Here is a 142,349-nt window from a genome sequence, read left to right as displayed (position 1 = left end):
TGAGAATCTTGGCTATTGATTTGTGCCTTCAACTTACTACCAAATATGGGCATAGGAATGTATAAGGGCAGGCCGAGCCAATGAACTAATTTTAAGATGGCTGCTACCTACTTTCTGGTTATCGTTGTGAAGCATAAACAAAATAAACATGGAATATGTTGATACACACCGAAAGCCGGGACTCCACAGATCATGAGGATATCTTGCGGACGACACAACAGTGGTAGGCTTGATTACCAACAACGACGAGACGGCCTACAGGGAGGAGGTGAGGGCCCTCGGAGTGTGGTGTCAGGAAAATAACCTCACACTCAACGTCAACAAAACTAAGGAGATGATTGTGGACTTCAGGAAACAGCAGAGGGAACACCCCCCTATCCACATCGATGGAACAGTAGTGGAGAGGTTAGCAAGTTTTAAGTTCCTCGGCATACACATCACAGACAAACTGAATTGGTCCACTCACACAGACTGCATCGTGAAGAAGGCACAGCAGCGCCTCTTCAACCTCAGGAGGCTGAAGAAATTCGGCTTGTCACCAAAAGCACACAAACTTCTACAGATGCACAATCGAGAGCATCCTGGCGGGCTGTATCACCGCCTGGTATGGCAACTGCTCCGCCCTCAACCGTAAGGCTCTCCAGAGGGTAGTGAGGTCTGCACAACGCATCACCGGGGGCAAACTACCTGCCCTCCAGGACACCTACACCACCCGATGTTACAGGAAGGCCATAAAGATCATCAAGGACATCAACCACCCGAGCCACTGCCTGTTCACCCCGCTATCATCCAGAAGGCGAGGTCAGTACAGGTGCATCAAAGCTGGGACCGAGAGACTGAAAAACAGCTTCTATCTCAAGGCCATCAGACTGTTAAACAGCCACCACTAACATTGAGTGGCTGCTGCCAACACACTGACACTGACTCAACTCCAGCCACTTTAATAATGGGAATTGATGGGAAATTATGTAAATATATCACTAGCCACTTTAAACAATGCTACCTTATATAATGTTACCTATCCTACATTATTCATCTCATATGCATACGTATATACTGTACTCTATATCATCGACTGCATCCTTATGTAATACATGTATCACTAGCCACCATTTTGTTTACATACTCATCTCATATGTATATACTGTACTCGATACCATCTACTGTATCTTGCCTATGCTGCTCTGTACCATCACTCATTCCTATATCCTTATGTACATATTCTTTATCCCCTTACACTGTGTATAAGACAGTAGTTTTGGAATTGTTAGTTAGATTACTTGTTGGTTATTACTGCATTGTCGGAACTAGAAGCACAAGCATTTCGCTACACTCGCATTAACATCTGCTAACCATGTGTATGTGACAAATAAAATTGGATTTGATTTGATTGGATTTTGTCTGCCTGTGACATACCTTTATTGATCACAAGCCCAGAGAGTCAAAATGTTTATTTTACACAACGTTTTCACCAAACAGCAAACATCTTACAAGGTAAGCTTCAATTTGGTATGTGTTGGAGCAATAGCTACATGGGAGGTATCAAATGAATCCTTAGGTTGGTAGGAACAAATCTAGCCTATTGTTATCTGATGATGTATGACTTAAGGCCAATCAAAAATATGAAGTTGCCTGCTTACGCGCTTTAGGCATCCATTACACAGGGGATTGGCTACCTTGACAGTCTTGTTGGCAATGATAAACTTTACAGGGATATGCAATTGACCTGGGTGGGACAAAGCAAGGCCTATAACCTTTTATGCATAATGCAAACTATTGCTAACTGGTTTAGAGATTGGAAACGTCCCGTGACAACACCTAACACCACTTATTAAAACAAGTTTTTAGGTCAGGTTTTTGCTTGTCAGAATCATGTAATTACACATGAATAGCTGTTACTTTTGGGTATATCTATTTAGGCAGAAAACTTAACCTCTTAAATGTAATGGGAAAATCTAGTTAACGGTCTAAAATGCACTAAATGCTCTGCAGTTGTTCATTTGGTTTGTTAACTCTGTAGCTACTAAATCAAATACATTTTTATTGGTCGCGTACACACAGTATTTTGCAGATGTTATAGCAGGTTCCTAGCTCCAAAAGTGGAGTTTGTACCACAATCTGAACGTATCTGCTTTGCTAAGCCTCTGATTGAGAATAATCTTCTCAGGGCGTTTATGAAACAGGAAGCACTTAGTGATTCAATTACTTCTATGTGTACAGCTCTTGTGCACATGCACATCACCGCCCACCTTATGCTAATGGCGTGTCTTCCTCTGTTGCGGGTGAGACCACCTCCCATGGGCCGAAAAAAACATCCACGCCTACGTGAAAGGTGTTTCAACCTGTAGCCGCTCAGCTGGCAGTTCTGCCATATGCTGGTGTTCTGTCTTCCCATGGACCTTCTTGCACGTGACACACTTGAAGAGATACATCTCTTAGCTCCACCCAACCAGAGTCCATCTGCTCGGTTGGCACCCTCTGTGCAATATTTTCCTTGATGCTTCACGGCCTCATGGTGGTGACGCACAAGCAAGGTTGCCATGTGGTGACGACCTGAAATGATTGGGTTGCAATCATTTGTCCCTAATTTAGATTGTCCGATTAGGCCTCCAACTATGAGCAGTCCGTCACTGTCACAGATAGACTGCAGACTTCGTAGACTGCTGTCGGTAGGAAAACTGCTTTCTTCTGCATGCTCTCTTGTGCAGAAATGAGAGAAGGTCAGAGCTATGTGGATTAAGCGTGCTACTGCCCTTATGAGACTGTTCTTGGAGAAACGCTTAAAGCATTTGGAGCTTAACAGATTCTTGGAAACTTGAGTGACATGAGTAGAGTAGTGGAAATTTCCTAGGGAACATTACAAAGGAAGACTTTACTTGAGAGAGGAGTATCCCATAGCCAGACAGCATTAGCTATAAATTATCGTTCAGCTTTGTCTCCTAAACTATGTTCTTATCTCGCTCTTGGTACCACTCAGGACCATAAAACAAAACCTCGCCAACAGGCATATATCAAATACACCCCTCCTGGACAAGATCACAGAGACAAAGTGACTGGCACACAGACATTGTGAAGCCAAGAGGAAGGTTCCCCCTCAATCATCCCTTAACAAGATACAGTGCCTTGCGAAAGTCATCATTTTCTTCCTTGGCAGCCCTCCTTAGGCTGTTTATGGTGAAGGCAGGTGATGGGCTATTGCCGAAGACGTGGACATGCGTTCTGTAGTCCACAATGTCACTGCTGGGGTCATTGTTACGATACCACAGGAGGCAGAGAAAGTCTCTGTGATCCTCTCTTGCCAGGAAGCAGTGGAACATGTGCTGGATTTCAGCAGTGATGGCCACAGGTTCTTTCCTGAACCTCATGAGTACCCCCAGCAGGCTGTTGTTGAGATCAGGGCCTGTGAGGAGTACATCATTGAGGGAGATTCCTTCAAATGGTGCACTTGAGTCAAACACCACACGGATTTGGTCTGGCTTTTTAGGGTGATAAGACTCCAAACGAAGGGAGGTACCAGCATTCTTGACCTTCCTGAAGTCATGGTGCTACCTCTGCATGGTCATTGATTAGTATTTTCTGCATGAACTCTAGGAAGTGCTCCTTCATCTGAGGCCACTTTGCTAGAGTACGACGGAGTGAGGTGAGACGACTGTAAGCGTCCCTATTGTTAGGCAGTTCGTCTGGGAGTCTGGAAGGGCAAGGGTGCGACCCAGCTGTTAGAGCTGTCTTGGCAGACCTTGTTGTCCATGATCTGAAGGAATATCGTGTCGTCGATCAAAGGTGCAAGTTTGTGATCGCTAGTGTCACACACAGGCTCAAAGTTCGTTTTGTGGTGGATAATTACGCACTGTAACCCGCTGGCAAGGAAATAAACCACCCAGCACACTGGCAGATTTCCCCCAAGCCATGGATGTGCCCCTGAGACAACTGCTCAATCCACAGACACCACACAAAAATAACAAAATAAAATAACCATGCCCAATGTATTCCAAAATGAAACAAACACGCTAAGCCTAACAGGGGAAAAAGGCTATAGCTCTGGGTAGCAAGTTTTACTACCCTATCCAAATCTCCCACTGAGGTACACAGCCAATTGTACTCACCTCCTCAGACCGATGTCCCAACAGCGAGTTGAGCAAGAGTGTCCAGGCTGGGCAGGGGCCTGGAAACTAACCAATGTACTCTCTCCAACGCAGCACACAACTATCCACCGCAGTGGCAAGTTTACCAAACAAAGGCAACCAATACTGGGCCTACCAAACTCAAAAACTGTAACAAAAGCTACAAACAAAGCACCTACAGAATTTAACATTAACTCCAAGTTCTCCCAAACACAACACACATACTCCCAAATGACACTAGTATTAGTCCTTCATAATGCAACAAAGCGCTACACGCCAAAATGTCTAGGAACCAACCTTATTATCCCAGACGAGCCCCTACTTGTCACAAACCGGCTCAAAGTTCGTAACAAAAGGGAGACAACGTGGAGACAAGATATAAATAAATATATTTATTAAATAAAGTAAACTAAATACAATTAACAATGGTGTGTGTAATCAGTAGTGTAAGTGAGTGTTTGCATGCATAAATGTGCCCAAGCAAACAAAATACCACAAAAATCTATAAAGGTGTCTGCATGGACAGTGTCTCCTCCATGAATGGGGAAATGGTGTATTTATCCTGGGACACACCCGGGCCCAGGTGTGTCCAATGTCGCTGACGACCCTCCCGGCTCCGCCCACTAATAAGGAAAACAAGAGCAAAGAGAAAAAATACGGCAGACAGAGTGGGAGGGTTGTCACATTAGTGGTGCGACAGAAGATTGACTGACCCAGGTTCTGTCCGGTAAACTGTCAGTGAGTTGTCTTGCAGGTTTGGTTCGTTGAGGATCTGCTGCTGTGCTCCGTAACTGAGCTTCTCTTTCACCCTAACCTGACTATTGCATGTGCTGAGGGAGGTTGGACGACCATTTTCCAAGATGTCTTGAACGAGCTCACCTGAGATGGTTTGGGGCACCTCTGAGACACACGTCCCCAACAACAACTCAACCTAGGTCTATCTTCTGGGCGAATGGAGCATCGTCTGGACCGTTTATTTGGTTCCTGACTTTATGTACTCTCAAGACGTCTCTGCCTAAGAGGAGAAGTATGTCTGGTTCAGGATCCAGAGGTGGGATCTCGATTACGATGAGTCTTGGGTGACTGTGGTGGTGAGCTGCATTTGGAGTGGGAATTTCTGAGCAGTTGTTAGGGACTTGGTTACATTCGATGAGGCAGAGACTCATTTTTTCATAGACTGACTCCACAACGTAACCACGGGCCCTCCTGCCGGCTGTCTCTGAGTCCCGTACACGTCTTGAGTGTGTATGGTGATGAATTACCTTTGACCTTGAAGATGTCGAAGAAGTCTGATCTTGCTAGAGACCGATTGCTTTGTTCATCCAGTATAGCGCACATCCTTTTGGATTCATCACGTCGTCCATCGAGGGAACACAAAACAAGGCATATCTTGGAGCATGCTCTCGCGCTCATTCCTTCTCCACATACCTTGGTGCACTTAGAAATTATCTCCTGATTAGCTGGTCTTTCTTCCTCCCCACCATGCTCTGAAGAGGAAGGGGATGAGCTTAACTTCCATGGAGCTGGGCCGGGATGGAGTGCCAGCTGCTTTCGCATCCGTTGCATTTCATCGTTACCTTACAGTTCTTGGAAAGATGGTTTGTGGAAGAGCAGCACTAAAAACACAGTTCTCTTTTGAGGAACTGTTTGCGGTCTTCCAGGGACTTCTCTCTGAAACCGCGACACTTCTTTAATGGATGAGGCTTGTTGTAGATGGGGCAGTGCTTATTCAAATCCACTGATTTCTTCTGATCCCTGTGTTCTCAGTTGAAGACACTTGTGTTTTGAGGACAGATAGTCTTCCCATGTCTGTCTTGCTTGTCTCTTCTGACGGGTGCCACCTGAGAGGAGAAGTTGAAGCTGGGGTCTGTCCTGACTTTGGCTTCTCTACGGATGAAGTTGGCAAACACCCAGAATGGAGGGAAGGTGAAGTTGTTTTCTAGCTTGAATTTTGACCTGTGTGATGTCCACCTTTCTAGCAGGCCATATGGGAGCTTCTCTACGCTGGGCTCACCCCTCTGGATTTGTCCAGGTATGATAGGCCAGGTAGGTAGCCATCTTGCTTTGCAGCTTCGAACCACAATAGTAGATATCCAAGGTCACGGAGTCACTGGGGTTCTTTATTTGTCACCTTGGGGAAGTTCTCCAACTTGGAAAAGAGAGCCCTTTCAATGGCTTCGGGTGAGCTGTAGCTTTCCTCAAGTCTCTCCCAGAGCATCATCTGCGCAGCTGGCGGATGTCTGACATGGACTGCCTGTATCCTGCGTGCCTGCTCGGAAGACTCTGCGTTAAGCCATTTCATGAGCAGGTCAAGCTCTTCTCCTAGCTCTGATGTGGTATTACAGAAGGAGGCTTTCCAAGCCCAATAGTTCTCAGGTTTATAACCCTCTAGTGACCAACTGGCTGCGGGCAAGGTTCCTGGGTAGGTGGTGGGGGTTACGCCATGGTCACCTTGAGTAGAGGCTCTGCAGGGGTTCCCATGGGAACAAGTAGGAAACTGCTGGTGACTTTCTTCTTTTATCCCGCCATTCCTCTGGTTGTTGGTCTTACTCGGGCTGGCGAGGGTCGTATGGCCTGGTGTAGGTTGGTCGTCTGTGTGTGTTTGGTTGGTGGCACAGTGAATGTTACCTGATGTAACTGTGTCGGCAGAGTCACATGGTTCTTCATCCCTCACTCTGTTGAAGTGCTGACTTGAACTAAGGCTAGCGTGGTCTATCACATAGTCCAAGATGCGCTGAAGGCGTTTCTGACGTGGGACTGGGGGTGAGAACCTGCCGGCCAAACCAAGATCTACTTCGTGTAGAGCGGCCTCCAGTATTTCTGCCTCAGCTAGAGCAGCATCTTTCTCTTTTTCTTCCTGCAGGGCATCCAAGGTAGCTTCGAGGTGGGCCTTCTCAACCTTAATGCCTATCTCTCTCTTCGCATAAGCTCCTCTGGCTTGGGCTGCTTCTGCTTTGGCTCTCGCTTTGGCGATGACTATACTAGCCCTTGAACTGGCTGACGACCTAGAACTGACTGATTTGTAAGAGCGAGAACTTGACTGTGCATCAAATGTTCCATGTTTCTCTTTAATGTCTTCATCGTAACATTTTCCTTACTACTTTCTGCCATGAAGATGTGAGGTAAGTGTGGCACGTAGGGTGAAGACTTAAGATGGCAATGTCGTGATGGCTTGCTCTGTGCCGAGATGACAGCCCATTAACTCTTTAATTAATCCTTGTTGATCCAGGTTTCTCTCTTATGGGTAGCTGTGCCTGTCTTTTCACTATACTGGACTCGCTAAATGTACAGTAGCCCATATCCAGCTATCCAGTTACCTAAACACTCATTCAAATAACTCTGTGGGAAGCAGGGTGCCGTTTTGGAAGTTTACTTGAATCACAGTGTGAAACTGCAACAAACACAAAAGCACATGTTTTCAGTTACAGTAGTATAGAGCACAGAATGTCTTCCACAATAACTGCATTAAATGTATAAAATAGAGCCAAATATAAAATAAAGTTACTAGAACGCAACTGCATGCTGGATATTACTCAGCTATTACTCATTTCCCTAGGGAGAAATAACATTGAAGCTAATGCAAAGTAGCTAATAGCTAACTCAATTATTCATCTTTTACAGAAACATGAAAATTATGTGATTAACATTTATCTTGTGTTAATAAACAAATGTACTTACAGACATTGCGTCATACAAAGCTTATAAAGTAGTATGTTGAAGGATTGTAACAACTCTGTCAAACTTGCACATCTTACACATTGCTTCACTTCTGAAACTGCTTCCTGTCACATGACACAAGCAGGTAAATTCTAGACTGCTGAACTTAAACTGCCACTAGGGGGTGCTAAACAACTAACAGGTCCAGAACAAATAGACTGACGAGTTTCAGAAGAAAGTTCTTTGTTTCTGTCCATTTTGAGCCTGTAATCAAACCCACAATTGCTGATGCTGCAGATACTCAACGAGTCTAAAGAAGACACGTTTTACTGCTTCTTTAAATCAGCAGTTTTCAGCCGTGCTAACATAATTGCAAAAGGGTTTTGAAATGATCAAATAGCTTTTTAAAATGACAAACTTGGATTAGTTTACACAACGTGCCATTGGAACACAGGAGTGATGGTTGCTGATAATGGGCCTCTGTACACCTATGATGATATTCCATAAAAAAATCAGCCGTTTCCAGCTACAATAGTCATTTACAATATTAACAATGTCTACACTGTATTTCTGATCAATTTGATGTTATTTTAATGGACAAAAAATGTGCAGTCTACGTCAGGCTATTGAGTTGCAGGCACACCTTAACTTCTGCTTTTAGTGGTTCAACCTGATTTACTATACAATCGCAGGCAAGCAGGTGTGTCTCACTTACACCAGGGGCCACATGGTGGCAGCCTAACAAAAGGCTGTGCACTGTGGGGTTGTGAAATATTCTGCATATAGGCCTGAAGTTCTGCATATCTGGCCAGTAGTTGAGCACTATATTGGAAGTAGTGTGGCATTTGAAACACAGCTTTTGTGTTTCAGTGAGTGATTCACTCAGACACGCACACACTCTCTAAGGTTGAGGGGGGTGGGGGAAACGTCCAATAAGAATGCTGAATGAAAAATGTAAGACAATTTGCAACAAAAAGCAAAAATAAACATTTATTTTTGGACGTCTAGGTGGTCCCTCCCTCTCCCGGTTTTGGTCCATTTTGGTGCCTAAAACTGTTTGCCTCTTGTACACTCATGGTTATTAACACAAGTCAGGCTTACTGGTTGTTCAGATAGTCAGAACAAATCAAATTGTATTCGTCACATGCTTCATTAACAACAGGTGTAGACTAACAGTGAAATTCTTACTTATGGGCCATTCGCAACAATGCAGAGAAAGATAATAGAAAAGTAATCACACTTAATAATAAATACAGAATGAGTAATGAAAGATTGGCTATATACACACGGGGTACCAGTACCAGGTCGATATGCAGGGGTATGAGATAATTGAGGTAGATATGTACATATATCTAGGAGTAAAGTGACTAGGCAACAGGATAGATAATGAACTGTAGCAACAGCGTGTGTGATATGTCTACTATTTAGCAGCCTTATGGCTTGGGTGTATTTTATGTTTTACTTAACTAGGCAAGTCAGTTAAGAACAAATTCTAGACCGGCCAAACCAGGACGATGCTGGGACAATCGTGCGCCGCGCTATGGGACTGTTCAGGCTCCTGTTGGTTCCAGACTTGATGCATCAGTACCGCTTGCTATGCGGTAGCAGAGCGAACAGTCTATGACTTTGGTGGCTGGAGTTGTTAGGGCCTTCCTCTGTCAGCGGCTGGTATAGAGGTCCTGGATGGCAGGAAGCTCGGTCCCAGTGATGTAATGGGCTGTGCCCACTACCCTGTGTAGCGCCTTGAGTTCGCATGCCAAGCAGTTGCCATATCAAGCGGTGATGCAGCGAGTAAAGAGGCTCTTAATGGTGCAGCTGTATAACTTTTTGAGGACTGGAGGGCCGATGCCAAATCTTTTCAGCCTCCTGAGGGGGAAGAGGCGTTGTCGTGCCCTCTTCACGACTGTGTTGTGAACCATGGTAGATCCTTAGGGATGAGGACACAGAGGTAATTGAAGTCTCGACCTGCTCCAATACAGCCCCGTCAATGTGAATGGGGGTGTGCTTGGCCCTCCATTTCCTGTAGTCCACAATCAGCTCCGTTATCTTGCTGACGTTGAGAGAGAGGTTGTTGTCCTAGCAACACACTACAAGGTCTCTGACCAGTGTTTTATTCGAGACCGATTCAAGACCAGAGAAAATTGAGTCTGAGTCAAGACCAAGACCGGGAGGGGGACAAGCGGTCAGAGACAGAGTCAAGACCGAGACCAGAAAAATGCAAGTCCAATTCAAGATCATGATTTTAATTTAGTCAAATCACCACTATAATAAGAGTTCAAAATGTCCAGTATTTCTGTGATCATATTTCAGAACATATAGATTCTTTAGACATTCAGAATAGTGGAAAAATGCATGTTGAGGGAAAATAGAGGCACGATCATTACTACAAATTATTACTAACCCAAACACAGTGGGGAACAATGGGTCTTCTACACCTTCAAAAAATGCCTAAGGATTTATATAATAATGTGTCACGCGGGACTAGGTGTGTGTGCATGAATCAGACGCAGAGAGACAGAGTAACGGAGTAAAGTACTTTACTATTGCACACCAAACTGATAAGCCCAACACAATACAGGACACTATACCAGACAACCCAAAACCACAGGGTGTCCAGTATAGAAAATAAAATTACACCACGACCTAATATCTATACACGTAACAAAAGACAATCCCGCACAAAACAAGGGCGGGTCAAACTACTACATATAGGGATGCTAACTAAACCAAAATACACACAGGTGAAACTAATAAGACAAAACCAACAGACAAACGAAAAAGGGATCGGTAGTGGCTAGTAGGACGGTGACGACGACCGCCGAGCCAACTTCGGCGGAAGTCGTGACATAATGATAACTATATTATTATTTTAAATGATGTTCTGATTTAATCTATTCCGTTTTTTTGGAAAGGAAAGGGTTAACACTGGTCTCTGGGGAAATAAATCTAGCTAGCTAAATCAGCCATTGGCTAGGCCATCAGAAGCTAGATAAAGGCATCTACTATTCAACTGTATTAGGGCAACATTTTGGAGTGACAGTGGAATCACACTATGATTTAATGTGGGTGGGAAACGTATGGAAATTTCTGCCTTCTTGAAGGCCAACAGGTCACTGCGCAATTGCGAGCAGTAGTTTTCCCACGTCTAGCTAGCTAGCTTTTGTTGTCGGCTAGTTTGCAGCGGCTGCAGCAGGTGTTGTCAAAGAGGGTGTTGTTGCTAATTTGTTACCGTCTCCCTTTTCAAGAATAACTTTCAACAAGAAGTTAAGTTTCAAATGATCATCATCTGGTGAGTGGAACAGTTATTTTTTTTATTGCAGCTCGCTTGCTGCTGTTAGCCATCTCTGTGAAAATAACTTGTGTAAAAAATTGTTGCATTTAAAGTGGAACTGACAGCATTTTAGCAACATGACAACTTAAAATCTGTACCTTTTGTGACTAGGGGGCAGTATTTTCATTTTTGAAAAAAAAACGTTGCCGTAGTAAACGGGATATTTGTCAGGACAAGATGCTAGAATATGCATATAATTGACAGCTTAGGATAGAAAACACTAAAGTTTCCAAAGCTGTAAAAATATTGTCTGTGAGTATAACAGAACTGATGTTGCAGGCGAAAGCCTGAGAAAAATCCAATCCGGAAGTGCCTCATGTTTTGAAAGCGCTGCGTTCCAATGTGTCCCTATTGAGCAGTGAATGGGCTATCAACCAGATTACTCTTTCTACATATTCCCGAAGGTGTCTACAGCATTGTGACGTAGTTTTACGCATTTATGTTGAAGAATACCCGTAGGCGGCTACATTGCGCAAGTGGTCACCTGATGCTCCCAGAGAGATTCTCGCGTAAAATACAGAGGTAGCCATTACTCCAATCGGTCCTACTGAAAAACGAATTGTCCTGATGGATATATTATCGAATAGATATTTGAAAAACACATTGAGGATGGATTATAAACAACGTTTGCCATGTTTCTGTCGATATTATGGAGCTAATTTGGAATATTTTTCGCCGTTTCCGTGACTGCAATTTCCAGGCGATTTCTCAGCCAAACGTGAAGAACAAACGGAGCTATTTCGCCTACAAAAATAATAATTTTGGAAAAAAGGAACATTTGCTATCTAACTGGGAGTCTCGTGAGTGAAAACATCCGAAGCTCATCAAAGGTAAACAATTTAATTTGATTGCTTTTCTGATTTCCGTGACCAAGTTACCTGCTGATAGCTGGACCAAATGCAATGCTAGGCTATCGATAAACTGCTTGTCTAGCTTTGGCTGTAAAGCATATTTTGAAAATCTGAGATGACAGGGTGATTAACAAAGGGCTAAACTGTGTGTAGGAATATTTTCTAGTAATATTTATGTCCGTTGCGTTATGCTAATGTCAGATGATGACAACGGTCCCGTTCACGGGATGGGGTGTCACTAGAGGTTAATGTACACCCCCAGTAAGAATATGACACAAAAAAAATAACACATCTGAAAAGCAACCACTTAGATATGGTCATTTTCACATTTTCATAAATTCATAGAATGTTTGTAAGGCATTTGTGAAAATTCAATAGCGATATAGAGTGGGAAATGGACCATGTTTTTGGATAATTAATACACAAAGCATTAAGTAAAACCAAATAAAAACATTTGTCTTGTCCAGGACTGGAGTCTACACAGACCGGTCCACTATAGCCAATCAGAGCTACCGTAGGCCTTTGTACAAACAAGTCATTTGCCACACGGGCCTGCCATCATTCACATTGAGCCGTAATGTGTATTTACAGGCAGTTGCAACAGCTGACTTTACATCATTAGTGCACATTCGCTGAAAAGCTAGTTGCTTTTACAACTGAATGGATTTCTGCAAATATGTAAACACCACAGGAGTCCTCATACATTTGGGAACTTTACAGTCCTATTGATAAAACAACCATGAAAAGGTAGGCTCTCTTTCCCTCAGTTATGCACATCAACAACAACTAATGCTAGCCAGAGCCTGCTGAGCTAAAATCTAATGAATTATGATTTTTTTGAAAATAACATTTTAAACCCTCAAACTTTTTTAGCTAGTTGGCCGTCAAAATTGCAATGATAAACAATGGGGAATTGTAGCCTCCTCGTCCTTCTGTAGCTTGCCTGCCAATGCATGCTTGTCCCAACCAAGCACCCATGCTAACTGGCTAAAGTTGGCTAGCTTGCTAGCTAGCTACTTCCAGACATAAATGAAAGAACACCTCACTCTGACCATTTTACTCAACATAGCAGAGCTGGTTAAACTGTTTTCAAATGATCTAGAACGTTCTTGACTAACTTGCTTCTTTTTTTTAAAACCTACGTTTACTGACACCAGTCATATTCAGTGGGTGTTGCGTGTTCATAAATTAATCAGTTCTGCGCTCTGGCACACTCAGACGAGAGTGCTCTGAAATCGGAGTAGATGGCCAGAGTGAATTTGAAAACGTAAGAGATGCCAACTGTGTAGCAGTCGTTCAAGTTCTTGCTATCTAACCAAATGACACATGGATCTGTAGCTGTGTAGTCAGTCACTCACCCGCTCCTCCAATGACATGACGTTTTCTTAGCAGCTAGCTATCTAGCTAATGTTAGGCTTCGTGTTTTTAGCTTGCTACATAAATAGATATGCTAGCCTATTAGCCCTTCTTTGTTTACCTCCCTAACCAAGGCCCTTCTCCCCCGATTGCTCAGTTTGGCCAGACGGCCAGGTCGAGGAAGAGTCTTGGTGATTCCAAACTTCTTCTATTTAAGAATGTTGTACTCTTGGGGACATTCAATGCTGCAAAAATTTGTTGGTACCCTTCCCCAGATCTGTGGCTCGACACAATCCTGTCTCGGCGCTCTATGGACAATTCCTTCAACCTTCTCTGACATGCACTGTCAACTGTGGGACCTTATATAGACGGGGCTGTGCCTTTTCAAATCATGTCCAACAGATTGAATTTACCACAGGTGGACTCCAATCAAGTTGTAGAAACATCTCAAGGATGATGAATGGAAACAGGATGCACCTGAGCTCAGTTTCGAGTCTGAATAGTTAAGTAAATAAGTTATTTATTTTTCATTTTTAATACATTTGCACACACAAAAAAAGTTTTATTTTGTCATTATGGGGTATTGTGTGTAGATGGATTAAAAGTAATTTAATCTATTTTTGAATAAGACTGTAACGTAACAAAATGTGTAAAAAGTAAAGCTGACCTGTTGCACCCTCGACAATTACTGTGATTATTATTATTTGACCCTGCTGGTCATCTATGAACATTTGAACATCTTGGCCATGTTCTGTTATAATCTCCACCCGGCACAGCCAGAAGAGGACTGGCCACCCCTCATAGCCTGGTCCCTCTCTAGGTTTCTTCCTAGGTTCTGGCCTTTCTAGGGGCTTTTTCCTAGCCACCGTGCTTCTGCAACTGCATTGCTCGCTGTTTGGAGTTTTAGGCAGGGTTTCTGTACAGCACTTTGAAATAACAGCTGATGTAAGAAGGGCTTTATGAATTAATTTTATTTTATTTGGTCAACACACACCAACATGGCTGTGAAGTTGGCATGACAATGCCTCTCTTCCATCACTCCGATGTGGGCAGTACTGGAGCATAATGGCTAAAACTAACACTGGCCATTAGCTTCTGCCCCCCCCCCCCCCACACACACACACACACACACATTCCAATGGACATTTACCGTGTATATATCATCACAGTTGTAATTATGTACAGTGTCTTCAGAAAGTATTCATGCCCCTTGACTTGTTCCACATTTTGTTGTTAGACTGAATAAAAAATTGAATAAAAATGTTTCTCACACGTCTGCACACTACCCCATAATAAAGTTTTTAGAAGTTTTTGCAAATTTACTGTAAATTCATTACAGGTATCTCATTTACGTAAGTATTCACACCCCTCAGTCAATACTTTTTGAAGCACCTTTGGCAACTATTACAGCTGTGGGTCTTTCTGGGTAAGCCTCTAAGATAGTGGTCACCAACTGGTCGATCGCGATCGACTGGTCAATTTTCTAGGCTTATCTAGTTGATCAGCAAACAATTTCTGTAGAAAAGAATTATGCGGTGCCACTCGAGTTTTGCCATCAGTGGGTGGACGGTGTCCCCTCACTCTGGTCAATCTTGCCGGAGGAAAGGAGAGAGCAGGGACGGGCCCTATGCTTCTTTCTCCCTCCCTCCGCTGAGACTAACCATCACATGCAGGTACCAACAGTCCAGTAAAATAAAAAATTTAAGCCTATGCAACATTACTGAAAACAGTAGGAATGACGTTTGCGCAGTACACCTAATATGTTTATCACAGCATATTGGCTATATGCTTGGCCTTCCAATATTGTTCTTCTCAGATCATATTATACTTCAACTTGAGCTTTGATAAAATAGATCCGGCACAGCTGAGCTAAATTGAAATATTTATATTTTTAAGTCATAAAAATAAATAATGATATATATATACAGTGGGGCAAAAAAGTACAGGCCTCTCATCTTTTTTAGTGGGAGAACTTGCACAATTGGTGGCTGACTAAATCGTTTTTTGCCCCACTGTGTGTGTATATATATTTATATATATATATATATATATGTATATATATATATATATATATATATATATATATATATATATATGTATATATATATATATGTATATATATATATGTATATACATATATATATATATATGTATATATATATATATATATATATATATATATACAGTGTATATATATATATGTATATATATATATATATATATATATATATATATATATATATATATATATATATAAAGTATTCAGTGCCCCCTTGAACTTTGCGACCTTTTGCCACATTTCAGGCTTCAAACATAAAGATATAAAACTGTATTTTTTTGTGAAGAATCAACAACAAGTGGGACACAATCATGAAGTGGAACGACATTTATTGGATATTTCAAACTTTTTTAACAAATCAAAAACTGAAAAATTGGGCGTGCAAATTTATTCTTATTGATCCAAATCAGTCAGGTTTCAAGACTAGTCATTCAACTGAGACTGCTCTTCTCTGTATCACGGAGGCCCTCCGCACTGCTAAAGCTAACTCTCTCTCCTCTGCTCTCATCCTTCTAGACCTATCGGCTGCCTTCGATACTGTGAACCATCAGATCCTCCTCTCCACCCTCTCCGAGTTGGGCATCTCCGGCGCGGCCCACGCTTGGATTGCGTCCTACCTGACAGGTCGCTCCTACCAGGTGGCGTGGCGAGAATCTGTCTCCTCACCACGCGCTCTCACCACTGGCGTCCCCCAGGGCTCTGTTCTAGGCCCTCTCCTATTCTCGCTATACACCAAGTCACTTGGCTCTGTCATAACCTCACATGGTCTCTCCTATCATTGCTATGCAGACGACACACAATTAATCTTCTCCTTTCCCCCTTCTGATGACCAGGTGGCGAATCGCATCTCTGCATGTCTGGCAGACATATCAGTGTGGATGACGGATCACCACATCAAGCTGAACCTCGGCAAGACGGAGCTGCTCTTCCTCCCGGGGAAGGACTGCCCGTTCCATGATCTCGCCATCACGGTTGACAACTCCATTGTGTCCTCCTCCCAGAGCGCTAAGAACCTTGGCGTGATCCTGGACAACACCCTGTCGTTCTCAACTAACATCAAGGCGGTGGCCAGTTCTTGTAGGTTCATGCTCTACAACATCCGCAGAGTACGACCCTGCCTCACACAGGAAGCGGCGCAGGTCCTAATCCAGGCACTTGTCATCTCCCGTCTGGATTACTGCAACTCGCTGTTGGCTGGGCTCCCTGCCTGTGCCATTAAACCCCTACAACTCATCCAGAACGCCGCAGCCCGTCTGGTGTTCAACCTTCCCAAGTTCTCTCACGTCACCCCGCTCCTCCGCTCTCTCCACTGGCTTCCAGTTGAAGCTCGCATCCGCTACAAGACCATGGTGCTTGCCTACGGAGCTGTGAGGGGAACGGCACCTCAGTAACTCCAGGCTCTGATCAGGCCCTACACCCAAACAAGGGCACTGCGTTCATCCACCTCTGGCCTGCTCGCCTCCCTACCACTGAGGAAGTACAGTTCCCGCGCAGCCCAGTCAAAACTGTTCGCTGCTCTGGCCCCCCAATGGTGGAACAAACTCCCTCACGACGCCAGGACAGCGGAATCAATCACCACCTTCCGGAGACACCTGAAACCCCACCTCTTTCAGGAATACCTAGGATAGGATAAAGTAATCCTTCTCACCCCCCTTAAAAGATTTAGATGCACTATTGTAAAGTGGCTGTTCCACTGGATGTCTTAAGGTGAACGCACCAATTTGTAAGTCGCTCTGGATAAGAGCGTCTGCTAAATGACTTAAATGTAAATGTAAATGGCTAGACAACCATTTCCTGATCTTGCCATAGATTTAAGTCAAAACTAACTCGGCCACATTCACTGTTTTCTTGGTAAGCAACTCCTGTGTAGATTTGGCCTTGTGTTTTAGGTTATTGTCCTGCTGAAAGGTGACTTAATCTCCCAGGGTCTGGTGGAAAGCAGACTTAACCAGGTTTTCCTATAGGATTTTGCCTGTGCTTAGCTCCATTCCATACATTTTTTTATCCTGAAAAACTCCCTAGTCATTAACAATTACAACATACTCATGATATGATGCAGTCACTACTATACTTGAAAATATGAAGAGTGGTTCTCAGTAATGTGTTGTATTGGATTTGCTCCCAACAACGCTTTGTATTCAGGAGAAAAAATGTATTGCTTTGCCATATTTTTTGCAGTATTACTTTAGTGCCTTGTTGCAAACAGGATGCACATTTTGGAATATTTGTATTCTGTACAGGCTTCCTTCTTTTGACTCTGTCAATAAGCTTAGTATTGTGGAATAACTACAATGTTGTTGTTCCTTCATCAGTTTTCTTCTATGACAGCCAATAAACTCTATCTATTTTAAAGTCACCATTGGCCTCATGGTGAAATCCCTGAGCGGTTTCCTTCCTCTCTGGCAACTGAGTTAAGAAGGGTGCCTGTATCTTTGTAGTGATACACCATCCAACGTGTAATTAATAACTTCACCATGCTCAAACGGATATTCAATATCTGTCTTTTTTTATTTTTTTATTTTACCCCCCTAACAATATGTGTCCTTCGAGGCATTGGAAAACCTCCTAGGTCTTTGTGGTTGAATCTGTGATTAAAATTTGCTGCTCGACTGAGGGAGCTTACAAATAATTGTATGTGTGAGTTACAGAGATTAGGTAGTCATGAAATATCATTTTAAACACTATTATTGCACACAGTGAGTCCATGCAACTTATTATGTGACCCGTTAATAAATATAATTATAAATATATATAATTATAATAGGGATAGCTCCCTTTTTTCAATTTTTGCCTAAAATGACAATTCCAAATCTAACTTCATGTAACTCAGGCCCTGAAGCAAGGATATGTATATTATTGGTACCATTTGAAAGGAAACACTTTGAAGTTTGTGGAAATACGAATTTAATGTAGGAGAATATGACACAATAGATCTGGTAGAAGAAAATACAAAGAAAAAAAACGTTTTTTTCTATTTTTTCTACTACCATCTTTGAAATGCAACAGAAAGGTCCCACTTTCAGCCATCACTCTGGTTCTAATTCCGATGGTGTCCACAAGATGGCAGCAGTGTATGTGCAAAGTTTCAGATGGAAAACATAAAGTATGCGCGAACGACATGACATTTTGTGTGAAGTCACCCAGGTACATTTGGGCAAATCGTGAAGGACACATTTGCATTCATATTACATTTTTCTGCAAGAATATTGTCAAATCTGTGTACTTGGACTTTGATTTTGCTTTTCCAGTATTAGTAGTCATATTATAAGTTCAACATTTGCAAAACAACCAGTTTTCATAACTCTGAATGTTCTTATAATTTTTGTCCAAAAGGAAAAGGCATGCTGTCGAAAAAAGGTTAGCAGCTACATTTTGTGGCAGATACAGGGTTTCCGTAAAGCCCAGCTCATTGGCTGGATAGCTAGCTTTGTTTGATCCTGATTGGTGTTTATTTGACAAATTTAGAGTCGATCAAGTGAATACTGCCCGCGTCATCGGCGTGCCATGAAGGCGTCGTTCTCTGACGAAATTTGGTGTCCCATAGGATATACTACGCCCTTAATAATATAGTGAAGTCTGGTTACGTTCTAGGATCTCCGAGCAATACATATAAATGTGATTTGACTGGTTGAAACATGGTTTAGGGTTAGATTTTCACAGATTCCTTTCTTTGCAAATTGAACGAGTGGAAATACAAAATCGATCGTGCATGCTATATGGACCTTTTTAGGATTTAAAAAATGATTTTATCTAACAAAACGACACTTCATGTTATCTCTGGGGCCCTTTTGATGATAAATCAGAGAAAGATTTCAGAATGTAAGTGCACATTGCACTTTCAGAGGTGCATTTATCAAACCTGAAAAAGTGTTTTGTTGTTAGGCGCTCTCCTCAAACAACAGCATGGCATTTTTTCTCAGTAATAGCTACGGTAAATTGGACAGTGCAGTTATATTAACAAGAATTTAAGCTTTGAGCAGATATAAGACACTTATGTATCGACATTTGTTGTTTCTCTAAAATCTGCGATCGTGACACAAGGCGCTGCATGATTTACAACTGTCCCATTGACCGGACGCCGATCCCTAAGCACATTTTTACTCCTGAACTTATTTAGACTAGCCATAACAAAGGGGTTGAATACTTATTGACTCAACACATTTAAACTTTAAACTTTTAATTAATTTGTAAAAAATGTATAATAAAAATAAAATTCCACTTTGACACAAGTGTGTGATTGAGTTGGTCAGTGACACAAAATCTCAATTTAATCCATTTTAAATTCCGGTTGTAACACCACAAAATGTGGAAAAGGTCTAGGGGTGTGAATACATTCTGAAGACACTGCATATATTATAATTCATATTATTATTATTATTATTATTATTCATATAATTTAAATCACACCTACACTATTACAATGTAACTAAATTCACTGTACACTGCAATTACATCTGTGACCCTGTGCATGTGACTAAATAAAACTACAATCTAGACTGTTTCATCTGCTACCGCATGGAAAGACTTGAACCAACAGGACCTTGAATAGCTTCTACCACCAAGCCATAAGACTGCTAAATAGTTTAACTATCTGTATTGACCCTTTCTGCACTAACTTTTTTTATTCATCACTTACGCTTCTGCTTCTGTTAATTATCTATCCTGTTATCGTTACTCATTATATATTTAGTATTACTTTTATTATTACGTGGTATTCATTTTCTGTTATTTCTCTCTGCATTGTTGGGAAGGGCCCATAAGTAAGCATTTCACTGTTAGTCTATGCCTGTTGTTTACGAAGCATGTGACAAATAACGTTTGATTTGATTGGAGGAAACAAGGAGTCCCCTGGACTGTGATAGCAGAGGCATGGCAACACTACAGTGTGACAATTTCAATGTGTGCAATTAGCATACAAGTGTGTGATTGAGTTAAGCGTTTAGGCCAGTAAATTGGCTTTTTTCTAATCGATCGGCTATAATGTTATGTTCACAGAAATACAGCCACTGCTGCAGGTTTTTTTCTTCATGAAAGAAAGCCCTCTGTTGGGATTCTGTCAATTTTCTCGGTAGTTAAAACTTATTTCGGCTAGGGGGCGATATTTTGACATCCGAATGAAAAGCATGCCCAAAGTAAACTGCCTGCTACTCAGGACCAGAAGCTAGGATATACATAAAATTGGTAGATTTGGATAGAAAACACTCAAGTTTCTAACACTGTTAAAATAATGTCTGTGAGTATAACAGAACTGAAATGGCAGGCGAAATCCCTGAGGACAAACCATCCCAAAAGAAAGAATTCATCCTACCACTGATTTCAATGGCTGGCACTTTTATAATAGGGTGAAATTGTGCCCGATTGCAGTTCCTAGGGCTTCCACTAGATGTCAACAGTCTTTAGAAATAGTTTCAGGAAGGTTTTTGGAAAAATGAGCCAGAAATGGTAGTTTTTCTAGGTGGCTCCCATTTTGGCTGAAGTGTTTCCAATCGTGTGAATGAAAGCGCGTTCTTTTCTATTTTTCTCCAGTAAAGACAATAACGATTCTCCGTCTTACATGTTATCATTTATTTGCGTATTAGGGTACCTAAGGTTTGATTATAAAGATGGATTGACTTGTTTTGGATAAGTTTATTGCTAACGTTTGGGATTCATTTTGTATGCATTTTTATATAAAGGACATTATCGAACAAAAGGACCATTTGTAATGTAACTGGGACCTTTTGGAGAGCCAGAAAATCACAGAAAATCTTCAAAGGTAAGGCATATATTATATCGCTATTTCTGACTTTCGTGTCGCAACTCCCTGGTTGAAAATGATTTGTCATGCATTTGTGTGCGCTGTCCTCAGATAATCGCATGGTTTGCTTTCGCCGTAAAGCCTTTTTGAAATCTGACACGGCGGCTGGATTAACAAGTTAGAACCTCTGAGTGTAGGGGGCAGTATGTTTGGATGAAAAACATACCCAAATGAAACTGCCTATTTCTCAGGCCCAGAATCTAGAATATGCAAATAATTGTCAGATTAGGATAGAAAACACTCTAAAGTTTCCAAAATATTGGAACTGATATTGCAGGCAAAAACCTGAGGAAAATCAACATGGAAGTGTTGTTTTTCCTGAAAGCTCTCTGTTCCATTGCTTGCCTTCGCTCCATTTAAAGGGATATCAACCAGATTCCTTTTCCTATGGCTTCCACATGTTGTGAACAGTCTTTAGACATAGTTTCAGGCTTTTATTTTGAAAAATGAGCGTGAAAGATCACATCGCGTCATTGTATGGCTGGGTGCCAGCAGCGTTTTGTATGCGCAACAGTTTGGAGCAGACATTTTCTCTCTCTCTCCTATTGAAGAAGGTACAGTCCAGTTGAAATATTATCGATTTATATATTGTAAAATCAACCTGAGGATTGATTATAAAAAATGTTTGACATGTTTCTATGAACTTTACGGATACTATTTGGAATTTTTGTCTGCCCCGGTCGTGACCGTGCAGCCTGTGGATTTCTGAACATAACGCGCCAACCAAATGGAGGTATTTTGGATATAAAAATAATCTTTATGGAACAAAAGGAACATTTATTGTGTAACTGGGAGTCTCGTAAGTGCAAACATCCGAAGATCATCAAAGGTAAGCAGATTTGTTTTATTGCTTTTCTGACTTTCGTGACCAATCTACTTGGTTGCTAGCTGTTTGTAATGTTTTGTCTGCTGAGAGAGATGTCCTTACATAAACGCTTGGTATACTTTCGCCGAAAAGCTTTTTTGAAATCTGACATGCCAGGTGGATTAACAACAAGCCAAGCTGTGTTTTGCTATATTGCACTTGTGATTTCATAAAAATGAAATATTTTTTGTAATTAAATTTGAATTTGGCGCTCTGCAATTCAGCGGATGTTGACCCAAATGATCCCGCTAACGGGATGGGTGCATCAAGAAGTTAAGCTGTATTTTGATGTATTGCACAGTTTAATATTTATGTTCATTTTAATTTGGTGCTCTGCAATTTCACCGGAAGTTTTAGAAATGGGACGCTAGCGTCCCACTGATGCGCAATAAGTTTTAAGAGTCAGGTTGATGATCAAAGGTGTATTCACCAGGTACCAAACAAAGTATATGCGCCGAATGTCTGAATTTGTCCAATAACAAGTTCTCGTTTTTGTTATGTTTTCTGTTGCAAAGTGTTACGGTGTGTAACACTTTGCAGCATACGGTGTGTGCTAATGAATACACCCCAGATCCCCCATCCTCTTGCATCTGTGAAAGCCAGTGTTTTGTGGTGAAGTGTAAAAAAAGGCCTGGCTGGGAGGAGAAGGAATAGCGTGTGGCGCACTGCAGACTGACTGTAGCGTGTTATAATTAGCTGGGGGTATTATTAGCATTCTGCTGCATCCTGCTGATCTTGTCTTTTTCTTTTTTGTTGGGCTCCAGCTTTGAGACACTTCTGCATAGTAGGCCTCTCAAATACTACACCCAACCTGATCCTGCTCAGTCACCACCCACAACTTGGCACAGAATCTGTTCTCAATGACTCACCTGGGCGGCATTCATTAGGGCGTCAATTGGAAGATGTTTTGAAATTGAAAATCAAAAATGAGCGCATCATATTGGATGAGTTCAGGTTGCCCTTCCCTTTTTTTCATGTTGGTGCCTAATGAACAGGACCCTTGATACCATTATTATTTGTATTACCTTGCATCCGTTCAATCGTGTCCGTTGCATTTTGCTACGGTGTGCCCAAATGAACACAACCCTGTGATCTGATGAATCCCTCTGATGTTTCTTATTTTGTGTTTGTGTAGATCATCAGCAAGGCACAGAGTTTTGCACACAGGGAATATTCTAATAGGTAGCTCATTTACACATACGCCCACCATGGTATCCCAGGGACCCACGTAGAATGCCAACAAGTGGGCCCTAGGGTGAGCTGCTACACACACACACTTTTTTTAAATTGCTCAAGTACACTTGTTGCTTGTTTGCTCAAGTGTGCACACACACACACCACTGCCCTGCTTTGTTCCACATTATAATCATATTTTATGGTTGTTGTAAAGTGGTCTTGTCTTGAAGTGGTCTTGTTTCCAGAACATGGAAAGAATTTAAGGAGGATCCATTGTATTTATTTTTTATTAGCTAACATCACGTTTTGTTTTTAATTGCCAGGGCCAAGAAACGAACACATGATTTCATGGACTCGTATTTTTCTGACGGCTGGGTTGATTCTGCTATTCTGACAAGTAGTGTTGTTAATACACACACACACACACACACACACACACACACACACACACACACACACACACACACACACACACACACACACACACACACACACACACACACACACACACACACACACACACACACACTCACACTCACACACATACACATACACATACACATACACACACACACACAATCCAGGCAGGGATTGTTTGGACACACATACTCATTCCAGGGTTTTTATTTCTTTACACTATTTTCTACATTTTAGAAAAATAGTGAAGACATCAAAAACTATGAAATAACACATGGAAGGAATCATGTAGTAACCAAAAAAGTGTTGAACAAATCAAAATATAAGTAGCCACTCTTTGCCTTGATGACAGCGTTGCACACTCTTTGCATCCTCTCAAACAGCTTCATGAGGAATGCTTTTCACATATGGATGCTTTTCACACAGTCATCATTCCATTTGTGTTATTTCATAGTTTTGATGTCTTCACTATTATTCTGTAATGTAGAAAATAGTAAAAAAGAAGAAGATGAAACGAAGAAGAAGATGAATGAGCAGGTGTGTCCAAACTTTTGACTGGTACTGTATATAGAAGATTATAAACTGGGTGGTTTGAACCCTGAATGCTGATTGGCTGACAGCCATGGTATATCAGACTGTATACCACGGGTATGACAAAACATTTATTCTTATTGCTAATAATAATTACGTTGGTAACCAGTTTATAATAGCAGTAAAGCACCTTGGGGGTTTGTGGTATATGACGACGCATTGCGTTGTGCCTAAGAACAGCCCTTAGCTGTGATATAGTGGCCATATGCCACACCTCCACTGGCCTTATTGCTAAATAAATAAATGAAAGGAACAATGCAGGAGGATTATCCAGTTAAACAAATCGCAGATGGAGACTGAGTGAGATAGAGGGAGAAGGAGCTTTGGCAAAAGATAAATTATTTTGGTCATTCTCTCATAGCATCTCACTGAGCTGCAGCATCTCATTATTTCCTAAGCAAACCAGTTCATTAGGCAATGGAATGGGTTGTAATCTAGGAGAACAGACTACTGACTGACACACACTTAACATAGTTTTTGAATATTGAATTCATGTTAAACAGTACACACACTGCTTCAAACTAACAATTTATCTGTGTCTGTGTTGCAGGGATGGGCTGTGCTCAGAAAGACTCTTCATTCAGGTAACTGCAAGACTCAGCAAAATGTAGATGGAGGTGATGTGCATGCCTGTGTCGGAAGGGCGGGGGCTGCTTAAGAGCTCAGCTGCATTCTGTGGCATTTTCTTTTTTGGTAGTCCAATTTGCATCAGTCTGACACACACAGGTCACTGCTGACTCACTACAGCAGAACACTCTCTCTCTCACCACCCTCCCCCTCTAGCCTGCCTCTCTCAGCCAGCTCCTATGTATACCATCTTGTTTCTTATGTGTCCCTCACCTGAGAAGGTGAGGTCTCTTTCTCTCGCAACATGCCCGCCCAGAACTTTATTTATTTTTATTTCCCCTCTCTCTCTCTCTCTCTCTCTCTCTCTCTCTCTCTCTCTCTCTCTCTCTCTCTCTCTCTCTCTATCCACCTCTCCCCCTGTGTCTCCCCCTATCTCTCTCCCATCCTCTCTCTCTTTTTGTGTTTCTTAGAGGGCAGAGTGAATGACAGCACTGGTTAGTAAGAACTGCAGTGGATTTGTAGGAGTGACCATGACTGCCTTTTCAATAGTGACTTTGCAGGTTATTTTGTGTGTGTGTTCAGGTGAGCGGATTATGTAACCATCAGAAGGTGTGTGTGTGTACATGTACTGTACGTGTGTGTACATGTACTTTTGTGCGTGCGTGTACATGTGTAGTATGTACGTGTGTGTCAGGGGGAGAATGTGTTAGGGCTGCATGAGTAATCAAAATCAGATCGAAATTGCGATATTGACTTGTGCAATATCCATTTCCCAAGAGGCTACAATGTTCTCCTTTCTTTGACACTCCGTTAATACATCAAAAACTAGAGTACGGTACCTCCTCCAATGAGATGTGCTAGACTTTGTTCATTCACTCTACATGCACAGAGGATGCTGACCAATCACAAGCAGGCTTTCTCACTCTGCATGACATGCACATGCTGGTCAATAACAAGCATCCTTGCGTTGAGCGTGCAGTTAGAAGATGCTGGTGAGGAGAGAAAGGGCGGTTTAGGTTTAGAGGTTTAGTATGAGGTTAAGACATTTTTGAAACAGTGCTAACGAGAACTTGGGTTTAGTGCCAAAGAGAGGCACATCTTCTGTGGTATGGCAGTATTTCAGCTACAGGAAAACCAATGTCAACCAAATGCAAGTGTTGTGCAAAAAGTGCCTCAGAGTTGTGGCTACAAAAACAGGCAACACCACAAATATTTTCAATCCTTTGAAGAATAACAATCCCCTACTTTGACGATTGCATGGTAAAAAAAAAAGCACCCGACAGCAGCAAAGCCCCTCAGCCACAACCAGCCATCAAGTGTAACGCCCTACAAAAAAACATCCCGCAGACCAGTGGAGGCTGCCAAAGGGAGGACGGCTTGTAATAATGGCTGGAACGGTGCGAATGGAATGGCATTAAACACATGGAAACCATGTGTTTAATGTATTTGATACCATTCCACTTATTCCACTTCAGCCATTACCAAGAGCCGTCCTCCCCAATTCGGAAGCCATCAACCTCCTGTGCCGCAGACACATAGAAATCACAGAGGCAATCACGTTTCACATAGCCAAACACATGGTTCCTATTTACAGTTGGCAAAGACGGCTTCAAGAAGAGGATTAGCCAACTGGACAGGAGATACAAATTCCATCTTGCACATATTTCTCCGAAGTCGCCACCCCAACACTGGGGCGACAAGACGGCACTGGAGAACAAGGCTGGCGTTTTACATATTCCTAACCAATTGTGTTGATTTGTTCGTGTCTTTGCGTTGTTAGTAACTTATTTTTTTAATTATTTTGTTCATAATATTGCTGCTACCGTCTCTTATGACCGAAAATAACTTCTAGACTGCGATTACTCACCACGGACTGGCAGAATCCTTTATCCTTTTTTTTTTCCTTTAATGAGTCTGACGTGAATGATATACTTCTTTCCCGGGAACAGGCCCATATTCCTGACATTTGAGTGAAGGCGGAGAAAAAAAAAGAAAAAAAAATTTATGACCTAGGTGGAAGATTAAACTACCAACGGGACATTCAAAACTGTAATATCATAGGCTTCACAGAGTCGTGGCTGAACGACGACGTTATCAACATACAGCTGGCTGGTTAAACGCTGTATCGGCAGGATAGAATGTCATTTTGTAAATAACAGCTATCTAAGGAAGTCTCAAGGTTTTGATCGCCTGAGGTAGAGTATCATGATAAGCTGTAGACTACATTATCTATCTAGAGAGTTTTCATCTGTATTTTTCGTAGTTGTCTACATACCACCATAAACTGATGCTGGCACTAAGACCGCACTCAATCAGCTGTATTCCACCATAAGCAAACAGGAAAATGGTTACCCAGAGGCGGCGCTCCTAGTAGCCGGGGACTTTAATGCAGGGAAACTTAAATCCGTCTAACCAAATTTCTGTCAGCATGTTAAATGTGCAACCAGAGGGGGAAAAACTCTGAGCCACCTTTACTCCACACACAGAGACGCATACAAAGCTCTCACTCGCCCACCATTTGGCAAATCTGACCATAATTCTATCCTCCTGATTCCTATTTACAAGCTAAAATTAAAGCAGGAAGTACCAGTGACTCGATCAATAAAAAAGTGGTCAGACAAAGCAGATGCTAAGCTACAGGACTTTTTTGCTAGCACAGACTGGAATGTGTTCTGGGATTCCTCTGATGGCATTGAGGAGTACACCGCATCAGTCATTGGCTTCATCAATGAGTGCATCGATGGCGTTGTCCCCACAGTGACCGTACGTACATACCCCAACCAGAAGCCATGGATTACAGGTAACATCCGCACTGAGCTAAAGGCTTGAGCTGCCGCTTTCAAGGAGCGGGAAGCTTATAAGAAATTCCGCCATGCCCTCCGACAAACCATCAAACAGACAAAGCGTCAATACAGGAACAAGATCGAATCATACTACACCGGCTCTGACGCTCGTCAGATGTGGCAGGGCTTGCACACCGTTACAGACTACAAGGGTAAGCACAGCCGAGAGCTGCCCAGTGACACGAGCCTACCAGGTGAGCTAAACTACTTCTATGCTCGCTTTGAGGCAAATAACACTGAAACATGCATGAGGGCACAAGCTGTTCCGGAAGACTGTGTGATCACAACATTCACAAGGCCGCAGGGCCAGACGGATTACCAGGACGTGTACTGCGAGCACAGGCTGACCAACTGGCAAGTGTCTTCACTGATATTCTCAACATCTCCTTGTCCAAGTCTGTAAGACCAACATTTTTTAAGCAGACCACCATAGTCCCTGTGCCCAAGAACACTAAAATAACATGCCTAAATGACTGCAGATCCGTAGCACTCACGTCTGTAGCCATGAAGTGCTTTGAAAGGCTGGTCTGACGGGCCGCCCAGAGATGGTAAGAGAAAGTAACAACACATCTGCCACGCTGATACTCAACACAGGGGCCCCTCGTGGTGCGTGCTCAGTCCCCTCCTGTACTCCCTCTTCACTCATGACTGCACGGCCAGGCACGACTCCTACACCATCATTTAAGTTTGCCGATGACACAACAGTGGTAGGCATGATCACCGACAACAATGAGAGAGCCTATCGGGAGGAGGTCAGAGACCTGGCGGGGTGGTGCCAGGATAACAACCTCTCCCTCAACGTGATCAAGACAAATGAGATGATTGTGAACTACAGGAAAAAGAGGACTGAGCACATCCCCATTCTCATCGACAGGGCTGTAGTGAAGCAGGTTGAGAGCTTCAAGTTCCTTGGTGTTCACATCATCAACAAACTAACATGACTCAAGCACACCAAGACAGTTGTGAAGAGGGCATGACAAAACCTACTCCCCCTCAGGAAACTGAAAACATTTGGCATGGGTCCTCAGATCCTCAAAAGGTTCTACAGCTGCACCGTCGAGAGCATTCTGACTGGTTGCATCACTGCCTGGTATGGCAACTGCTCAGCCTCCGACCGCAAGGAACTACAGAGGGTAGTGTGTATAGCCCAGTACATCACTGGGCCCAAGCTTCCTGCCATCCAGGATCTCTATACCAGGTGGTGTCAGAGGAAGGCCCTAAAAATGTTCAGCCTCCAGCCACCCTAGTCACCCTAGTTCTCTCTGCTACAACACGGCAAGCGGTACCGGACTGCCAAGTCTATGTCCAAGAGGCTTCTAAAAAGCTTTTACCCCCAAGCCTTAAGACTCATCTAATCAAATGGCCACCCAGACTATTTGCATTCCCCCCCTTTGCACCGCTGCGACTCTGGTAATCATCTATGCATAGCCACTTTAATAACTCTACCTACAGGTACATGTTATTTAAGAACTCATAATTGTAAAATAGGAAATAGGAACTCATGTTATTAATTAATTAATAAGTGCTGCGCATATAGCACACTATATTTTGATGATCATGTTCAAAATGTTTGTTTGTTAATACGAAGGTGTAATGTAGCCTGTAACATTGTTGGAAAATATTTGTTTCTTTTGATTTGTATTCAGTTAGCTAGCTACAGAATGTGTTCATTCATATGAGCTATTTTTAGAATTGATGTCCCTGGTAGTTGTTTTAACCATGTCTGATGGAATTACCATATTTTTTACCCTAGTGTTCAAAAATTCATGATCTAAATTTCAATATCTGGCCAAAAAATGCTATGAGATATTTGGTCCAAATCGTGTAGCCCTAGAGTGTGTGTGGAAATGGTTCTTTGAGCAAGATGCACTCAAATTTTAAAGGCATGTGAGAGTTTGTGTGTTCTGCATGCCATGTTCTCAGCAGTGAATAATTAATTCATCACATAGTAAGACCTATGAGACCAAACCCTCTCTCTCCCTCCCTCCATTTCTACCTCACTCCTTCTACTATCGTTTTCAAACTCACATCTCACTCCCTCTGGTACTCGCTCTTTCTCACTTACACTGCACAAGACTGAGATTTCTCTCCATGTTTGGTCTTCGTAAGCTCAGATCTCTGGTCTCTTTTCCTCTCTCTGTTCTGTCCATCTCTTCTGTCGTTTATGCTTTATTCTTCCCTCTCCCCACTCACAAGCACCAGGTGAGAGGAGCTCTTCTCGGGGCCAAGCCCCCCCCCCTCTGCACACTCTCTGGCGGATGTGTTGGCTCTGAGATGTGCTGTTCAGTGAAAGGTCATCCCTCTCCCCTCCTCCCCCACTGATCCACGCTGCAGACACACTGCCAAGAACTCGGCAGTGGTGCAGAGCGGCAGCTCTGTTGCTAAGGAGAAAAAGTGCCTCTGTTGTTTCTGTGTAACTGAGTGTGTTGTTTCTTCCTCACACCGACTGATTATAATCCCTCTACCTGTTATGGCACATTCACCACCAGCCTGTTTCTCATCTTCACTCTCTCTCTCCCCTCTAGCTGGGGTTCTGGAACTAATTTGTCCTGACAACTGGAACCCTAAGCTTCCACCACGTTGCGCCTTACCCATCGCCACTTCCTACCTCATACACTACACACACACACACACACACACACACACACACACACACACACACAGTCGTCCCCTCTGCATGTGTGTGTGTGCTCCACAGAGAGCAAGTTATGTAACGAGCGGCTCTGAAGTTGTCTCCTACTCTCTACTGTACTAGGTGTTAGAGTGAACTGCGCTGTGTGGGAGAGGGTGCATATGTTTGTGTAGTGCAAGGATGGGGAATGTTTGTCAGTGGACACTTGATTGCTCACTCATTTGGCTGCATGTGTGCGTCTGTCTTTACATGTCTACTTATATATTCTCCCTGTCCACTGTTCTCTCGTTCTTTGTTCCTTTCTTTCACTGTTCTCTTTCTCTCACACACAAATGCACTCATGCATATTCACATTCTTTTGTTCCCCCTCTCCATGCCCCACTACCCCCCCCCCTCTAGGTTTCTCTTGGTGCGTAAATCACAGAGAATGAGCCCCTGAATGAGCGAGTGATTGTATTACTGCTGTGTGGGCTGCGCATCACATGTAGCCTAACGGTTCATAACAGATCATTTTCTCTTGTTTGTATTCACGTTCGCCCAAAGTTCCCTTGTTTCTGCTGATTTGATAATTAGATTGTTGTACTGTTTGTGTGTGTGTGTGATCCTCGTGAAATTATGAACAGTGCTTCAGCTACATGTTTAGGCGGTGACTCGTAATAAAAATCGAGAATCCCTCTCCTCCATTCCCCTCTCCCTGGGGGTAGCCCTACAGGGAGCTAGAGGAACCGTGTTACACTGGAGCCATTGTGAGAAGGAGGAAATATGTGCCTGCAACACAGCAAATGGAAGAGGACTTGTGTGGCAGCGTGCCGTGATTTTTGTACTGTTCTGAATGGCCGGTGATGATCACAAATACACACTGCATTACCTCAATGGAAAGAACTAGTTAGCAGCAAGATGCGTGTGTGTGGTAATGCGGGGAGTCTGATTGATATGTGATCCCCAGAGACAGACAAACACACACACATTCCCAATAATTGAGATTCAGCCTTCAAAACTGCACTAATCTGATAAATTCCCTAGGAGTGTAGAGGGGTAGAAAATGCTGCTCCAACCACAACCATGGTTGCATCTCAAATGGCAGCCTATTTCCTACATTGTGCACTACTTTTGACCAGAACATTGTGGGATAGTGCACTATATAGGGAATAGAGTGCCATTTGGGAGTCACCCCATTACTATAGTCTATACCCAATAGTGCTATAACCCTTCAACCTTTAGGACAGTTTCAAATACACTGATATTGGTGAGTTTAAATATTAGGAGTACGCATCAACACATTTGCTCCGCATGTGTACTGAGTATAAAGGCATACACTATTTTGAAGCATCAATGAGTGGTGCATCTAAATGAGAGCACGTCACATGATTCTGTGACCGCACATTGAAGGCGAGTGTCAAAGCGTTAGCGGGTGCACTATCTATGGTCTTCACATACATGCCAAACTCCATCATGCTTATGTTAATGTTTCATGGTTTTCTCAAGTGTGCTTTTGCTTGTGCCATTGTTGGAGAGAAACTCATCGTTTTACATTAGTTTTGAATTATTGTATACGTTGTATTGTCTGATATAGTTTAGATTTTTGTGAGCCTATGTGTGTGAGGTGATGTTTGACAAATAAGTGTAGAGTTGGAGGAGTGTGTGTGTGTGTGTGTGTGTTGTGTGTGTGTGTGTGTGTGGTTAGAGTTGTGTGTGTGCGGTGTCATCTTGGTTAGCATTTCACTGTACTGTTTGCACCAACTATATCCTGTGCATGTGACAAATAAACTATTATTTGATCTGTGTAACAGCTATCCCTAATTATGAATGTGTCGGTTGCTTCTTTGTGATCTCTCCACCACAGCAATCAGCTGAAGAAGGGCGATAAGAACGGGAAGGGCCTGAGTCATTTCTCCATGAAGGCGTGTGCGAAGGTGCAGAAGAAAGGCAACACTTCCTACAACGAGGTCACGGACGATCTCCACCACCGTCATGACCACAGACTCGGTGACTCGGTGAGTCCGTAAATAATATGATAGTTGAGTAGACGCTTTCATCCAAAACCACTTACGGTTGACAGTGACACAGCCAGTATATGCGGCCAATGCAGGAATCAAACCAACAACCCTGGGTAGTGTTCATTAGGCACCAAACAGAAGAAAACGGAATGAAACAGGGAGGGACTACCTGGAGAAAACGGTGCTTGTCTTTCAGTTATATTTTCCATTGCATGCCCTAATGAACACAACCCTGGTGTTGCCAGCACCATGGTCCTCGAACCCATTGTGCCAGTAGAATGATAAAGTATTGTAGGGGGTTGTTGAGAGGATCTAGCCAGGTGGCCAGATTTCTGACTATACTTTAGCCAATGCCTCTAATGTCCCCTTTCATGTATAAATAAAGAACAAACCGATCTGGCCAACAGGCTACTCAACACGTGGTTCTTTTTATTCTTCTTGTTTATTTGCAATGTACATTTTTCTTCTTGTTTGTGAGAAAATGGTTGTACTCAGGACACCATTGGGAATTGGGCTACACTGAATAAATAAAAGTTCATACAAAATAAAATATGTCTAATTTGACATTAGAGCAAAACAGCGATGCATTTTTTCTGCAGCTAAATGTTAGATACGTTTGTTTTTCCATTCATAAGCTGTTCAAGATAAGCAATTAACGAATGACAGATTTGGAGTCATAGAGGATTTGGAATGTTGATTATGTTGCAAACTATTCTCTTGCATCCCAAAGCATTGTGTTGGAGGAGGCCGACTGAAAGTTTGGCTGTTTTAATTGTGGGGAGGGGGCCAACCTCTGAATACTTTCCGGTATTAATAATGACATGGCCCCATAAAATAGCTTGGCCCCAGCCCTAATCGGCTTACTTCCTGTGGAATGTTAAAAAGTATCATTAATTAAAAACAGATTAACCATGAAGGCTAGCAGTCAGTGCACCTCTGGAGGGGTAGTGGGTAGTCCTGGCCAGGGACACACACCATGGAGCAGCTACTAATGAGGTGACCCTTGATCCGCTGAATTGGCCTGCCCACCAACTCAGCCCAGGAGTGTCAAAACCTGGAGGTGATCTTACACACATACACACACATTTTAAACCAGCAGAGTTCTCTCTGGGAGCTGAAAGTGAGCCTTGACAGCTACTCCATGACATCTGTCACTGTCACCTCAGGAAAAGAGGGACAGGTGGACAGAGAGAAAGAGGTGAGGGGAGCACAGACAAAGGAAATGGGAAGAAAAACGAAAGACCCTTTCAGTTCTCATCTGTATCATGTGTCAACTTCCTGCAGAATATAGATCTGTCACGATAAACACACAAACACACACAGTGACCCATTTTGGTGGAGGACTAGGCATAAGGGAGTGAGGAGATGGAGAATAGAGTACTCCTACGGCTGGCCTTTTTTGACAGCAGAGGACTTTCGCAATCCATCACTACTGGTCTGACAATACAAATAGTAATTGTCTTGCTTTAGTCTGGTCAGTTACTTAAAGAACAACACTAACTGTCTGAGTGCTGGGATATGGGTAGGGTTCTGTTGGAGCACAGCATTGAGGTGGAGTGGAGGTTGGATGGAGGAGGGGCACAGACAGTACACTGACCAGCACCACCACTGACCATCCACATCTAGTCAATAACTTCCAGACCCTGTCATGAACTTGGCCACCCATTGGAGGCTTCAAGAAGCACTCCAAAATAGCTCCATATGCTGATCTAGCTACTTTTGTATGTTTCTTTTGAAATTGCTTGTTTGTTTTGCTTTACCAGCACTGAGATTCTTTATGTGACATGTTACTATTAGACAGTTGTTATACCAGCCCTTTCTAAAATGCTTATTAAAATGTTTCTCTAATCAGGTGGATAAACAGAAACGCCTGAAGAGGATCAGGCAGAAGAGAACTCAACTGGATGAACTCATACTGCAGGTATGGGGCAGTCCCTTGTGTGTGTGAGTGTGTGAGGGAGAGAGGGGAAAGTCAGATGCCTTGGTCGTGAGTGATGAGCTCGGAAGCTGTCCATCTATAAATCCATTGAAAAAAAAACAGCTTATCGTTAGCATCTCAATAGCATATGAAAGGGAACTTTTGTATGACCCCTTGAAGTTCCCAAGGGGGCCAAAGGGTGTGGATGTGGGTGTGGTCAGAGTTCTCTTGATTGATTACTTCTCCCTGTGAAAAAGACTTGGCGATGACCGAAATGTATTCGCAGTCTGTTTCTTGAAATGTACCGCACCACGGATAGTTGTCATTCATTGCATCTCCGATTAATGGTGTGTTGTGGCTACATTTTGCTCAGCCCTAATGAAGGTTACTCACTCTAAAGCTAGTTTTAAGCTTCAGTCTAAGCTCCTATTCCTCTGAGGTTTTCCCTCAGAATAGATTTAGCCATGCTATACTAGGGCTCGTGGCCTCATGCCCATGTATGATGTAGTTCCACTCATGAACCATCAACCTTCAGAGATTGAAAATGTGTATGTGAGGATAAATGTTTTTGAAGTATGTATTGATAAGATTAGCTGTAGTTGTAGTAACAATGTATTTAAAACTGTGTGGATAGGTGTGTTCGAAAGTTTGCACTTTAGGACCAATGGAAGATTGATGGAACACCGTAGGCAGGCGAACTAAATCAAATGCACCTAAAATGGTTCTAAACATTGCTCGTCTCTCCTCTAACAGAAAATCTCTTTCAAGAACCTAGTGCAGAGAAACAAAGCCAGTGAGGCTTCCTCCCTGGCCCTTCCCCCTTCCAGCTCTGTCATCCAGCTCCCGTTCATCATCCTCAACACAGACGTACGCACCGTCATCGACTGCTCCACCTCCAGCGACAAGTACGTGTCACCGCAATGTCTTCACCCTCATGCCTATTGCAAAGACGACTCCAGATCACTTATTACTGAATCGCTTATCCAAATGCCCCAGTAGTATAACACACATGCCCATTGCGCCTTTATCATAAATATGCCAACACTTCATCCTACAGTGCTAAGAGTAAATTCAGTTAGGATCACAAGGTTTTACCGTGATTAAAATATATGCGATTTATACGGATGGCTACCACAGTAATCCCCCGACCCTCTGTAGGTAGCCAGGACAAACATACACTGCTAAAAAAAATCAAGGGAACACTAAAATAACACATCCTAGATCTGAATGAATGAAATATTCTTATTAAATACCTTTTTCTTTACATAGTTGAATGTGCTGACAACAAAATCACACAAAAATGATCAATGGAAATCAAATTTATCAACCCATGGAGGTCTGGATTTGGAGTCACACTCAAAATTAAAGTGGAAAACCACACTACAGGCTGATCCAACTTTGATGTAATGTCCTTAATTAAAACAAGTCAAAATGAGGCTCAGTAGTGTGTGTGGCCTCCACGTGCCTTTATGACCTCCCTACAAAGCCTGTGCATGCTCCTGATGAGGTGGCGGATGGTCTCCTGAGGGATCTCCTCCCAGACCTGGACTAAAGCATCCACCAACTCCTGGACACTCTGTGGTGCAACATGGCGTTGGTGGATGGAGAGAGACATGATGTCCCAGATGTGCTCAATTGGATTCAGGTCTGGGGAACGGGCGGGCCAGTCCATAGCATCAATGCCTTCCTCTTGCAGGAACTGCTGACACACTCCAGCCACATGAGGTCTAGCATTGTCTTGCATTAAGAGGAACCCAGGGCCAACCGCACCAGCATATGGTCTCACAAGGGGTCTGAGGATCTCATCTCGGTACCTAATGGCAGGCAACCTACCTCTGGCGAGCACATGGAGGGCTATGCGGCCCCCCAAAGAAATGCCACCCCACACCATGACTGACCCACCGCCAAACCGGTCATGCTGGAGGATGTTGCAGGCAGCAGAATATTCTCCACGGCGTCTCCAGACTCTGTGAAGAGCACAGGGCGCCAGTGGCGAATTTGCCAATCTTGGTGTTCTATGGCAAATGCCAAACGTCCTGCACGGTGTTGGGCTGTAAGCACAACCCCCACCTGTGGACGTCGGGCCCTCATACCACCCTCATGGAGTCTGTTTATTTTTGTTGTGAATTTTACCCCTTTTTCTCCCCAATTTCGTAGTATCCAATTGTTTTAGTAGCTACTATCTTGTCTCATCGCTACAACTCCCGTACAGGCTCGGGAAAGATGAAGGTTGAAAGTCATGCGTCCTCCGATACACAACACAACCAAGCCGCACTGCTTCTTAACACATTGCCATTCCAACTCGGAAGCCAACTGCACCAATGTGTTGGAGGAAACACCGCGCACCTGGCAACCTTGGTTAGCACGCAGTACGCCCGGCCCGCCACAGGAGTTGCTGGTGCGCGATGAGACAAGGATTTCCCTACCACCTACCTCTCCCTAACCCGGACAACGCTGGGCCAATTGTGCGTCGCCCCACGGACCTCCCGGTCGTGGCCTGTTATGACAGAGCCTGGGCACGAACCCAGAGTCTCTGGTGGCGCAGCTGGTGCTGCAGTACAGCGCCCTTAACCACTGCACCACCCGGGAGGCCATGGAGTCTGTTTCTGACCGTTTGAGCAGACACATGCACATTTGATGCCTGCTGGAGGTCATTTTGCAGCACAAAGGTGGAGGTAGCGGTCCTGCTGCTGGGTTGTTGCCCTCCTACGGCCTCCTCCACGTCTCCTGATGTACTGGCCTGTCTCCTGGTAGCGCCTCCATGCTCTGGACACTACGCTGAGAGACACAGCAAACCTTCTTGCCACAGCTCGCATTGATGTACCATCCTGGATGAGCTGCACTACCTGAGCCACTTGTGTGGGTTGTAGACTCCGTCTCATGCTACCACTAGAGTGAAAGCACCGACACCATTCAAAAGTGCCCAAAACATCAGCCAGGAAGGATAGGAACTGAGAAGTGGTCTGTGGTCACCACCTGCAGAACCACTCCTTTATTGTGGGTGTCTTGCTAATTGCCTATAATTTCCACCTGTTGTCTATTCCATTTGCACAACAGCATGTGCATTTTATTGTCAATCAGTGTTGCTTCCTAAGTGGACAGTTTGATTTCACAGAAGTGTGATTGACTTGGAGTTACATTGTGTTGTTTAAGTGTTCCCTTTATTTTTTTGAGCAGTGTATATTTTCGCGATTTCACTAATATCATCAAAATCAATAAGTCATAGCACGTTTTTGTTCTCATTCAGTAGTTTTTACCTGATAAAGTAGAATCCTGTTGAAAAATAATATTAAAAGTACCATTTATATTCTTAAAACATAGTTTGAAAATTGCTGCTTCCTGTTGTAATAGCTTTTGATTCATGGCCAAGTGTCAAAACACTGGTTTTAGATAAATAATCAACATGCTAAAATAAGTCGTTATATTTTGAAGACCAATACATAAATTACTCCTTACACACACGTGTCACACTTGTTCACACTACTTGTAATTTTACTAAATTAGTAACTTATAAAGTGACCGCTTTCCCAAGCGGTACTCGACTGGAATTGATTAGCTTCGCACTCAACACGGGAAACTGTTAAGCGTGAAAAACCCAGAAGCATTGCAGTTCTTGACTCAAACCGGTGCGCCTGGCACCTACAACCATACCCCGTTCAAAGGGACTTAATTAATCAAGACTAGTCATTCAACTGAGACTGCTCTTCTCTGTATCACGGAGGCCCTCCGCACTGCTAAAGCTAACTCTCTCTCCTCTGCTCTCATCCTTCTAGACCTATCGGCTGCCTTCGATACTGTGAACCATCAGATCCTCCTCTCCACCCTCTCCGAGTTGGGCATCTCCGGCGCGGCCCACGCTTGGATTGCGTCCTACCTGACAGGTCGCTCCTACCAGGTGGCGTGGCGAGAATCTGTCTCCTCACCACGCGCTCTCACCACTGGCGTCCCCCAGGGCTCTGTTCTAGGCCCTCTCCTATTCTCGCTATACACCAAGTCACTTGGCTCTGTCATAACCTCACATGGTCTCTCCTATCATTGCTATGCAGACGACACACAATTAATCTTCTCCTTTCCCGCTTCTGATGACCAGGTGGCGAATCGCATCTCTGCATGTCTGGCAGACATATCAGTGTGGATGACGGATCACCACCTCAAGCTGAACCTCTGCAAGACGGAGCTGCTCTTCCTCCCGGGGAAGGACTGCCCGTTCCATGATCTCGCCATCACGGTTGACAACTCCATTGTGTCCTCCTCCCAGAGCGCTAAGAACCTTGGCGTGATCCTGGACAACACCCTGTCGTTCTCAACTAACATCAAGGCGGTGGCCCGTTCTTGTAGGTTCATGCTCTACAACATCCGCAGAGTACGACCCTGCCTCACACAGGAAGCAGCGCAGGTCCTAATCCAGGCTCTTGTCATCTCCCGTCTGGATTACTGCAACTCGCTGTTGGCTGGGCTCCCTGCCTGTGCCATTAAACCCCTACAACTCATCCAGAACGCCGCAGCCCGTCTGGTGTTCAACCTTCCCAAGTTCTCTCACGTCACCCCGCTCCTCCGCTCTCTCCACTGGCTTCCAGTTGAAGCTCGCATCCGCTACAAGACCATGGTGCTTGCCTACGGAGCTGTGAGGGGAACGGCACCTCAGTACCTCCAGGCTCTGATCAGGCCCTACACCCAAACAAGGGCACTGCGTTCATCCACCTCTGGCCTGCTCGCCTCCCTACCACTGAGGAAGTACAGTTCCCGCGCAGCCCAGTCAAAACTGTTCGCTGCTCTGGCCCCCAATGGTGGAACAAACTCCCTCACGACGCCAGGACAGCGGAGTCAATCACCACCTTCCGGAGACACCTGAAACCCCACCTCTTTCAGGAATACCTAGGATAGGATAAAGTAATCCTTCTCACCCCCCTTAAAAGATTTAGATGCACTATTGTAAAGTGGCTGTTCCACTGGATGTCTTAAGGTGAACGCACCAATTTGTAAGTCGCTCTGGATAAGAGCGTCTGCTAAATGACTTAAATGTAAATGTAAATGTAAATGTAATTATTTTGTTTGGCCCATTCACCCTCTGAATGGCACGCATACACAATCCATGTCTCAATTGTTTCCTCCCCTTCATCTACACTGATTGAAGTGGATTTAACAAGTAGCATCAATAAGGGATCATAGCGCTTACCTAGTCAGTCTATGTCATGGAAAAAGCAGAAGTTCATGTTTTGTACACTGTGTATACAGTGCATTCGGACATTCGGAAAGTATTCAGACCCCTTTACTTTTTTCCACATTTTGTTACGTAACAGCCTTATTCTGAAATTGATTAAATTGTTTTTTCCCTTCATCAATCTACACACAATACCCCAATAGTGACAAAGCAAAAACTTTTGTATTAAAAATAAAACATGGAAATATCACATTTACATAAGTATTCAGACCATTTACTCAGTACTTTGACAGCGATTACAGCCTCGAGTCTTGGGTATGACGCTACAAGCTTGGCACACCTGTATTTGGGAAGTTTCTCCCATTGTTCTCAGCAGATCCTCTCAAGCTCTGTCATGTTGGATAGGGAGCGACTTGTCCCAAAGCCGCTCCTGCATTGTCTTGGCTTAGGGTCGTTGTTCTGTTGGAAGGTCAATCTTCGCCCCAGTCTGAGTTCCTGAGCGCTCTGGAGCAGATTTTCATCAAGTATCTCTCTGTACTTTGCTCCGTTCATCTTTCCCTCGATCCTGACTAGTCTCCCAGTCTCTACCACTGAAAAACATTCCCACAGCATGATGTTGCCACCACCATGCTTCACCGTAGAGATGGTGCAAGGTTTCCTCCAGACGTGTGGCTTGGCATTCAGGCCAAAGCTTTCAATCTTGGTTTCATCAGACCAAAGAATCTTGTTGTCATGTGCCTTTGTGTGGCTTCCGTCTGGCCACTCTACCATAAAGGCCTGATTGGTGGAGTGCTGCAGAGATGGTTGTCCTTCTGGAAGGTCTCCCATCTCCACAAAGGTACTCTGGAGCTCTGTCAGAGAGACCGGGGGTCCCCTCCCTGACCAAGGCCCTTCTCCTCCGATTGCTCAGTTTGGTCGGATAGCCAGCTCTAGGAAGAGTCTTGGTGGTTCCAAACTTCTTCCATTTAAGACTGATGGAGGCCACTGTGTTCTTGGGGACCTTCAATGCTGCATACATTTTTTGGTACCCATCCTTAGATCTGTGCTTCAACACAATCCTGTCTCGGAGCTCTGGGGATAAGTCTTTCGACCTCAGACATGCACTTTCAACTGTGGGACCTTATATGGACAGGTGTGTGCCTTTCCAAATCAATTGAATTTACTACAGGTGGAAACATCTCAAGGGTGATCAATGGAAACAGGATGCACCTTAGCAAAATGTCAAGTCTCATAGCAAAGGGTCTGAATACTTATGTAAATAATGTATTTCTGTTTTTTATTTTTTTTAAATATTTGCTCAAATTTCAAAAACTTGTTTTCGCCTTGTCATTATGGGCTGTTTGTGTAGATTGAGGAAAACTTTTTAAAAACATTTTAGAATAAGGGTGTAACGTAACAAAATGTGGAAAAAGTCAAGGAAGGGGTCTGAATACTTTCCAATGCACTGTATCTCTGAGAAAATTATTTTGGTAGATAGCCAAGACGGAAAGGAAACAACACTTTTTTTCAGGATAATTTGAAGGAAACACCACCTCACATCGGTTTCCAAATAGCGACAGGGTTTGGCTTTCATTTTAATGATAGCGTAACCCTCAAATCCATGAATTCATGTCAGGCCAGAGACATTTATGGGAAGAGTGGCCATTTATTTATTATTTTGCCACCGTGGTCTGAAAATGACAGTTGCGTCCCTCTACGGACTGACATGTATGACAAAAAACACTGATATTAATCTGTTTTAAGCAATCAATTTTGTGAGATTGTGATGACTATAAACTTTAATACGAACAATTAACCATTCTGAGGTAAAAAGTATGTGCATTTCCTGTAATATTGTGTGGTGAAAACATGTTCTGTCCACCATAGACAAATTAGCATAATATAACATAATGAAATATGTCAAAGTAATACAATATTTTAATATATGGTGACAGTAAATGTAGAACACTCACCCATTATTACAATGACATATATTTCATCCTACTTTAACCAATTTAAAAACACAATTTAACCAGTCACTCTAGACTAGAGCTTCCACATGGTCTGTGCAGCAGGCTGAACATTTGAAGTCCCTACTGTCGATGCGAATTTCTACTTCAACAACACCTTTTGAGATCCACGATGACATAGAAGCGCATGGGGTTGTGCCTGGGCCTGGAGAGTGGGAAGTGCACCACAGACAATCTCGTCCTGGCCAAGTCCCTCATTCCCAGGTCCCTGGAGATCTACATCATAGGTGAGAGTTGGAAAATGGCGTTCATTGACAAGCATTTTTGACGTGTGTGTGCATACGTGTGGAAACAGGCCATTTCTGTCATTTCAATCTGTACTCGTCTCTCCTCCCACAGGCATGGCCAGAGGCATCAGTCAAACAAGGTAGATTACCTCTCATAACTTTTCAATCAAAACTGTAATTTGAACACTATCCACTACCAAATAGGAACACTACACATGAAGGGTGATATTTCTATGATCCCTGTGTGGCTCTGTTCAAAAGTAGTGCACTATATAGGGTGCCATTTCGGATGTAGCCAGGAAATGATTCTGTTTTTGTGTGACAAAATGTTTCGTTGCACACCTTACTGATAACCGAAAAGCTCAAGCCATATAGAAAAGCTCAAGCCATATAAATGACTTTAGGTGGCATGATTGATTTTAATTTGAGAACTGGAGTGACTGACCAGTGGTGTGGATTGTCGGGTTTCAGCTCTTTCCCAGATGACCTGGACTCTGCCTCTTTGAATGGAAGGAGGAGTTACAGCCACAGTAGCGCCACCCTCTCCGAGTCTCGAGGCCAGATGCCCAGCTCCTTCAACGAGGAAGAGGAGGACGATGATGACAACGAACCCTCTTCCCCAGAGTGACTGACGGACAGACAGCTAGCCAGGCATCAGTGATGCACCATACCTCTCTCTCTGATGCAGGTCTCTCATCTCCTACTCTGTTCACATGGGGAATGGAAGTTCTCTGGGGATGTGGCCAGTTATACAGGAAATAGGTTGCCAGTCATTCAGGTCTATGATATGATATTTTAGAAGCATTTATATATCTGTTTCTGTCTTAATTTCTCCCTTGTAGTTATTTTGGTCAATGTCTTCATGGTTGCTGCCCCTGTATTTCCTGCAGCGGCGAAAAGGTTCCAAATGTTTCTGCCAAGAGGCGATATCTGCGTAATCTCCCGGGAAAAAGTCTGTTGTTTTTAGATGGAGTGCAATGTTTTGTAGTCATTTTCTACTCTACATACGTGCTAGAGGAGTGTGGCTATGCATAAAAACACTCACCACAGACTCGTGACGGAATATTTTACAGGATTATTGAAGATGTCTTCTTATTAATTTCCCTGTTACAATGAAACATGTCAAACGTATATGAATAGTATGTGTGTTGATGTATGCTAGTGGTTTGACTTTCTGTTCCTCCTTTAACGCAATGTTTGTCTAATCAATGGGATCCCGTCCGATCCTATTCTAAGTTTGCATTTTAATTTAAGGTCTGTTTAGGTTAATAGAAGGGGATTTCTAGGCTTCTTTGAACCACCCCAAAACATTCTGTAAAATATATATATTTTTACTCTACTTATGATACTCCTTTACTATTTTTTGCAGTTTTAATGTCAGCCATTAAATGCAACTGTGTGGAAAGATGCCAGCAGTAACCTTTAACCCATGTATTAGCCCTACCTTGTCTAGAAACAAGGGTACATGAGTACATTTAGTTTAACTTTAAGTGTGAACATTTACATTTACATTTAAGTCATTTAGCAGACGCTCTTATCCAGAGCGACTTACAAATTGGTGCGTTCACCTTAAGACATCCAGTGGAACAGCCACTTTACAATAGTGCATCTAAATCTTTTAAAGGGGGGGGGGGTGAGAAGGATTACTTTATCCTATCCTAGGTATTCCTGAAAGAGGTGGGGTTTCAACCATTATTAGTCTGTCTATCATCAATGCCTTTTTTAATATAATCATTGTGCCGATATGTAATGGCCTATTCCGTTCAATGCGTTGTACCCTCCTGAACACAACCTCTGTGTCATCGTGACCTTTGGACACTTGAGCACGTTAGGCCCTCCACTCTGGACATTGCACTTGGGGAAATGTGTGTACTCTCTTTTAGAATGTTCTGCTTTGTGGTTGCAGATATGACTGGGTCTGTAAATATACATAAACATAATTTTGGCTAAATTAATATTTTCAAGAAGAATTTTCTCCAAGTTTAGGTATTTATCTCTTGGACACAACATTTCCTCGTGTCAGTAATCCTTCTATTTAGGACTGTGTTTCTTTGTCCTGGTCCTGGGGACACAAAGGGGTGCACATTTTTGTTTTACACACCTGATTCCACTAATCATTGATTTGATGTTGAGTTGATTAGTGGAATTGGGTGTGATGCTACTGCCTTAAATTTTTTTGCAGCCTTTGGGTCCGCAGGACCAGGATTGAGAAACACTGATTTAGAAAATGTCCACTTGGTTTAATGGGTAAGATGTTGGTTTGATTGGTGACTAAATTATTAAGTGTGTGGGTATGTAAAATGTTATGACCCGTTCTTTAATCCTTGAGCGTAACCCTTTTAGAGTAGAAATCCCCAGAGTGAAATTCTCTCTCAGCCTTGCCAAGGCCTTCTGTTTTAAAGATGGGTGCACCTCAATAGTCTCAAGTAGCTTCCTCTTCATCTGCACCGATCTGAAATCATGGGATAGTTGAAAACATTAGTGCAGATTAATTGAGTAGGCATTGAGACTGAAGAGGAATTTAGCCAAAATTATGTTTATGTACACTTTAGACTACTTGAATGTACCCATTGAAAAACTTCACACTTACATCTGGGCCCCGGCATCTGATCCAACCATAAATTTATACATACATTTTTTTCATTTGACCTTTATTTAACTAGACAAGCCAGTTAAGAACAAATTCTTATTTACAATGACGACCTACTCCGGCCAAACCTTGACGACGCTGGGCAAATTGTGCGCCGCCCCCTATGGGACTCCAAATCACAGCCGGATGTGATACAGCCTGGATTGTGCCCCTGGACTGAGAGGATTCAAGTTCAATATGTAGCTAGATGTACAAGGCTAATGTTAACAAGCTAATGTTGCCCATGAGAGGAAGTTAGGTTTGTAAGCAAGCATTTTAGCCAGGTAGCCTGTGACAACAAAAAATAAAAGTGTGTACTGTATGAAAGTCATGGACTATTTTGTCAACATGAAAGCGAGGAGGATGGCAAGTAAGGTTAGTAAACATGTTTTTTCTACTTGCACGAACACACACACACACACAGACCCACACACACACACATCAGAACCATGAACAGCCACGTCATATTTAGCTTACGTTGATTGGACTAAATAGTTTTTAGTAACTCATTTGTCACTGTATTAGACAAAGCATAGGTGATTTGATGATGTTGAAATGGTGCTGGAATAGTGGAGGCAACTCCTGTTTCCTTTTCGACTTGCGGTAACTCTGTGGTTCTAAATCAACAGTTGATTAGTAGTCCGAAAATGTCGGAAACATTAACTTGCTTGATCATGTTGTAGGTCATGTAACTGTTTGTTATATGCTTTTTGGACTTCACCGGACAGAGGTTGCTCCCTGGATTTAGGAATTTATTCTGCCACTGTGTGTTCTTATTGTCTCTGCCTATATACTGTATCATGGCGGCAAGGCATATGAGCTAACAGGTTATAGAGCAAACAATTGCAATTATCACAACACATGTTGTAATATTATTTTTTTTCTGGTGTGGCTTCCCCAGTGATTTTACCCACGCACCGCTACTGCTCTCTCGGAGTCCCAGAATACCCACACTGTGTATATCCGTTCCTAAATCCAGAGCAGTTTCATTGATTGAACTGCCTTGTAATACTGAAACACTACTTTACCCTATCTAGTGTTTTAGTGACCATTTTGTTCTAAAACTATACAATCTTTATTTTCCACCATGTCTTTATTTTTTTATATATATTTTTAACCTTTATTTAACTAGGCAAGCCAGTTAAGAACAAATTATTATTTTCAATGACAGCCTACCAGGGAACAGTGTTAGCAGAACGATAGATTTTTACTTTGTTAGCTCGGGGAGTTGATCCAGCAACCTTTCAGGTTACTGGCCCAACGCTCTAACCAGCTACCTGCCACCCCAGTTATTTCATAATAGGCTGGAAGCCCCTCGGTTCAGCCCAGAGCAGTGCCCCTGAGCAGGTTAGTGGTGATGTGGCTTTTTCAAGGTCACAAATGGTACTAGGCACCTGAGATTCTGATACTAGCATCCCTCCAGTTGCAAGCTCACTCCCACTAGATATTTCCTCTGGCTAAAGAGGAACCTAATTATCAATTTTCTTGGAGAGACCCACCCAGGTAACGCATGCACACTGAGAGGTTGGAAGTACAGGATCAGCCACAGCGCAGCGTCCCTGGAGCAGTGTATGGGTTAAGTGCCTTGCTCAAGGGCAAAACGCCAGGAGATGGCAGTGGTATCAAATTGTATTTGTCACATGCGCCGAATACAACAGGTGTAGAACTTACAGTGAAATGCTTACTTACAAGCCCTTAACCAACACTGCAGTTCAAGAAATAGAGTTATGAAAATATTTAATAAATTAACTGAAGTGATTTTATTATTTTTAAACAGTAACACACGAAAATTACATAACGAGACTATATACAGGGGGTACTGGCACCGAGTCAATGTGTAGGAGTACAGGTTAATTGAGGTAATCTAGGATACTGGGGTGTAATCATTATTCCAAACAGTTGCAAAATTGTTCAATTTTGCCACTAAAATGTATTTCTATTAGACAAGTTCAGGTAGGTCCCTGCCTGTTTCGTTCTGTTTAAGAAACGTTTTACAGAATCTGTGTAATGTATACACCCCTGATGACAACCCTCCAGTTGCAGCTGGCTCCATCAGATTTTTTCCCTTCAGACCTCTAACTCTAGGCTCCATGACGGCAGAACATATAAACACTGACAAAGTGAAGAACCAGCATCATAGATTGATATGGATGCGGCATTGCCATCATTGAATATTTATCAAATAGAGGGCTATTGATCACTAAAATAGTAGGTTAGTCATTGGCCATATGCCTACAGCCTTCTCGATCCTCACCAGAGCTATATTAAAATCAGGAATGGGCAACTCAGACCAGGGATAGGCCGGGGCCATTTTCACGAAACAACAGCCGGGGTCTCAACTTACTGTTGAGAGTTAGAATAATAGAATACACAAGGTGCAATTTCTAAATTTGGTTGTGCATTGCAATCACTCAATTAGCCCATTTTAGCAAAAATAATTACGATTGGTAAATTAGTCTAGTGGCCAGCTATCTAAACTTGTAAGCATGATTGAATTACCGACTGGGTGGGGCCAATTAATAATCAGTTATTATATTAAAAATGGCTAAATCTTCTCTCCGACCCATGGCAAAATGTATTGAATTGCAGCAAACTTGCTTTAAAACGTCAAAATGTTCTCTATGCCCCATTGGAAAATGTGCAGAATTGTAGGAAATTAACTTTAAAACATAAATTGTTTATTTTAGCTGTCATGAGGGGGGCTGCTAAAATGTTTTGCTGTCAAGGTTGGAGGTATATGGATGTGGGTAGGCAGACACACAGCCACTGTGGCCCCTCATGACGAGTTCTGTTTTTTTTGTGTGTCCCACCCCATCAATGTTGCCCATCCCTGATCTAAATTAATCTAGCGTACTTAAAAACAATAGGACCTTTAAGATTATAAATAACAAATCAAATGAACCAGTCCTCTGAGTTTTGAATACCGAAAGTGCGCATGCGCTGAGATGCTTCTAACACGAATTCTCCTCCAACTCAGTTGCTGCAGTACTGTAGCAGTGTGGAGAGGGTAACCGGAAGGGACTATGCTATATTGTCTCGGAAATAACACTCGATACATTTTTTATATATAAAACAGAGGCAATCCATCGTTTATTGACCGTTTGGGCATTATAACATTCTTAACCATCTACGGTCATCATTTGGAACAACCCAAAGCCAACCATGTCGACCAAGGAGGAGACACCCGCCGCTGACGGAGACAAGCCGCAGACGTCCTCCTGGAAAGATTCTATCTACAACCCACGAACAGGAGAGTTTATTGGCCGAACCGCTAAAAGCTGGGGTAAGAAACAGGTTTGTGACGAGATCTGATCGGGTTTGCATATTAATACAATTATATTTCCCATTGATGTGACAATTCATAGCCATACAAAGTCTAATTGACCGGCTTTAATCGTTGATCAATGTGAATGCAGCCTTGGATGCAAATGTGTATATTAATTTTGATCATTCAATAAATAGCCTGTTTTTTAAAAGTAGGCCTACATAACGGAGACGTTTGTTCGTTGTGATCTTCGCCGCAATAATGGCAACAGCCAATCAAAGTTGATGTAATGGGATCGGAATGTTTTTTTTCCCCTCTGTAGGGACCTTCCCCGTTATAACCAAATATTCCTTACGGTCACTGATCTACTGAATTTATTTCACATATCAACTGCAATGGCTATAGCCTCGAATACATGGTTTCCTTATGTCCCCGGACTTAGAATATTGTAATAAAAAATGTAAACTGTGTCCATTCATATATATTTTTTTCTCTCAATGTTTCCCACACATGGCTCGAAATAGGCTTTTTGCCCAGTTATTTGCGAGTTATTAACTATTAGGTAACTAGTGTAGGGGATTACACTTTTAAAACGATTTGGCATTTTTAAAAATGACGGAGCCTAACAGGCCGAATTTAGGCTGCATTAACCAGGTCAGTAGGCTAATATGTATCGGAATAAATCGCAATGGAATTAATTTAAATTGGGATTACAGCATACTAGATATATCCAAATAATAATCGGCCTGTAGCCTTACCAACACTTCCCCAATTTCGTCCCCCATTAAACTGTTCTTAGAATAACCTATAATGCACCTTGTAACCTCTTGAGAAGCAGTCTTGCACGAAGCTGGCAAGGGATATGGGGCATGCATACACTGTTTCATCCTGTCATATCACCCTTCTTATTTTATTCATAGTAGGTATAGGCAGATTTTGTGTGGCTTAATTCTACAATTGACTATTGGCATTGAATGACATACTTGTTCCAGGCATTGATCTCATCCAGGTTCGTTTGAAACTATGTTGCAAAAAATGTTGATAGGTTATGGTTAGTGACACTTTGTTTCTCCAAAACAGTAATAGAGCGAAGCTATTTCTCGGCCACTACTCGCGTGCAGTCAGTCAAGCTATAATTTATTTATCATTTGTAGAGTTCTTCCTCCTAAAATTCTCAAGATCAAATCAATTCTCTCTCATTGGGCACAGCAGGCACACAATTTGTAGCCTCTGTCAATGATAAATAGTGGGGGTTTTCTCTCTACGCCGGTCTTGAGTTGCAGGGAGCATAAATCCATTTTTGATTTGAGAGAAATTCTGAGCACATATATACAGACTCGGTTTTAAAGCAGAAGATGTGTGTGCATGTGCTGGAGGGCATCTGTGTGTGATTGTAATTGTGCAAGTTAACTGTGGCATAATTGTGCTCTGTTGATTCCTTCCCAACACATGCCCTTGAATATGGTTTATACTCTAGTAGGCTACAAACATGGGAAAATGGTAGGCTTACTGATGCCGTGGGGGAGGTAGAGCTAGGCAACTCCTATGGTCTTATACCAGGTGTCCGGCATTGAGGTATAGAAGCAAAGACACTAGGCTTCAGTCAACACGTGTCATCCAGGACCTCTATACAAGGTGGTGTCAGAAGAAGGCCTAAAGAATTGTCAAATACTCCAGCCACCCAAGCCGTAGATTGTTCTCTATGCTACCACACTGCAAACGGTATCAGTGCAACAAGCCTGGAACCCCACAGGACCCTGAACAGCTTCTACCCACAAGCCATAACACTGCTAAACAAGACTGCAATATAGCTAATCAAATTGCTACCTGGACTGCCTGCATTGATCCTTTTTTCCTCTCTTGCACTGACACACACGTGTTGTTGCTAATTTCTATTATCTATCCTGTTGCCTAGTCACTTTACCTCTATGAACATACAGTTGAAGTCAGAAGTTTACATACACCTTAGTCAACTACATTTAAACTCCGTTTTCACATTTCCCAACATTTAATCCTTGTAAAAAATCCCAGTCTTAGGGCAGTTAGGATCGCCACTTTATTTTAAGAATGTGAAATATCAGAATAATAGTAAAGTGTTTTATTTGGTAGCATTGCCTTTAAATGGTTTAACTTGGGTCAAATGTTTTGGGTAGCCTTCCACAAGCTCCCCACAGTAAATTGGGTGAATTTTGGCCCATTCCTCTTGACAGAGCTGGTGTAACTGAGTCAGGTTTGTAGGCCTCCTTGCTCGCACACACTTTTTCAGTTCTGCCCATGTAATGGGTGTGAAACAGCTAGCTTAGTTAGCGGTGGTGCACGCTAAATAGCGTTTCAATCGGTGACGTCACTTGCTCTGAGACCTTGAAGTACTAGTTCCCCTTGCTCTGCTTTTGTGGAGCGATGGGTAACGATGCTTTGAGGGGTGACTGTTGTTGATGTGTGCAGAGGGTCCCTGGTTCGCGCCCGGGTATGGGCGAGGGGACGGTCTAAAGTTATACTGTTACACCCACAACTTTTCTATAGGATTGAGGTCAGGGCTTTGTGATACTATTGTTTGTACAGATGAATGTGGTACCTTTTTTTTTTTTTTTTACTTGTGTCATGCACAAAGTAGATGTCTAAACCGACTTGCCAGAACTATAGTTTGTTAACATGAAATTTGTGGAGTGGTTGAAAAACGAGTTTTAATGACTCCAACCTAAGTGTATGTAAAACTTCTGACTTCAACTGTAAGTATCAAAAGTAAATGTAATTGCTAAAATATACTAAGTACAAGTATAAATTATTTCACATTCATTATACTAAGCAAACCAGACGGCACAATTTTTTTTTAATTTACGGATAGCCAACACACTCCAACACTCAGACATAATTTACAAACAAAGCATTTGTGTTTAGTGAGTTTGCCAGATAAGAGGCAGTAGAGATGACCAGAGATCTTGATGTGTGTGAATTGGACAATTTTCCTGTCCTGCTAAGCATTTGAAATGTAATGAGTACTTTTGGGTGTCAGGGAAAATGTATGGAGTAAAAAAGTACATTATTTTCTTTAGATATGTAGTGGAATAAAAGTTGTCAAATATAAATTGTAAAGTACAGATACCCCAAAAAACTACTTAAGTAGTACTTTAAAGTATTTTTACTGAAGTACTTTACACCACTGATGGGGAGAGAGATTGTTATTGAAGAGAGAAAAGGATTGGACTCAAGTTAAAGGAATACTTTGGTATTTTGTCATTGCCTTTTTATCTACTTCCCCAGAGTCAGATAAACTTGTGGATACCATTTCCAGTATTAAGTAAGTTAGAGGTAGTTTTGCGAGCCAACGCTAACTAGCATTAGCGCAGTGAATGGGTATCTGCTAGCATGGTAGTAGATATCCATGAAGGAAGTTAGAGGTAATGCTAGCAGATACCCATAGACTTCCAGTCATTGCGCTAATGCTAGTTATTTTGGGATCATTGCCAAAATCCCAAAGTAGGCATTTATTATCCAGGTTTTGGCCGTCTTGCTCTCTCTCAATCTGCACAACTCTGGTTTATGTCCCTATGGATTAGGGCCTACACTCAATCCAGACCTCGGAAGATCCACGTTATAGTGCTATTGAAATGTAAAGCTAATTTCCAATTGAGCCGACATATGCAGCATCAAAGATACAGAACTCTCCATTCTAACAATGGGAATTAATTAAGATTAAGATCACTTTGTTTGTCAATTGTATACAAGGTCCAACCAAATTTAGACTTCTGCTTTAAACCAACCCCTCTGAAAGAAATGTCAGAAAAGGTGGAAGGCAGGTGGGAGGAGCCTGGAGCAGGCGAAAACATTTCAGCAAATGAGATTGCAGATATGCATGGTAACAGGATCAAGTCTAATATAAAATAATTTGTCTCAAATTGTGTCCACTTAATATCAGTACATGCGCAACAATCTAAGCATTACGAAACTTCTATTCGCCCAAATAGGTTTTATGTATCAAATTAGCCATTGAATTTTATGTTGACCGCCATACGACATATCCATACAACAAACCTCGCTTTCCCCAGCCTTTGCGGGGACAAGATTTTGGGGTGGAGTCAGCCCTCTTCCTCTCTGGCAGCCTTTTGTGGTCTCTGCGAACATGGGAACATTGCCTTTTAAAACGTGCATAGCGGACAAAACGCAATGGGACTAAATCTAGCCCTATAGGCCAGCCTTGGGTCGGTAAATTGGCTGCTAATTGTTACTTATTTTCTCCAGCTCTCCATCATGCTTATCACTGACAAACACACACATGCACACTCTACACAACAAAATTATTTATTTAAATTCTTATTTTCTGTGTATTTCAGTATTTGGCCAAATATTTGGAACTATTTTCAAAATACTTATTTCCAAATGTATTATTTCAAATAAACCTAGGACCAAACAGACAATGCATTGAGTAAATATTTGTTGTTGAAAAATACATTCAAATACATGACAATACTTTAAAAGTGTATTTCCAAATACATTCCAATATTCTCCTATTTGTATTTTCAAAGACGAAATATCCAAATAGTTACTGAAATGTCTTGAAAGTAATTTTTAAATACCCTAAATCGTATTTGAACACAGGTCTGAGACACACACCTTAAACAAACACAATTGGTCAACACAAACATATATGCTGAGGCCAGTGTGTGTCTGGATACCTCAAAGGGCCATACTGTGACATCGACAAATGCCATGTGCATAAATGAGTGCACCGGCAAAGGGGTCCCTCAGAAAATAATAATTGAGAGATTTCAGTACGAACTGAGTATGGCCATGATCAAAAGTAGTGCACTACATAGGGAATAGGGTGCCATTTGGAACGGAAGTTAGTGGGAATAAAAATGATGTTTTTCTCTCAATAGGAGCAGCCATGTGGCAGTGATGCCGCTCTTTCACGTAGCCAACAATGACCAAGTTCTGGGGCTTTATCAATGAAATACGCTGTGAGTTAAGAAAGGCATAAAATGCCCCTTGCAGGTCTTTGTCTTGTGCTTCCCTATAAACAAATATGACGGCATTATCTTAGCATGCTTTTAGAGACCAGGCTGTTTCCAGATGGTAGATTGGTCAGGTTTAGGTGCTCACTTGGAGGAAGATCGATAGGTTGCGCCTTAAATGACACCCTATTCCCTCTACAGTTTATTAGGTACACCACCACTTTCATGAGAATGGTTAGCTCCTACCAACAGTGAGTCACGTGGGCGTGGCTTGCTATATAAAGCAAGCAGACAGGCATTGAGGCATTCAGCAACTGTTCGATTGAACGTTAGAATGGGCAAAATGAGTGACTTAAGCGACTTTGAGCGTGATATGATTGTCGGTACCAGGCATCAAATCTATGAGTTTGACACCCCTGATTTAAAAAAAAAAAAAAACATATCTTCTGTCCCAGTGATCATTGGAGTCTTAGAGAGAGATGCGCTTTCCATGTCAATATTAAGGTTTTGCGAGGGAGCTAGGAGGAGACATGGGGACATCTCGATAGTCTAAAGTGACTTACCTGCCTTGTCTCCTCTCCTATATCTACACCAGTGGAGGCTGGTGACTTTAACATTTTTGGGAGACCCAAGGTGGGAGACCCACGGTATAGGTGCGAACCACATAAAGACGACAAAGTGCATTAAAAAATCGTCAAACAAATGATTTTAAACAAAAACATTTAGTAAAAATATTATGGTGATTGGGAATGAGAGGACTACTTACAGTGTTGGGAAGGGATCACAGCAGTGATTTGAATTAGGGTATGACTTGAGGTGTTCAGAGGCTTGACTTCATTGCAGGACAAGGGTTGAGGTGTTCAGTTTTATATCACACATTTTAGATGTGTAAATCTTTTGGACATCAGAGCAATCTTGAGGGATTTCTATTCGAGTCAGAAAAGGATATTCATATGAAAGGTTACCTATACAAAACATTGCAGAGAGCCTATCCAACTGACAAAATATAAACTATTGGAACCAATACTTAAAAAGAACTGATATTGGCATAAGATGGAGGAAATATTGGAATATAGCATGTACGCTTAATCCCTTATAAACTAATGAATAGAATGTATTATACAAGAGACAAAATTCCCAAATTCTACAGCACAGCAGCAGAGTCATGTCTTAAGTGTAAAACTAACAATGACTCAATAATCCATGCCTTCTGGAAATGTTATAAAGTCCAAAAGGTATGGTTAATCAAATTATATTTGAGATTCTTCAAAGTAGCCAACCGTTGCACACTCTTGGCGTTCTCTCAACCAGCTTCACCTGGAATGCTTTTCCAATAGTCTTTGAACGAGTTCCCACATATGCTGAGCACTTGTTGGGAAGAACAGCTCATCCATTCACCTACTCTTTTGTGTCTCACAAAAAAACGGCAGTTGGAACCAAAAATATCAAATTTGGACTCATCAGACCAAAGGACAGATGTCCACGGGTCTAATGTCCATTGCTCGTGTTTCTTGGCCCAAGCAAGTCTCTTCTTATTATTGGTATCCTTTAGTAGTGGTTTATTTTCTGCAATTCAACCATGAAGGCCTGATTCACACAATCTCCTCTGAACAGTTGATGTTGAGATGTTTCTGTTACTTGAACTCTGAAGCATTTATTTGGGCTGCAATTTCTGAGGCTGGTAACTCTAATGAACTTTATCCTCTACAGCAGGGGTAAATCTGGTTCTTACTTTCCTGTGGAGGTCAGAATGAGAGCCAGTTTCATCATAGTGCTTCATGATTTTTGCGGCTGCACTTGAAGAAACTTTCAAAGTTCATAAGGTTCCGTGTTGACTGACCTTCATGCCTTAAAGTAATGATGGACTGTCATTTCTCTTTGCTTATTTGAGCTGTTCTTGCCATAATATGGACTTGGTCTGTTACCAAATAGGTCTATCTTTGGTATACCACCCCATTTTTATTTATTTCACCTTTATTTAACCAGGTAGGCTAGTTGAGAACAAGTTCTCATTTGCAACTGCGACCTGGCCAAGATAAAGCAAAGCACTGTGACACAAACAACAACAGAGTTACACATGGAGTAAACAATAAACAAGCCAATAACACAAACAAATCAATGACACAGTAGAAAAAAAGAAAGTCTATATACAGTGTGTGCAAAAGGCATGAGGTAGGCAATAATAGGCCATAGGAGCGAATAGTTAGTGGGGCAAAAAAGTATTTAGTCAGCCACGAATTGTGCAAGTTCTCCCACTTAAAAAGATGAGAGGTGCCTGTCATTTTCATCATAGGTACACTTCAACTATGAGAGACAAAATGAGGAATCCAGAAAATCACATTGTAGTATTTTTAATGAATTTATTTGCAAATGATTGTGGAAAATAAGTATTTGGTCAATAACAAAAGTTTATCTCAATACTTTGTCATTGCCAACAAAGGGTATATAACAAAGGTCAAATGTTGTCTTCACAAGGTTTTCACACACTGTTGCTGGTATTTTGGCCCATTCTTCCATGCAGATCTCCTCTAGAGCAGTGATGTTTTGGGGCTGTTGCTGGGCAACACGGACTTTCAACTGCCTCCAAAGAGGGGTTGAGATCTGGAGACTGGCTAGGCCACTCCAGGACCTTGAAATGCTTCTTGAGAAGCCACTCCTTCGTTGCCCGGGCAGTGTGTTTGGGATCATTGTCATGCTGAAAGACCCAGCCACGTTTCATCTTCAATGCCCTTGCTGATGGAAGGAGGTTTTCACTCAAAATCTCACGATACATGGCCCCATTCATTCTTTCCTTTACACGGATCAGTCGTCCTGGTCCCTTTGCAGAAAAACAGCCCCAAAGCATGATGTTTCCACCCCCATGCTTCACAGTAGGTATGGTGTTCTTTGGATGCAACTCAGCATTCTTTGTCCTCCAAACACGACGAGTTTACTTTTGACCAAAAAGTAATATTTTGGTTTCATCTGACCGTATGCCATTCTCCCAATCTTCTTCTGGGTCATCCAAATGCTCTCTAGCAAACTTCAGACGGGCCTGGACATGTACTGGCTTAAGCAGGGGGACACGTCTGGCACTGCAGGATTTGAGTCCCTGGCGGGGTAGTGCGTTACTGATGGTAGGCTTTGTTACTTTGGTCCCAGCTCTCTGCAGGTCATTCACTAGGTCCCCCCGTGTGGTTCTGGGATTTCTGCTCACCGTTCTTGTGATCATTTTGACCCCACAGGGTGAGATCTTGCGTGGAGCCCCAGATCGAGGTAGATTATCAGTGGTCTTGTATGTCTTCCATTTCCTAATAATTGCTCCCACAGTTGATTTCTTCAAACCAAGCTGCTTACCTATTGCAGATTCAGTCTTCCCATCCTGGTGCAGGTCTACAATTTTGTTTCTGGTGTCCTATGACAGCTCTTTGGTCTTGGCCATAGTGGAGTTTGGAGTGTTTGAGGTTGTGGACAGGTGTCTTTTATACTGATAACAAGTTCAAACAGGTGCCATTAATACAGGTAACGAGTGGAGGACAGAGGAGCCTCTAAAGAAGAAGTTACAGGTCTGTGAGAGACATAAATCTTGCTTGTTTGTAGGTGACCAAATACTTACTTTTTTCTAATTTTGTCTGTCATAGCTGAAGTGTACCTATGATGAAAATGACAGGTCTCTTTCATCTTTAAGTGGGAGAACTTGCACAATTGGTGGCTGACTAAATACTTTTTTGCCCCACTGTACAATTAAGGAGATTAACACTGGAGTGATAAATGAGCAGATGATGATGTGCAAGTAGAGATACTGGTGTGCAAAAGAGCAGAAAAGTAAATAAAATAGAAACAGTATGGGGATGAGGTAGATTGGGTGGGCTATTTATAGATGGACTATGTACAGCTGCAGCGATCGGTTAGCTGCTCAGATAGTTGATGTTTAAAGTTGGCGAGGGAAATAAAAGTCTCCAACTTCAGCGATTTTTGCAATTCATTCCAGTCACTGGCAGCAGAGAACTGGAAGGAAAGGTGGCCAAATGAGGTCTTTGCTTTGGGGATGATCAGTGAGATATACCTGCTGGAACGTGTGCTATGGGTGGGTGTTGTTATCGTGACCAGTGAACTGCGATAAGGCGGAGCTTTACCTAGCATAGACCTATAGATGACCTGGAGCCAGTGGGTCTGGCGACGAATATGTCGCAAGGGCCAGCCGACTAGAGCATACAGGATGCAGTGGTGGGTGGTATAAGGTGATTTGGTAACAAAACGGATGGCACTGTGATAGACTACATCCAGTTTGCTGAGTAGATTGTTGGAAGCTATTTTGTAGATGACATCGCTGAAGTCGAGGATCGGTAGGATAGTCAGCTTTACTAGGGTAAGTTTGGCGGCGTGAGTGAAGGAGGCTTTGTTGCGAAATAGAAAGCTGATTCTAGATTTGATTTTTGATTGGAGATGTTTAATATGAGTCCTAGAGGAGAGTTTACAGTCTAGCCAGACACCTAGGTATTTATAGTTGTCCACATATTCTAGGTCGGAACCGTCCAGGGTGGTGATGCTAGTTGGGCGGGCGGGTGCGGGCAGAGAACGGTTGAAAAGCTTGCATTTGGTTTTACTAACGTTTAAGAGCAGTTGAAGGCCATGGAAGGAGTGTTGTATGGCTTTCAAGCTCGTTTGGAGGTTAGTTAGCACAGTGTCCAAGGAAGGGCCAGAAGTATACAGAATGGTGTCGTCTGCGTAGAGGTGCATCAGGGAATCGCCCGCAGCAAGGGCGACATCATTGATATATACAGAGAATTGAACCCTGTGGTATCCCCATAGAGACTGCCAGAGGTCCGGACAACATGCCCTCCGATTTGACACACTGAACTGTCTGCAAAGTAGTTGGTGAACCTGGCGAGACAGTCATTAGAAAAAGCAAGGCTATTGAGTCTGCCGATAAGAATACGGTGATTGACAGAGTGGAAAGCCTTAGCCAGGTCGATGAAGACTGCTGCACAGTACTGTCTTTTATTGATGGCGGTTATGATATCTTTTAGTACCTTGAGTGTGGCTGAGGTGCACCCGTGACCGGCTCGGAAGCCGAATTGCACAGCGGAGAAGGTACGGTGGGATTCGAAATGGACAGTGATCTGTTTATTAACTTGGCTTTCGAAGATTTTAGATAGGCAGGGCAGGATGGATATAGGTCTAACAATTTGGGTCTAGGGTGTCACCCCCTCTGAAGAGGGGGATGACCGCGGCAGCTTTCCAATCTTTAGTGATCTCGGACGATACGAAAGAGAGGTTGAACAGGCTGGTAATAGGGGTTGCAACAATGGTGGCGGATAGTTTTAGAAAGAGAGGGTCCAGATTGTTTAGCCCAGCTGATTTGTACGGGTCCAGGTTTTGCAGCTCTTTCAGAACATCTGCTGTCTGGATTTGGGTGAAGGAGAAGCTGGGGAGGCTTGGGTGGGTAGCTGCGGGAGGGGGGAGCTGTTGGCTGGGGTTGGAGGAGCCAGGAGGAAGGCATGGCCAGCCATTGAGAAATGCTTATTGAAATGTTCGATTATCATGGATTTATCAGTGGTGACCGTGTTACCTAGCCTCAGTGCAGTGGCCAGCTGGGAGGAGGTGCTCTTGTTCTCCATGGACTCTACAGTGTCCCAAAACGTTTTGTAGTTAGAGCTACAGGGTGCGAATTTCTGCTTGAAAAAGCTAGCCTTTGCTTTCCTGACTGACTGCGTGTATTGGTTCCTGACTTCCCTGAACAGTTGCATATCGTGGGTACTATTCGATGCTATTGCAGTCCGCCACAGGATGTTTTTGTGCTGGTCAGGGCCAGTCAGGTCTGGAGTGAACCAAGGGCTATATCTGTTCTTAGTTCTGCATTTTTTGAACCGCTCATGCTTATCTAAGATGGTGAGGAAATTACTTTTAAAGAATGACCAGGCATCCTCGACTGAAGAGATGAGGTCAATATCCTTCCAGGATACCCGGGCCAGGTCGACTAGAAAGGCCTGCTCGCAGAAGTGTTTTAGGGAGCGTTTGACAGTGATGAGGGGTGGTTGTTTGACCGCGGATACAGGCAATGAGGCGGTGATCGCTGAGATCCTGAATGAAAACAGAGGAGGTGTATTTGGAGGGCAAGTTGGTCAGGTTGCCCATGTTAACGGATTTAGGGTTGTACCTAGTGGGTTCCTTGATGATTTGTTTGAGATTGAGGGCATCTAGCTTAGATTGTAGGACTGCCGGGGTGTTAAGCATATCCCAGTTTAGGTCACCTAACAGAACGAACTCTGACGCTAGATGGGGGGCGATCAATTCACAAATGGTGTCCAGGGCACAGCTGGGAGCAGAGGGGGTTCGATAGCAGGCGGCAACAGTGAGAGACTTATTTCTGGAGAGGTTCATTTTTTAAATGATAAGTTCAAACTGTTTGGGTATAGACCTGGAAAGTATGACAGAACGTTGCAGGCTCTCTCTGCAGTAAATTGCAACTCCTCCCCCTTTGGCAGTTCTATCTTGATGGAAAATGTTGTAGCTGGGTATGGAAATCTCAGAATTGTTGGTGGACTTCCTAAACCAGGATTCTGAAATGGCAAGGACATCAGGGTTGGCGGCGTGTGCTAAAGCAGTGAGTTAAACAAACTTATGAGGCTTCTGATGTTGACATGCATGAAACCAAGTCTATTTCGATCACAGAAGTCAACAAATGAGGGTGCCTGGGTTTACTGCCACATCACCCGAGGAACAGAGGAGGAGTAGGATGAGGGTACGGCTAAAGGCTATCAAAACTGGTCGCCTAGAGCACTGTGGACAAAGAATAAAAGGAGCAGATTTCTGTGCGTGGTAGAATAGATTCAGGGCATAATGTGCAGACAGGGGTATGGTGGGGTGCGGGTACAGTGGAGGTAAGCCCAGGCACTGAGTGATGATAAGAGAGGTTGTATCTCTGGATAAGCTGGTTATAATGGGTGAGGTCACCGCATGTGTGGGAGGTGGGTCAAAGGAGGTATCAGAGGTATAACGAGTGGAACTAGGGGCTCCGCAGTAAACAAAAACAATGATAACTAACCTAAGCAGTAAACAAGGCATATTGACATATGAGAGAGACATACAGCGAGGCATAAAGTAATCACAGGTGTTGATTTGGAGAGCTATCTAAGACAACAACGGGTGAGACAACAACAGCTAATCAGCTAATCAACAGGTAAAATGGCGATGACTAGGCAGAGAGGGTCGGTTAACTACATACAGAGCTTGAGTTTGCGGCTGGGGCCGACAGATAAAAAATAATAATAAACAAAACTAATAAATAAATAAACAGAATGGAGTACCGTGATTAATGGACAGTCCAGCGGGCATCAGCTATGTAGCCAAGTGATCATAGGGTCCAGGGGACAGCAATATATGGGACAGGGAAGCCGCGGAGTAGTCGCTACCATGCTATCACGCGGGCGACGCGGCATTTAAAGTTGGTAGCCCGGGGCTAGTAGAAGCGGCTGCTCCGATGTCCGGCGGAGGCCGGTTGAAGGCACAGCGGATGGAGTATTCGTCGGCAGACCTGTCGTGGTGGTGCGGCAGGGTGCCGGGGCGACTAGGGATCCAAGCCAGATGGCAAAAGAGCTATTGTAGTTGTAGTAATTTAGTTTTCTCTCCGGGAGATGCGCCTGGCTCACGGCTAACTGGTGCTAACTTCGGGGCAGGGGCGTTAGCCACTATAGCTACTCCGTAGCATCGGTGATCCGGTGCCAAGGTCCAGAGCTTACGGCAAGGATCCGGTGGAGTAGTGTGTTCTAGCCGTGTTTGGGTGGAGTCCGGGTGAACAACTGAGTAGGCTGGGAGGTGGGCCTCAGGGATAGTTTCGGGACTGGGTAACTTGGTGGGTGTTAGCTAGCTGTGAAGATCAGGAGAATGGTCCAGGGATTACGGCAGGAATCCAGCATTGTAGTGGAGAAACAGTCCGTTACTGGTAGGCTGGCGAGAAATATCCAAGCTAAAAAAAAGGTCCGGTACCTGTGCAGAAGGTAAAGGCCGCTAGCAATGGCTAAATAGTTTGTAGCTAATTAGCTTTTTAGCTTCTGAGGGCTAGGTGGTTCTTGCTATAAGGTTTAAAAAAAAATAATAATAACGGTTCCGTATCACATTGGGTGAGGCAGGTTACCGGAAGGTATAATTCAACTAAAATGGAGAAGAGATTGAAAATAAAATTGAAATGTATACAAAAAAAGAGAGGACGAACAAAACATGTCTGCACTGCTACGCCATCTTGGAGAAGAAGAAAAAAAAAAGGACCTTGTCCTACCTTGTCACAACACGACTAATTGGCTCAAACGCATTAAGGAAAGAAATTCCACAAATGAACTTTTAACAAGGCACACCTGTTAATTGAAATGCATTCCAGGTGACTACCTCATGAAGCTGGTTGAGAGAATGCCAAAAGTGTGCAAAGCTGTCATCAAGGCAAAGGGTGGCTACTTTGAAGAATATAAAATATAATTTTTTTAACGCTTTTTTGGTTACTACATGATTCCATAGGTGTTATTTCATAGTTTTGATGTCTTAACTATTATTCTACAATGTAGAAACTTTTGACTGGTACTGTAGGTTTGGGCAGGTGTGATGTAGTTGATGTTTGCGTGATGTTGTTTGTATGTTTTGTATTGTTTAAATAAACAAATGATTGTGTATGTGATTGACAGAACAATGACAGGGCTAGTCACAGTGCTTGGAGAGGAAACATTCAATGTACCAGTGGACGAGGGCACATGAGACATGGCTTCAGTTCATGACAGAAGAGTTGACACTGGCAGTGGAGTGGTGGTCATCACCTCTAAATCAGGGATCAGGGATCAGGAGGGTACTTAACTGTCAATACAAATCGCAGATACATTCCATTACAGCAACGCCATCATAGGTTTGAGCAACAAGTTTCATCATGAAGTTAGACTCCGACATCTCTGATTTAACCAAGTGGAACACAGACTGCGTATCTCATCCACTTCACATATCAAAGTAGCCCAAGAAACACCCTGATCATCGCTTACGTGCCCGTTTTGTCGAAGGTACTACGCTGCGTACATTTTGTTTAAGCCCATTAGGCTACTCATTTGTTGTCATTAAATGTCCTTAATAATAAAAGGAAAATACTTTGTGTTCGCACAATAGTGTAGGCTATCATACACAATTGCGCACAGTAGCCTAGACTCAGTTTCCAATCCGAAGTACAGAAACATATGAAAACATTAACTTGATGCTTTCTCTGTTAAATCTTCTAGACCCTGCTGTAAATCAAGCAGACAATGGCAGATAATCCATTTAAATATAGGGGTATTGAATTGGATCTAACGTTGATCACAACTGTCTTCACTGGTGCAACAAATGAGAAATCAAAATATTCTGGACATTCTTCCGAACATCGTCATCGTTTCCCGCACTGGCTGTTTTTGCATGGTGTGCTATAGGCCTATCACAACAGCTGTTTGTCAGAAAAATATTTCCTGGATCAGATGATGATGGTTGACAACATCACTAGGCCTAACTAAACAGCTGGATACCAAATGCGCACGGAAGAAGTAGGTCTATTAGCCTACGTGTATCCCATTGCAGAACCATGCATGTAAGGGGACTCTTTCGGTTAGAACCATTCAATTTTGCACTTGCATACATTTTAGATTTGTGTCCAATGAAAACAGTTTTTCACGGGGTAACCTAAATTATCAATATGAACATTTGATAAAACGGTGCTGCCGTTAGTAACGCACCATCACACACAGTGCCTTCAGAAGTATTCATACCTCTAGACCTTTTCGACATCTTGTGTTACAACTTGAATTTAAAATTGATTACATTGAGATGTTGTTATAGTACTGGCTTACACACAATACAGATAATGTCAAAGTGGAATTATGTTTTTATTTTTATGTTTACAAATGAGTAAAAAATGAAATGTCTTGAGTCAATACGTATTCAAACCTTTTGCTATTTGCAAGCCTAAACATTTGCTTAGTTGCATGAACTCACTCTGTCTGCAATAATAGTGTTCAACATGATTTTTGTACCCCACACAGAATCTTATCTTTAAGGTCCCTCAGTCAAGCAGTGAATTTCAAACACAGATTCAACCACTTAGACTAGGGAGGTTTTCCAATGCCTCACTAATAAGGGCACCTATTGGTATATGCCTAGATGGGTAAAACAAAAAGAAGCATACATTGAATATCCTTTTGAGCATGGTGAAGTTATCAATTACAATTTGGATGGTGTATCAATACACCCAGTCACAACAAAGATACAGGTCTCCTTCCTAACACAGTTGCCGGATTTGAAGGAAACAGCTCAGGGATTTCACCATGAGGTCAATGGTGACTTTGAAACAATTGGAGTTTAATGGCTGTGATAGAAGAAAACTGTGGATGGATCAACAACATTGTAGTTACTCCAGAATACTAACCTAAATGAAAGGGTGAAAAGAAGGAAACATGCACAGAATACAAATATTCCAAAACATGCATCCTGTTTGCAATAAGGAACAAAAACCCTGCAAAAAAAACGTGGCAAAGAACTGAATGTCCTGAATACAAAGTGTTATTTTTGGAGCAAACACAACAGCAGGCATCTTTCTCATGTCGGGGCGGCAGGGTAGCCTAGTGGTTAGAGAGTTGGACTAGTAACCGAAAGGTTGCAAGTTCATATCCCCGAGCTGACAAGGTACAAATCTGTCAGTTAACCCACTGTTCCTAGGCCGTCATTGAAAATAAGAACTTGTTCTTAACTGACTTGCCTAGTTAAATAAAGGTTAAATCAAATGTCAATTAGTCATGTGAGAGGTTCGACTCGGTCTAAAAAACATTGATTCTGCTGTTCTGATTGGATAGAGCTGTAATCTCTCCATCTCCATCCACTTGCTTCATAATTTCCTTGCATGTTTTCGGAATGATAATTTAGATTACTGCTGCCTGCTACTATGATAAATCACATGGCAAGGGCATTTGTTAACAAGCTGTCAATGTGGATATCTAACAAGCGGAGCAAGGGTATGGAAAAAGATGAAACGCTGCGCATTCTGACTGAGTGACAGCAAACGTGGCTGCCTGCTGCAAATTGAGGACACAGAGAGACACTCACACACCCCTGCACGTTGCTCCTAATCTGCATTTTTTTTTTGCAGTGAGAAGGTGCAGGGAAGTATTGTGCACACACATATTTAAGCATATTAAAACACTTCCGTTTTTTTAGACCATGAGTATCATCTGATCCGACTATCAACTGTCAATTTACATATACGAGTATGGCCATGTCGACACACTCCTAGTATTTTCGTTCGTCGTTATGATTCTTATTTTATCACACATGCACACCAATGAGCCTAGTTTAACCAGAAAATCTGTCAGAGCAAGAGCTGCTGTTGCAGTGAAACGTGATTTTATAAACCTAACCAGTGCGCAACAAATCTAAATGAAATCACGAGTTAACTTTTTTTGATATCCTCGATTAAAAATTGCTATTTTTATTTCTCAACTGGTAATTGAAGTGCATATAACGGTGGGCAGACTTGAGCACATCGCATACCACATTTTTTGTACGTAGTTTATGGCTACTGAATGTATGAATTTGGGATCTATCATCCCACAACTGTCCCAGAGTTTGTTTGGAATAGATTATCTTTATTGCACCTAATTGCAACCTGACCAATAGAAAGGACAATGTTTCTGCCATGGGGAATAGTATATTGATATAGACCAGGGGTGTTACTCATTCCACGGAGGGCCGAGTGTGTGTGGGTTTATGGTTTTTACTTTCAATTAAGACCTAGACAACCAGGTGAGGGGAGTTCCTTACTAATTAGTGACCTTATTTCATTAATCAAGTACAAGGGTGGAGCGAAAACCCACAGACATTCGGCCCTCCGTGGAATCAGTTTGACACGTGATAGACATTTTTTATATAATTTGTTGGCTGAGAAACTACATGTGGACAGTTATTCAAACATATTCAAATGCACCCATGTTCAATATAATCCACAATATAGAGGAATAGCTGATAGGCAGTGGAGAGGCCAAGTGCATCATTGCACATGAAAGAACAGTGAAGACACACAGCTCAAAAAGCTACCCTATTGATCTTGTTTAGGGACAATACGATTATTCTATGTAGACTAGCCTATAACACCACGATCCAATGAGTAATTGTATTATTGTTTTAAATTCAGTTCAATTCTACTCTAGGCTGTAAACTGCCGTGACAACGTCATTTGAATAATGGGGCAAAACCCTGTTATTTGAACGTTTAATTCCATTTGGATCAGTTGTGGGTCTACTCTCAAAAGATTAAAGAAAGGCACAGTAGCATGAGAGTCTGGCTGTATTTTTTACTTCTGATGCTGATGCACTGTCCGTTGTCCATCATCATTCTCCGAAGTCATCCTGTGCTCCTAAATATTTGTCATTTAACTTTTTTAAATGTATTTATTGTGTTGCATAAACACAACTAGTCACAATGTTTTAATCTGATTAGGCTACTTCAAAAGTCTCCTGTAGGCTACCTGTGCATGTTCATCCACTCCAATATAATTCCATTGTTCAAACTGCGCAATGGCCATTTGATTAATGGAAATAGACATCTGTTACAAAACACAAATGTTTAATGACATTCGGAGATTGTCAAACCAAGCCTTCGATGTTAAGTAGGGAGGGATGTATATTCTCTTTGTCGAGATTGACATACTTGATTGTTGTGATGAAAACGCAAACCGTGATGATAAGCGCTCAAGTAGGCAATCAGTATGCGTTGCTTATTGGTTGTGCATTGGCACCAAAACCTGTTTGTGGAAATTCGTTGCATATATTTAATTTAATTAGAAATATTGAATAAAAATGTGAAAATCTGATTTCCCCCTAGCTGATTGTCTGCAGCCGACTCGGATCGCAGTGTATTGGGACAGGCAGGGAGAATGAGCTTGTGACTGTCTTGGAATGGATTAGGTTTTAAGGTTAAAGGGGAAGGGCTGATTTGAGTCACGGGCCTGGTATGAACATGGAAATAAATGACCTATGATGCATGAACCGGGCTGGTGTGTGAGAGACTTGGTGTGTGTAATTGCATATTTGTGTTCCTCTATGTGTATGTTGACATGGGTGCGTGGAAAAGTAAGGACAGCACCAAGGCCTGTGGTGAGACCATTCACTCATTAGTGTCACTTTACAGAAGTTAAAAAACTTTCCCAAAGAGCTGTCTGATTTGCCCACCACGTGTTCTTGTCATCCCTTGGGCTCTGAAATGTACACCTCCACACCCCTGGTCCCCACCTCCTCTGGGACACATTCACACAACTCACCCCTAGTCCACACACACACCTGATCCTCACTCCTCCTGACACACACACACCCCACCCCTAGTCTTGGGACACCCACCACACCCCTCGTCCCCAGCCCCTCTGACCCTCTCCTTTGGGTATTAATAACCCCCATGACCCACAACTGAAGAGGGTCACAGCCACACAAAGGTATGTGGTTGACAAGGTTCAGTTACAGGCGACCAAGTAAAACATGTGAACAGTGGAAAAGATGAGTGGAAGGGTCTGGACCCATTGGATTAATTAAAGACATAAAAAATGCACTCATTTACACTTTTGACATGTATGAAATGTCAGACAAATTACAGATAGCCCATCTGACATCTCTGTGGTCCATCAATGTAAAAGGCTCTATCTGTTTTTGACAAAAATACAAATAGTCTGTCTGAAGTAATGTGGCCTAAGGATGGCAGTAGAATTGAATATTTTCCCTGTATTTTACAATTGTTCCATCCTGAGAATAAATCACTTTTCTCCCAGGTAACACGTTATTTCTTGCCAAAACCGGTGTCATTCAAAAGCATTATAGAGCATATGAATATGTATAGATTTGATTAGAGCTTTGAACAGCATGAAAATTCAAACCTGATGCTACCTGAGCCTGATGAGCCATGTATTAAATACATTTTATGAGCCCTACATTAATGACATTTAATGAGTCCAAGCCCCAAAAATCCCAAATGATTGTGCCATTATCCAATATATATGATATAGGCTACTGCACATTCCGCACAATAGAAAAACAAAAAATCCGTAGAGGTATCTAGCTATATGCTCTCTTGGGTAAATAAATGGAACTAGCTCCAGTAGGTTAATCGTATTGAGTGTGAACTGTATTACTGTATTGTATTTAATGGACTGGGAATTAGGCACATCTTTCAAACCATTATAAATCAGAAGAGAATATGTGATTCTGGTGCAGCACATGCGGCCTACAAGTATATGCTAGCAATTTTAATTTGAAAATATAATAGGGCCTATTGGTATAATTAGTAGGTTGATGCATACTGAATATACAGTACCTTTAATAATATTTCCCCTAATGTTATTAACCTAGCTCCTCTTACTCTCTCTATTGTTGTTTTATGACTTTCTTGCTTTCAACAGGTAAATTACATAAGTTCCATTGTCCCTATCTTCATCCTAATGACATCCTTGAATAATATAGGACTAGAATTAGATACAGAAGGCTTTCACTTCTCTTCATAAAGATTGAAGGGTTATGGGCCTGAATAAATAACTGCTACAGCCTTCCTGCATCGCAAGTTTGCTTTTGTTTCAATCTAGCTGTGAGTTCTATTCACTGCTGTATTCAACATTCAGCGAAAAAGAGCTTGCAACCCTCTTCAAATAGTCTATTGGTATAAGAAATGTTTAAAAAAAAGAAGATGTCCGTCAAGCTATTCTCGTCTAGTTTTTTTGCATGGGACTCCAAGAGCTAAGGAGCGTTTTTTACGGAGAGGCCAGCGGAGCACAGGTGCTTGCGTATTGCACAAGAGACAGAGGCTATAAGTTAGAAGCTTATTATGCATAACCCATATTAATTAGCTAAATGTAAGCCTAATATTGAATTAATTACCTGAAAGAAGTAGGCTAGGACATCTATATATTGGGGTATTTATCAATCTAGAACAGGATTATTTATTTTGGATGCAATTTTAATGGAGTTGATGGAGAGAGAGAACTGTGAGAGAGTGCTCGCAGATGCACTGATTTGAAGCCACAAAAAAGCCAGATGTAATGGGTAAATTAAACGCACGTTCTGTCTTAGAGAGAGCTGAGAGAGCATAGGCTATGCTGCAGCAAATACAGGCCATGATAAGATGATAGGTCTACATGCATTGTGAACTATGCTCTATACTGAGATGGGCTGTCTGTCTCCATCGTGAGCAATGATTCATCATGCAGAGGCCGTAGAGAAGCCTGATTTAGACATAACATTTCATTTAACATTTGGATTTCACGCAGTGCTGTTCCTAAAATGAATTTTACATTTCTCACACTTATTTATCCCGGGAAAAGGGTGTGGTTTTGGGCGGTAATTCTCGGTAATCGGGTTCCCGCCATTCAACCATAGAAGGCAGTGATTAATGAATGAGTGCAGTAGTGCTCCCACAGTCATATGGTGTTTAATGGGGAGTCGGGATAAAGGAGACTGTGTAAAAGAGTTGGGAGGTGAGGAGAGGCTGTCATGGTGAGGGGAGCAGGATTATGTGTGAGAGAGTAGGGGGGTGAGGAGGAGAGACTGGGAGCGGAGGAAGTTGATTGAGAGAGGTGTAGTTTGCTGCAAGGTGAATAAGTGTGAGTGTAGTGGAGAGGAGTGGGAACACTTTGAGACAGGGACTGAGGGAATAGGCGGAGAGCATACTTTGAGGTCATGGTATTAGATGAAGGGAGGTTTTGTTGTACCTTTATTTAATCCAGGGAGTCCTTTCTCCCAAAGTGTGCACTTGTTCACTTCCCTTAAAAAGAACGGATCTGGTATAAGAAATGTGTTGGAAACTCTGTCTATCCTATGATTACACCAATCCAATGTGTGCACAATACAGTCTTAGGGCGAAAGAACATGTTATTTAGACACAGGGAATGAACTGTGCAGTATGCGGGTAGGATTCGATAAGGCTAGTGGGAGTACTGACCAGAAGGAATGGACAAGACAGAAGTGCTGCCATTGCAGTGTTCAATTAATGTGAATGGCAGTGAGTGTAGGAGGAGAGTGTGGGATAGAGTTGTGGACAGAACTGCTGGAATTTGAGTAGCTAAAAGGGATACCTTGCAATCACAGTGTGCAGGAGCTTCTTGTCTTTAAAGGTCCATAAGTAGGTCATGGGTGTTTTTCCCGATTGCATGGCCTGACCAGGAAAAAATCAAATCAGGTTGATTTTAAGTGTATTCTCAACACTTTACAAAATGAGGCAATTGCAAACACAGCTGGTCACAAAACACTCCTGGCCCTAACCATGAGAGCAACATACTCCCATGAGGAAAGCTAGAAAGTGGGTAAGGTTAGGTTTAGGTTAAAGGCATACTAGTGATTTGGTTAGATAACGGTTCAGGTAAGAAGAGAATGGAGGCACCGCCATCAGAATCCCTAATGAATATGAACCTCCCTTTGTCCTCTGATCCTTGCCTCCTCCATCCACTCCACTGCAGATTGATGGTTGATTGAGCCAAGCCCAGGATTGATGCTTGAACAACTGCAGAGCCGACGCTAGTCAACAGCAGCCCAGAGAGCAGAGCTGTGTCCGAAAAGGCACCCTATTCCTTTTATATACACTGCTCAAAGAAATAAAGGGAACACTAAAATAACACATTCTAGATCTAAATGAATGAAATATTCTTATTAAATACTTTTTTCTTTACATAGTTGAATGTGCTGACAACAAAATAACACAAAAATGATTAATGGAAATTAAATTTATCAACCCATGGAGGTCTGGATTTGGAGTCACACTCAAAATTAAAGTGGAAAACCACACTACAGGCTGGTCCAACTTTGATGTAATGTCCTTAAAACAAGTCCAAATGAGGCTCAGTAGTGTGTGTGGCCTCCACGTGCCTGTATGACTTCCCTACAACGCCTGGGTATGCTCCTGATGAGGTGGCGGATGGTCTCCTGAGGGATCTCCTCCCAGACCTGGACTAAAGCATCCGCCAACTCCTGGACAGTCTGTGGTGCAGACTGGTGGATGGAGCGAGACATGATGTCCCAGATGTGCTCAATTGGATTCAGGTCTGGGGAACGGGCGGGCCAGTCCATAGCATCAATGCCTTCCTCTTGCATGAACAGCTGACACACTCCAGCCACATGAGGTCTAGCATTGTCTTGCATTAGGAGGAACCCAGGGCCAACCACACCAGCATATGGTCTCACAAGGGGTCTGAGGATCTCATCTCGGTACCTAATGGCAGTCAACCTACCTCTGGCGAGCACATGGAGGGCTGTGCGGCCCCCCAAAGAAATTCCACCCCACACCATGACTGACCCACCGCCAAACCGGTCATGCTGGAGGATGTTGCAGGCAGCAGAATGTTCTCCACGGCGTCTCCAGACTCTGTCACGTCTGTCACATGTGCTCAGTGTGAACCTGCTGTCATCTGTGAAGAGCACAGGGCACCAGTGGCGAATTTGCCAATCTTGGTGTCCTCTGGCAAATGCCAAACGTCCTGCACGGTGTTGGGCTGTAAGCCCAACCCCCATCTGTGGACGTCGGGCCCTCATACCACCCTCATGGAGTCTGTTTATTTTTGTTGTGAATTTTACCCCTTTTTCTCCCCAATTTCGTAGTATCCAATTGTTTTAGTAGCTACTATCTGGTCTCATCGCTACAACTCCCGTATGACTCCAACTGTATGTAGTGAACCAATTGTGCATTTTGTTAAGACATTAAAAAAAGAGTTCTATCTGATTTAATCAGATTGGATTCTACATTAATTTTACATGACCCAGCCATCTAAAGCTGTGTGTGTGTGTGTGCGTTCATGCATGCGTGCATTTGTCAGTCTTGCACTAACGCTGTGGTATATGATGGATGTGATAATGCGTGTGTGTGTGTGTGTGTGTGTGTGTCTGTACATATGTATGCATGAGTGGTTGTCTCCATATTCGTGTGTGTGTGGCTCTCCATCTGACGCTCCCACCCAGCTCCTCTCTTCCTCAGGCCAGTGCTGTGCCATCACTTATCTGTCCTCCCCCACATCCTATTTATAAACGCACAGCTTACCTCAGAGACTTCAGGAAAGAAGCAATGCATCTATAATTAAACTGAAGCTCTCTCTCTATTTTTCTCCCTCGCACACCATCTCAATCCATCCATATCTTGTTTTCCCATTTGTTTTTAGTCTATCTAGGCTACGTCTCTCTCTGTCCTGTATAGAACTGTATCCTTACACATCCTAATGAAGATCTCTGTAGCTCATTCAACCATTTTGTGCCTTTCTCACCCCTGTATTTTCACCTGTTTCTCTTTCATTTTGTATATCCTTTTTCTTTGTATTCCCCTCTCTTTCTCTGTTTGTAACTATTGTTGTGTAATAGCTGACAGTGGGCTCTTCCCTGAGCTTCAGTGTTTCTGTAGAGATATCATGCATGGTGGTGTAATAGTGATACCGTGCATTTGGAAAATATTCAGACCCCATGACCACATTTTGTGGTCAATCTACACACAATACCCCATAATGATAAAGGAAAACCTTTTTTTTTTGCAAATTTTCTCATAAGTGAAGTTTCAACATAGTTACTTTTTCCATTGTTCCTCAAGTGTTTTGTGTGATATACAATTTTCTAGCTCGGAGTCTCTACTTTTATCCCATGTAAAAAACACAATTTCAAAGTTTGCTACATAAGACCCCATCGAGCCGGTCGTTCACGTATAGACAAGTGTGTACCTTTTCAAATCATGTCCAATCAATTGAATTTACCACAGGTGGACTGATCAATGGAAACGGGATGCACCTGAGCTCAATTTCGAGTCTCATAGCAAAGGGTGTGAATACTTATGCAAATAAGGCTTTAATGTAACACAATGTGGAAAAAGTCAAGGGGTCTGAATACTTTCCGATTGCAGTGTTTATATATACTACTGTATCTCTAAGCTCTCTATTCGGTCTCCTTCGGTCTGCAGGTTGTATAACATTTTCATTACATTTCATTACATTTCATTATAGTACAACGGTCTGATTGGTCTAATCTTAGCAATTTCTTCTTAGCTAGCTACATAGCCATCGTTGTATCAAAGATAATTGCGTAATTATCGTATTTCGTCGTCCTCCTATCTGCCCAACACGTTCACCGTCTACCGTAGCACTGTAGTAACTATCACACTCAACTGAACGACTTGATTAGTGTAGTGTTAGCTAGCTACATAGTTGTCTTTGCTGTCTTCGTATCCAAGATAATTGTGTAGTTTAGAGCGTGGAGTCTTAGAGTGATAATTGCGTTATTATCGTATTTCGTCGTCCTCCTATCTGCCTAGCAGCTAGCCAGCTAGCATACGTTCACCGGCTACCGTAGCACTGTAGTAACTATCACACTCAACTGAACGACTTGATTAGTGTAGTATTAGCTAGCTACATAGTTGTCTTTGCTGTCTTCGTATCCAAGATAATTGTGTAGTTTAGAGTGTGTAGTCTTAGAGTGATTATCTTAATTTACCGAGGTTAGCTAGCCAGCTATTTTGTCGTCCTTAACGTAGGAGACACTCCTAGCTAGCCAACAGCCAGCCAACGTCTACTGAATAGAACTTTCGCATTCCGGTCGCATTCCGCTTCGCTCCACAGGTAGTATCACATTTTCATTTCATTTCATTACAGTCCCAACGGTGTGATTTGTTTGATCGTAGCTAGCTACATAGCCGTCTTTGTTTCAAAGATAATTGTGTAGTCTAGAGCGATTTTCTAGGTTAGCTAGCCAGCTATTGTCGTTCTCCTAACGCAACGTAACGTAACCAACACTGCTAGCTAGCCAGCTAGCCCCGAATAGCAGCATTGTAGAAACTTCACACTCAACGGAACGACTTGATTAGGGTAGTGTCAACAACGCAGCTAGCCTACCTCAGCAGTACTGTATCATTTTAATCATTTTAGTCAATTAGATTCTTGCTACGTAAGCTTAACTTTCTGAACATTCGAGACGTGTAGTCCACTTGTCATTCCAATCTCCTCTGCATTAGCGTAGCCTCTTCTCTAGCCTGTCAACTATGTGTCTGTCTATCCCTGTTCTCTCCTCTCTGCACAGACCATACAAACGCTCCACACCGCATGGCCGCGGCCACCTAATCTGGTGGTCCCAGTGCGCACGACCCACGTGGAGTTCCAGGTCTCCGGTAGCCTCTGGAACTGCCGATCTGCGGCCAACAAGGCAGAGTTCATCTCAGCCTATGCCTCCCTCCAGTCCCTCGACTTCTTGGCACTGACGGAAACATGGATCACCACAGACAACACCGCTACTCCTACTGCTCTCTCTTCGTCCGCCCACGTGCTCTCGCACACCCCGAGAGCTTCTGGTCAGCGGGGTGGTGGCACCGGGATCCTCATCTCTCCCAAGTGGTCATTCTCTCTTTCTCCCCTTACCCATCTGTCTATCGCCTCCTTTGAATTCCATGCTGTCACAGTTACCAGCCCTTTCAAGCTTAACATCCTTATCATTTATCGCCCTCCAGGTTCCCTCGGAGAGTTCATCAATGAGCTTGATGCCTTGATAAGCTCCTTTCCTGAGGACGGCTCACCTCTCACAGTTCTGGGCGACTTTAACCTCCCCACGTCTACCTTTGACTCATTCCTCTCTGCCTCCTTCTTTCCACTCCTCTCCTCTTTTGACCTCACCCTCTCACCTTCCCCCCTACTCACAAGGCAGGCAATACGCTCGACCTTATCTTTACTAGATGCTGTTCTTCCACTAACCTCATTGCAACTCCCCTCCAAGTCTCCGACCACTACCTTGTATCCTTTTCCCTCTCGCTCTCATCCAACACTTCCCACACTGCCCCTACTCGGATGGTATCGCGCCATCCCAACCTTCGCTCTCTCTCCCCGCTACTCTCTCCTCTTCCATCCTATCATCTCTTCCCTCTGCTCAAACCTTCTCCAACCTATCTCCTGATTCTGCCTCCTCAACCCTCCTCTCCTCCCTTTCTGCATCCTTTGACTCTCTATGTCCCCTATCCTCCAGGCTGGCTCGGTCCTCCCCTCCCGCTCCGTGGCTCGACGACTCATTGCGAGCTCACAGAACAGGGCTCCGGGCAGCCGAGCGGAAATGGAGGAAAACTCGCCTCCCTGCGGACCTGGCATCCTTTCACTCCCTCCTCTCTACATTTTCCTCCTCTGTCTCTGCTGCTAAAGCCACTTTCTACCACTTTAAATTCCAAGCATCTGCCTCTAACCCTGGGAAGCTCTTTGCCACCTTCTCCTCCCTCTTGAATCCTCCTCCCCTCCCCCCTCCTCCCTCTCTGCAGATGACTTCGTCAACCATTTTGAAAAGAAGGTCGACGACATCCGATCCTCGTTTGCTAAGTCAAACGACACCGCTGGTTCTGCTCACACTGCCCTACCCTGTGCTCTGACCTCTTTCTCCCCTCTCTCTCCAGATGACATCTCGCGTCTTGTGACGGCCGGCCGCCCAACAACCTGCCCGCTTGACCCTATCCCCTCCTCTCTTCTCCAGACCATCTCCGGTGACCCCTTACCTCACCTCGCTCATCAACTCATCCCTGACCGCTGGCTACGTCCCTCCCGTCTTCAAGAGAGCGAGAGTTGCACCCCTTCTGAAAAAACCTACACTCGATCCCTCCGATGTCAACAACTACAGACCAGTATCCCTTCTTTCTTTTCTCTCCAAAACTCTTGAACGTGCCGTCCTTGGCCAGCTCTCCCGCTATCTCTCTCAGAATGACCTTCTTGATCCAAATCAGTCAGGTTTCAAGACTAGTCATTCAACTGAGACTGCACTTCTCTGTATCACGGAGGCACTCCGCACTGCTAAAGCTAACTCTCTCTCCTCTGCTCTCATCCTTCTAGACCTATCGGCTGCCTTCGATACTGTGAACCATCAGATCCTCCTCTCCACCCTCTCCGAGTTGGGCATCTCCGGCGCGGCCCACGCTTGGATTGCGTCCTACCTGACAGGTCGCTCCTACCAGGTGGCGTGGCGAGAATCTGTCTCCTCACCACGCGCTCTCACCACTGGTGTCCCCCAGGGCTCTGTTCTAGGCCCTCTCCTATTCTCGCTATACACCAAGTCACTTGGCTCTGGCATAACCTCACATGGTCTCTCCTATCATTGCTATGCAGACGACACACAATTAATCTTCTCCTTTCCCCCCTCTGATGACCAGGTGGCGAATCGCATCTCTGCATGTCTGGCAGACATATCAGTGTGGATGACGGATCACCACCTCAAGCTGAACCTCGGCAAGACGGAGCTGCTCTTCCTCCCGGGAAGGACTGCCCGTTCCATGATCTCGCCATCACGGTTGACAACTCCATCGTGTCCTCCTCCCAGAGCGCTAAGAACCTTGGCGTGATCCTGGACAACACCCTGTCGTTCTCAACTAACATCAAGGCGGTGGCCCGTTCCTGTAGGTTCATGCTCTACAACATCCGCAGAGTACGACCCTGCCTCACACAGGAAGCGGCGCAGGTCCTAATCCAGGCACTTGTCATCTCCCGTCTGGATTACTGCAACTCGCTGTTGGCTGGGCTCCTGCCTGTGCCATTAAACCCCTACAACTCATCCAGAACGCCGCAGCCCGTCTGGTGTTCAACCTTCCCAAGTTCTCTCACGTCACCCCGCTCCTCCGCTCTCTCCACTGGCTTCCAGTTGAAGCTCGCATCCGCTACAAGACCATGGTGCTTGCCTACGGAGCTGTGAGGGGAACGGCACCTCAGTACCTCCAGGCTCTGATCAGGCCCTACACCCAAACAAGGGCACTGCGTTCATCCACCTCTGGCCTGCTCGCCTCCCTACCACTGAGGAAGTACAGTTCCCGCTCAGCCCAGTCAAAACTGTTCGCTGCTCTGGCCCCCCAATGGTGGAACAAACTCCCTCACAACGCCAGGACAGCGGAGTCAATCACCACCTTCCGGAGACACCTGAAACCCCACCTCTTTAAGGAATACCTAGGATAGGATAAAGTAATCCTTCTCACCCCCCTCCCCCTTAAAAGACCTAGATGCACTATTGTAAAGTGGCTGTTCCACTGGATGTCATAAGGTGAAAGCACCAATTTGTAAGTCGCTCTGGATAAGAGCGTCTGCTAAATGACTTAAATGTAAATGTAAATGTTTGTCCATTAGACACCAGGGATATCCCCCTGAAGCTAGGACAGCAGAGTCCCTGCCCATCTTCTGAAAGCACCTGAAACGTACACTACCGTTCAAAAGTTTGGGGTCACTTAGAAATGTCCTTGTTTTTGAAAGAAAATCTCATTTGTTTGTCCATTAAAATAACATCAGATTGATCAGAAATACAGTGTAGACCTTGTTAATGTTGTAAATGACTATGGTAGCTGGAAACGGTGAAACAAATTTTTTATGGAATATCTACATAGAGGCCCATTATCAGCAACTATCACTCCTGTGTTCCAATGGCACGTTGTGTCAGCTAATCCAAGTTTATCATTTGAAAAGGCTAATTGATCATTAGAAAACCCTTTTGCAATTATGTTATCACAGCTGAAAACGGTTGTCCTGATTTAAAGAAGTAATACAACTGGGCTTCTTTAGACTAGTTGAGTATCTGGAGCATGAGCATTTGTGGGTTCGATTACCGGCTCAAAATGGCCAGAAACAAAGACCTTTCATCTAAAACTCATCAGTCTGTTCTTGTTCTGAGAAATTAAGGCTATTCCATGTGAAAAATTGCCAAGAAACTGAAGACCTGGTACACTGCTGTGTACTACTCCCTTCACAGAACAGCGCAAACTGTCTCTAACCAGAATAGAAAGAGGAGTGGGAGGCCCCGGTGCACAACCGAGTAAGAGGACAAGTACATTAGTGTCTAGTTTGAGAAACAGACGCCTCAAAAGTCCTCAACTCAATAGTACCAGCAAAACACCAGTCTCAACGTCAAAGGTGAAGAGGTGACTCCGGGATGCTGGCTTTCTCGGCAGAGTTCCTCTGTCCAGTGTCTGTGTACTTTTGCCCATCTTAATATTTTATTTTTATTGGCCAGGCTTAGATATGGCTTTTTGTTTGCAACTCTGCCTAAAAGGCCAGCATCCCGGAGTAGCCTCTTCACTGTTGACGTTGAGACTAGAGGTCGACCGATTAATCGGAATGGCTGATTAATTAGGGCCGATTTCTTCATAACAATCGGAAATCGGTATTTTTGGATGCCGATTTTGCCAATTTAAATTACAACTTTATTTAACGAGGCAAGTCAGTTAAGAACACATTCTTATTTTCAATGAAGGCCTAGGAATGGTGGCTTAACTACCTTGTTCAGGGGCAGAACAACAGATTTTTACCTTGTCAGCTCAGGGATTCAATCCAACGCTCTAACCACTTGCCTCACGAGGAGCTTGCCTGTTACGCGATTGCGTTAAGAAGCCAAGGTAAGTTGCTAGTTAGCATTAAACTTATTATATAAAAAAACAATCACATTCAGAATCACTAGTTATAACTACACATGGTTGATGATATTACTAGTTTATCTAGCGTGTCCTACGTTGCATATAATCGATGCGGTGCGCATTCGCGAAAAAGGACTGTTGTTGCTCCAACGTGTACCTAACCATAAACATCAATGCCTTTCTTAAAATCAATACACAGAAGTCTATATTTTTACGCCTGCATATTTAGCTAAAAGAAAGGTTAGCAGGCCATATTAACCAGAGTCAGGGTATATGCAACAGTTTGGGCCGCTCATTGCGAACTAATTTGCCAGAATGTTACTTAATTTGGACATAACATTGAAGGTTGTGCAATGTAACAGCAATATTTAGACTTAGGGATGCCATCCGTTAGATAAAATACGGAACTGTTCCGTATTTCACTGAAATAATAAACATTTTGTTTTCGAAATTATAGTTTCCGGATTCGACCATATTTAATGACCTAAGGCTTGTATTTCTGTGTTATAATTAAGTCTATGATTTGATAGAGCAGTCTGACTGAGCGATGGTAGGCACCAGCAGGCTCGTAAGCATTCATTCAAACAGCACTTTCGTGCGTTTTGCCAGCAGCTCTTTGCAATGCTTAAAGCATTGCGCTGTTTATGACTTCAAGCCTATCAACTCCCGAGATTAGGCTGGTGTAACCGATGTGAAATGGCTAGCTAGTTAGCGGTGTGCGTGCTAATAGCGTTTCAAACGTCACTCGCTCTGAGACTTGGAGTAGTTGTTCCCCTTGCTCTGCATGGGTAACGCTGCTTCGAGGGTGGCTGTTGTCGATGTGTTCCTGGTTCGAGCCCAGGTAGCGGCAAGGAGAGGGATGGAAGCTATACTGTTACACTGGCAATACTAAAGTGCCTATAAGAACATCCAATAGTCAAAGGTATATGAAATACAAATGGTATGGAGAGAAATAGTCCTATAATTGCTATAATAACTACAACCTAAAACTTCTTACCTGGGAATATTGAAGTCTCATGTTAAAAGGAACCACCAGCTTTCATATGTTCTCATGTTCTGAGCAAGGAACTTAAACGTTAGCTTTCTTACATGGCACATATTGCACTTTTACTTTCTTCTCCAACACTTTGTTTTTGCATTACTTAAACCACATTGAACATGTTTCATTATTTATTTGAGGCTAAATTGATTTAATTGATGTATTATAATAAGTTAAAATAAGTGTTCATTCAGTATTGTTGTAATTGTCATTATTACAAACAAAAAAACAAAAAAATTGTCCGATTTAATCGGTATCGGCATTTTTTGGTCCTTCAATAATCGGCATCGGCGTTGAAAAATCATAAACGGTCGACCTCTAGTTGAGACTAGTGTTTTTTAGCTACTTTATTGAGGAAATGTGTACTTACTAAGCCTGTGATATGTGGTTGTCCCACCTAAGATAAATGCACTAACTGTAAGTCGCTCTGGATAAGAGCAGACTAAAATGTAATATCGTCTGCCTGTCATCAATACTATAGCTCAGCCTGCTCCTAGATCTGCACAGGCTCCTCTGACAGTCATGGTCAAAATCTGAAAAAAAATGATACATGTTCTTGTATGTCTGCTTAAGAATAAATGTAATGGATCTTTAAACAACTATGTTGACTGGTTTGAATTCAAATATACACTTGGTTTGAAATGTGGAACGTATAAGAATACCTGTGTGCTGGAGTTTATTTTTTCAAGACAACCGTCTTTTCTGTCACTTGCTACAAATGTCGCAAGTCTTTTCTGTCATTTGCCACAAATGTCCTTAGCTGATGAGTCTCCCTCTCTCTCTTCAATTATATTCAAAGGGCTTTACATATCTTTACATTGCCAAAGCAAATGGAATATACAATAAACAAAAGGGAAAAAAACAAGGGAAATAAGAAATCAGTGAACATTACACTCAGTGTTAAGTTTTAAAAGATTGTATACATTACAAATGTTATATTATTGGCTATGTACAGTGTTGTAACAATGTGCAAATAGGGAAAATAAATAAACAGATATGTTTTTATTTACAATGGTGTTTGTGCTCCACTGGTTGCCCTTTTCTCATGGCAATGGGCCACACATTTCACCTTTAAGATATTGGAGTTTATCAATGTTTGATTTGTTTTCAAATGATTTGTGTGATCTGTGGGAAATATTTGTGTGTATTGTGGTCATACATTTGGCAGGAGGTTAGGAAGTGTAGCTCAGTTTCCACCTCATTTTAGGCCACCACAGCCCTCTGCCCATATCTCAATATCAAGGCTATGCTCACTGTACATAGTCACAGATTTCTTCATTTGGGGTCAGTCACAGTTGACAAGCTCTCTCTATCTCTCTCCGTACTGTGCTGATCCTGATATTTTCTTTCACATTGTCCTCTCCAGCACTCTCCAGGAACTATGGTGGATGTCTAATTATGGGGACAAAGATTCAAGTCATGTGACTTACACTGATGGGAGGAATGCTTTTGATCTGTTTTGTGTGATTAACAGAGAATAATTACTCTCTCTCTCTCCCCTCAGCCCTGATATTGCTTTTCTACCTGGTCTTCTATGGCTTCCTGGCGGGGATGTTCACGCTCACCATGTGGGTCATGCTGCAGACACTAGACGACAACATTCCTACATACCGCGACCGAGTGGCCAGTCCAGGTGACTTATTACGCTGCAGCGAAACAGACACTCAACCTAAACAGAACAGTGCTCAAATTGAAATTCACCTATTCTCTCTCACTCTCAATATGAATATGTCCACTCTCTCTCAAATATGTCATTATCTCTCAAATATGTCATTATCTCTCATGGACAGCGTTGTTTCTTTTCTTGCGGCGTCTGGACCACTGTTGAAGCATAGCCGAGGCTCCTGCAGAATGGGAGCCTGCTAGTTGGCTGGTGAGCTCACTCACTAACGCCAGAGCTTTCTCTGCTAGCGCCTGGCCTGGCTTGCACAATGTCTCAGACTCTGCTGCCATGTCCCACTGAAGGCCTTACTGGCGTGACAGAGGAGCTGGCTGCCACTACCAAAATATGCAAGCACTCAGGGAATAAACAGATCAGTCAAACACTGACTGACCGATATTGCAATTTTAGAAATGGAAAAACTACCGGCCGAGTCTCAAAAACCTGTTAATTAATACTGTGTTAGTGTTACAAAAAAAAATAGAAGAGTTAGAAATGTAATCCTGTGAATTATGGAGTAGAGGTGTGTGTATGTGTCTGTTGGAGTGAGAGAGTCTGTCTCCCAGGCTCTGCATGCATCCTCCCGCTGGTCCACCAGTACAGCACCCATCTGTTCTGTCCCCACAGCCTCTCTCCATTGCCCTGACAGAGAGGCCATCATAAAAACGAACTCCCCTCCTCTAGGCCTATGTCCTAATACTGTATATAATAATAATAAATGCCATTTAGCAGACACTTTTCTCCAAAGAGACTTAGTCATGCAGGAATTGAACCCACGATATTGGCATTGCAAGCACCATGCTCTACCAATTTAGCCATACTGCACATTTATGTCTTCCGCCATCCACAGTCAGCCTTGTTGAATATCTATTGACTCTTTCTGCTCTTGTAAAATGTGCTGTGTGCCTAAGGCGGTGTAGAGTTGCCGCTAAAATGCAAACCTTCTGACTAGCTGCTTTTTGGGGTTTGGCAAAAAATGTGTGGAATGCAGGTATAGTATAGCAAGCTTCTCTCTCTCTTACACACATGCACACACTCCTCGTGACAATTTATTCCACCCACAGTCTCCTGTCACCTTCTCTCACTCTGTGTCCTCTCCCATTGTCCCCTCTTTTGGAGTCCTTCCATTGTCGTCTATCACACCACACACTTTCTAATGCTGTCCTGGGTGTTGACGCCTTGAGGTCAAAACTAAGACGTACTCATCTGAATCAGCTACGAGTGAAATTCCATCACAGATTCCTGATAATAAGGCTTCCTCAGCCTTGCCGTTTGCAGTTTGCTTGCCTGAGTCCCAAATAGCACCCTATTTCCTACATAGTGCATTACTTTTGACAAAGGCTTATAGGGCTCTGGTCATAAGCAGTGCACTATATAGGGAATAGGGTGCCATTTGGGACACAACCTCTGTTTTGACCGTCGGTCACAGCTGACCCTCTTTGCCAGCAGGGTTTCATCTGACGAGTGTTAATAACATTGGCTGTTGTGAAAACTTGTCTTAGGTATTAAAGTATATGTATATTTTTAATCAACTCACTCCGCAACCCATTTGAACAATAGATACAGTATTACAATATATGGCTGTCAGGCAGCATAAGCAATACATGTGGCTTATTGTAGTATAAGATTTTGATAACAATAATAGTATTATTAGTGTGACTGCCTGGATTTAAACTGGGGTCATCTACATAACACCAGAAATTAGTTAGTCTGCTGAGCTAAAGCCCAGGCCTTCAGGTGTAACACAAATCTTCAGGTCACAGCTAGGGCTGTGGCTGTTCATAAAATTTTGTCAGCCGGTGATTGTCAAGAAAATAACTGCCAGTCTCACGGTAATTGACCATTAATTAACATAAACACATTTAGCATCTCCTGGCTTCCACACATTTTTGGAACATCTACATTTTTAAAAGTCTAATAAATCCATGTAATAAAGCCTACACCATCACAATAAATGCATTATTTATTTTAGACAGACTACATTTTCTTTAGATCTATTTTAGAAGAACAGAAAATACCATATTCTGAGTTGTCCTTATGTTAGGCCCTGATCTGGCTGTGCAATATGGCTGTGGGCTACACTAGTTAATTTAGTAGACAAGATTTGCTTAGAATTCCATGGCATTATTTTATAGTATGAAGAATACAATTGAACATGAATAAAATATAAAGGATATTTTCTCCAAACTATTTGAGGGAGTGTGCACATGTGGCTATTCTGTGTTGAGCAGTTAACAAAGAAACAGGTCCTCCTTATTTTTGCAACTTTAGTTGTGATACAAATGTTGGGCTATATGTTTCGATTTTTAAGACATTTTAAGGCTACATGATGTGACCCTAATGATGATTTGAAAAAAGTTGCATGAAAGGCATGAGCTCTGCTTAGTTTTTTTTTGCGCAGGCTCCACAAACTTCATCAGTCTCTCATTCACAATTTGACAAGCACTTGATAATGCCTTGAATTTCCCGGCAGCATCCCTTTTGTGTCACCTTAATGCCCCTTAAAAAATCCATGCCTTTAGCAGTCAGTGGCCGTTGTGCCCTTGAGCTGAATATAATTTCCTTCTCCCAGCTGCATGCTCCGAAGCACTCACTCACATGGCTCTCTCAGATAGCTAAATTCTTATTAGCCAATGCCCGTCACGTGATCACAGGCTACAAGGGAAGACAGACACCGGGGAGGCAACTGCGCGCATCCTTATCCAATTCCGCGGCGCATATTGAAGATATTGGAAGAACTGTCCACATATACTTTTCGTCAGCCAACATGATGAGTAGGCTTAACGACACCAAAAACACTAGCTTATGTCAATGTACTATCCCCCATAGTACAAAAGTTGAACTATTCAAGTCTGTGCGAGAAATAAATATTCCAAACATAGTCTGTGACAGTTGTGGGATGTGATTAGATCCCAAAATTCAATCAATTAGCGGGAAAACACCATTCTCAAAAGTGACCACAAATGCGATTATGCATGTAATGATTTCATTATAAAATATATGCCAGTTAGGCTTTACACACATTGTAAAGTGGCATAATGCTTAATTTTAAGAGGATATTTGGCCACTTAGTTGTGATACAAACCTTATCAAAACATATGGGCTAGGCTAAATGTGTTTTGAAAAAGTTGCAAAAAAAGGCATACTCTGTTTCTTGCCTTACTGCACAAAAGCTGGGCATCATTCACAAGAGATAGGGTAATATTTTTCACTGTTTTTTCACGCCTATAGGAATGTTGCGGACATGAGCTCTCCTGGAGTATTTGATTCAATTTTTGATTCGATTTGCATTTATGTCAGTGCTGAGTACCAGGCAGTTAGCAAGTTTGGTAGGCTAACTAGTGACCATCAGCAGAATCAGAGCTTGAAGAAGCCTAATTACTGTGACTGTTTTATTTTGTTATTATTTTTATTTCACCTTTATTTAACCAGGTAGGCAAGTTGAGAACAAGTTCTCATTTACAATTGCGACCTGGCCAAGATAAAGCAAAGCAGTTCGACACATACAACAACACAGAGTTACACATGGAGTAAAACAAACATACAGTCAATAATACTAAGCAGTCACGTGGAATTTGACTGCTGTCATTGACTCTTGACCACCGGTGTGGCGGTAATACGGTCACTGTAACAGCCCTAGTCTCAGGCAAGGATTCTCGTCACGTGAGCGAGGTTGCCTGGACCATAAGTAGGTGCAGATGTAGCGTGGTTCGTTCTGCGTTGTGTACTTTTAATTAGGACGCTGCCACAACTGGAGGTCTGCTAGTTGAATTATTGTTTTATTTGCCCTGCACATGAAGAGACAACACACATTATGTTAACCCTTGGCGCAGTCCTAGTTCTCAGGCATCTTGCTAGCCGAAGGTCAGGCAAAGAGAACCAAAAGGAAATAACAGGTGCTGCGTGCACACATTCAATGCACAACCGCACACCATACAATAGAAGTAAAATGATACACAACATAATTCGTACAAAATAAAAAACGTACCTGCACACGAAGAGACAACACACATTATGTTAACCCTTGGCGCAGTCCTAGCTCTCAGGCACCTGCGCAAGCACATGAACACTCACTCAAAAACTATCCCAAGTTACAATAGATACCCTAGTTAGCGAGCTTTGTGAAACTTGTTAACATAAATCTTTATATTATCGACATTGTAACAAACTTATGGTAGCATAACAGTACATTGGGTAACATTACCACGGTTTTATATTGAACAATTTTGGAGCCAAGGACAACATACCTTGCTATCCGAAGGTCAGGCAAAAGAGGGGGTATGGAAATACAGATAACCCGCGATGGGCCAAACCAAAATATACAAAACTTTTACGATCACATGTATGTACTACAATCACATGTATGTACAATATTGATATGAAAAGTGTTTGTACACCAAAGAATAACATTAGCTATGCAGCTCTAATTACATTTTTAAAAACACACTGAATTATTATTATTATTATTATCAAATTATTAACATCCCCTCTTGACCTGGCCTATTTGAATTGGTCCTTGTGTGCAACTTGGTGCATAACTTGGTGCATAATCTAGGAGAACATCACACTGCTACACAGACAGTTGACGTGACATGTTTCCCCCTACCTGTCCTCAGGTTTGGTGATCAGGCCCCGGTCCTTGGACATCGTCTTCAACCGCACCGACCCTAAGCAGTACGGCCAGTATGTCCAGCATCTGGAAAACTTCCTTCAGCGTGAGTGATAGATCCCCTCTTTCAGTCCCATTTAGTTTTCTAAAGAATGTGTACATCTGACATCTATGCACAAATGCAGTTTTATTGGTTAAGGAAATTAGTTTAAGTAGTTTCAGTTAATTACACTTTTGTATACAGTACATTACTAGGTGAATACTGTCTGTACCAGGTAAATAGCAGGCTGTCAAATACAGTGGAACTTGAGTCTGTGCCCTATTTTGGGACCCCTCAGAATACAACGACACTGTGCAGGAGAAGAACGAGCTGTGTATGGTGGGAGAGTACTATGAGCAGGATGATCAGGAGGAGAAGAAGGTGTGTCAGTTCAAGCGCAATCTGCTCCGGCAGTGCTCCGGCCTGTCTGACACCACCTTTGGCTACGCTGAGGGCAAACCCTGCGTCCTAGTCAAGATGAACAGGGTGAGTGCCCCGATTGGGGATCGTTGGTCGGACTCTTCTCAAAATGAAATGGACAGCGTTAGCCCACTGAGCTAAAGCCTAAAGACTGGAGCTTAAAGCCTAAGCCATTAGCTCTGGGAGCTATCACAAGTCATCAGGTCTCAGGCAAGGTCACTCATCACACAAGCGTGGTTCACTGAATTACCTCCCCTACACGAGTACCTTCTTATCTTCGATCCATTGCCTTTGAACTACAGCTTTTCAGTGTTTCCTCTCTCTGTCTTCATGCAGAAGTAGAGTTTGTTCAAATTCATATTGAAAAATGCTTATTCTGTCCTTTCCACTGCACTTGTTTCTTAATCACTATTTGGAATATCCTCTGTGCCGACAGAGCATTCTGTGTCAGCATCTCTGTTTGCAGGGATAGAGGTCAGAGTGCATTGATTGGCCTGTGTTGCCTGATTGGTATTCAATCTAACTTAATGAATCCTATCAGGGGAAATTAAGAAGATTCTTAGGCATCTCTGAGGCAGCTATGTTTATGAAAGTACAAGTCCTTGGCCTTTCAGTAAGCAGGCAGCACACATGTGCCTGATCTACAGACTGGTCCTTATACGGCCAGCTCAAACCAAATCATTTCCTTGCGTCACTAACTGAGCTACTTCTCAACATCTTTTAACTCAAATCAGTGCTTCCATTTTTGAGACCATTCTGAAATCTGGTGTGTCTTGATCATTTTTACATGTAAATAAGCTTGAGGAATGTGTAAGAATCACCAGAACAAAATGTTGAACTCACTAAAGGTTGCTATAATAGTCTTTATGATATTCTTCTCACTCCTGTAGATCATTGGACTGAAACCGCGCGGGGACCCCTACATTAACTGCACAGCTAAGGTAAAGCAAACAAACCGTTTTTCTTTTGGGTATAACAATGAATCGTGTGTGTGTATACTCCAGGTTGTGTTTTTGTGTGCTAGGACTTTGAGACAGGTTTTGTACTCCCTAACGTGTCTTTTGTTTTGTATTTGTATGTGTGCTTTATGTAGGAATGCACATGTGTGTTTCTGTCTGTGTTTTCACACAAGTGTCAATATTTGATTTCTCTCCACGCTGCCTGTAGGGCCAGCAGTACACTGGTGGGTATGAAATCAGGTCCTAGACCCCTATGTTTCCCCATGGTCCTAGCCCTAGCCTTTCTCCATTACCTTTCTGCGCTGCTTCTGTCCACCTCTGTGATGTGGCGCTTTGTCCTCTGCTGCTTTAAACAGCATTCATGGCGTTCATGTTTTAGAGCTTTCTAATCTAACCCCTATAACTAATCACCCCAAAGACAATATAGACAGAGGAATAGTCCATATTAAAGTGTTGATATTTTTGGTAATTATTGTCACTGACTGTATATAACTGCAGTTGGTGTATGTATCTGTTATGGTAATGCATTGGAACCTGAAAAGGTTCCTTCCGTTGATTTTAGAACTCTGCTCCGCTGCCCATGGCTTCCACTAATGGTGTTTCCATGGTTTTCTTCTGGCTCTGACATTCTAACAATGTCTCTCTCGAGCGCGCACGCTCTGGGTTCCATCCCTCCCTCACCGAGACTGTCAACTCTGACCTTTGTGACCTGTTTGCAAATGTTTGAAGGTCTACAAAGAAACACTGGCTCTTTTAACTCCCCTCCATCTGTCCTCCTCTCTGAATTCATTTGAATTTCTCCTCTCCACCATAAACCATTCTGATAACCATAGAGAACCATCTGGTGGCAGATTGTGTGTGCGTGTGTGTACTGGTATGTGTGAGTGGGTGGTAACTATATTGTGTGTGCGTGCGTGTGCATGCGTGGTAACTACATTGTGTCCTGTGACAGTATGTGGTGGTTTACACCTGTCGTGTGTAAAGCTACAGTATGTGTGTGTTTGTAGACTCCAGGATTGTTTTATGTGATTGTGTACAGTTAGTCAGATTGTTGCTCTGAGAGTCGGTGGAGGCAGCTTCGTACGTTCCCAGTGCATTAATATGTATAGTTCTGTGATCTCACACCTCTTCCTCACCCCCTCCTTCCACCTCTTCCTCCTCATCCCCTTCCACCCACAGAGAGAAAGCCCCCTGCAGATGCAGTACTTCCCATCCGAGGGGCGTTTCGATAAGATGTACTTCCCTTATTACGGGAAGAATTTGCATGTAAGTACATTATGCTACATATTTATATTGTGAAGGAAACTGTTAAATGAGATTGAATGCAGAATAATTTAATTGTAATTACAAGTAGTAAATGTTACTATTGTCAAGGCAGTCTGGGGAGATGAGAATCCTGGGAAATGTACAGTATGTGGGTGGACTATATTCACCTGAGGCACTGAGTGCAAATTGATTGTCAGTGTATTGTCATGACAACCACTTATGTGTATGGATGTGCGCACGTCTGTGAATATATGAATTAACAGTGGTCTCCCTCCATCTCTCCCTGTGTGTTTGCCAGTCAACCTACGTTCAGCCTCTGGTTGCGGTCAAGCTTCTGCTGACCAAGGAAGACTACAACAACGAGCTGACCATGGAGTGTAAGATCGAGGGCTCCGACCTGCGGAATAGTGACGACCGCGACAAGTTCCTGGGGCGCGTCACATTCAGGGTCAAAGTGGTCGAGTAGTGGTTCAGGAAAACCACTAGAGCTGCACAATGCTGTCTTTACGTGTAATCAATGCCCTCACCCATCTCCACTGAACCGTCCTCCTCAATCCACTTCCCCCCCTCCATCCGGCCAGGAACAGGCCCTGCCCCCTTGGCTACTGGAGGGATGGATCAGGGGAAGCTACAGTAGCATGGTGGTGTGCTCCTTATATTTGTTTTTAAATCCCCATCCCTTATCATATGTCACTTACTCCTCCACCTGCCAAGCCCCCCTCTTGGCCCTTCATCACACCATGAAAAGGGACATACAATAAACTAACAATTTGAATCCCCCCTCAAACACACACACAAATACACACACACACCTCTCACCTCCAATAAAGTCAGTGGTGATGTAGCGACATCGTACCATAGTATAGACCTGTATATAGCTGTATTTGGAGCAGTGAATTTATGTGGTATCCCGTAGTGCTGTGCAGTTTGCTGTGTGTGATGTGTTGTTTCTGTATGTACATACTTGATGGCTATAAACACTGTTTCTGTCTTTAGCTCACTGTCTGAACGCTGTAAAGAAATCAAACGAAGAAATAATGAATAGCTGTAATTTAAGATTATTGTTTAAGAGAATACATTTAAGGATGAAAAATGCACAAAAATATATCGGCTTATAATTAAACCTACCTGTCCAACAGCTAAGGGAAGAGGTTTTTACACACCTATGGGAACTGTGCTTTGTACAGATGCCTTAAGGTCTGTATGAGAACAAATTTGAAATAAAGATGATTTAAAAAAAATCTCAATTTGTGTCTATTTACTTTTAGTGCCGTGGCTGTGCCTAAGAACACCAAGGAAACCTGCCTAAATGACTAACGACCAGTAGCACTCATGTCTGTAGCCATGAAGAACTTTGGTAGGCTGGTCACATCAACACCATTATCATCCACAGACGATGGAATCACTATTATACTCCACACTGCGCTTTCCCACTTGGACAAAAGAAACACCTACAGTGGCAAGAAAAAGTATGTGAACCCTTTGGAAATACCTGGATTTCTACATAAATTGGCCATAAAATGTGATCTGATCTTCATCTAGGTCACAACAGTAGACACACATAGTCTGCTTAAACTAATAACACACAAGCAATTACACGTTTTCATGTCTTTATTGAACACACCGTGTAAACATTCACAGTGCGGGGTGGGAAAAGTATGTGAACTCTTGGATTTAACCTCTACTGACTCCCCATCCCGCATGCGGGAGCGTAATCATCGCCTGACACTAATTAGCATAACGCAACGGACATAAATATCCCTAGAAAATATTCCTATTCATGACAATCACTAATGAAATATATTGAGACACAGCTTAGCCTTTTGTTAATCACCCTGTCATCTCAGATTTTCAAAATATGCTTTACAGCCAAAGCTAGACAAGCATTTGTGTAAGTTTATCGATAGCCTAGCATAGCATTTTGTCCAGCTAGCAGCAGGTAACTTGAGCTGTGGAATATCCAGGTGCACTTTTGCAAACGTCAGATGTGCAGCAATGTTTTTTTTTGGACAGCAGTGGCTTCTTCCTGGGTGTCCTCCCATGAACACCATTCTTGTTTAGTGTTTTACGTATCGTAGACTCGTCAACAGAGATGTTAGCATGTTCCAGAGATTTCTGCAAGTCTTTAGCTGACATTCTAGGATTCTTCATAACCTCATTGAGCATTCTGCGCTGTGCTCTTGCAGTCATCTTTGCAGGACAGCCACTGCTTGGGAGAGTAGCAGCAGTGCTGAACTTTCTCCATTTATAGACAATTTGCCTAATTTATGATTATCAAGGCTTTTAGAGATACTTCTGTAACCCTTTCCAGCTTTATGCAAATCAACAATTCTTTATCTTAGGTATTATGAGATCTCTTTTGTTAGAGGCATAGTTCACATCAGACAATGCTTCTTGTGAATAGCAAACTCAAATTTTGTGAATGTTTTTTATAGAGCAAGGCAGCTCTAACCAGCGTCTCCAATCTCGTCTCATTGATTCGACAACAGGTTAGCTAACTCCTGACTCCAATTAGCTTTTGGAGAAGTCATTAGACTAGGGGTTCACATACTTTTCCCAACATACACTGAATGTTTAAATTATGTATTCAATATAGACAAAAAATACAATGTGTGTGTTATTAGTTTAAACACACTGTCTATTGTTGTGACTTACATGTAGATCAGATCAAATTTGATGACTCATTTATGCAGAAATCCAGGTCATTCCAAAAGGTTCACATACTTTTTCTTGCCATTGTATGTGAGAATGCTTTTCATTAACTACAGCTCAGCGTTCAACACCATAGTGCCCTCAAAGCTCATCACAAAGCTAAGGACCCTGGGACTAAACTCCTCCCTCTGCAACTGGATCCTGGACTTCCTGATGGACCGCTCCCAGGTGGTAAGGGTAGGTAACAATACATCTACCAAGCTTGTCTCCTTCCGGAGACACCTGAAACCCCACCTCTTTCAGGAATACCTAGGATAGGATAAAGTAATCCTTCTCACCCCCCCCCCTTAAAAGATTTAGATGCACTATTGTAAAGTGGCTGTTCCACTGGATGTCTTAAGGTGAACGCACCAATTTGTAAGTCGCTCTGGATAAGAGCGTCTGTTAAATGACTTAAATGTAAATGTTAAATGTAAGCTGATCCTCAACACATGGGCCCCTCGGGGTTACGTGATCAGACCCCTCCTGTACTCCCTTTTCACTCATGACTGCATGGCCAAGCACGACTCCAACACCATCATTAACCTCTTAAGTCGACCCTCTACTTTTTTGAACATTCTGTTAAAAATCGCGCAACATTTCAGCGCCCTGCTACTCATGCCAGGAATATAGTATATGCATTTGCTTAGTCTGTGTGGATAGAAAACACTCAGACGTTTAAAAAAAACTGGTTAAATCACTGCTGTGGCTTTACCAGAACGGCATTTACATCGAAAAGCACAGGAAAAACTGATCACTGAAAATGGGAAAATATATCCATGCGCTACTTGAACCCATTGATAAAGGTGAACCACAATTAATTGACTGAGGTTGCAGTACCTACAGCTTCCACACGGTGTCTAGAGTCTTGTCATTTCCCTTCGAGTTTTTTCTTGGTCAAACACATGCAGGACACCGTATCTCCTCCGGTCTAGGACCGGATATTTTCGTTGAGTTTCTAGCCGGACATTTTTCCAGACGGACAGCTAATGATCTTTACATCGCCTCCTGATGAATTTTATCGCTTATTAACGTTTACTAATACCTAAAGTTGCATTACAAACATATTTCGAAGTGTTTTGTGAAAGTTTATCGTCGACTTTTTGAATTTTAAAAAATGACGTTACGTTTTGAAACAATGTTTTTTTCGTTTATCACACAGTCTACGATATCTAGGCTTTATATGGACCGATTTAATCAAAATAAAGACCCAAATAGTGTTTATGGGACATCTAGGAGTGCCAACAAAGAAGATGGTGAAAGGTAATGAATGTTTTCTATTTTATTGTGCGGTTTGTGTAACGCCGAAATGCTAATTATTTTGTTTACGTCCCCTGTGGGTCTTTTGGGGTGTTGCATGCTATCAGATAATAGCTTCTCATGCTTTCGCCGAAAAGCATTTTAAAAATCTGACTTGTTGCCTGGATTCACAACGAGTGTAGCTTTAATTCGATACCCTGCATGTGTATTTTAATGAACTTTTGAGTTTTAACTAATACTATTAGCATTTAGCGTAGTGCATTTGCATTTCCAGAGCTCTAGTTGGGACGCAAGCGTCCCGAGTAGAAGCAACAGGTTAAGTTTGCTGACAGTGGTAGGCCTGATCACTGACAACGACGAGACAGCCTATAGGGAGGAGGTCAGAGACCTGGCAGTGTGGTGCCAGGGTAACAACCTCTCCCTCAATGTGATCAAGACAAAGGAGATGATTGTGGACTACAGGAAAGGAGGACCGAGCACACCCCCATTCTCATTGACGGGGTTGTAGTGGAGCAGGTTGAGAGCTTCAAGTTCCTTGGTGTCCACATCACCAACAAACTATCATGGTCCAAACACACCAAGACAGTTGTAAAGAGGGCACTACAACACCTTTTCCCCCTCAGGAGACTGAAAAGATTTGGCATGGGTCCTCAGATCCTCAAAAAGTTCTACAGCTACACCATTGAGAGCATCCTGACTGGTTGCATCACCACCTGGTATGGCACTGCTCCAACTGGCACTAGTTGGGCAGTACACTAGGGTAGTGTGTACGGCCCAATACATCACTGGAGCCAAGCTTCCAGCCATCCTGGACCTCTATTCCAGGGGGTGTCAGAGGAAGGCCCAAAAAATTGCCAAAGACTCCAGCCACCCTAGTCCATAGACTGTTCTCTCTGCTACCGCACGGCAAGCGGTCTAGGTTCAAAAGGCTTCGTAACGGCTTCTACCACCAAGCCATAAGACTCCTGACCAGCCCCCTCCCCCCTATTTTTACGCTGCTGCTGCTCTCTGTTTATTATCCATGCATAGTCAATTTACCTCTACCTACATGTACATACTACCTCAATTACCTCGACTAACATGTGCCACCGCACATTGACTCTGTACCAGTTGTATTTCGCCTTGCTACTGTTATTTTATTACTGCTCCTTAATAAATAAATAAAAATAATATAATTTTTTTTACTTCGGTTTATTTTAGTAAATACTTTCTTAACGCATATTTTTCTTAACTGCAGTGCTTGTAAGTGTGCATTTCACTGTAGGTTGTATTTGGCGGATGTGACAAATAACATTTGATTCGATTAAAGGACAAGTGCACTGCACCCAGTGCTACTTTTAATGGCAATTTCTCTGACATCCACAGAGATCACACACGGTAAACGCTGCAGACGTCAGCTCTTGTCAACAATGCAACTTTAAATCCAAGCCCAGGATTTGAATGTGGAGTTACATTTATTTAACTAGGCAAGTCAGTTAAGAACAAATTCTTATTTACAATGACATCCTAGGAACAGTGTGTTAACTGCCTTGTTCAAGGGCAAAATGACAGATTTTTACCTTGTCAGCTCTGGGATTTGATCTTGCAAACCTTTCAGTTAAAGGCCCAACCAACACTCTAACCACTAGGCTACCTGCCACCCCAAATGCTCTGTAGTATTGTGTTGACATGCTGCCCTCACATGGTGGTCCTGTGGAACCAACCCTGATGAAGGTCTATTAACTGAAATGTTGATCCATTAAAACATTGGAGGATAGGCCTGCAAATACTGAACAAAAATATAAGTGTTATATATAAGTGTTGGTACCAGAAATTGGTCCCAGGACCTCCACATCCGGCTTCTTCACCTGTGGGATCGACTGAGGGGGGTTGGTGCTGAGGAGTATTTCTGTCTGTAATAAATCCCTTTTGTGGGGAAAAACAAATTCTGATTTGCTTGGCCTGGGTCCCCAGTGGGTGGGCCAAATGGGTGCCCTCCCAGGCCCAACTATGTATGCACCCCTACCCAGTCATGGGAAATCCATAGGTTAGGGCCAAATGTATTTATTTCAATTGTGACTCAGTAAAACCTTTGAAATTGTTGCATGAGCGTTTATATTTTTGTTCAGTATAATTAGAGCCGTAAAAACATGTTTTGTCATATCCATGGTATATGGTCTGATATACCACAACTGTCAGCCAATCAGCATTCAGGGCTCGTACCACCCAGTTTATAATACAATTTAAAAGCTGTTATATCGTGTGGCACTTTTGGCGGATGTGAATCCGAACAAACAGATTTTTAAAATAAAACCAATTAAATATGAATAGATCAAATGTAGGGCTAGGATAAAGGATTACATAATTAAAAATCTGTCTAGGTTCTCTAGGCCTATGCGATCCTACAATAATTGGTGTCATTATTGTTTCACATGAAAAAATACATCTGAATATTAAAAATGTAAAGGAAGTATTATTGTTCCGATACACACCGGCAAATGGATTAGGTATTGGCAAAAGGGTTGTTGTCTCTATTAGTGTGTGGCTGGATGGTTAACACTGGGATAAACTGATTCAAGTTAATTGCAGAGCCAAAACAATAACTGGCCTATGGAAGCACTTCTCTTAGCGAGAAGTATATTATATTTTTACATGAGCTACATACGCTACATACGCTACCCTTGTATTTTTGATTCTAATGATATAGACCTGTGTAAAAACCGCCGAGGCAATGACACTGGAATAAAAACTAAATGTGTGTTGGTGGAGAGAGGGTTGGTTTTACAGGTTTATTCGCTCTACATTGTCAGCACTGAATGTCTTATTTGATGGCGGCAGGTAGCCTGGCGGTTAGGAGTATTGGGCCAGTAACCGAAAGGTTGCTGGATTGAATCCCCGAGCTGACAAGGTAAAAAAATCTGTTGTTCTACCCTGAGCAAGACAGTTAACCCACTGCCCTCTGTACGCCGATGACGCGGATGTCGATTAAATCAACCCCCCGCACCTCTCTGATTCAGAGGGTTTGGGTGAAATGCGGAAGACACATTTTTCAAACAATTGGATCCAATGAACTGAGCAGGCTGGGCTGAAATGCTTATAGCCATTGCTTTCTTAATGTGAGTGGGAACTTATAATATTGTGCTTTTATTATTTCTAATATTATTGTTATTTTTTTCTGACTGTTTTCCATGTTATTTAGTTAGTTCTCTTAAAAAGCACTCACATAGATATGCAATAGACACATGGGGCTTTGAATGTGTGAGTGAAGGGTGGCAGCATTCAATTATGTTTTCGTGGGACTGCCAATATTTCCCTCTGGCCTACGCCAATTGGCGGCCAAGTGTTTGCCTTACATGCTTACGCTCGCGTTGCAAAATAAATGTACACATACGTGTTATTCAATCATTGCACCCACACTGCTCGCATGCGTCTGCGTGGCCAGGCGCTAAAATAGAAATTGTGACACTCAACACGCTGCAAGTCCGGCCTCTCCTCATTGGTTTATAGGAGCGTATACGCACGTGGGTGATTGAAAGATGAACTTAGGTCCACACTCAGGTCGGTTGTAGTAATGCTGTAAAGTTGATTGCCAACCGCCATATAGAGTCCAAATAAGAAAAAAAAGACTGAAGGAAGGAGGAGCGATGATGAGAAACAAATTCGGTTTACCGTTTTATCTGTGGATTAATTGTCAGAGTAGAGGACCTAGTGCATTTCAAGTAAAATAACAACCCAATGTCAAACTGGACAGTTTTATCTCAATCTCTTCATTCAAAGACTCAATCATGGACACTCTTACTGACAGTTGTGGCTGCTTTGTGTGACGCATTATTGTCTCTACCTTCTTGCCCTTTGTGCTGTTGTCTGTGCCCATGTTTTGTGCTGCTACCATGTTGTGTTGCTACCATGTTGTTGTTATGTTGCTACCATGCTGTGTTGTCATGTGTTGCTGTCTTGCTCTGTCTTTATAGGTCTCTCTTTATATAGTCTTGTGTTCTCTCTTGTCGTGATGTGTGTTTTGTCCAATATTTATATTTTATATATTTGTAATTTTTAATCCCAGCCCCCGTCCCCGCAGGAGGCCTTTTGTCTTTTGGTAGGCCGTCATTGTAAATAAGAATTTGTTTTTAACTGACTTGCCTAGTTAAATAATGGTTCATTTAATAAAAAAATACATTATATACCAAGACAAATTAGCTAGCAACAGCTAGCTAGCTAGCTAAATTGCCAAAAATGTTTAATGCTTTTTGACCTGTCCCCAAATGAATATAATTGGTTCAGAGTTTGTTTTGATATTTCAACCTGCGTGTCCTGATCACTTCTTGTGTGGACGAACAAATTAACATGCGCGTGATGGCGCACATAGACACACACGTACGTGCGGTCTGGTCAGCATGTTAGGACACACATGTGCGTCATTAGTCAGGGAGATGGTCTTAGTGACAACAGACCTAGATATGGGGGGAGGTTTTAGTGGGTGGAATATTAGGACAATTGGAGATTTGCACAGTTGCAGCTACACTTTGCTTAACAGTGCTGTTGTGCATTGATGTTCTAGTTTTGTCCCTTTAGGGCACCTGTAACCCCTCTTACCTATGTTGAAAGGCTTGAAATGTTCTTCCTCTGAAACGCATTAAAACAATGCCCACGTTAATTTCTACTCCCGTCTCATGTCCTGTCCTTATATTAGTTGTATAAGTAATACAGTGTGCTACGACGAGGAAGAAACGTTCTCACGTTTATGCTCATTATCTTCGGCAGAAAGTTGAGTTAAATTCTTCTTTTTTTTTTCGCTGTAGAAAGACGCAAACAAAACGTGGAGCTAGCCAGTCGAGTGATGCTAGCTAGCTTTTGATGTCACAGCAACGAGACCCTCGAGGGATAGGAAGAGTTTCGCTGCTAGAGAAAGTGAAGTCAGCGTGAGTTAAAAGAAACAATAGGGTCTGGGAGTAAGGGACCATCTGAAAGGTAATAAACCGAAAATGTCTGCATTGGTTGGAAAAATAGGAACATTTGATGAATCTGTGGAACAATGGAGTTCTTACACAGAACATTTAGACTATTTTGTGTTGGCAAATGGAATTAAAGCAGAAGTCGTTGTGCCAACATTTTTGACTGTTATCGGAGGAAAAACATTCCTGAAAAACCTGGTGATAAATCATATGATCAATTTGTGGCTACCTTAAAAGGACATTCTCCCAAACCACTGATAATCGCAGAGAGATTCAGGTTTCATAAGAGAAATCAAGAGGGGGAATCAATCTCACAGTTTGTGGCTGTATTGACACAGTTATCTGTGAATTTGGGCGATCAATGAGTGACACTATACGTGATAGGTTAGTGTGATGCATACACAGCGAGGCAATTCAGAAACACCTTTTGACTGAGAGTAACTTAACATTGCAGAGAGCAATAGAAGTGAGTACGTCAATGGAAATTGCAAATAAAGATGCAAAACAGCTAAGTGCATCGACCCAAGTGCATAAGGTGTCTACGGAGTTTTAAAAACCAGGCAGGACGTGGCAAGCCATGCTATCGCTGTGGGAAACCAGGTCACCAAGCAGAGGAGTGTTGGTGCAAAGACTGCAGAAGTTGTGGAAAAAAGGGTCACATCGAACGCGCATGTAAAAACAAAAATAGACAATCAAACAAAAGTACTGAACAAAGGAAAAGCGACCTCAAGGAGTACAAAAAGAAAGTGCATAAAATGGAGCACACAGAGGATGAACAAAGTGATACCCTGTCTGAAGGGGAAGAATCTTTGCATGTTTTGTCCATTTCAGACAATGAATACAGATACTGGTTGACACCGCTACTGGATGGAAACGCAGTACGGATTCAAGTGGACACTGGAGAAGCCATATCTTTGCTGTCTGAGGCTGTATACAAGGAGAAACTACATCACCTCACACTACAGCCTACAAAGATGACGCTGAAAACGTTGAGATCGTTCCAGTGAGAGGAAGCGTGATTGTTACAGTGGAGCTCAACAGAAGGCAAAGCTTACCACTCTACACTGTGAAAGGCAACCATCCAGCATTGCTAGGACGCACATGGCTGGAAATGATCAAACTAAACTGGCAGGAAATTCACATGGTTGCAAAAGAGGACCCAAACCTACAAGGGATATTGAGGAAACACATGTGTTCAAAGGAGAACTTGGCAGTATGAAGGACATAACAGTTAACCTCTTTGGGATAGGGGGCAGCATTTTCACTTTTGGATAAATAGCATGCCCAATTTCAACTTCCTGCTACTCATGCCAAGAATATAAGATATGCATATTATTTGGATAAAAAGCACTCTAAAGTTTCTAAAACTGTTTGAATCATGTCTGTGAGTATAACACAACTTATTTAGCAGGCGAAACCCAGAGGACAAACTGTTCAGATTCTTTTTTTTGAGGTCACTCTTTTCAATGCGTTTTCATTGGGAATCCAGATTTCTAAGGGACCTTCTTGCAGTTCCTATGGCTTCCACTGGATGTCAATAGTCTTTAGAAATTGGTTGAGGTTATTCCTTTGTGTAATGAAAAAGTACGGCCATCTTGAACGAGGGTCACTTGAAGTATACTGTTAGATAGAGGCGCGTGACCAGAAAGCTAGCTACAGTTTGTTTTCCTCCTGTATTGAACACAGATCATCCAGTCTTAAATTTGATCGATTATTCACGTAAAAAAATACCTAAAGTTGTATTACAAAAGTAGTTTGAAATGTTTTGGCAGAGTTTACAGGTAACTTTTGAGATATTTTGTAGTCACGTTGCGCAAGTTGGTACCAGTGTTTTTCTGGATCAAGCGCGCCAAATAAATGGACATTTTGGATATATATCGACGGAATTAATCGAACAAAACGACCATTTGTGATGTGTATGGGACATATTGGAGTGCCAACAAAAGAAGCTAGTCAAAGGTAAAGGCATGAATTATATTTTTATTTCGGCATTTTGTGTTGCGCCTGCAGGATTGAAATATGGTTTCTCTCTTTGTTTACGGAGGTGCTATCCTCAGATAATAGCATCTTTTGCTTTCGTCGAAAAGCCTTTTTGAAATCTGACATGTTGGCTGGATTCACAACAAGTGTTGCTTTAATTTGCTATCTTGCATGTGTGATTTAATGAAAGTTAGATTTTTATAGTAATTTATTTGAATTTGGCGCTCTGCATTTTCCCTGGCTTTTGGCTAGGTGGGCCGCTAGCATCCCACATATCCCAGAGAGGGATATATTTCACATGTAGTAGTACGCGGACGGAGAAAATCCAAAAAGCGTTTTATAGCTGGAAAGTTTTAAGTTCCTTGGCGTACACATAACGGACAAACTGAATTGGTCCACCCACGCAGACAACGTGGTGAAGAAGGCGCAGCAGCACCTCTTCAACCTCAGGAGGCTGAAGAAATTCAGCTTGTCACCAAAAGCACTCACAAAATTTTACAGATGCACAATTGAGAGCATCCTGTCGGGCTGTATCACCGCCTGGTATGGCAACTGCTCCGCCCACAACCGTAAGGCTCTCCATAAGGGTAGTGAGGTCTGCACAACGCATCACCGGGGGCAAACTACCTGCCCTCCAGGACAACTACACCACCCGATGTCACAGGAAGGCCATAAAGATCATCAAGGACAACAACCACCCGAGCCACTGCCTGTTCACCCCGCTATCATCCAGAAGGCGAGGTCAGTACAGGTGCATCAAAGCAGGGACCGAAAAACAGAAAAACAGCTTCTATCTCAAGGTCCTCAGACTGTTAAACATCCACCACTAACATTGAGTGGCTGCTGCCAACATACTGACTCAACTCCAGCCATTTTAATAATGGAAAAATGTATGTCTAAATGTATCACTAGCTACTTTAAACAATGCCACTTAATATAATATTTACATACCCTACATTACTCATCTCATATGTATATACTGTACTCTATACCATCTACTGCATCTTGCTATCTTTATGTAATACATGTACCACTAGCCACTTTAAACAATGCCACTTTTATATGTTTACATACCCTACATTACTCATCTCATATGTATGTATATACTGTTCTCGATACCATCTACTACATCTTGCCTATGCCGTTCTGTACCATCACTCATTCATATATCTTTATGTATATATTCTTTATCCCTTTACACTTAAGGTAGTTGTTGTGAAATTGTTAGGTTAGATTACTCGTTGGTTATTACTGCATTGTTGTAACTGGAAGCACAAGCATTTCGCTACACTCGCATTAACATCTGCTAACCATGTGTATGTGACAAATAAAATTTGATTTAATAGTTACATCGTTAACCAAAAGTGGACACACTCTGATCAGTTTCTACGTAAGAGCACAATTGCCCAGACTTTGTAGACAGTGTTTAATCATGCTTAAACCTCATCTTTATCAAATTCTCCATTAAATATACCAACTCAAAACCTACGTATGGTTGGTTTAAATTGTATCTAATTATATTCCCAGTATTACTTTATCAAATCTCTAATAATTGATTATACACAATTGAAAATTATGAATTGTATCTTTACAGAATCCACATAAAACGTAAGAAATGATTAGGTACTCACGATAACCATTCTATTTGCTTTTCCAGGGACTCTCCATAGCTACGAAGCAGCGCTCCAAACATACTCCCAGCAGAACCAAAAAAATGTACTTTTCTTTCCCGGACAATGACCGGCCCGTCATGGGATCCTCAACGGTTCTCTAACCTCCCAGAGACCACGGCAAAATCAAGCCTCTCAGGAACAATAGACCTTCCGCTGCTTTCTAAAATGATGGGCAGTGAAGGAACAGAACCCCAAGATAACGTTATATCACAGTTTATTATCCAAATGTCAATCATCTGATTAAGAATATTTATATATGTTACTATCCAAACTTCAGATTAAGACTAATTTACACATTCACACAACACTCATATTACAGTCACACAATGCTATTCCCAAACATACCTAATCTATTAGATGTTTTTCAACAATATTTCAACCTGCGGGAATATTTTCTAGTTTCTATCTCATGGTTAGTTCCTAGGATAATGCAACATTTACATCTTTCAATACTTCTAAAATGTGGTACAGGTTTAAAACAATTACAGGTGCACCGTACTATCATAAATGGTCTTAACTAGTTCACACAGATTCCGGATGTTTTAACGTTAAATGGCCAAAACTAGCTCACACAGATTCTAGATATTTAACACTAAATTACCAAACCCAGTGCATATCTAGCACATTTAAAATAATTGGAATTCACCACTTCTGAGGATCACTTAGACAGACACACAGACACTGTTCAGAATGAGGTCCTTCTTCCAATAGGGTTTCACCAGGTACCGTGCTTCACACAGAACCCACAGGCACCCTGGCCCCTCACCCCTACATACCGCACCAATCCCCACTGTGATCAATTCAGGGTCAGGACGGCTCTAGGTCGCCCGCAACCGACTAATGATAGGTGTCCTGTTTACGCCTCCAAGGTGCCCCCCTCACACAGGAATACACACTCAGAGCCTACATAACAGAGGCTTTTCTTAAAAACTCGACTTTGCGTGTTTCGCTCACCTCTTTATTTATGAAAAAACTATGTTCGAGATGTGGTATCCACTTGGCTCACTGCCTCTCAGATCAAAGGTGGGGCCATCTGATTCGTTCCCGAAGTGTGGTCTCCCTGAGATCCCAAGTTTGAGGGATCCCTCATGCACAATTTATCCAGGTCATCAGGAGCGGTCACCAAGTGAATATTCACATCCCATCCTCGTCGCCAAATATGGTGGCTAATTTCTTTACTATCAAATGAGGAGAGACAAACACATATAAAGTGAATCGATTGAGTGCTCTACGATAATGATGGCTGGTCGACGATTCACGCTCAGATGATTCGTTGAGAGTCCCGAGACAAAAGTACAAATGTATTTTATAGGCAAGATAGATTCAACCTACATGACGAACAACAGATGTATAGAATGGGTCACAAGGTTAAGATTTGAATCAAAGATACCTTTAATTCATAGCAGATTGTTTTTACAGCAGATACTGTCATCTTTGTGTACAGACCAGGGTCTGGCCCTGGGGTCATCTCTCCCTGGTACCATATAGAACAGAAGCATTAACCTCTCTAGGGTGTGGGACGCTAGCGTCCCATCTGGCCAACATCCAGTGAGATTGCAGTGCGCCAAATTCAAAAACAGAAATACTCATGATAAAAATTCAGAAAACAAAACATATTTTACATAGGTTTAACGATTAACTTCTTGTGAATCCAACCACTGTGTCAGATTTAAAAAATGCTTTACGGCGAAAGCATACCTTACGATTATTTGAGAACATAGCCCAGTTGACAAATTATTACAAACAGTAACCAGCCAAGCAGAAGCGTTACAAAACTCAGGAATAGAGATAAAATTAATCCCTTACCTTTGATGATCTTCATATGGTTGCACTCAAAAGACATTCATTTACTCAATAAATGTTCCTTTTGTTCGATAAAATCTCTTTATATCCAAAAACCTCCATTTTGTTTTCGCGTTTTCTTTTGTAATCCACAGGCTCAAACGCAGTCAAAACGGGCAGACAAAAAAATCAAAATTGTATCCTTAAAGTTCCTAGAAACATGTCAAACAATGTTTATATTCAATTCTCAAGTTGTTTTTAGCCTAAATTATATTATTTCAACCGGACAATAACGTCGTCAATATAAAAGGTAAACAAGAAATGCACTCTCTCGGGATTGCGGATGAAAAAGCTCTGTGACACGTCAGGGTCCACTCATTCAGACTGCTCTTACTCCCTCATCTTACTCCCTCATTTATAAGATACAAGCCTGAAACAATTTCTAAAGACTGTTGACATCTAGTGGAAGGCCTAGGAACTGCAAATTGAGTCCCAAGTCAATGGATACTGTAATGGCATTGAATAAAAGACAACAAAAAAAACGTTCTCAGGTTTTCGTGTGCCAAATCAGTTCTGTAATACTCACAGATACTATTTTAACAGTTTTGGAAACTGTAGAGTGTTTTCTATCCAAATCTACCAGTTATATGCATATCATATCTTCTGGGCCCGAGTAGCAGGTTGTTTAATTTGGGCATGCTTTTCATCCAAAATTCCAAATGCTGTCCCCTACCCTAGAGAAGTTAACTCATGCTCTGGAATGTGGTCTCTTTAGGTTTTATCACCCAAAAGACATTGTAAACCTCCCGTCAGTGTTATCTCCAAGAGTCTCATCCTCAGTAGAACACGCACACAATAGTTATCAGAATCCTCTATTCTGTTGCATAAAACAACCATTTGATGCAATAAAAGTATTATAACATAATCTTGCAATTTTCCATCATAGGTGTTACGGGTGTCTTGATTCTCTTTGGTCACTAAAGATCCCATGGCAGTGTATTGGTGTTAACCGTGGTGTCCTGTCTAAATTCGCAATCTGGCCCTCATACCATCGTGGCCACCAGCTTCCAATTGGGTCATTTATTCCCCTCTTCCCTTAAAAGGCCATACAATTAAAATGACGAATAAGGTTACAGCGTTGTATACTTCACTGTGGGAAAGGGACGGAAATGTTTGTCATATTGATATGCTTTTCAGTTTGCTTCCATGACTGGTTTCACAATAGTGGAAGAGTGGAAACGTTTACTAGTTATGATTTCACTGGTGAGAAGTCAGTAATTGTGGTATAGTGTATCGGAGGCCATGTGACCACTTAGTGGATGCGCAGCCCACACAGAGGAGTGGGAGAGTGGGAGATCTCAGCTCAATGCACAATAATTGTACGGCTCCGGTTAACTTGAATAAAGAAAGACTTGTGTTTCAAAGAACAGTTGTTTTCTTTAGTATTTCTTAGACAAGAAGATACAACGGTAATGAACTTTCTGTTGAACGTGTAATGAGGGAGATCTCAGTTTGTTGTTTTGGAAAATCTGAAAAAGTGTTAAATTGAAAGTTTAGCTACTAGCTAGCTACTTATTTTTTGAGTAAGGATTCTGTGACACGGTTGGCATCAGTTGCTGGGACCGCTGCTATTTGTCCAGGTATCCTGCTGACCTAGGGGTCTGGTGAGCTGCTTGGCATAGCACCTAGTCTAGCTGCCTATCAAGCTAGCAGGGTTTCCTTGAGGGCTTGAACGCAGCCCGTGATTTGGTTAGCCCTTGTGGCTGGGACCGTGGATTGTCCCGGGCTTGTAACTGTCTAGATCCCAGCTGTTTGTTGCTTTTTCCATCTTCCCTACGATCAGCATTCTAGAATTCTATTGGGGTCTAAATGGTAAAGAATAGTCTGATGGGTAAGAATATTATTATATTAAGTGCTTGTCAAATTGTGAATGAGAGACTGATGACGTGTGCAGCCTGCATAAGAAACAGAGCAGAGCTCATGCCTTTCATGCAACTTTTTTCAAATTCTCATTAGTCGCATCATGCAGCCCAACATTTGTATCATAACTAAAGATGCATAAATAACTCTAAATTAAGCATATATGAGGATCTGTTTATTTGTTAACCACTAAACATAGAATAGCCGCATGTGTGCACTCCCTCAGAAATCTTTTGGAGAGTTCCTGAAAAAAATTGCAGAACGGCGCAAACCCACTCTTCCTTCAAGGTGAATAGACTAAAAGGGAAACGTGTAACTCTCCTAGTCGATAAACTGTACATTGATAACCAACTTTACGAGACACTAAGAATTCTCTATGGCTATTCTAAATAATACAAAGTTCCCATAGAGGAGTCAAATAATGGAACACCCAATACTATCCATGGTAGGGATTGTAAATTTTAAAAAACTGGGAAAAAACAAAAACAATTGATAAAGAAATAAATTACAAATACACTATACAATTCAAGATAGGGAATGTTGTAAATTGTATTCAACTTTTATTTATAGTATTTATAAATAGATAAAAGACAGCATGAGAAGAAAGGATAATTATTGAAATACTATTTCTTCAAATATAAGGAACTAGAACACAAACGTACACAAAAGTCCGAAATTAGGTAGGAATCAACATGGTAGGGATAAAAACACAGCAAACAGAGGACATAGAAGACACAGTATGTGGGTATGTGCAGGTGTATCTTGATGGAAGGTGGGGTGTGTGTTTGGAAAAGTGAGTGAAAATGGTTGCAAGTGCCAGTGCCCATGTGTGTCTGCAAGCAGGTGTTGTGACAGAGAGAGCTTTCAATTTTGCAGATATGGTATATAAACTCAGCAAAAAAAAGAAACGTCCCTTTTTCAGGACCCTGTCTTTCAAAGATAATTCGTAAAAATCCAAATAACTTCACAAATCTTCATTGTAAAGGGTTTAAACACTGTTTCCCATGCTTGTACAAAGACCAATAAACAATTAATTTACATGCACCTCTGGAACGGTCGTTAAGACACTAACAGCTTACAGACGGTAGGCAATTAAGGTCACAGTTAGGAAAACAAAAGAGGCCTTTCTACTGACTCTGAAAAACACCAGAAGAAAGATGCCCAGGGTCCCTGCTCACCTGTGTGAACGTGCCTTAGGTATGCTGCAAGAAAGCATGAGGACTGCAGATGTGGCCAGGGCAATAAATTGCAATGTCCGTACTATGAAACGCCTAAGACAGCGCTACAGGGAGACAGGACGGACAGCTGATCGTCCTCGCAGTGGCAAACCACGTGTAACAACACCTGCACAGGATCGGTACATCCGAACATCACAACTGCAGGACAGGTACAGGATGGCAACATCAACTGCCCGAGATACACCAGGAACACACAATCCCTCCATCAGTGCTCAGACTGTCTGCAATAGGCTGAGAGAGGCTGGACTGAGGCCTTGTATGCCTGTTGTAAGGCAGGTCCTCACCAGACATCATCTACAACAACTGTGGGCACAAACCCACCGTCACTGGACCAGACAGGACTGGCAAAAAGTGTTCTTCACTGACGAGTTGCAGTTTTGTCTCACCAGGGGTGATGGTCGGATTCGTGTTTATCATCGAAGGAATGAGCGTTACACCGAGGCCTGTACTCTGGAGCGGGATCAATTTGGAGGTGGAGGGTCCATCATGGTCTGGGGCGATGTGTCACAGCATCATCTGACTGAGCTTGTTGTCATTGCAGGCAATCTCAACGCTGTGCGTTACAGGGAAGATATCCGCCTCCCTCATGTGGTACCCTTCCTGCAGGCTCATCCTGACATGACCCTCCAGCATGATAGTGCCACCAGCCATACTGTTCGTTCTGTGCCTGATTTCTTGCAAGACAGGAATGTCAGTGTTCTGCCATGGCCAGCGAAGAGCCTGGATCTCAATCCCATTTAGTACGTCTGGGACCTGTTGGATTGGAACGTGAGGGCTTGGGCCATTCCCCCCAGAAATGTCTGGGAACTTGCAGGTGCCTTGGTGGAAGAGTGGGGTAACATCTCACAGCAAGTACTGGGAAATCTGGTGCAGTCCATGAAGAGGAGATGCACTGCAGTATTTAATGCAGCTGGTGGCCACACCAGATACTGACTGTTACTTTTGATTTTAACCCCCCCCCCTTTGTTCAGGGACACATTATTCAATTTCTGTTAGTCACGTCTGTGGAACTTGTTCAGATTATGTCTCATTGTTGAATCTTGTTATGTTCATACAAATATTTACACATGTTAAGTTTGTTGAAAATAAATGTATTTGACAGAGGACATTTATTTTTTTGCTGAGTTTACATTGTAAAATAAATTATAATTATTTATTTATCTTATCATGATGGAACGGTACCCAACCCTATACCCTAGACACCCACCTGAGCGATGCATACACTAAGAAGTCCTTATCTGTTTTATAGGCCTACTGCAAGTAGCCTATACACAGCCAAGACAGATAGATAAACGCGGTCAGAGATGTTAGGGACAATATAGGATGAATCACAATAATTGTCTGCCAAAATAATAATTTTGGATTTGAGTCCCTGGGGGAGTAGTGTGTTACTGATGGTAGGCTTTGTTACTTTGGTCCCAGCTCTCTGCAGGTCATTCACTAGGTCCCCCCGTGTGGTTCTAGGATTTTTGCTCACCGTTCTTGTGATCATTTTGACCCCACGAGGTGAGATCTTGCGTGGAGCCCCAGATCGAGGGAGATTATCAGTGGTCTTGTATGTCTTCCATTTCCTAATAATTGCTCCCACAGTTGATTACTTCAAACCAAGCTGCTTACCTATTGCAGATTCAGTCTTCCCAGCCTGGTGCAGGTCTACAATTTTGTTTCTGATGTCCTTTGACAGCTCTTTGGTCTTGGCCATAGTGGAGTTTGGAGTGTGACTGTTTGAGGTTGTGGACAGGTGTCTTTTATACTGATAACAAGTTCAAACAGGTGCCATTAATACAGGTAACGAGTGGAGGACAGAGTGAAAATAAATAAAAGTAGAATAAAATACTTGGGGTTATGGTTTTGTGTATGTATAACACTGTTCTCTTAATGAAGAAGTTACAGGTCTGTGAGAGCCAGAAATCTTGCTTGTTTGTAGGTGACCAAATACTTATTTTCCACCATAATTTGAAAATAAATTCATAAAAAATCCTACAATGTGATTTTCTGGATTTTTGTTTCTCATTTTGTCTGTCATTGTTGAAGTATACATATGATCAAAATTACAGGCCTCTCTCATCCTTTTAAGTGGGAGAACATGCACAATTGGTGGCTGACTAAATACTTTTTTGCCCCACTGTACAATGCTCTACTATGCAAAGTAGTAATTGTTTCAAAACATCTCCTGCCATGTCACTGATGCATCGTGAAATAGTGTTGTTTGATGAAGGCATTGTCTGTATATTTTTTTTTGCCTTTTGCCCCAGCATTGCCCCAGCCATATCCGCAGCAGCAGGAAGAATTAAGTCCTCCACAATAGTATGGGGCTTGCCTGTCCTAGCCACTAGGTAGCTCACCATATAATGGTATCTGTTGCTTTTATACATGTGTTACTACTCAAAAGTCATCTTTATTCTCGCTCAAAAACTCCTGTGGCTTATTTGTCAAATTGTCATGTTATGTTTCTAAATGTCTGCTCAAGTGTGGTTTCCCGTGAGAGAGTAACGGTTAATGTGATTGGATGTTAATTATTTGACTAGGCTACCTGTATTTGACATTGTGCTGTTATTTTGCTGAACACTAGATGGTTTAATTTTTAATTTAAATTTGAATCATATTTTTATTTGACAGGCCCTGATGGCATCGCGCGTATCCCCAGTTTGGGAATACCTGGCATAGTCAACTTACCCCACCAGACATTACACCAGGGGTCTTTTCACAGTCCAGAACAAATTCAAGTAGATGTAAAGTATTATACAGAGCAATGATTGCATGGAACTTCCATCCATCTCATATAGCGCAAATCAACGCAAACCTGGTTTCAAAAAACAAATAAAGCAACACCTCACAGCACAACCTCTCTCCACCAAGTGACTGACTTTTGGTGCATATGTACTGACAAGTATGTGTAACTGATAGATGTGCACACATGTTTTTAAATATATGTGAATTGTAAAGTATTTTGTCTGTAATGTATTTTTCGTTGTCAGACCACAGTAAGACTAGCTGTCGCCATAGGCATCGACTAATGGGGATCCTAATAAAATCATATTTTAAAAAATCAAACAGCACCTCCCCTCCCCAAAAAAACACCTTTCCTTTTATGCAACTCTCACTCGTCTTACTAGTACTGACTATACTGAGGAAAGGTTTTACTTACTATGATTGTGATATGTGGTTGTCTCACCTAGCTACCTTAAGATGAATGCACTAACTGTTAGTCACTGGAAAAGTGTCTGCCAAATGACTAAAATGTTTATGTAAATCATTGTTACCATAAGGTGGCACTAGTGTCTATTGGCTTAAATGCCCTCCATGTACCAGGATGTGGTTTGCTCACTGTAACCTTGCATTCATTGTAGATTGAAAGCGGAATATATGGCTGTCTACAAAATGATTAGTCTTTACACCAAATTGATAGTCTTACATTGTGTTGAAAATGCAGATACTGTATTAGTGAGTGAAAATGAAACCAGTTGCTATCTGTCAAATTAGACAAAATACAAGTATATCAAATGATGTATGGTTACTTTGGCATGTGCTTGAGGGACATAATAATGTGCATGACGCACTTCAGATTTGTAATAATCTATTGCATATTCAAATACAAAAACACTACATCTCTACAATTAGTTTGAAGGCATTCCCAGAAAAAGGATCATTCAAACTGTAAAACACTAGGACCAAATAATTTATTGAAGGCATACCATGAGTCCATTTTAAATACTTGATGGACTGCTTAGTTTAATTACTGATTGACAAACATTTCACTATGGAGCAGAAAGCAACCATCTGTAACAAAATACAGCTGCTCCATCCTCTCAAAGAGCACTACATTATAGTTGAGGTCATTATAGGAATCTGAGAAGTTCCCTTCAAGTGAGGTGAACTCATGGGATTCCATCTTACCGTACATGCACACACACCCCAACCCGAGTCATCAGACTGGAAAAACCAGTTATCACCATTCAGTCTACTGTGACACTCTCTGGGTAAATAATAGGCCTAAGACAAAGAAAATGTGGAAATATTTTTATTAGAAGAAATTCAGAAGAATGTACCTACAATTATTTGGTAGTTTTTATATTAAAGAGTCTTTCAGAGATGTATCAAAGCAGTTAAGAAAATAGAATGTTTGGCTCAAAATGCTGTTAAGAGATCTGGTGGAAAATAAAGACAAGTCACATCTGTAAATTCAAGGTCTGTAAATTCAATGGTATTTATGAACTCTTTTGCAGATGCTAAAAATCTAATCGCAACCTAAAAATCAAAGTCAAGTAAATAAATTCAAAAAGCCTAATTTATCAGTAAGAAAAATATGGTACCAGTCTAAATTTGACACACCTACTCATTCATAGGCTTTTTATTTTTACTATTTTCTACATTGTACAATAATAGTGAAGACATCAAAACTATGAAATAGTTTTTGTAGTAACCAAAAATGGGTTAAACAAATCCAAATATATCCGGATCATTTCAAGAACTGAATGTTTTTGCGACTGCACTTGAAGAAACTATCAAGCGCTATGATGAAACTGGCTCCATTCATTAGAGTTCATTAGTTACCAGCCTCAGAAATTGCAGCCCAAATAAATGCTTCAGAGTTCAAGCAACAGACATCTAATCATCAACTGTTCAGCGGAGACTGCGTGAATCAGGCCTTCATGGTCGAATTGCTGCAAAGAAACCACCACTAAAGGAGTAAGAAGACCTGCTTGGGCCAAGAAACATGAGCAATGAACATTAGACCGGTGGAAGTCTGTCCTTTGATCTGAGGAGTCAAAATTTGACATTTTTGATTCCAACCGCCGTGTCTTTGTGAGACGCAGAGTAGGTGAACGGATGATCTACACATGTCGTTTCCACCATGAAGCATGGAGGAGGTGTGATGGTGACAATGTCAGTGATTTATTTAGAATTCAAAGCGCACTTAACCAGTATGGCTACCACAGCATTCTGCAGCAAAACACCATCCCATCTGGTTTGCACTTAGTGGGACTATCATTTATTTTTCAACAAGACAATGACCCAACACACCTCCAGGCTGTGTAAGGGCTATTTGACCAAGAAGGAGAGTGATGAGTGCTGCTTCAGATGACCTGGCCTCCACAATCATCCAACCTCAACCCAATTGAGATGGTTTGGGATGACGAGGACAACTGCAGAGTAAAGGAAAAGCAGCCACCAAGTGCTCAGCATGTGGGAACTCCTTCTAGATGGTTGGAATAGCATTCCATGTTAAGCTAGTTGAGAGAATGCCAAGAGTGTGCAAAGCTGTCATCAAGGCAAAGGATGGCTACTCAGAATAAATCTTTGTTTAACACTTTTTTGGTTACTACATGATGCCATATGTGTTAGTTCATAGATAATTTTTACTATTTTCTACATTGTCTTCACTACAAAGAAAAATCCTTGAATAAGTAGGCGTGTCCAAACTTTTGACTGGTACTGTAGGTCAAGTACACTTCTTTTCATCAAGCAATGCCGGTGTCCCAAATTGCACCCCATCCCCTATATATAGTGCACTATTTTGGAGAGAGGGTGAAATTTGGGACAAAAAGGAGCCATCTTAATTCCAGACTCCTTCCTTATGCTATACAGAGCTTAATTGATTTAATGTAGCTTAGTGCTCTATCATCTTGACAATACACATTTTCCATCTAACCGATCAAGCACACGATTTCACAACGTTGCATTCTTTTCAAAAGTACATTGTGTGCTCACTGTCATGAATAAAGGTGCTGGTTTTTGAAAGCCACTTATTAAGAGTCTATCTTTCATTATGGTCAGTAGGGATAGGGAGGGACTGGAGGTCTAGCACTGGAGTATGCAAACCACTCAACTACCTGTCATTAAATCAGAGAGTTATACCTATAGCTGATCATGGACAATGCATTGTTCAAGACACTTTCACCATTGTTGAACCTTTAGACTCATGCCAAATGGTAGCCAAGTTCCTCAACTCAAAGTTGAGCACAGACTAGAGTTTAATTGAACCTCCCAGTCGATTCTTCAAAAATGTAAATTCTTAAACCCTTACCGTGTACCTATCTTTGTTGTTTCAGGCCTTTGTTTGCAAAAATGCCTACTTTTTAATTACACGTTAATCAAAATACAACCGACTTTTTTCATTGCTGTTGTTCTAAGATGGCAACTCAGCGTGAATGCGCATGTGTCAATTAAATCTCTCAAAAAGGAAACAGTCAGTGGTTGTATTTGACTAAGTTTTATTAAAAATTATGGATTTCATCAAAGAAAGGCATGCAAACAGAGGACAAACATGGTACGGGATTAAGAATTTGAAAAATAATTAATTATCAACTGCACAGCGACTCGAAGGAGTTGGAGGTTCGTAAATATATATATATTTTTTCTAAATAACTCTAGTCTGCACTCAACTCCATTAATTAAATCATCTTGGAGTTAAGGTACTTAACCAAACAGCCAAACAGATGAGATGTCTTTAAGAGTTAACCTTCATCTTGGGCAATGCCAAATATCTGCTTGTACTTTTGACAACTCATCTTTCATGTACATGTGTCATGAAAACACATATTATGCACAACTAGATCTAGATACACCAGGCTATCCTGACATGGTTGGATTTATCTCAATTCTAAATACTATAGCATGGGTAAGGGCCTTTGGTCAATGTTGAAAGATATCAATACAGTCAACGAGCGGTTGAGTATTGGAAGGATAAAGCACTTGGATATAGTTGGAGTAGTGAAGGACCACTGATCCACATATTCTCTCCCACTGTCAGCATAAGTAGCCAGGTCCCCGGATTTGTTTGTGCTGTATAGCCAACTCCTATGGTCGTTGTCATGCAAACCCCTTAGGTCAGAAGCTTCTTAAGTAATTCTGCCTCATTAGTTTGTTGCGCTGGTCAGGACGTCTCTGGTCCTTGTCACCTTCACGGTCCACTCTCCTCGTTGGTGCATGGCACCCGTAGTGTGTACGTACAAAGTATGGTGGGTAGTGCCGTTTGCATGGGGAAAAAAGGCCTCTCCTTCAGGGTACTCTCGGTTTGACATGACAATAACCATAGGAGTTGGCAATTCAGCATAAACAGATCTGGGACCAGGCTAACGTGTAAGCACTAAAACCGTGTCTCCACCTGATTCCACAGCAGAGGGATTGAGTGAACGTCTGTCAACTTTGCTTATGTCAACTGGCTTAATTGAGAAACAATGTATGCAGTGTCTATGGGTTACAGAACAAGCATGCATTTCATTTCTGGCACACAGCAACACAGTTTTGAGTTGGAGGCCCCAGGCACAAGCGGCACGCTGGGAGAATGTGAGCCAGCCAGCCCCAATCTGCAGGTATTTCCCTGGCCGCTGTAACTTATCAAGCTCTGAACCCTTAACAGACTTAAGGCATTTAAACTCTACCACCACAGTGGACGTTGCTGCTTTTCCAAATGCAGAGAAACGACAGACACAGAGAAATCCTATGGATGTGTTCTCAGCTCAACCACTAATGTAACTGCTTTCCCTTTTACTGGGGTTCAACTCTAACAGTTACATGAATACAATCTATTATTAAGAGCACTTGGGGCTTATACAATGCATTCGGAAAGTATTCAGACCCCGTCCCCTTTCCCATATTTTGTTACGTTACAGCCTTATTCTAAAATTGATTAATTGAAATGTTTCTCGTCAATCTATACACAATAGCCAATAATGACAAAGCTCATTTATTAAAAACAGAAATACCTTATTTACATAAGTATTCAGACCCTTTGCTATGAGATTCGAAATTGATCTCAGGTGCATTTTGTTTCCATTGATTATCCTATTTCTAAAACTTGATTGGAGTCCACCTTTAGCAAATTCAAGTTATTGGACATGATTTGGAAAGGCACACACCTGTCTATATAAGGTCCAACAGTTGACAGTGCATGTCAAAGCAAAAAACAAGCAATGAGATCGAAGGAATTGTCAGTAGAGCTCTGAGACACGATTGTGTCGAGTCACCGATCTTGAGAAGGGTACAACATGTTTTTTTCTCAGCATTGAAGGTCCCCAAGAACACAGTGGCCTCCATCATTCTTAAATGGAAGAAGATTGGAACCACCAAGACTCTTCCTAGAGCTGGCCGCTCTGCCAAACTGAGCAATCAGTAGAGAAGGGCCTTGGTCAGGGAGGTGCCCAAGAACCTGATGGTCACACTAACAGTACTCCTCTGTGGAGATGGGAGAACCTTCCAGAAGGACAACCATCTCTGGAGCACTCCACCAATCAGGCCTTTATGGTAGTGGCCAGACGGAAGGCACTCAGTAAAAGGCACATGACAGCCTGCTTGGAGTTTACCAAAAGGCACCAAAGGACTCTCAGACCATGAGAAACAAGATTCTCTGGACTAATGAAACCAAGATTGAACTCTTTGGCATGAATGCCAAGTGTCACGTCTGGAGGAAACCTGGCACCATCTCTACGGTGAAGCATGGTGGCAGCATCATGATGTGGGGATGTTTTTCAGCAGCATGGACTGGGAGACCAGTCAGGATCGAGGGAAAGATGAATGGTGCAAAATAGAGAGAGATCCTTGATGAAAACCTGCTCCAGAGTGCTCAGGACCACAGACTGGGGAGAAGGGTCACCTTTCAACATGACAACAACCTTAAGCACACAGCCAAGACAACACAGGAGTGGCTTTGGGACAAGTCTCTGAATGTCCTTGAGTACCCCCAGCCAGAGCCCAGACATGAACCCGATCGAACATCTCTGGAGACCTGAAAATAGCTGTGCTGCAACGCTCCCCATCCAACTTGACAGAGCTTGAGAGGATCTGCAGGATCTGCTTGTAGAGTCATACACATGAAGACTCGAGGCTGTATTCGCTGCCAAAAGGTGCTTCAACAAAGTACTGAGGAAAGGGTCTGAATACTTGTGATATTTCAGTTTTATATTTTTAATAAATTAGAAAACATTTTTTTTTTAAGAAACCGTTTTTGCTTGTTCATTATGGGGTATTGTGTGTAGATTGATGAGGGGGAAAAATAATTGAATACATTTTAGAATAAGGCTATAACGTAGCAAAATGTGGGAAAAGTCTAGGGTTCTGAATACTTTCCGAAGGAACTGTGTGGGTGTGTGTGTGTATGTATGTATATACACACACACCACACACACACACACACAGTTCCTTCATACATTCATACATATACATACATACATATATACATATACAGTAAGGGGTCATATATGACCCCTTACTGTATTTACTTGTAATAGGTCTCCAAAGGAAAAATACATATGTTATTAGGCACTCTTATTCTAATAATATGACATAATATCCTTATCGGCTTTAAGATATGAGCTGTAGGAGTCCAGTCAATAAAAGGAGGAAGTGCCCATGTCCAGTCATTGGGTTTGTGTGGTTTCTTGAAGGTATAACCTCCCCTGGTCATCCCTCCAGCAGGGGGAACCAGTACTCTGGGTCTCCAGGACCATCAGAGCAGTGGAGAACTGGAGGGAGAGGAGGTTAGTCCCCTCAAACTCAACTCTGGACCTCAAAGCCAGTTCCAATGCTTTTATTCCATTGTTCCCCTCTAATCACAGACTGATTTACACTTTGGACACCAGGTAGATGCAAATATGTATCAGGTAGAACAGAAAACCAACAGCCTCCGGACCTCATATGGTAAGAGTTGAATACCCCTGGTCTAGCCTATTTTTTTTTTAAGTACAATTTTAATTTAACTAGGCAAGTCAGTTAAGAACAAATTCTTATTTTCAATGACGGCCTAGGAACAGTGGGTTAACTGCCTGTTCAGGGGCAGAATGACAGATTTGTACCTTGTCAGCTCGGGGGTTCAAACTTGCAACCTTCCGGTTACTAGTCCAACGCTCTAACCACTAGGCTACCCTGCCGCCCTATGGGTGGTAAGGCCACATGTAGCAAGTCCCTTGTTAATTTACGGGAGGTAGGTGGGGGGGAGATTCCCAAGGCTTAGTAGGTCTCAGGCTCTAAAGATGTGAACGGCGCGCACCACATACTGCCTGCAGATGGGGCACTCGTTCATCCTCTTGCCACACTTGGTGCAGGTGACCATGTGGCCGCACTCCAGCAGGACACAGTCAATAGGAGAGTCCATGCAGATCTTACACAGGTTCTCTTCCTGGCCAGGGGTACCACTGGGGTCTGGGAGAAAGAAACAAGGGAAAAAACACCCTTACACAGAAACACATTTCATTAAATACTAGCTTGTACTCAGTTGACCAAAGACAGCTTGTTAAAACTTCTTAGGGCTGCAATCTCGTTAACGGGATGATATGACAACAGCCAGTGAAAGTGCAGGGAGCCAAATTCAAAACAGAAATCTCATAAATTAAATTCCTCAAAGATACATGTATCTTATACTGTTTTAAAAGGGTAATCTTGTTGTTAATTCCGACACAGTGTCCGATTTCAAATAGGCTTTACAGCAAAAGCACCAGAAACGATTATGTTAGGTCACCACCAAGCCACAGAAAAACACAGCTATTTTTCCAGCCAAAGAGAGGAGTCACAAAAATCACAAATAAAGATAAAATTCATCACTAACCTTTGATGATCTTCATAGGACTTCATGTTACACAATACATGTACATTTTGTTTGATAAAGTTCATATTTATATAAAGAAATCTGAGTTTACATTGGTGCGTTACGTTCACTAGTTCCAAAAACATTCAGTGATTTTGCATAGCCACATCGATTCAACAGAAATACTCATCATAAATGTAGATGATAATACAAGTTATACACATGGAATTATAGATATACAGTGGGGCAAGAAAGTATTTAGTCAGCCACCAATTGTGCAAGTTCTCCCACTTAAAAAGATGAGGCCTGTAATTTTCATCATAGGTACACTTCAACTATGACAGACAAAATGAGAAAAACAATTCCAGAAAATCACATTGTAGGATTTTTTATGAATTTATTTGCAAATTATGGTGGAAAATAAGTATTTAGTCAATAAAAAAAAGTTTCTCAATACTTTGTTATATACCCTTTGTTGGCAATGACAGAGGTCAAACGTTTTCTGCAAGTCTTCACAAGGTTTTCACACACTGTTGCTGGGATTTTGGCCCATTCCTCCATGCAGATCTCCTCTAGAGCAGTGATGTTTTGGGGCTGTTGCTGGGCAACACGGACAGAGGAGGACAGAGGAGCCTCTTCAAGAAGAAGTTACAGGTCTGTGAGAGAAATCTTGCTTGTTTGTAGGTGACCAAATACTTATTTTCCACCATAAAAATCCTACAATGTGATTTTCTGGAGAAAAAAAATCGCATTTTGTCTGTCATAGTTGAAGTGTACCTATGATGAAAATTACAGGCCTCATCTTTTTAAGTGGGAGGACTTGCACAATTGGTGGCTGACTAAATACTTTTTTGCCCCACTGTACCTCTCCTTAATGCAACCGATTTCAAAAAAACTTTACGGAAAAAGCAAACCATGCAATAATCTGAGACGGCGCTCAGAAAAATAATAAAATTAGCAGCCATGTTGTAGTCAACAGAACCCAGAAATCACATTATAAATATTCCCTTACCTTTGATGATCTTCATCAGAATGCACTCCCAGGAATCGCAGTTCCACAATAAATGCTTGATTTGTTCGATAATGTCCATTATTTATGTTCAAATAGCTACTTTAGCGCGTTAGGTACACATATCCAAACGCTCGTGCAGGTCGAGCATTACTTCGGACAAAAACTTCAAAAAGTTATATTACAGGTCGAAGAAACATTTCAAACTAAGTATAGAATCAATCATTAGGATGTTTTTAATCATAAATCTTCAATAAAGTTCCAACCGGAGAGGAGCAATGGAACGCAGGTCGATATCATGTGGGATGCGCGTGACCAGGAAATGGCTCTCTGCCAGTAACCTGACTCAGCTCTTATTCAGTCCCACAACACAGCCTCATTCAAGTTTCTAAAGACGGTTGACATCTAGTGGAAGCCCTAGGAAGTGCAACTTCATATCCCACTGTGAATTCAATCGGGCCTGGGTTAAAAATCGACCAACCTCAGATTTCTCACTTCCTGTTTGGATTTCGTCTCAGGTTTTTGCCTGCCATATGAGTTCTGTTATACTCACAGACATCATTCAAACAGTTTTAGAAACAGTGTTTTCTATCCAATACTATTTAATAATATGCATATTTTAGCAACAGACTGAGGCCCCTGCAGCCATAAGAAGTTAACACTCAACCAACTTATTAATCTGAGAGTTATAATACCTAAAGCTCATAATTGATTGTTCAAGGCACTTTCACCATTGTCATGCCAAGCGGAAGAGTTTCAGCTTTCATCTTGGGGAGCTTTGCATTGCCTTAAACGCCCAGGGGGAGGGGAGGGGAGGGGGCTCACCTGTGCCGTCATTTGTACTTGAAACTGGAGGATACAGGGAAGAATAAAATGAAAAAAAAAGCATGTTAAACACTTCCTTGAATGATGCAATTCATTTTCAAAAATGGAATAATAAAACCAAAAAATGTCAATTAACAAATTCCCTGTTGTTTTACAAGATATAAACTTCAGTAATAGTAAAACATTTAATTTGAGAGGTATTTCATGTTGCATGTGTCAAGCCTCAAATCAGACAAACAAATGCACATGCCATATCATTAGCTGCCTTTCCATAATTTATGAATTTTCACAACAATTTGTTAAACTACAAACATATTGGGGTGGAAGTTGCCATGGAGCCTGCAGTGTTGCTGCCTCAGTTGAAATGGGAATCGGAGGTTCTAATAATTATATACAGCGCATTTGTAAAGTATTCAGACCACTTCACTTTTTCCACATTTTGTCATGTTACAGCCTTATTCTAAAATTATTCTAATTGTCGTCCCCCCACCTCAAATTACAAACAATACCCCATAATGACAAAGCAAAAACAGGATTTTAGAAATGTTTGTAAATTTACATGGGAATATCACATAACGTATTCAGACACTACTCAGTATTTTGTTGAAGCCACTCCTGTGTTGTCTTGGCTGTGTTCTTAGGGTCATTGCCCTGCTGAAAGGTGAACCTTCACCCCAACTCTGGAGCAGGTCTTCATCAAGGATCTCTGTACTTTGATCCGTTTATCTTTCCCTCGATCCTGACTAATCTCCCAGTCCATGCTGCTGAAAAACATCCCCACATCATGATGCTGCCCCCACCACACTTCACTGTAGGGATGGTGCCAGGTTTCCTCCAGACGTGACGCTTGGCATTAAGGCCAAAGTGTGCAATCTTGGTTTAATTAGACCAGAGAATCTTGTTTCTCATGGTCTGAGAGTCCTTTAGGTACCTTTTGGCAAACTCCAAGCGGGCTGTCATGTGCCTTTTACTGAGTGGCATCCGTCTGGCCACTCTACCATAAAGCCTGATTGGTGGAGTGCTTCAGAGATGGATGTCCTTCTGGAAGGTTCTCCCATCTCCACAGAATAACTCTGGAGCTCTGTCAGTGACTATTGTTATTTATTCTAAAATACATAAAATACAAGGCTGTAACGTAACAAAATATGGAAAAAGTCAGGGGTTTGCACTGTATATTAGCCCTACAGTAACCTAGCTAAGTGAGTAAGCGAAAAGTGGGCTTCTGTAATAGAAGTTCAAACAGGATGTCTCATATTACAGTCCTCTAAATTTGAGTAATTTAGCATACACTCTTATCCAGAACAACTTACTATCCGGGGTGTATTTATTAGTGCACATCGTAGTAAACTGCTTTGCAACAATCTTTTTTTCAACAAAAACAAGGTTCTTATTGGACAAATTCAGAATGTCCCTCCCAGTTACGTGCTGTTTTGATTCCTAGTAAATACACCCCAGTTCAACTATGATGCCGGTAGGGAAAACAACCATATATCACAATCATTGCAGGTAAAACGTCCTTTACCCAGATTCTGGAGGTCCTTCTGGTCATGGTAGAGGCGGGTGACCCTCTCCATTAGCTCCCACTTCTCGCAGCAGCCCTTGTAGTTGACAAAGTTACGGGCTAGGATCTCCTTGAGCTGCCGGACGCTGAGGGCCTCGATGTCATCTGCCGTGGCCAGGTCTGACAGCGACGCCCTGCGGCCTGGTGCCAGCACCTCATCTGTGTCTGAGGACTGAGCAACAGCATAACAAAATCAGAGTGGCATTCAATAGTGAACAATGTTGTGGAAAGTTCAGATACATTGTGTTAAGGGCCTGTAAAACGGACATGCATTGATCTATAACCAACTCGTGCATTTAAGAGTCAGGTATCAATTCAGCTCGATTCCTGACATTTTTTAACAGCCATGTTCAGTATGTTGCACCCTCCTTAAAGCGCGCTTGATTGGCATAAAATAAAAATCTAGTGAAAAAGGTTACAGGTTCATTAGAATGGAATGACACAAATGATAGGCTATTCCTGATTTTCTAAGGTCAGACAGAAATCGTGAACAATCACATCACATTGACAGCCATCATGTTTGAATGTCATAATTATTGATTAAAGGGATCCATCCATACACTAACTGAACAGGGCCCATATTCATAAAGAATTTCAAAGTAGTGCTGATCTAGGATCAGTTTAGCCTTTTTGGAACCTTATTATTAACAACATGGGGGAACTGATCCTAGATCAGTACTACTGCTCTTAGACACTGAAGACGGGCCTAGAACCTACACCACAAGATGGATTTTGGTTCTTTGAGATCTATTTCTAGGTCGACAATTTGCGAACATCAACTATCTTGTTTAGCTACCCCAACCCAAACTGTATTAAGAGGAACAGTGTCAGTCACATGGGGCATTCACAGCCACAGTGCAGGAAATGGCAACACGCCACATTACATGCCAAAGCTGAAATCCATCAGTGGGGATAAGAATAGATTACTGCTTGGCTACAAGGTCCTACATTTCTGACAGACATGTGAATAATGGGGCACACCATGCAGACATGGAGAGCCAGCCATCAAACAACAAAACACTGCTCTACAATGGGACTCTGTCTGAGCACAATGGCACTGGAGGGTCTAAAACAGTCCTACAGTATGAGTAAACTAAATATATCTAAACTCACCATATGTCAAGATGAAAAAATAATTTGAAAGGGTGTCGCAAGTCTGAAATTACACTTGTCCTTCAGCAAACGCAGAGCATATCTTGACCCCAACCCTTACTCTATCACAGCCGTATCTTAACACATTCAATCCTCCTATAGCCTAATGGCATGTGCCAAAGTTTAATACATTAAAACATGTGGTGTAATACATTTGTAATGCATGTTGGCAAAAATTTACAAAAATATGGTAACCGCTTAAAATGATCAATTAAAAAGGTAAAATTGTTTTGAAACCATTATCCTTGGTCTATCTCCACCTCGTATTTTACCAAAAACCTAACCAACCCTGGCCTTCTGACACCCATTCAAAACCCTTACCCCATCACCACCAACATAACAGGCGAGAATGATAGATTAACAATGAACAGACGGCAGACTGGCACAGAAGCCAAGAACAATAAACACATACAATACTAGTTAAAAGTTTAGACACACCTACTCATTCAAGAATAATAGTGAATACATCAAAACTATTAAATAACACATATGAAATCATGTAGTAACCAAAAAGTGTTAGACAAATCAAAATATATTTTATATATTTGAGACTCTTCAAAGCAGCCACCCTTTGCCTCAGTGACACCTTCGCACACTCTTGGCATTCTCTCAACCAGCAACAATTTCCCAACAGTCTTGAAGGAGTTCCCACATATGCTAAGCACTTATTGGCTGCTTTTCCTTCACCCTGCAGTCGTCCAACTCATCCCAAACCATCTCAATTGGGTTGAGGTCAGGTGATTGTGGAGTCCAGGTCATCTGTAAATAAGGATTTTTCTTAACTGACTTGCCTAGTTAAATAAAGGTTAAATAAAAAAAATGATGCAGCACTCCATCACTCTCCTTCTTGGTCAAATAGCCCTTACACAGCCTGGAGGTGTGTTGGGTCATTGTCTTATTGAAAAACAAATGATAGTCCCACTAAGTGCAAACCAGATGGGATGGCGTTTTGCTGCAGAATGCTGTGGTAGCCATAATGGTTAAGTGTGCATTGAATTTTAAATAAATCACTGACAGTGTCCCCAACAAAGCACCCGTGGATCCTCCTCTATGATTCACGGTGGCAACCACACTTGCAGAGTTCATCCGTTCACCTACTCTGAGTCTCACAAGACACAGCGGTTGGAACCAAAAATCTCAAATTTGGACTCATCAGACCAAAGGACAGACTTCCGGCGGTCTCATGTCATTGCTCGTCTTTCTTGGCCCAAGCAAGTCTCCTCTTCTTATTGGTGTCCTTAGTGGTTTCTTTGCAGCAATTCAACCATGAAGGCCTGATTCACGCAGTCTCCTCTGAACAGTTGATGTTGAGATGTCTTTTACTTGAACTCTGTGAATCTTTTAATTGGGCTGCAATCTGAGGTGCATCCTCTGCAGCAGCGGTAACTCTGGGTTTTCCTTTCCTGTGGCGGTCCTCATGTGAGACAATTTCATCATAGCACTTGATTGTTTTTGTGACTGCAATTGAAGAAACTTTCAGTTCTTGAAATGTTCCAGATTTACTGACCTTCATGTCTTAAAGTAATAATGGACTGTCGTTTCTCTTTGCTTATTTCGGTTCTTGCCATAATATGGACTTAGTCATTTACCAAATAGGGCTATCTTCGGTATACTGGCCCTACCTTGTCACAACACAACTGACTGGCCTAAATACATTAAGGAAAGAAATTCCACAAATTAACAGGCACACCGGTTAATTGGAATGCGTTCATGAAGATGGTTGAGAGAATTCCAATAGTGTGCAAAGCTGTTAAAGGCAAAGGGTGGCTACTTTGAAGAATCTCAAATATATTTTGATTTGTTCAACAATTCTTTGGGTTACTACACGATTCCATGTGTTATTTCATTGTTTTGATGTCTTCACTATTATTCTACAATGTATAAAATAGTAAAAATAAAGAAAAACCCTGGAATGAGTAGGTGTGTCCAAACTCTTGACTGGCACTATAGGACACTCCTCTTCCTAATATTTACAATGATCCAACAAACAGTTTCAATTCCAGTTTCCACCATTAACCAGAGAGGTTGCGCGGATTTGCTAACAAATAATACAACGGTCAACTTCCTTAATTGAGTTAATATTTAACATAGTAAGTCGTAGTAAATCCTTCATATCAACCTTTACCCTTTCTGAGAATGCTAGCCTTTAATAACTTCCTGTCAAAGCAGGTTCTAGCCATCACAGTTAAAAGCTTCGAGGAGGAAACCCATCTTGCGTCAATGGAGGTCAAATCTGGTAAATGTTACAGGCCTCTATTTCACAGAATGTTTGTTCTCATTCTGTATAGGGCACACATAGTAAAAACAAAAATATATCTAGCAACCTAAGCAGGTTCTGAGACCCATATGAGATCAGGGCCTGTATTCATGAAGTGTCTCAGAGTATGTGCCAAGACCTGAAATAATTTTCTAGACAAAGGGACCATGAAAACCCTTTTAGCAGAATTAGTGTAGCCTCACTTTGATTTTTGGTTGTGTGCACTACCTGGTACTGTAGAGTGGTTCCCCAAGTTCATCAAGAACAAGCTACAGACAGCCCAGAATAAAATGTCAAGGGTCATTCTGAATCTTAGACCTCGGGCTCATGTTGTACATCCTCAGCTCTGTGAACTACAGTGGCTATCAGTTGATAAAAAAAAAAAAAAAAAATTCAGTTGAAGTTGGCCCATAAAATTGTGTAGGGTACAGCCCGCCCCCCCCCCCCATCTGAAAAACTATTTTTATGTGGTTAGGGACTAATTCCTACACCACCAGAGGCAGTGCCACAGACTTTGTGCCATATAGATTCAAGAACTTTACTGGTCAGAACACATTTTTATATACAGCAGTGGTAGAGTGAAACAAACTCCCGTCAGATTTTTGTTTTAAACTGTTTCTGCCAGTCGTAGGTTCAAACACTCCTGCAAGACATGGTTAATGTTGAGATAGCCTTTATATTTTGTACACATTTAAATATTTGGCCTCTGTATGATTGAATGAATCTATGGCAGTGCCCATGTCACTTGTTTTTTAACTGCAGCCCTTGCCTACCAATAGAGGACCACAATGGAAACAAGTATTTAGACTGTGTTTATAATCCTCTGAAATGTTGGTATATGTATCTGTTGCCTGGTGTAACATTTTGATGTATTTTAAAATAAAATCAAGCACTGATCTAAAAATCATATAATTGTTTTGTCTTTTAGACTAATGAATCAGGGGGGAGCTGATCCTAGATCAGCACTCCTACTCTGACATACATTTACATTTAAGTCATTTAGCAGACGCTCTTATCCAGAGCGACTTACAAATTTATGAATAAAGGCCCAGGGCTAAGGAGAGGATTCCCATCGCTGCTATAGTAGTACCATGGCTAGGGCCATCAGTACTACTATAGCAGGGTCAGGCTGTAGTACCTGCAGCTCCTGCTCTCCCTGCAGCTCTGTATCTCCCTCAGTGTCCAGTGGCTCCTCAGGACCCAAGGGCAACAACACAGACGGGGTCTACGAGCAAAAACCCACCACACACCAAAAACACTTAATTAGCAAGCTAGAGTTAGCCATGCTCTAACTGAAGGGGCCATACAGAAGGTTAGTAATCTATTCTCAAGCTATTGTTAATGCTACATAACACAAAAGGTGAGGCGATGGACAAAATTGTAAATTAATGGTTGACAGACAAACAAGGGTAAGGGGTTAGTCGTGTGTGGTATAGTAGGTTCTCTTGGGTTCGGGCCTCACCTGACTGCCCTCCTGAGTGGGTGGCGGCTGTGAAGGGACATTGTCTGTGGAGGTGGGGTCGGGGTGTGTGGAGGGTGTGGTGGTGGTGGTAGTAGTGGGGGCTGGAAGAGGAGTTGTCTCATGCTGGGTCACGGTGGGGGTCTGTGTTTGGGTCAGAGGGTTTATGATTGGACCAGAGGATGATGGTGTCTGCTGTCCCAGGACCAGCTCCACCAGTTCCTCTTTCTCACGGCACATCTGTGTTGAGACCTCGTGCAGGTGGAGGTAGTCGCGCAGGTCCTTCACCTTGAGCTTCATCAGCTCGGTGCGCTCGAAAAGCGTGCCGTGAAACCGCTGGCAAGTGTGGCAAAGGCGTTGCCGGGGCTCAAGCTGTGCCGAACAACTGCCGCAGTAGTTCTTCTTGCAGTCCACGCATACATGCTGCGGGGGAGAGGAGACCGACACACAATCACTGTCAGTCTGTTAGCATATTTTCCCTCCCTGGCTGTTATAATTCAGTAAATTATGGGACCAAAATAGTTCCTTTTAAAACTTGTCCCAGGCTTTGCTCCAACCGGACACTGACAACGTAATGTCTAGATATTAAAGACCATGAAGCATAAATGCTCATCTTGTTCAAATCTTGCCCTGAGGCTAGTTCCGGTACATTAAAGTACATAACCATTGCATTGGTTTTGACCCTTTTCATGCCTCCACTAGATAATGGAGGTATTGTAGAGTGTAGAAAAAAAGCTAAGAGCAGCATGGATAGTCAAGAGTCAAGTCTTGAGGTCTGCAGTTTTGCTGGTTCTCTTTTCTCAGCAAGCTAGCCATTCCGGTAGACTTCCGGTCATTGCACTAACACTAGTTAGTATGGGCTCACGAAACTACCTCTAACTTCATTCATACTGGACAGAGACATAAAAATTATACCCATGAGTTCACCTGTCTCTGGATAAGTATTTTATCAATGTTGATCAATTTCTAATTGGCCAGGTCTGAATTAACCACTGATTAGAGAGGATGGATGAAAAACCTGCCGTTCTACAGATCTCAAAGGCCGGATTTGGGAAAGGGTGGGCTGAGTGTGTTTTACCTTTCTGACAAGGGTGACGAAGCGGCTTCCGCAGGCTTTGCATGTGTGTTCCGGGAGTGGGGGCGATGGGTAGCTGCTGTAACCTGAGTTAGTATAGGCCTGGTGACGCATGCTGCTGTTGCTCTCCTCCACCGTGGCAGTGTCCAGACAGAACCAGTTACAGCAGGACGTCCACATGCTCCACACCTGGAAACACACCAACTCTTAGATGGTCTCACCACCTGGACACACACGTGTTAATATTGAGAGTGGGTTAGTGAAGCCAGACCACTGAGTTAAGAGTTTGTGGGAGAAAAAGAAAAGAGTAAGGATTGTGGATGTGTTGAATGGGCAAGATCATGAACAGAGTGAGTAGTGAGTGACTAAAGAGGCAGGGTATGTATGAGTGGGGCAAACTTTAGAGCTATTTGAAGGGCATGAGCAAGGGCTGGGGTAATGCAGTGGAGAAAGAGCTGTAAGAGAGGTTGAGTAGGTAGGCTAGGATATATCAAAAACAACTGAAGTGCTGATGTTACAGTGCATTGGTGGTATTATGTTTGGACGTGCAATGTCGTATACAGCTCAATCAATGACACTTGGATTGCAATTGGAATGAGATATGTGAAGTGAATGGCGTTGGCCTCAAACTTTTGTCAGTAAGGAGAGCAGGTAGCTGGCTTTTGGCTACCAGAAGTAAGGCTCCCATCATTAATTCAGAGCTTGTTTTCAGTCAGAGCTGCAGGAGCACGGGCTGGTGGGGCGGTATGTGAATTGGAGTGGGTCCAGGGGGTCTGGGATAATGGCATTGATGTGAGCCATGACCTGCCTTTCAAAGCATTTCACAGCTACAGATGTGAGTACTACGGGGTGATAGTCATTTAGACAGGTTACCTTGGCATTCAGTAGGAGTGCTGATCTGGGATCAAGTCCCCCTGTCCAAGCAATATTTAAGTAATAAGGCCTGAGGCAGTGTGGTATATGACTACACGTGCCTGGATACAGCCATTAGCCGTGGTATACTGGTCATATACCACAAACCCCAGAGGTGCCTTATAAACTGGTTAGCAATGTAATTAGAAGAGTAACAATACATTTGTCAAATACCAAAGCTTTTCAGCAAATATCCATTCAGGGCACAAACCATCCGGTTTATAATATTCATTATGATCAAAAAGGTCAAAAGGATCCTAGATCAGCAATCTTACTCAGACGCTTTATGAATACATACAGGCCTTACAGCATGTAAGGTGAGGTCTACTAACTAACTTCAGGCTACACCCTCAATCTCTCAAGAATTGACAATAGGATTGATCAGTTTTCAACTACTGCAGGGCCAATTCTCGGTCACTTGTTTATTCTCTGGTTCCACTGTGGAACTTAATAGCTAGGCTACACACAAACACACTGCCATAGAGACCAAAACAAGACAGAACTAACAGCGCCTACCAAACAGCAAGGCAGATCCACAACAGCTGCTGCTAAGGAAATGCCTGCTACCAGGCTGCATCAAGTGGAGAACAGCTGAGGGAAAAGTGACTTGGTGCCTCAGGCATCCAGGGGCCAACTGCAAAGGTTTCACGCCTGAATGCAGTGCAGAGTTAAGGAAGCCTAGTTGTACAATGAAGGAATCACTTGTAAAACTAACATTAGTCTGACCATGTCCATGTAATGTTACATTTTCTGATTGATAATAATACAAAGTGAAAGACAGCTGTCCCCCCTCCTTATTCTAAAGTAGTAGCCTACAGGCTAGTAGGCACATTCTGCCCTGATATAGGCTATCTTACCCTATCAATGTTAAGCAACAGTTGGATGAAAAAAAAATGAAAAAAAAACGACACTTCACACCCAGTGTCCATTTGATGCCGACTGGCTTTAGTGGCTGTAGACTGGCTTTAGTGGCTGTAGACTGGCTTTAGTGGCTGTAGACTGGCTTTAGTGGCTGTAGACTGGCTTTAGTGGCTGTAGACTGGCTTTAGTGGCTGTAGACTGGCTGGCTTTAGTGGCTGTAGACTGGCTGGCTTTAGTGGCTGTAGACTGGCTTTAGTGCCTGTAGACTGGCTTTAGTGCCTGTAGACTGGCTTTAGTGGCGTAGGTCAGGGTAGCCCAAGATGGAGTACCTGGCTCTGACAGCCAAGTACTCCATCTAAACGTGACTCGATTATCAATTGCGATACGGTTCTATTAACATGAAGCCCTTTACTTTCACATCACAAAATAATTTCACAAATGCAAAATAGACACTGTACACCACAGGAGGTTCGTGGCACCTTAACTGGGGAGAACGGGCTCGTTGTAATGGCTGGAGCAGAAATAGGGGAATGGTATCAAATACGTCAAACATGGTTTCCATGTGTTTGATGCCATTCAATTCCAGACATTATTATGAGCCGTCCTCCCCTCAGCAGCCTCCACTGATGTACACTGTTTTAACTGGCAGTTAGAAAATATTTTTCGGTGACTAAAGTAGTTTCTGGCATTCTAATAATTAACACAGTCTTCCGTAAACACACGATGTATAACATGGATAGATGGCCGTGTGGGAACAATGACAATATAAAAAGGTGTGTATCAATTTAACTTTTAAAAAATGTTTCTCGCTGATATGAAAGAAGTCCTTATGCTTCCAAAACCGTACCGCAAGCAATGCGTGTTCCGCCCGAGCGTCGGAGCTCTTAACGAAACTCCATGTACGTAAGACGCATTCGTCCAAACACTTGTGTACTGTAAAGGAACTGAGAAACCAGAGTAGACTACTCAAAACCCCACACAGCAAGTGTGTCTCAATTGTCACCGTTTGCACTACAATAGGCTTTACGTATACCTAGTTAGTTAGGTTTAGTGGACATTAATACAACTTCTGTAACTTACATTACACTGTGACAGCAATAGTTGCAGGGTCGCAAAGTCCAAAACAAAGACACAGGGTCCACAATCACACAGATATAGCCACCCATATGTACGGTATGTAGTTAGCAACCGCACTCAGAACGAGGCACAGCACCAAAACAATTGTGGGGAATGTCCCCGTACAGATGGACACGCCATCATCCTCCCAAATAAATATTTAGTAAGACCGGAAAGAAAGCTGTAACGTTAAGACTAGAAAACAATGTAGCTAGCTTTTTTTCATAATACGTGTTCCCATTAATCTGCTGTTGTCAGTCACTTGTTTGCCTACTAACATACCACAAAAAGTAAATTCACTACGTTGAGTTACCAATACATTTGAGCTGTTCAGATACTAGAGAACGCAGACCATCTGCCCATACTAGCTGGCTAGTAAACTAACGTTAGAAGCTAGCTAGCTCCTGCTGCTAACTTTATCGAGTTGAAATGATCGACATAGCTACCTCGACACGAAGCCCGGGGTCGTGAAACGCGTGCTAGCAGCAGCTGGCAAGTAGCTCACGAACTAAGGATGACTTTTGTGGAGCTTATGTTCTCCGACACTCACAAAATGACAAGGAATAAATCGAAGTTGGCTAGTTGGAGTGAAACAGGAAGAAAGTGCTTCTAGCCAGTGACACTCCCCCGGCCAGTTTCTATCGCCCCAGAGAGTTGCTGATGCGTGTGCACGTACATTTCGACTCGCTAGTTGAATGCAGACACGTACGAAAGTTTTCATAAATTTTGCAAGCATTTTATTTCCAGGGAAGTAGTGTCCTCTGGTGGACACGAATAAAACGACGCGATTAATGAATACAGTCCTCAACAATTTAAAGTGATTACATGCCATCGGTTACATTGCAAATAAATATCACACATTGTAAACCCATTGGTTTATCCAGAATGTCTCTGCCACTATTTGGTTGTAGCAGTAAAACATAGTACTGCAAAGGATGATTATCACGGGTATATCCCCATCATACAGTGCCTTCAGAAAGTATTCATACCCCTCGATTTATTCCAAATTTTTTGTTACAGCCTGAATTCAAAAACCATCTACAACCAATACCCCATAATGACACATTTAAATTGTTAAGATACATTTTTGCATTTACAAAAATATCAAATTTACATAAATATTCACACATTTGGCAGCGATTACAGATGTGAGCAATGTTCTCTCTAAAGGTAGCCCCGAGACTGCCGCGCCGAAATATCTCTCATCCCACAGAGAGAAGCACGAGATTAAATTTACTCAATTTTCTAGAGCAGTGGTCACCAACCGGTCGATCTGCAAACCATTCCTAGTTGATCGCCAAACATTTATGTAAAAAAAAACAACGAAAAAGCCATGTGTTTCTATATATTTTTTCGTTCTTCTCCGCCTAGGTGCACGCGATTCAGCTGCCCTGAACTGTTGCCATTTTGAACAATTTCATGTCTGAAGGTACAAACGTTGCCTTCCCGGCGGGCCCAGAGAGCAAATCAAGTTCACTATAGTGCAACCGCTGGCCAAACCGATGGCTCAGAAGACCATGTCTGCAGTAACGTAGCAGGCATAAAATAAAGCTACAGCAAAGTTGTTACTGTGAGATTTCCAAACGTTTAAAAACATGACTAGAGGGAGACTACAGCTGTATGGACTACAGCAAAGAGATTCTGTATTTCTAAGTGAGTTTATGTTTAAGTTCTTACTCAGCACTGTCAACACTTTTTATTCACTTTTTATTCACTTTTTATTTATATAAGCCATAAAATGTACATTCTTACTATTTCCACTCAGCGCTACAACAAGCCCTGCAGCAGTAATGAATGAGTAGTAAAGTGTATCTATAGGCTTGCATTGTTGTTATTATTAGCGGCTTGGTTATTTTTTAATATCAAGGAATATTTCACTTTCTCTGTTCATAGGAGTAACAACATTAATTTGTGCATGAGGCATATATAATTTGGTGCGACTCGAGTTATGCCATCAGCTGGAAGTCGGTGTCCCTTTTTGGTCAGTGTCAGTGGAGGAAAAGGAGAGTGGAGGGATGTTGAGTGGCAGACCCTTAGTCTGCTGCTCTCTCCCTCCACTGAGACTGACCAAGCACCAGCAGCCCAGTAACATAAAAAATAATTAAATGTATACTCACTCAGCTGTGCTTCACAAGTAATACAACAACAAATATGTTACCGGTGTGATCATAGAGCCTACCTCAAATTTTGAAATATAATTTAAAAACATGTCCGTATTCAACAATTCAAGCAAAGCCAATATGTGGGGATAATGTGTTGGGCCTGTAGCTTACTTCACAAACCTAATTGCTACAGTACTGTTTTTAATTGGTTAATGTTGAATACGTTTTAAGTCAAGTCAAAACAAAATCTGAGCGGTAGATCTTGGCATGCATTTGACTCAGTGATCTTGACTCAGAAAAGTTTGTTTACAACTGTTCTAGAGTTTTCCCTGTTAACACTATCAACGTTTCCCTTTACAGTGGTAATTGCGATTCAATCAATGAAATATTAGCCACTTTCAGTGCAACATACCGAAACATAAAAAAGTATGCAAGAGATTTTGTTGTAGGCAGAACGCATCTGTGTTTTGAGCTTCCTATACAAAAGCACAAAACATTTTTAGATATCTTTGAAAAGTGAGTCAGGTAAAGAGCTTCTTTTTTTTTTTTTAATAGTCTTGAATAAGCTAAATAGCCAATAGGCAGGGGGTAGCATAATTTGTCTGATTCTCTGTAATAATTTTATGGGAATAATAATGCATTTTATTTTGTAAAGTGATTTCTTGCACCACACAACACAACATTTTCAATCACTTACTTGTCTAAAGGACAAGTCGATAAACAGGTTAATGTCAAGCCCTGCATGTTTTTTTCAAAGGTTTCATGGAACATAGGCCTACATTGAAAACCACACATTGGCTGCTACTGTAGGCAGAATGATAGAACAGCTTTATCCCTGTTAAAATGTTATGCAATGCATTTTCTCCATTGTTTTTAATGGTAGGCCACTCTGGTAGGCCTGCATTATGATCAAATTGCCACAGTAGTGTTATATCTAGCTTAGCTGTAGAAGAACGCACATCTACACGGTTTCACATTGTACATCACTCTGACATTTAATGACATGTGCCACTCATTCTGACAACCCATTCGTACGTAAAGCAGCACACTGTCGTAAACCATAACAACGTACAGTACGACGTACAGCACGTCATACCATACATAACATTTCCCCCCTTTTCCAAAACCAGGGACTGATACCATATATAACAAATTCCATAGGGAAAGAACCTAGAGTGATACCTGTGAGAAAAACATTAACCCTTAAACGGAAGAGGTAAACAACGACTCTCCAAACTAGACAGGCTAAGACACCTAACGGAGCCTAAGAATGGAAGGTTAAGTAGTCCTCCAGATGAGCAGGGCGAGTTCGTGCCCGCATAGGCCGTTCTTCTGCCACCACCGCTTTTGGCTCTGGCCCTTGGGGAGCCTACAGAAGCTGGCGCTTGGGTGGTAGTAGTGGGTGTATGTACAAAAATGTATGCACTCACTACTGTAAGTCGCTCTGGATAAGAGCATCTGCTAAATTACAAAAATCTAAATGTAAAATATAGTGGAGGAGATCCATCAAGGGCTGTCCTTGGCCTGTATGTCTGTTTTGTACTGGCCTGTGAAAGAGGAGTGGGAATTTGTATTCCTTGAGGGCCAGGGACTTTTCTGAGGCGGCTGGCGTGCCAGTGCAATCCATTGCTTAGCATGAAGGTGGCGGACCCCAGTTGTCGACTGACCTGCAAGGGGTCCGACCAGAATGAGACCATTTTGTTGCACCGCTGAGGCCGTTGGGCCCAAACCCAGTCTGACACTTGGATGATCGGATTCTTCACCCTGTGTGCCTTGTCGAAACGCTGTTTCATTGCTCTTTGGTGCCTGGTTACTACCTGCTTTGCTTGGGTGACCTAGTCGCCGGTGCAGCCATGCTCTGTGTTCTGAGTCTGTCCAGTGGAAGTTCCATCTCACGATCTAGCATAAGAGATGCCGGGGAGACCTGTGTTGTTGTGTGTTTGCTTGCTCTGTAGTGCATTAGCGTTTGGTTCAAGGCAGTTTGGAACGTGCACCCCTGAACCAGGTGCACTTTGATACCATTCTTCAGTGTTTGGTTGAAGCGTTCCACCCCTCCGTTATCTTGTGGGCTGTAGTAGGCAGTGCAGATCTGTTGTTGCTGAGATAGGAGGAGAACTCGGCAGAGGTTAGTTGGGGCCCATTGTTCATGGTGAGGGTGAGGGGTAGGCCCCACCTTGTGAACAGGCTGTCTAGGATGTCCACGATGGCCTGTGCTGTGACAGTTCCAACACAACTTCTGGCTACTTAGAGTGGCGGTCATATGCCACCACCAGGAAGCGCTGATAGTGAGGGACTCCATCCATGGATCTTGCCAAAGATGTTCAGCTGTATGTGTTTATAGCCATGGAACAGCTTTGTGAGAGGCTGCATGGGGGGAGGGGGACTTTCCTGTATTTTCACTGAGGAGACATACAGCACAATCCCCGACCAGGGCTTCAATGTCGTGGTTGATGCCTGGCCACCACACAAGGTCTCAACATTGCTGCTTGACCTTCACTATGCCCAAGTGGCCTTTGTGCGCCATGGATAGAACATGCGCACGCTGGCCACTCGGAACTACAGTGCAAAACCCTCAAGAGACACAGAACTCTTCCCAGCAAGAAAATTAATTCTTCAACCTGGCGAAAGGTGCCAGGGAAATAGTGCAAGCTGTACAAGCTCTGTTTCGTTGTCTTCTGGCAAGACGGTTGGAGTAGGAGTGTCGATTGAGCGTGAGAGAAGGTCTGCAGCCGTGCTATCCCTCCCCGGAGTGAACTTCAGCTGATAGTCATACTGTCTGAGGTGGTCGTCCCATCTGTGCAGCTGAAGTGGCTTGTGGGCCAGTTCATGAGGCTAACAGTAGCGTCGTGAGGGACAGGTGGTCGGTTCGGAGCGTGAACAGCCAGCTATATAGGTAAAGGTGCCACCTTTTGCACGCCCAGACACAGGCCAGTGCTTCTCGTTCACCAACAGGGTACTGTTGCTCAGTGGGGCTCAGGGCCTCGAGGCGAAGGTGACGGGCCTCTCAATGACATTCTGCAGCTGTGAGAGGACAGCTCCTAGTGCTCCAGCTGAGGAATCACAGGTGGCATTGGTGGGGCAGACGGGGTCAAAGTGAGCCAAGACTGGGGCTGTGGTGAGCTGGCTCTTCAGTGAGCAGGCCGCAATCCAGGCCCATGGCTCGTCCTTCTTGAAGAGCTGGCGAAGGGGCGCTGTGGTCTGAGAGTAGTGGGGCAGAAACCGGAGGTAGTAGGCTGTCATGCCCAAGAATGAGGCCACCTGAGAGGCTGAGGTAGGTTCCGGGATGTGGTGAACTGCTTCAATGTTCGGCATAAGTGGGGCAATGCCTTTGGCCGACAGGCGGAACCACACAAACTCGACGGCTGGAGCTGCAAGGGTGCACTTGCACCATTCAGGGTCAGGTTGTTCTGCAGTAGAGTACTGAATACTCTGTGGAGTCGATGGTCATGTGGAGGTCGGGGCCATGGAACACGGTGTCGTCCAGATAGACTGCCACCCCGGGTATTCCAGCGAGGATGATACTCATCACCTTCTGGAAGCAGTTGGGGGCGAAGTCCAAAAGTCATGTGTGTGTATCTGAACACACCAGCGTGTGTGACGAAGGTCTCTGCGGGCTGGGTGGAGGGGTACCTGAAGATAACCCTGACGCGGGTTGAGCTTTGTGAAGACCCTGGAGCCGTGAAATTGTGCGGTCAGCTCCTCAGCTGTAGGCAAGGCGTACTTATCCGGGACAGCCTTGTTCAGAGCATGGAGATCCACACAGGTCTGGATTCCACCTGACTTTGGTTGCAATGACCAAGTTTGAAATCCAGGGGGCAGTGTTGACTGGCTCAATGATGTCTGCCTCCAACTGTGACTGGAGCTCTTTTGTGACATCATCACACAGTGCAAAGGCGATACACCGCAGGGGCTGCATGACTGGGGTCACGTCCAGGTTCAGTAGGGGCCTGTGAGTAAAGTTTGTGAGGCAGCCCAGTCCATCAAACAGAGCTGGCCAGTTCTGTTGCCAGGTGCAGGTAGCCTGGTGGATAGCAGACCCACTGTCATCTCTCAGTCATCTCCAAGCCTGTGAAGAGGTCGAGGCCCAGGAGTTTGGCACTGTGCTTTGCAACGTAAAATGTGAATGGCGGTAGATGCTTGGCACCGTAGTACACTGGGATATGGAGGGTGCCTGCAATGTCTATCTTGGAGCTACAGTACCCACACAGGGCAGTGGAGAGCTGTTGGAGTGGTAGGTTACTGAAAAACTTGTAGTAAGTGGCAAGGTTGAGCAATATCCAGTAGCAAAGGCAAACCCACCTCGCTCAGCTGCACAGTGCATGTCTTGAATGACACATGGTTGGTGGAGACAGTTCGGATTTCTGTGTGTTCATATTGAGAGCGAGTGGAGAATATGAGCCTGTTCTGAGTGGAGCTAGTACCTGGGGCAGAACAACACACTTTTGCAATGATGGTATTTTGAACAGTTCTTGCATATCTTTCCATGGGCTGGGCAGTTTGGTAATCCGTCTGGCCCAGTAGCCTTGTGAATGTTGACCCGTTTAAAGGTCTTACTCACGTCGGCTACGGAGAGCGTGATCACACAGTCGTCCAGAACAGCTGATGCTCTCATTGCATGCCTCAGTGTTGCTTCCCTCGAAGCGAGCGTAGAAGTGATTTAGCTCGTCTGGTAGGCTCGTGTCACTGGGCAGCTTGGCTGTGCTTCCTTTCGTAGTCTGTAGTAGTTTGCAGGCCCTGCCACATTCGACGGACGTCGGAGCCAGTGTAGTACGATTCAATCTTAGTTCTGTATTGGCACTTTCCCTGTTTGATGGTTCGTCGGAGGGTATAGTAGGATTTCTTATAAGCTTCCATGTTTGAGTGCCGCACCTTGAAAGCGGCAGCTCTACCCTTTAGCTCAGTGCGAATGTTGCCTCTAATCCATGGCTTCTGGTTGGGGTATGTACGTACAGTCACTGTGGGGACAATGTCCTCAATGCACTTATTGATAAAGCCAGTGACTGATGTGGTGTACTCCTCAATGCCATTGGAAGAATCCCAGGACATATTCCAGTCTGTGCTAGCAAAACAGTCCTGTAGTTTAGCATCTGCTTCATCTGACCACTTTTTTTATAGACCGAGTCACTGGTGCTTCCTGCTTTAATTTTTGCTTGTAAGCAGGAATCAGGAGGATAGAATTATAGTCAGATTTGCCAAATGGAGGGTGAGGGAGAGCTTTGTGCTCATCTCTGTGTGTAAAGGTGATCTATACTTTTTTCCCCCCCTGGCTGCGCATTTAACATGCTGATAGAAATTAAGTAAAACTGATTTCCCTGCATTAAAATCCCCGGCCACTAGGAGCACCGCCTCTGGGTGAGCGGTTTCCTGTTTGCTTATTTCCTTATACAGCTGAGTGTGGTCTTACGGATTCCGTCAACAATCATTCGTCATTGACTGAAACCCTCTGGAATAGACAAACACATGCATTTTATAGGCCTAATATGAAAGCCACTGCTATTTAACATAGAACAGATCAGTAACTCAAATATTTTACATATTGGTGTGTAAAAGAAATGGGGACAGAATGAATTAAGTAAGTAAAGTAAATTATTTTTCAGTCAGATAAAGTGAATATTCGTTTGGGTGAGCTGATGCCTAGTTGAGGGCAGTGCACTGGTGATTCCACTAAGTCCAGACACTGAGAAGAAGAGTGTTGGTTTGGGCCCTTGCTCACCAGTTACAGAGATTAGTGTCTAACAGCATTAGCAGCCTACTGGTACCTGTATTATGACACCATCAGAAATAGTAGAAAAACATTTAAACATTTAACTTAACTTTTAACTTAACTTTTAACCCACAAACGATGGCACTACAGAACCTATTCTTTCATTGTTGCTGAAAAAGCTAAAGCAAATGTGGTTTTGTTTGTAATTATTTATTTATTTGATTTATTTCACCTTTATTTAACCAGGTAGGCAAGTTGAGAACCAGTTCTCATTTACAATTGCGACCTGGCCAAGATATAGCAAAGCAGTTCGACACATACAACAACACAGAGTTACACATGGAGTAAAATAAACATACAGTCAATAATACAGTAGAAAAATAAGTCTATATACAATGTGAGCAAATGAGGTGAGATAAGGGAGGTAAAGGCAACAAAAAAAGGTCATGGTGGCGAAGTAAATACAATATAGCAAGTAAAACTCTGGAATGGTAGATTTGCAGTGGAAGAATGTGCAAGGTAGAGATAGAAATATTGGGGTGCAAAGGAGCAAAATAAACAAATAAATAAATAAATACAGTAGGGGGAGAGGTAGTTGTTTGGGCTAAATTATAGATGGGCTATGTACAGTTGCAGTAATCTGTGAGCTGCTCTGCCAGTTGGTGCTATAAGATAGTGAGAGAGATAAGTGTTTCCAGTTTCAGAGATTTTTGTGTTAAACAAATCAAAATAGATTTTATATAGTAGCCACCCTTTGCCTTGATGACACCTTTGCACACTCTTGGCATTCTCTCAACTAGCTTAACATGGAATGCTATTCCAACAGTCTTGAAGGAGTTCCTTCAAGTCTGCTGAGCACTTGTTGGCTGCTTTTCCTTCACCCTGCGGTCCAACTCATCCCAAACCATCTAAATTGGGTTGAGGTCAGGTGATTGTGGAGGCCATGTCATCTGATGCAGCACTCCATCACTCTCCTTCTTGGTCAATTAGCCCTTACACAGCCTGGACTTGTGTTGGGTCATTGTCCTTTTGAAAATCAATTGATGAAGAATTCTGTGGTAGTCATGCTGGTAAAGTGTGCCTTGAATTCTAAATAAATCATTGACAGTGTCACCAGCAAGGCACCATCACACCTCCTACTCCATTCTTCAGAGTGGGAACCACACATGCGGAGATCATCCATTCACCTACTCTGCGTCTCACAAGACACAGCGGTTGGAACCAAAAATCGCAAATTTGGACTCAACAGATTTGCACCGGTTTAATGTCCATTGCTCGTGTTTCTTGGCCCAAGCAAGTTTCTTCTTCTAAAGGGTCTTTTGGTAGTGGTTTCTTTGCAGCAATTCAACCTTGAAGGCCTGATTCACACATTCTCCTCTGAACAGTTGATGTTGAGATGTCTTTTACTTGAACTCTGTGAATATTTTAATTGGGCTGCAATCTGAGGTGCAGATATTCTAATGAACTCATCCTCTGCAGCAGCAGTAACTCTGGGTTTTCCTTTCCTGTGGCGGTCCTCATGTGAGACAATTTCATCATAGCACTTGATTGTTTTTGTGACTGCACTTGAAGAAACTTTCAGTTCTTGAAATGTTCCAGATTTACTGACCTCCGTGTCTTAAAGTAATGATGGACTGTCGTTTCTGTTTGCTCATTTGAGCTGTTCTTACCATAATATGGACTTAGTCATTTACCAAATAGGGCCATTTTTTGTATACCACCCCTACCTTGTCACAATACAACTGACTGGCTCAAACACATTAAGAAGGAAAGAAATTCCACAAATTAACTTTTAACAAGGCACACCTGTTAATTGAAATGCATTCCTGGTAACTACCTCATGAAGCTGGTTGAGAGAATGCCAAGAGTGTGCAAAGCTGTCATCAAGGCAAAGGGTGGCTACTTTGAAGAATCTCAAATAGAAAATATATTGCTTAACACTTTTTTGGATACTACATGTGTTATTTCATAGTTTTGATGTCATAGTTGATGTCATAGTTTTGATGTCTTCACTACTATTGTACAATGTAGAAAATAGTAAAAATAAAGAAAAACCCTTGAATGAGTAGATGTGTCCAAACTTTTGACTTGTACTCTATGTATACTGTAGCTAAAAAAGTAATACTAAGTGTATGTTGTGTAGTAAGCTGTTAGTAGCCCATGTGCCTCACCCTAATAATTTGCTCCTTTTTAATTTAGCCTACTGTTCTGACTTGGTGTTGCACATGTAGCCAATAGCATGTTTTAGAGAAATGTCATTGAATATTGTCAGAGCTTTCTTTCTCTGCTTATATACCCCCTTTATTTATCCTATGGTTCTTACTTGGTGTACAGGAAGAATACTGTAAGAACGGCCCATGTTCTGAATTCTGTCGCTGTACATTTCAAAAGTGCTGAACAAATTGTTATATTGACAAATCGAAATTGCGTATTGCCTCTTATCCGATCATCATCTAGTTATGCCATAGTTTGTGCATCTCAATTGTCAGTAGATTTAGCCATATCAGCTATGGTTTTTTAAAGGCAGTAAATGAGACTGAATTAACTGTTTCGCTGCCAGTTAAGGCTCTGCTGATAACAAGGTGTAACAGTGGTAAGGTGTTGGGACAGCTTTATGTAGGCCCTAACAGTTTGTGCACACTTTTTGTCACCGTTATAGTCCAATTAATATGTTATGTAGAGGCTTTTCTGGCATGCATTAAAAAAAAAGACTGCTCAATAAATAATTTCTATTGAACGTGCTATATCCAGGAGTATTTACTCTAGGTACAGGAAACCGTGCACCAAAACCTTTGGGTTAAAATAAAGTTATGTGGTCAGAGTCTTGCTTACCTCCGTTTCCACTGGCTGGATCTGGGTCCACCTCTGTATCCATGCCTGGCTGACCAAAGTGACTGAGCCAAAGAAGCAGAACACTTCCTCTTTCACATTGAACTTCACGCTACATCTGCGGTCCACTACAGAGCAGTCTCTCTCAGATACTTCATCAACTGTATGTGTACCTGCCTAGTTTGATTACCAAAGGACCTGCAAATTGATCACTGCACCAGCAGGCTATAAAACTCCCTGCACTTTTATTCAAACACACTGTTGTGGGGTTTACCTAGAGGTTGCGATGCATCCCCATACATCTCATTGGAAGTGTGGAGTCTGCCTTTTATGGCAATTTCAATTCCAGGCTGTCCACCATAGCCGATGACAACCGGTTTGCATTCAGCAGGACACAACGTTGTGCCACATTCAGATGGAAATACAGCATGTAGAACAAACATCTTTCTTGGATATGTAAAATAAAAGTGTCAGACCTATTCATGACATTTGTATCAGCACCCTTCCACGTTTGCCTATTTGTGGCCCTGGTATTGTGCATACAAATGTGAGTGTTCACATGGGGTAGGCCTATATTCATCATAGGCTTATTGAAAGGGTTGAAACCAGCAGAACATAGACTTCTCATGCAGAATATAAATCTGTCAAACATTTCCATCTAGCCCGGTCCCAGATTTGTTTGTGCTCTTGCCAATGCCAACTCCATTGCTGTATATTTTGTCATGACAATGAGTTTACATGACAGCACATATTGGCACTCAGGCTAATTTCCATCTGCAAAACTGAAATATTTGATGCTAAATATGCATTAGGGATGCATCTTTCAGAACATTGTAGACAGGAATAAATAAAATAAAAATACAGCAAGACAACTTTATTTCATACTACCTCAACTCTACTGCATCCTTCCAGATATTCATTGGCTCCTCTTTCGGAAAGCCATTCAGTCAAAGGTTTGACAGAACATATCAATTCTTAACATTACAATCTCAGTAAGGTCCACACTCAGACAGACATCGCCAAGAACACAATGACAATATGCATGACAAGCCATGTAGGTTATTGGACAAAGAGTCAGCAGGCAATGAAATGTGTTGTACTTGACACACCAAAACGTGTTTAGTGAAGATTTATTGACAAAATGTGGTCAACACAGTGGCCTAATACTTTGACCTTTTTCAAGATTGTTCCCCAAAGGACTAAATGTGAAATTGTTTTTCATGCTAGATTTGACATTTGATACGGGTACTTCCTTCAGATAAAACAAATACCCAACCTTTTCATGTAAGCAGTGACAGACAGTTCAATTGTTTTATTAAAAGATTGTTCAAAATACCAAACCCTGTTTTTTTCCAACTGTATCTACTCTGCAAAACAAATGGCCAATTTAAAACATATTGTGTTATTTAAAATAAAGCAAACATTCTTGCTCGGGGGCGTATTCATTACACCGATTGTTGCAATACGTTTTAAACAGAAGCAAATAAAAACAGGGTGGGACCTACCTGAAATTTGTCCAATAGAAACAATTGTTTCTCAGTTTGCTTCTTAAACAGTTCATAATGAATACACCCCTGTTCTCAAAGTTCAACTAACCATAAATTCAGAACAAAGATTCTGTCTGGCATTCAGACACACACTGAAAAGGATCCGGTCCCTGCACCTCGAGCATAACAGGCCTCCAAACGGTATTCTACATATACTCTGCATTATGTTGTAATCATGTAAGGAAAGCATTGAGGATGAGGAATTAGGTTCTCTGCATGCATGCAATACATTGTTTCTAATGTGGGCAGAAAGACACTTGCAAACATAGAAAGAATTTGTAGGGAATACTCAATAATAAACTTAAATGGACATGTATGCATGTTCCATACAGTTAACTTTTTCAAAACACCTGCCCTGCTCCATTAAATTAAAATGTTTTTCTTCTATGTTTACATTGCTTTGTGTTCTCAGAGAACTACTTCATTGCCTTTACTTATTCACCCATCCCATTCAAACACATTAAGAATTCATGTAAGATGATACATTTTATTGCCATAAACAGTGTAGGAAAAAAGAAAAAAACAGATCTTTCTATAATACAGTAAGAACAAGGTATCACTTACTAAAATTTCATAACCAGTAAAATGCAAATAAAAATGGTTGCAACACATTCTCAAAAGCATCCTCCCACACAATCTACTGGTAGGCAGACTAGATTTAGCCAGTCTCCATGGGACAAATGAGAGCAATTTTTTTCTCTTTCAGTTTCCTGTTTAAAGTAGTACATTTTGCAGTGTCTAAGTGATCCATTTTTTTTTGATAAAATGCATATAACTATTAAGATGTGGAAGTCAAAAGTTGCCAGACATCGAGACCGTTGCAATAACCCATGTTTCTGATTTAATCTAGTGTGCGCTTCAGCCGCTCATCTAAAACACTTTCGGCATCACTCCATTATGCAGGAAGCCATTTTGCCTGGATTTAACAGACTAAGATCAAAAATCTTTCAAAATCAGGTTCCAGAAATACACATTGAGAGACAACAATAAGGATTCAGTTCTCTTGGCAATGTTATCATTTAATATTTAAGACAGTGGAAATTTGAAGCTGAAATGATAATCATTTCACAAATAGAGCAGAAATTTAGGAGGAAAAGATATAAAAGACACCAAAGGAACAGCCTTTTGACAGCTGTATGTCTAAAACTGCAAATCATTTGGTGAACACAAAGGATGCCTTGGGAAAGGTAAGAGAAAATGACACATCAAAGTCCTTACCCAAAGGCAACAGAACCAAACTGAAGCCCCTGTCCCGAGTTCCTTTTGATGTGTGTGGGGTACGGGTCAGGTTGACATAGGCCTGGCCCCTGCCCCTCACAGCAGCCTTGGGTCCAACTGCTTTTTTACCAATTAGATGAAGGCCTGCTTTGTGTTAGCAAGCAGAAAGAGGAACCCAGCGCCTGACTCCCCAGCGAGCTCTTTGGGAGAAGTCTTTGAAAGATTTTTGGTAAACAAAGCCAGTAGATCCAGAGTAGACTTCCAGAATAATGCAGCCACGTGGATATATCTATTCCTTATCTGCCTCTTTTTCAAGCTTTGAGAATGGGAAACAAAAAAACATTATGGTTAGACAGGTTCAATTCCAGGGGAAATGTTAAATGATTTAATAGTTGAAACAAAATAGTTTTAACAACTTCTACAATACAATTGGATAGTTAAGCAGATACAATGACCTTAACAGCTCCACTAATAACAATTGTTTGTTACTTGCTGTACTCTTCCCAAACTGAACATATGGCTGAACAATGAGTTTTAACATAACGCCAATTTATATTTGGAAGTCAAAGGGGTAAAACTGAAACAAAAGTAGCACATTTCTGACCAAGGTTTCTTGTTGGTGTGTGTGTGTGTAGGAGGGGAGCAGACAATGAAGGTGTTGTGTAGACCAACAGTGATAACAAAACCTTCTGGACTCCCTACAGAAGCTCAGCCACAACTGCCATGAACCAAACCATCAGCGCAAACCGTTCTATTCTAACAATTCATGTTATATTGATTTTGTAAACGGGCAGAATTCTTGTGGGGATCAATGCCTACCCACATGGAAGCAGAACAACCAATTCAGAGTTGGGAGTCAAGACACACTTCAATTCCAACACAGAGGGTCAAATATCACAGTGAAATACACTACTAAAAATACTGAAAAGTTGGTCACTTTCCAGCTCAATTGTATTCATTCTTTACTGCAATCAACATGTGAATGGACCTTCCCAACTACAGACAAAGCAGGCACTATTCACAGAAGCAGAGGTGTACGTAAAAACCATGTTAACAGTTGACATGCATTCACAAGCTGCTCTTTGGGTGTTGGTGTGTTGTATTATTTTTCCAAGAGTATGTGTGTTCTCATCTTGCTTTTATTCTGTCTCGAATAAATATTTCACTCAGAGGGTTTTATTCAGTTTGTCATCTCCGATAAAGGATTGCTAACGAAAGACGTTAACGTATCCCGTTGGCATCGTTTCATTTTTCTACACCGCCCCCTGCCCTTCCCTCCCGGGCTCTGAGGCCTGGTCAATCTCTTAAGGTTTGTCTTTCAGAATTACCTCCTCTCTCGGCTTGGCTCCGCCAAATATGGCAGAGTTGGGGTTGGCAACTTGGTTTAGCGGAGCAGCCACCGTGCGTGGCTTCAGCTGAAGCCGTGGTCTCTGTGCCCTCTCCTCTGTGGAAAGCAAAGGAAAAAATGACTAACATGATTAACTGGTCAAGTCAAATGTTATCACATCAAATAGGTGGCCACTGGGTTCAGGGCTTTTTGGGAGATTAAATGAGGGGGTCAATATTGACACCTTCACAAAAGCTGTACTGTAACAAAACAAAGTCATCACAAATCCCTTTCAATGGATCCATTCTTCCATGACTAAACATTGCCTAGGGTGCTTTTTCCCTGATGCCAGAAGTACTGCTTATTTTCAATATTCTCCACTAAATCAGGGATGAATTCAGGCTTGGGGCACCAGTTGAGGATCTATCAATCAATTAACCAACCACAGTGGAGAAAAAAAAAAAAAAAAACTCCACACTTGGGAGTACCTCTGGTCTAGAGTATTTTATATGAGATAAGAGAGATTGTGACACCGTCAGAGGGTTCTCTGAAGTCATCCGCTCCAGCGCGCGGTGGTGGTCCGCCGTCCCTGTAGCGTCCCCCCATGCC

The 142,349-nt window shown here is 42.4% G+C and overlaps 3 protein-coding genes and 1 pseudogene across 6 annotated transcripts in view; 2 read left to right on the top strand and 2 right to left on the bottom strand.

Annotated features, from left to right (window-relative positions):
* The first annotated feature begins 27,746 nt into the window (after positions 1-27,746).
* LOC115137521 (transcription factor Dp-2-like) lies at positions 27,747-42,543 on the top strand (annotated as a pseudogene).
* Positions 42,544-47,158: 4,615 nt separating this feature from the next.
* Positions 47,159-88,025, top strand: LOC115137200 (sodium/potassium-transporting ATPase subunit beta-3-like). Its single transcript, XM_029673351.2, has 7 exons — positions 47,159-47,487; positions 79,340-79,468; positions 84,112-84,210; positions 84,443-84,630; positions 85,455-85,505; positions 86,703-86,789; positions 87,088-88,025. The coding sequence occupies exons 1-7, from the start codon at positions 47,367-47,369 to the stop codon at positions 87,253-87,255; spliced, it is 843 nt and encodes a 280-aa protein (XP_029529211.1). The 5' UTR covers positions 47,159-47,366; the 3' UTR covers positions 87,256-88,025.
* Positions 88,026-108,269: 20,244 nt separating this feature from the next.
* On the bottom strand, positions 108,270-127,666 carry LOC115137199 (E3 ubiquitin-protein ligase rififylin-like). 3 transcript variants are annotated; one of them, XM_029673349.2, is made up of 7 exons: positions 127,460-127,666; positions 124,128-124,348; positions 123,053-123,472; positions 122,729-122,815; positions 118,143-118,353; positions 116,621-116,644; positions 108,270-114,404 (listed from the first exon to the last, which is right to left on the bottom strand). In XM_029673349.2, the coding sequence occupies exons 2-7, from the start codon at positions 124,302-124,304 to the stop codon at positions 114,223-114,225; spliced, it is 1,101 nt and encodes a 366-aa protein (XP_029529209.1). In that variant the 5' UTR covers positions 124,305-124,348; positions 127,460-127,666; the 3' UTR covers positions 108,270-114,222. The 3 variants fall into 3 exon arrangements, with proteins under 3 accessions (XP_029529209.1, XP_029529208.1, XP_029529210.1); XM_029673348.2 differs by having other exon boundaries at positions 124,128-124,313; XM_029673350.2 differs by lacking the exon at positions 122,729-122,815 and having other exon boundaries at positions 124,128-124,313.
* Positions 127,667-138,738: 11,072 nt separating this feature from the next.
* Positions 138,739-142,349, bottom strand: part of LOC115137198 (eukaryotic translation initiation factor 4H-like) — a 10,035-nt gene continuing 6,424 nt past the window's right edge. For both annotated transcript variants that reach the window (XM_029673344.2, XM_029673345.2), the window contains exons 6-8: positions 142,274-142,349; positions 141,742-141,857; positions 138,739-140,729 (exon numbers count right to left, since the gene is read on the bottom strand). The exon at positions 142,274-142,349 is cut by the window's right edge and continues 80 nt beyond it. In XM_029673344.2, the coding sequence (XP_029529204.1) occupies positions 140,703-140,729; positions 141,742-141,857; positions 142,274-142,349 (219 nt within the window). In that variant the 3' untranslated portion in view covers positions 138,739-140,702. The remainder of the gene's footprint in view (positions 140,730-141,741; positions 141,858-142,273) is intronic.

Source organism: Oncorhynchus nerka, linkage group LG11, assembly GCF_034236695.1.
Source record: "Oncorhynchus nerka isolate Pitt River linkage group LG11, Oner_Uvic_2.0, whole genome shotgun sequence".
NCBI classification, from domain to species: domain Eukaryota; kingdom Metazoa; phylum Chordata; class Actinopteri; order Salmoniformes; family Salmonidae; genus Oncorhynchus; species Oncorhynchus nerka.
This window is presented reverse-complemented; position numbering and strand designations above follow the sequence as displayed.

Coding starts and splice junctions, on each gene's coding strand:
- LOC115137200 (XM_029673351.2), top strand. CDS start 47,367: ATGTCGACCAAGGAGGAGACACCCGCCGCTGACGGAGACAAGCCGCAG. Junction 47,488..79,339: donor CCGAACCGCTAAAAGCTGGG/GTAAGAAACAGG, acceptor CTCTCCCCTCAG/CCCTGATATTGCTTTTCTAC. Junction 86,790..87,087: donor ATTACGGGAAGAATTTGCAT/GTAAGTACATTA, acceptor TGTGTTTGCCAG/TCAACCTACGTTCAGCCTCT.
- LOC115137199 (XM_029673349.2), bottom strand. CDS start 124,304: ATGTGGACGTCCTGCTGTAACTGGTTCTGTCTGGACACTGCCACGGTG. Junction 122,816..123,052: donor CCACTCAGGAGGGCAGTCAG/GTGAGGCCCGAA, acceptor TTTTGCTCGTAG/ACCCCGTCTGTGTTGTTGCC. Junction 118,354..122,728: donor AGGGAGAGCAGGAGCTGCAG/GTACTACAGCCT, acceptor GCTGTTGCTCAG/TCCTCAGACACAGATGAGGT.